The sequence below is a fragment of the Felis catus genome, chromosome C1 (genome assembly GCF_018350175.1).
Source record: "Felis catus isolate Fca126 chromosome C1, F.catus_Fca126_mat1.0, whole genome shotgun sequence".
Classification (NCBI taxonomy): Eukaryota; Metazoa; Chordata; class Mammalia; order Carnivora; family Felidae; genus Felis; species Felis catus.
In genome coordinates this window covers 70,266,008-70,410,186 of record NC_058375.1, presented here as the reverse complement: position 1 = coordinate 70,410,186, position 144,179 = coordinate 70,266,008, and the positions used below count along the sequence as shown (strand labels likewise).

Sequence of the window (144,179 nt, the reverse complement as noted above, 5' to 3'; positions counted from 1 at the left end):
ATGGAAGAGATTGAGAACCTGATAGATACTGAGGGTCAACAGTGGAGGATGGGAGATTCTGATTAAACTGATTTAGGATTCTTGCAAAATTGGACAATGCAGGAATGAACACAGCAGCCCAAAAGTTAGGTGCTAGTTGTCAAGAGAGTTCAGGGGAACCTGACTAAAATTTGCTCAAGGAGAGACTGTTTCTCAAGGGAGCTAGAGTAGGTGGCATATATTTCCCATTCCATCGATGTTAGGCTTGGCCACCTGCCTTGCTTTAGGCCATTGGACCATTAGAGGATATGACACTAGCAAAGGCCTTAAGTATGCTCATGAGGTTGGGCCTGCCCACTTGGGTTCCTCTGCTCATCATGAGGAGAGCAAGTCCTATGCTGTTATTGCTTCTTGACCTGGGGCCCCAGAATGAAACCCACAGAGCAGACATGCATCTGACCCAAGACTCGTAGCCAATCCCAGGCACCCGAATCTGAAGCAGAGGTGCCCCAGACAACCTGCCGACCTGTCAGCATAAGAAGTGCTTGCTGCTGAAAGCCACCAAGTTTGGAAGGTGGTTTATTATGCAGCATTAATTGCAGCCATAGTTGCCTAATATATCATTCCTCAAGGAGAACCTCCAACGGCCTCAAGACTATGACGCATTGAAACATTTATCACGACTGTAATGAATCTGTATCTTGTTTACCACTCTATCTTAGCACGTGGCATACAGGAAGTTCTTCATAAGTGTGTGTTGAAGAATAAATGAAGGCTTTTCCAGGTCAAGTTTCTCTCTATTTCATAACATACCCAATTGCCTTGCCTCCTAGATAATGTTCTTAGTAAGCTGTCTTGAAAGATGTGACTTTGTTTTCAGCTGTGTCTGTCCTCAAGTATTTATGATTTTGAACAGGAGATACTATGGATTAGTAAGTACTGTGAGAAAGAAGTGTTTGGAGAGCACAAAGTTTGGGGACTGGATTCAGACTGACAACAAGGTCGTTAGGGCATGGGGAATGTAAGATGTCCCAGTAGACCCTGGGGAGGAAATGTTTGAGTCATTTTAGAGATGTCAGTGCCAAATATTGAAGCTAATAGTAGTAGTTAGGCATTTGCATTAAGTGCTTTACATTAAGTGTCTCATTGGAGACAGATATTCTGATTATTCTTGTTTTATAAATGTGGGAAGTAAGGTTTAGAAACCTCAGGTAACTTGCCTGAGGTCACAGAGCCAGTAAGTGGTGGAGATGGGCTTATATCCAGGGCTGATTGACCCCAACATCAACTTATAAGATCAAGCAGTAACTATACTGTCATCAGTATAGTTATTGATCCTGGGCCACTGGACCCAAGCTGCTGTTGTCCTTGATCCTTGATTTTATTTCTCTTATTTGGTTCATTATCTCCTGTCCTCCTCCCTCTTTTCTTCAAACAAATCCATTCATAACTATAGTTGTGGGTGGGGAGAGAAGTGCTCTTGCTCTGTGCCCGTAGAGAGAAGAGAATATGCAGGAAGGGGGCCACTAATTAGCTGGTCCCAGCCCTTCACTAGGCTAGCATGGTTTCTTTATTTTTAAGGCTTCAAGGCAGGGACCAGGCTGGGCAAAGAACAATGAGTAAGTCATGGAGGTGATGCTTTTAATGATACATTCGCTAATGAAATGGCACTCCATGGGTTCACTTATTAGTAACTTAGCTCAAACAGCCATGTCCTACTGTCAGCTTGCCATTGACGACTCAGTGTGACCTCAGAATTGTCAACTCCACCTGAAAAAGAGCAAATGTTGCAGAAAATACAGGAGCAGCAGCATAATTTGGAGTGGAAAGATTAGCAACAACAGAGAACCTCTTGAATCTCTGTATTTCTAGTTTGCTGTGGAATTGTGCCAGAAGTGTAGTTATTTGAAGAACAGGCTAACCTTGCAGTATTTGGGTTTGCATCTGATTTGTAAACAACTGGATGACTTGATTGAATGTTTTCGAGGCTGTATGACAGTGTTGGCACTGGAGGAGTGGCTAGCAGAACTCCATTCTCAACTAATTATATAGGGTGGCTCTTCTTTATGTTTTCCAGGGCATTGAGGTTTTTAACTTGATGTTCAGAAAATGATTTATGGGGAAAATACTTTCGTACAGACCTTGCTTAATGACCGGAGGATCAGGAATGACACATGGATGTGAAAGTTTATGATTCTTCCCATTTACGTAACCTCATTTATTTGAATAACTCAATGCCCCTTATGTCAATTATTGAATTAAACCTTTTAATATCCCTCTGTCAAATGGGAAGTATGTATTTATTTACTCTTCATTTTACGGTTGGCCATAATGATTTGAACTTTCTTTCTTGGGGGACGAACCAGATCTTACATTCATGTTTTGCATCCCTCATTAAAGGCTGCTCCCTAAATCGGACACTCATACACGAAACGTCCATTTTTAGGCCTCTATACATTCTCGTTAACCATTCACGACTCCTGTGCATTTGGTGCTTTCTTGGTGCAAAGCTAAATGAGCATAGTTTTATTTTGTTTGCTTCTGAGCTTTGATGGTAAAACTAGCGATGTTCCAGGGTGACATGAATTCCTGGGAATAGTATCGCATGAAAGCGGACGGTTTTCATTCTCACTGGTGATTACGTCGTGTTTGCTAGTGAGGAAATCACGGAACGGGCGACGTACCTGAAGCTTCCTCAGCAGCGTGAGTCGGTATCGTGCACATGGTGGTATCGTGCACATGGTGGACGCACGTTGGAGCCAATCCCTTTCTCGTGCCATCCTCTCAGAGTTTCTCTTCAAGGCTTTGCAGGTCCTGTGTCCTCTCACTTTGTCTCCTGTGACTTCAGGGTGATCAGCTCATTTCTCTGAGCCTCTAAAGCAGCTTCATTCACCACCAGTTTCCACACCCTCCCTGCCTTTGGCTATCTAGTCACGAAGCCAAGCAGTAATGAAAATGGGTTTCATTAAACAGGAATCCTACTTATTTTCTCAAACCACTATGCTAATAATCTCCCTTCTCAATATAAAGGCTTAAACACATACCAATATAACTAGTTTTTTTTTTTCCAGCTATTTTTTTTTTTTTCTAAAGAAGATTATTTCCTGGGGATAAAAATATCTCTATTCAAAATCCAGGACTTTGTTGTTAAAAATGAAGATCTAAAGTATATAGAACTCTTTTTTTTTTTTCTCTAGAAGCGAATGGAGCTTGAAACTCCCACCTTTCAGTCATTCGGTTTTGAAAATGACCACAAAAGAGATCTGAAGAGCTAAAACATTTCCTCACTAAAGCATGAATTTTGCAGGCCCTTATAAATAAATCAGGATGAATATTAGAATACAGAGACAGTTTGTAGGCATACGAATATGGGTGATAGAAATATAATTTTGTTCCCGCAGCAACTCAAACACATACGAGGACACACACTGTATAATACTGAAGGAATAACAAGTTCACGTAAACTCGGATGGGCATTGTGTCTTTTTTAAAGAAAGCCACCTACACAGTTCAGGGTCATCCTTCCCTCTTGACAGGCTGCTCGTGCAGATGCCATCTTGATTGGGGTGGAAGTTCTTCAGCCTCTGCACCCTCTATCTAATGCCTGTGGTTTCTAGTTGAGTATATAACTTCCTATTTATCTGGAAGCCTGTTTCAAAATCGGCCTCCTCGGTAGTTATCCTGACATTCGGAACTGTGGCCTCAATCTCCCTTTTTTTTCCCCCCCCCTTGTCATGAAGTTTGTGATCATCAGCAAGAAGTCAATTTTGACTCTTTCGCTCTCTGGAGCTTTTAGAGCTCTTTGCAAATACCAGGAGCATGACCCTGGAAATTTCTTTTCCCCCAGAAAAGGAAAAAGCTCCACTTGTCAATCAGTCATCCTGAGCATAAATTCTTACAAAGGAACTCAGAGCAGCCCCTGTCTAAATCCATCAGGATGGAGGGGAGATGGGGGAGAGGGGGTCAAGTTACTAAATAACTGTGATCAGCTTTAAAGTCTAGCTTCAGGGTTATTACTTACATTGCCTTTCGAAAGTAGCATAGATGCACAAAAGAATGAAAGAACACCAGCTCCTTTGTTACTGGACAAGTTGGAGGAGCAAGGCATTCTGATTAATGGAACTTCTGGTTTGTTGACTGTTAACCTATTTATGGACAGAGCTTACCGAGGGCAGGGGTTTGGCTGAAGATCACAGAAAGATGAATGTCTCTTTTCAGATGAGCATAATTTAACAAGTTACCCCACACTACTTTGTATTTTTCTTCATATTGGTTTTGTTTTATAGTGAGTTGTCCATATATTTTTCTCACCCAGGAGGTTACAAGCAATTTTGGAGTGGAAGTGTTTCTTTCCCTCTTTGTAAAACCTGTAAAATATTTCACATTGTAGATATTCATTAAATATTTTCTGAGTTATATTGATTTTTCCCCCTCTAATATGTGTTTAGATATATTGCTCTACCAATGACAAATGCCCACGATGTACATCAATGCCTTGAGTATGAAAAAAAAAAAAAGGCCTGGAAAACATGTAGTGTGTACTTTGATGACTTCTATAAAACTTAAAAGCAAAACTTTTCCTTAAAACCTCACATGTTCATAAAATAATACCTGAAATCCTGATATATACGCATACTGACACACACACGCACGCACACAATCTGTTTGAAATATATTCTACCAGAAATGTAGAAAGATAAAAGTGGATCATAGAACAATGAAGGCCCTAGGAAATACCGGACGTATGATTTAAAGAGACTAAAGGTGAGCCAATAACAAATACTCATTCAAGGTGTCCTAGCTGTACTGTGCCATACTAGGTACTCTGAGGGTACAAAAATATGGAAGCTGAACATAGGGCTCCTACTTTGTTTTACACACTGTTCTAGGTCCATAAGTACATCGAGGATAAAAAAAAGAGATTCCTGCTCCTTGCCGCAGAGCTAAAGAGGAGAGCCCAACAGTTAGCAATGAACATAGTAATTTAGCTAGGTATGCAGTGGCCCGAAGGGGGTACATACAACAGACAAAGGAAAAACAGATCAGGGTAAATGAGAGGGCTGCGTAGCCAGGTAACCAGCGTGATCAAAGTTGGCTTTTTTTCAGAAGGTGGTATTTGAGCAAAGACTTAAAAGAGAAGTTAGCCAAGCAGATATCTGGGGAAAAGGATTCCAGGCTAAGGGAATGGTCAGTACCAACGGTGAGAGCAAGCTTGGCAGGTTGAGGGACAAGAAGTAGGCCAGGGTGGCTAGACGATAGCAGGGCGTGAAAGCAGGAGAGTTTCACAAGGTCAGGTGGCAGTGGGGTCCCCCAGGACCCCGCAAATGAAAATGAGTAAAATAGAGATCCGTGGCAGGGTTGTTAGCAGAGAAGCAATGCCATCTGATGTATACTAGCTGCTGTGCTGAGGACGGGCTATAAAGGTGCTAGAAGCAGGGAGACAAGTGCAGATACCGCTGCTGGCTGTATGATCCAGGTGCAATATGAGTGTGTCCGATTCGTCGTCTTCTTCCCCCATTAGATTTCAAGCTCTCTTAGCAAAGGCGCATCTTGTCCAAGTATCTTTCTAACATAGGTTTTCTCACAAAGCAGGTTCTTAACATATATTTTGAATGGATGGATATGTAACTTAAGTATATTCTAGAAAATGACTAAAATCCCCAAAAGTTTAAGATACAGTGCTCCAGACATGCAGAGGAGAGCAAAATCATCTGTAACTTGCAAGGTTTGTAGTGGAGGAAATATTTCACTGATTTGCGTGATGGTAGCAGCTGTAGGGAAAATAGCAGCAGGTACCATTTATTGAGAACACGCTACATCCCAGGCTGTGTGCTAATGTTTCGCATGTATCAGCAATAGCAAACCAGAGAAGGGAATTCCTTTCTCTGGGGAAGGACATAAGGCTGCAAAGGGGTTTGAATAGGTGGCTGGCTAATCATTTTGCTTTGTTGGAAACCTGATGCAGAATACATGATGGGAGGTAAAGCTGGAGAGGTAGATTGAGGGTAAATCATGGAAGACCTAAAATTCACACATTATGCAGGTATTTTGGATACGATTCAGGGTTTTGAAGTTTATTTGTTTATTCAGCAGGGGAGGGATAGGTTTAAAGCTGAGCTTGGGAATGATTAATATAACTCCTAGATTACCTTTGGATCATTTAGCTAGAGAATAAAACTAGATGAGCAGTTGTTGCTAAGGTCAAAATTACAGCTTTATCATTTGGAAGCACTGATGTAGAAAACAGAAAAATGACACACCCTGATATCTGCACGAGCCTTCGCAGTTTGCAAAGCTCTCGCATTCGCATTATCCCACTTGATCATCACAGCAGCTCTGCTAGGTGGCATTGTTATCACATTTTACAAATTGAGATGATTTATGCAAAAGCGATCGGTGCACAGTCTGGCCTGTAGTAGATACTCAAGAAATGTTAGCTGAAGTGGAAAAATAAGGAAGTACAGGCTTAGAAAGCCTAAGCATATTGCCCAAGGTCATAGAGCTGAAAATAAATGACAGAGCCAAAACTTAAAGCCAGTTTGTCTGAGTCCAATTCTCTTTGCTCATGCCCTAACTGCTTCTCTGCCACCCACCAGAGCGCCTCAGAAGTTCTTGGAAAATGACAGGTAAAGGAATCTAGCGTGATACCTAGTTAACTAACCTAACACAAATCCCAATATGGAAAATGTTACTTAGTATCTTGTATAAAATTTCATTTTAAGGATTTCAAACATATACATAATATGTTTATATTACATGTCTCTGCTTTGATATGTTCTATTTTTATATGTTAGTGTATTTGCATGTACATATGAATGCGTGAGCAAAGGTGTATAGGTATATATAGATGTGAAGCATTAGTTTGCTAGGATTGCCATAACCAAATACCACAGACTGGGTAGCTTAGACCACAGACATTTATTTTTTCATAGCTCTGGAGGCCAGAGGTCCAAGACTATGGCGTGGGCAGATTTAATGTCTACTGAGGCCTCTCTTCTTGGTTTGTAGGCAGCCCCATTCTCTCTGGGCCCTCTCATGGGCTTTTCTCTGTGTGCCCACATTCCTAGCATCTCTTTGCACGTCCAAGTTTTCTCTTCTTCCAGGGAAACCAGTTAGATTAGGGCCAACCAGTTAGATTAGGGAAACCGGTTGGATTGGGGCCAACCCTAATGATCTCACTCTAATTTAATTACTTCTTTGAAGGCCCTATCTCCACATACAGTCACATTCTGAGGTACTGAGGGTTAGAACTCCAACACATGAATTATGAGGGGGATATATGTCAGGCTACAACATATTTATTACCACTGATTTGTTGTTTTTTAAATTTTTTGCTCATAAGCCTTTTAGAAGTATTTGTTCATTAAATATTTCCTGGGGACAATTAAGGCCTTGGCACAATGACATGGGCACAGTGTGGTTTATCAGTGGACATAGTATGAGCTTTGGACACCTGTAACCTTGGTTTTAATTCCAGCTCCATTGCCATTTTTTACCTGTGTGGCCTTGGGCTAGTGACTTAACCTCAGTTTCTTCACTCATAAATTGTGGGTAAGAGGGCCTTCTTAGCAGGTTTGGGTGAAGATTAAAAATAATTTATGTAAATACATCTAGCACAGGGCCTGCCCCTTCAAAGGGGTTCAGTGAACGTTAGGTCCCTTTTCCATCACGGCCCTGAGCTCACAGGGCCCTGCTACCTCGGACAGAGGGAGACATGCACACAGATAATTTTACTGGAAATTGATATATGCCACGAGGGCTGTATATAACAAAAGACTGTGTTTGCTGGGATGTTTTTTGGTATTAGCTTAACCAGGATGTTTCTGTAGTAAATACAAGAGGAACCCAGTTTACCATTCTGTTGAAAGATCATTAGCTAAACTAACAACAAAAAAAAAAAATTAAAAAAAGAAAGCTATGTGCTATCCAAACCTTCAAGGTAAATAAAAATTGAGTAATTATAAACCCCAGACGGTTTATCCCACCGCAGTAGGGCAGCCTCTAAAATTTCCCTCAGTGACTGACCCCCCTTCCCTGCCCTGTCACATCTCCTGGTATTCTCACCCTTGTGTGATTCCTGCCTCCTCCGAATGTGGGCAGGATGCAGTGATTCTACCCTCCCCCCCTTTTCTTAATGTTTACTTATTTTTGAAGGAGAGAGAGACAGAGCATGAGTGGGGAAGGGGCAGAGGGAGGGGGAAACACAGAATCCGAAGCAGGCTCCAGGCACTGATCTGTCAGCACAGAGCCTGACGCTGGGCTCGAACTCCTGGGCCGCGAGATCATGACCTGTGTGGAAGTCAGACGCTCTGGCGCGCCCAGGTGATTCCCTTCTAATGCACATAACTCGGCAGAAGTGGGAAGGCACTTCTGAGGCTGGGTTACAAAAAGACTGTGACTTGCTTCCTGACTACTCTCTGGGGCGTCTCTCCTGCTCACTCTCATCTCCCTCTCTCCCCCTGTTCCCTGTCTCTTTCTCTAATGGCCAGTTGCCCCGTTGGGAGGACGGCGCGCAACCCGTGGAGAGGCCCACACGGGTGGATAGGAAGTGCTTCTGCCTCCTGCCAACAGCCTCTCGAGCAGGACTGGGAGCAGGTCCTCCACTGCCAGCTGAATCTCGACGTGACTGCAGCAGCAGCCAACAGCTTGACCCGCCTTGAGCCCCAGGCATTCAGGTCAGCCACACCTAGATTCCCAACCCACAAGAGCTCTGAGGTAATGAACCCTGGTTGTTTAAGCTGCTAAATTTGGGGTAAATTGTCACACAGCAATAGGTAAGTACTTCCCACAGGGATATTTACACTTCATTCAACTTGAATCTTTTCACATGATAGTGGAAATCTACGTTTTATTTCTTCACGAGGATCTTTGCACTCAGGTATCGCCTACACCATTAAAAAAAGAAGAGGAGATCTAATCAAAGGATGATTTTATATGAATTTTTCCTTTTACTTAGTAGAATCATTGGATGGAATATTATTAGACTTCATAGAAGAAAAAAATAAGCAAAGGTATTTTATTTTTACTCACTAGTAAACAAGTCAGGCATGACATGGCATTGCTAAAAAACACTTTGCATATCACAGTACGAAATCACAACACAGTTTAGGGGCAGGGCTCACAAACGGGATCTGTGCGTAGAACTCTGCTTAGAAAGGTGTTGGAAGTGGGTATTTGGGTGGCTCAGTCGGTTAAGCCTCTGACTCTTCCTCTCGGCTCAGGTCGTGTGACCTTGCAGTCATGGGATGGAGCCCTGCATGGGGCTCCATGTTGAACATGGAGCCTGCTTGGGATTCTCTCTTTCCCTCTCTCCCTGTCCCTCCCCCACTTGCTCTCTCTGGCTCTCTTTCTTTCAAAATAAATAAAATATTAAAAAAAAAAAAAAAAAAAGAAAAAGAAAGGTGTTGGAAAGAAACCGTAACAGTGGGATCTCAAGAAAAGAAGGAGCCATATAACTGAAAGCCAACATATTTAATTTTTACTCTACTAGATAAAAATGCAAATGGATTCCTCATCCACCTTTTAAGGGATAGGTGCAAAATACATACTAGCATTGAAAGTTGTATTTATAAGGCACCTTCATGTCTGTTCTTTATATCTTTCCTATATGACCTATGCTGTTTCATAGTTCAGTTTGAAATAGGTCAGATTCAATGTTTTTTGCTCCATTTTACAGATGAAAAATAGAGATGTGATTCCAGTACCTTGGGAATACAGATTGACTAAACCATCTTTCATTGCAACAATTTGAAAATTTTAGTTCGTACCTCATAAGACAAGTATCTATCTGTCTATCTATCTATCTATCATCTATCTATCATCTATCATCTATTTATTCATCCATCTATTCACTCACCCACCATCTTTCTATCCTCAGTACTTATCTACAGGTCAGTTTTCCGACAGTTGCAACCTTCTGAAAGACAGTCATGAGCCTGGAGGTAGGAAAATGTTCTGGCATTGACTAAAATATGAGCCAAAGACACTTGAGCTAAAACGTAGGCTCTGAAATGGTAATACTAAACTCTTTAAGAGTTTCTTAGACTTTCTATGCAGAACCCGGAGGCACTTTTAAAAAACACAATTCTAACAAATTTGGGTTGGTTAATTTGTTTGTTTCCAAGACTGGAAAAAACTAAGTGAGGAGACACAGAAATGGTAGTGAGAAAGGCTGACACAGGGACAGAATTATCTGATAGCCAGGAGGGCTAGAGAACTATTTTTAAAAGCAACCATAAAGCCAGAGAAAGCAGTTTAGGATACTTTTATAGCAATAATAAACATTGCGACTCATTTTAAAATGCTCTATAATAATAAATGCTCATAATTTATTAAAATCATTAAAATGTCAAATGTTTAAGGAGACAAACAAATTGTAGCTGGCATATTTGGAGTATTTACTTTGTAGCAAAAACCATGCTAGGTGCTTTACATCCATTATCTCTAATCCTCTCAATGCTCAAGGTTTTGGAGATAGGAAATGAAACTTCCAGAGTTTAAGCCATTTCCTTAAGGTCATACAAGTGCTAATAAGTGAGCCAGGATTCAAACTTAGATTTCTCTGATTAAAAAATCTCCACTCTGTCCACTATTCTACACAACCTGAAAGATGCCAATCAAAAACTGTTTAAGATTAAAAAAAAAAAAAAAAGTATCTTAGTGCCTAAGGGTATAGTGTGCTAATCTGGAAACTGAATCAATCCTGTTCTATCCATAATTCCCCCCAAATAACACATAAGTGAAATGTTAATCTTTGTGTACTTTTTGGTGGGGAGAGGAGTATATTTTTCTGCTTGACATGAACAGGGTATTTTTTAAAAAGTTAGACTTATAGCAGCAAACAGGCTGCTTTGTGAGGCAGTGGGTTTCCCATCTCTGAGAATATCGTAGCCATCACTAACACCTTCCAGGAATGCTGAAGATGTTATTTCTATACAGAGTAGGAAGCAGGTTGCTAAAGACCTGCCTCATTTCTAAGAATCTGTGTCTCAAAAATCCTATTTCATCCTGATATGCAGTATTTCTAACTTGTAAGCGGGGAAGAAAGATTTGCTACTAGATGAATTATTATTCTTTAGAGCACAAAAATAGTGAGTTCAACCCCCTTGGCAGTTGCATTTAGCTAACCAATTTTTTGTGTCTTTAATTCTTTCGTGTCAAATGGATCACTGAATGTTCAATGCTTAATTACCGAATCTTCATCATCCCCAAATACTTCTGTGCTTAATATTTATTAAAACCCTTTTTTCAGTGAGACAAACCTCATCTACCATCTGAAATCTAATTTTCTTGACATTTTGTAGCTAGTCGTTATGAACTAATAATATACAGTGCTGTTTGAAATCATCATTCCTTATGTTATACTATGAAATTAATTTTTCCCTTTTGATTTTTAATACATTTCTCTTGTTCTATTCAAAGAATGGTAGGGTGCTCTCCTAGTGATAATTTTGACCATTCATTTTAAATTGCTATCCAAAACAGACTGAGTAGTGTTTCACATGAACATTTTTATTAAATTTCCCATGATGTTACATATGATTAAAAAAATAACTACTGTGGCAAAAAAAAAAAAAAAAAAAGGAAAAGAAAATAAAGCCAAAGGAATATATAATCAAACATTTAATATCTTAGAACAGATGAAATAAACCTAAATCAGCATATGTAAGTAAAGATAAATATTTGTAAGATGACTTTCATTGATTAAAAAATTTGGCCATTTATTTCAGGAGTGGCTTATCTGTTAGGCTCAGTATGCATAGTATGTGGTATCCACAGTATTTTCAGGAGCACACAAAAATGTTTTAGTTTAAAATCAGAGGTAAAAAATTAACTTAGGTAAAAGAAAAAAAATTTTAATGAATTTTTAAAAAATATTTATTTTTGAGAGAGAGAAACAGTGTGAGCAGGGAAGGACAGAGAGAGAGGGAGACACAGAATCCAAAATAGGCTCTGCCCTGAGCTGTCAGCACAGAGCCCAACACGGGGCTCAAACCCACAACCCGTGAGATCATGACCTGAGCCCAAGTCAGACGCTTAACCAACTGAGCCACCCAGGGGCCACAAAAGAAAATGTTTTAATAGATGATATTAATATATTCATCTTTATACCAATATGATTATAAGATAGAATTTAGAAAAATGGAAAAAAGTGACCCAAGAAGGCAGAAGTGCCCAGGACCCATGCAAGATATTATGTGGTCCAGATTCACTCATTCTAACAGGATTTCTGAGCTCCCTGCTGTTTGTCAGGGACTGCACTAGAGCCGACATATCGTGGGGGGCCGAAGAAAGTGGGGTGAAATGGTACACGAAGAGGACCCAGCTTTTAACCTCAAAGAACGTGTGAATTGCTAATGAGTAAAGAAAGTATGAGAATGGATCATTGCAATACAATGTGGCAAGTGGTATTACAGATAAAGACAAAGTGCCAGGGGGCTACTGAGAAGGCAGTAACAAGTTGTGCCTGGTGGCGGTGGGGGAGGCGGGGTTCATACAGCACATGGTAGTCACACTGAGTTTTAAGAAAGGAGATTTCTTTTTTCTTTCTTTCTTTCTTTCTTTCTTTCTTTCTTTCTTTCTTTCTTTCTGAAATGGGTTGATAAGGAGGTAATGAGGGGGCTGTGTTCTTGGCTAATGGATGGCATGTGCAAAGGCCTTGGAGCATGATAGGCCTTGGTATTTTCCAGAAACTGCAGATGGTACATTATGCCTGCATAGAGTATATGCAGGTGGCCTTAAGGGTGTAGAAAAGGTCAGCAGGGTGCCATCCTTGCCCTGCTAATGAGATGATGTTATATTTTATAGCACAGGATCTATGTTTCTTAACCTTGGCATTAAATACTTTTCCCATTTGGCTCCCATTGGTGGTACCACCCCCCCAAGACGCTCTACCAAAATGCTCTAATGCCAGTCGCCCGAATGGACTTGCTTTCCTACTTCTGCTCTTTTGTACATGTTCTCACTTTATCTGTAATGCACTCTGTCCTTCTCTGACATCATAGGCTTCCTCCCTGAAGCCACCTTACCCCCAGGCAGCACACTTACCAGGTCACACAGTACAGAGCTGAGAAGGGCCTGTGGGGTTATCCAGTCATTAACCTTCATTTTGCTAATAAAACTGAGGCCCAGAGAAAGCAAGCAACTCGTGCCCATTCCCACAGGAAGCAAAACAGAACCAAATTCGCCTGACTTTGGGTGGTACCGAATTCTGTAGCAACTGTCTCCACATTTGGTGATTAATCATGTGCTGTCTTGACATAGCTGGTGTCATCTTCAAAGATTTACTTTTACCATTTGATTTGTTTATACATTGTTATGGTTTTCCATCCAAATGGCATTCCCCTGTGGGCTGGAACTGCCTCTCATAGTGTTTTCCCACAGGACCTAAAGCAGTAAGCCCTTAAGTAGTTAATAATCTGGTTTAGGTTTCTCATCGTCATGAAATGATTTGCCTATATTATAGAGAGTATTAAATCTATGGCAAGAAAGGAAAAGCAAAAACAAAAACAACCCAGCACCTGTCCTAATTTGGGTTTTCAAGGATCAGAGCCTGTGACAGTCCTGTGCCCTTGATTTATTGAGTGTGTTCTTCAAGAAACAAAACAAAACAAAACAAACAACCTGTGAAAGGGTGAGGCTAGAGATGGGGAAAGGGCAAGTCTTGGCAGCCTGACCTGTTTGAAAGAGGGACTTCTGGAGCATTAATAACTGTGCAGAGTTGTCCAGAAGGGGCAGCACAAGCCTCTCCCACCTCCTTGCTCTAAGTAAGACACTGTGGGCTGCCTCCTGGGGGCTGGGGCCAAGAGGGGTGTGTGAGTGTAATTTCCTCGGTGAGAAGGGGTTCTTGTCTGCTAAGGACAAGTCTTGAAGTTAGGGCCTGGGCCGCTGTGAATCACCATACACCATAATCACAGACGCCCGGGACCGGTGGACCTATTTGGTAGAGGGAATCTGAGCAGGGAACCAATTGCATCTTTCACCACCTTCACCTGCGGGACAAAAACCCCCAACAAACAAAACAGCAGAAGAAAACAAAACGGAAACAAACATGATAGAACCCAAGAACCCATCTTCTCCATCTGCAGTCTGACCTCTTCTGGGTCGCTCATAAATTTTCTCAAGATGGGGCGCCTGGATGGCTCAGTCGGTTACACGTCCGACTTCGGCTCAGGTCACGATCTCGTGGTCCGTGAGTTTGAGCCCCGTGTCGGGCTCTGTGCTGACAGCTCAGAGCCTGGAGCCTGCTTCCGATTCTGTGTCTCCCTCTCTCTCTGCCCCTCCCCCGTTCATGCTCTGTCTCTCTGTCCCCCCAAAAAAAAAAAATTTCTCAAGTTATTCCCAAGCAGCTTCACCTAACCTAATGTCCATAGTGACCCCTTTTCTCAGAAGAACAGAGTTAATGTACAAACAAATGATTCAGTTCTTCTAATGGTGTGGCTTACGATGTCAGGAATGCGATCACTGCTGGGGGTAGGAAAAAAGCCGTAGATCATCAGAAATGTGATCATTTCCAAGGTTTGGAAGAACAGATACTGCAATTTTTTATTCTGCCTCCAAATAGCCACAGTGACTGAGGAAAACACCAAACCCCCAAATTAATCCTCTCTGCACATCGCAGAAAAAAAACACCAAATAATTTGCCCCACAGCTAACAACAGCAACAAGAAAAAAAAAACAACCCCACAAAAACAAACAAACCAAAAAGCAAACAACAACAATTAAAAACAAACAGGAAAACAACTAAGGCCCATATAAATGGAGAGTTTTCTTTAAGATCTCATCAGGCATAAAAAATGTGCAGAGGCACAGCTCTGAAATTAAAACACAATCTGCCCAGCAGTGTGGGGTCTGGCCGTGTGTGACAATTCCTGAAGACACCCTCCCTTTGAACCTGGAAAGTAATTTTGCTAGTTCTAATCTTAGGTTGAGCCCGGCAATTAGGATTCTTTCAGGTCTCTGCTACTTCAAATGGCTCCCGTTCTCATTCCCATTACTCTCAAAAACGAAGTCCACATTTTCCCCAAGCCCTGGGCACCTCCGTTTACTCCTCTAAATCTGCATTGCCTCCAATGGAGTGCATGGTTCTGCATCTGAATGTGGGATGTTAGCAACCAAAGCAGGCTTTGTGCTTCCAAAAGCTTCGCCCAGCGACACCAGGAAGCAAGGAAACCACTTGGGCCCGTTATGTGGTTTCTTTCTCTGCAGTAATCTTTGCCTGTTGCTCCTGGGTTGATTTTTAAAATCTTCATTATTTTGTATCCTTCTCACAGTGTGAGATTTAGAATGATTCAGCTTTCTGTTGGAAAGATATAGGGAGAGGTTCTCACAGATTTCCTTGAGCACCCTGAAGCTTAGCGGGGATCCCGGCCTCCATGCTATTTCCTTTCTTAGCCCCCAGTCAGACTAGATGCCAGGCCATCCCTGTGGCTTTGCACACGAGGTTGTGGATATCGATTTGGAGAAAATAATAACTACTAATAATTTCTAAGAAAACTAGGGTCAAAACTTCTCTAATGTCTACTTTTCTGTGGAATTTGTACCTGTTACATTATGTTTAAAATATGACAAACTCCTAATGCATTTGGCATAGAAAGAAAAACCAGTTAGCAAATGGACATTGAAAAATGTTTCTCTGAAAAACCATTTATCAGGCAACCTCCCTCATTACAGTTCTTTAACCCTCAGATTGTGTTGGAACTCATGAGAAGTTAAATAAACCGTCAAAATGCATGAATCCTTCAAAATTCCCTAGCTTGTACTTTGCTTTGCACAATTTTTTTTTTAATTAAAAGAAAAAAAACACATTTAAAGTGGGTACATTTTCCCATGACCTATTGTCAATAATAAATTATTCCCAATAACAAATTTATTTTTACCAATAATAAATATTACCAATAATATTAGCAGAATGAGTTTTAACTAAAAGGTCGTGGAGGAGAGAATGGTCTTCGGTAACCCCAGCCACAGAGGCTGGAGAACAGGAGCAATAACGAATGGGAGTTTGGGAAAGCGAACTATTTCGGTACCAAGATGATGTTGATTTTGTATATGGCGTATTTGAAGTGACTGGGGACGTCCAAGTGGAGACTCCATTAGGAACTATGAAGGGAAATAAAGACGTGATGAAAAATCTGGGAGGCATGGCCATCTTTTGTACCTGTGGACCTCTCATAAACGTCACAGATTTGCTTGTCCCCATTCATTCACCTGTATTTAAGAGAAAGAATGTGCCAGGCACCCAGGGGTTGCACAAGAAGTTCCAAGTGAAGCAACAGGCCCGTCCGGACCATTGAATGACAGCCGAATCAGTACATCCTTGAGGGCCAGGGGAAGGCTGCTGAGTGACTCCTGCAAGCCCCACTCTATATGCTAATGTTTTTAATGGGTTTGTCCTGATGAGAATTCAGAAGTTAGAAATTGGCCAATTTTCATTCCCATTCAACTGATAAGGGGTGGTCAGTGAGCTACTTTAAGCCCCAGGAAGATTATGGGTTTTGGCTTCACTGCCCACATGTCTAAAGGAGGCGACAATTTCTGATAATTCCTACTCCTGGAGGGGAGAGAAAGGGAATGGAGAAACTGTTAGTCTGGACCTAATTCTGAACCACAAGGGGGAATTGGTTGATGAAGTGGAAGTGATTGAAACTGAGGGGGAAAAGTGTCCATGGTGTGTCAGCCTAAAGTGATAACCACGAGTGAGGAGGTTGGGCCTGGCGGATGTGTTCCCTGGATCTCAGAAGGACTGGCATCTTAACAGGAGAGGAGAGCAGACAGATGTAATTCCACAGCAAAACTGTGAAAGGGAAGGAATTTTAAGAGAACTGGAAAACATTCAGGCATAGGATTCTAACTATGTAGCTTCAACTTTATGGAGGTATAATTGACAAATACAATTGTAAGCTATTTAAGGTAGACAGTTTGATGATTTGATACATGTATGCAGTGTGAAAGGATTTCCCCCATGAGTCTAATTAACATATCCATCACCTCACATATTTTCCTCTTTTTCCCTCTTTTTTTGACATTTAAGCTCTAATCTCATAGCAAACTTTAATTACACAGCACGATATTATCAACTTTAGTCACCCCGTTAGATACTCAGACCTTATTCACGTTAGCAAAAGTTTACCACTCTTTACCAGCCTCTCCCTATTTCACCCACCTTCCAGACCTTCGCAACTTCTTTTCTACTCTGTTTCTAGGAGTTCAACTTTTGTTGTTTTAGATTCCACATATAAGTGATATCATACAGTATTTGTCTTTGACTGGCTTATTTCACTTAGCAACATGCCCTCCAGATTCATCCATGTTGTCATAAATGATAGGTAATAAAAAAAGAAGAAATGACAGGTAATATTTCATATCACACACACACACACACACACACACACACACACACACACACCTCACACTCTTTACCCATTCATCTGTCGATGAAAGACCATTGTGGATAAAAACTGTGCCATTTCAAATGATCTTAGAGTATAAAAAAGGGAGGCTTTTATTAATCAGAGAACAGAAAGTTTCTGACAAGCCCAAATTTTCATTTGGGCTTTTATTTTTTTATTTTATTTTATTTTTTTAATTTTTTAATGCTTATTTTATTTATTTATTTTTATTATTTTTTAAATATTTATTTATTTTTGAGACAGAGAGAGACAAAGCATGAACAGGGGAGGGTCAGAGAGAGAGGGAGACACAGAATCTGAAACAGGCTCCAGGCTCTGAGCGGTCAGCACAGAGCCCGACGCAGGGCTCGAACTCACAGACCGCAAGATCATGACCTGAGCTAAAGTCGGCCGCTTTACCGACTGAGCCACCCAGGTGCCCCTCATTTGGGCTTTTAATAAAAGAGGCATAATTCATCCAAATGAATGAAGCTTCGGTTCTCAGGATACTAAGATTTGTTTACTTAGACTGAGCTTTCTGATTTATTTTTTCTACTCTTGTTATTTTAGTTGAGGAAGACTGAGCCCAGAGTCTCTACAAAAGTGCTTAAGGTCCGTTTCTTATTAGTGATACACCATGACTGCAGCCCAGTGTTTCTGATTCTTAGTCCAGGCCTCTGCCTGCCACATGACTGGTTTCTCAACAAAACCAGTCTGAGAATTTGAAGAGATCTGAAAGCTTTTCTGGAGTGAAAGGGACGCCGAGTGAGCAGTGCTCCTGTTGGCTCTCACCACTCACCTCCCCATCCTGCTTTCAACAAGAGTTTACTTTTCGTTTCTTTTTTTTTTAAAGGTTATTTATTTATTTTGAGAGAGAGAGAGAGAGAGAGAGAGACTGAGAGAGAGAGCACATATGAGCAGGGGAGGGAGAGAGAGAGGGAGAGAGAGAGGGAGAGAGAGAATCCTAAGCAGGCTCCAAACCATCAGTGCAGAGCTGGACGCAGGGCTGGAACTCACAAACTGCGAGATCATGACCTGAGCCGAAATCAAGAGTTAGATGCTTTACCGACTGAGCCACCCGGGTGACCCAACTCTCTTCTGTTTTATAAATACGGTGAGGAGGTATGATTTTATTTTGAAAGGCAGTTCTAAAATCTTTGAAAACCTATACCTCCCCAGGTCATTTCATTGGTTAGAATTCCAAAAATAAGAGTATTGAACCAGATTCTGTGTGTGTGAACAATGATTAGGATGGAGACTCAAATAAATATATGTTAAAAAAATTAAATACAAATTTTTTTCTAATAAAACCTAGGGCATATAAGCAAAGAGGAGAGAAGGAGCCAGATCTATAAGAACCTCCAGAAGCCTAGAGCTAGGAATTGATTGGAGTTCCTAAAAATGGCAGTGAAAATGCATTTCTTAAAATTATATTTGGAAGATGATGATCAAGGACCACGACTTTGCTAAATTTTGTTTTGTTTTGTTTTGACTCGATTCTGGTAACTGGAGTTAATCTCTCTGGATCTCTACCACATACGTAGGCATCTAATTATAATCATAAATTAAAAATATTTTTTAAATATTTAACCACAATTTATCCTAAATTTAATGGCTTTGAATCTGGCAGTCTTAGACAAACACTTTTGAAAAATCAGATTCAGCTTTCAATCTCCACGGTCAAAGGTTTGGCCAGAAAGCGTGTGAAACTTGGCACGTTCCCTCAGGTGTTCCAGTTTCTTTTCTTCGCCTGCCTCTACCTCCCCGGGTTTATTTTGTGTGCATGGCTAATGGAGTTAGTGATGGCCCTTCAGCTTTGGGGCTGCTGCACCTGGTTAACGGTGAACCCAAGCCTGATTTATTTATTTATTTATTTATTTATTTATTTATTTATTTATTCATTTATTTGTCTAGCTATCTATCTACTTACTTATTTATTTATTTTGATTCCTCCTCCAGAGAACTCTTCCAGGGTGCTTCGTGACCTGCCAGCTTCTTGCTTTCTGCTGAATCTGCTTGTGCAGAGGTTGGATCATGTCAAGTCCTTGTCTCACCTGGCTGCCAACAGACTTCTTGCTCAGCACCTCTTGAACCTGCTCATGTTTATTTAGAAAATAACTTTGGTCCAACCAAAGAAAAAAAGATGGTTTTCTGGGGCATTGGCAAGAGGAATCTTCATGGGGAGGATGGCTGGATTCCCGCCTCAGAAAGAAAAGGTGCATGGGCCCTGTAGGCCATCTGCTGCTGGGCATCAGAACCAGGGTGTTCTATTTCATTTTTTCCAAGATTGCTATTCTACCCTCTGCTCTGAACTAGTGCCAAATGTCCTGAGGGGCTTGCCTTATGTGAAATGAGGGCTGCAGCATCAGCCGATGGACATTGTGCTTTTCATGCCTTTGTGTATTTCGCTCCCCTGGCTCTGACTCTGCCCCTGATCTCATTCATTTGACTCCCAGTTTTCTCTTCTGAAATGTTTAATTCATGCAGCTCGTGACCCTAACCTGATCTAATATCTGCAGCCTCATCACCCTGTGCTCTGGCCACACTGAATTAACAACTGATCACTAAACCTACTAGACCTTGATGTGATTGTGCATCCTTGAGAGCTTTTTTCTTCCCTCAAATGCCCTGCACCTTACTCACCAGGCAGATTCTTGCGCTGCTGCCGAGAGCCTGTTCGATTGTCTTTCCCTTTGTGAAGATTTTCTGAGCCCCTCAGGCAGCTTGCTTTCCTGTTTTGATCTGTCACAGTATTGGACACATTTCTTCAGTTTGTTTTTTCATTCATTGATTCAACAGGTTTCATTAATTCGTTACTGTGTGCCAACCACTGTAGGGCACTGTGAACAGAGTGGTGAATAAGGCAGATATAGTTTCCGATAGCAATGATGATCAAAGGCATAGATGATTTTAAAAGTATCAATGATTAAATTAGCGTGAAGAAGTATATCACATATGGGAACATAGATTGGCGGAGGGGCAATGTAATTCAGGGCTTTGAGAGGGCCTCAGGTAGGAACAAATGTTCGAGCTGAGAGTTGAACCCTCGGTGTAGGCAGAACGGTTTATGCACCGTGTGTCTTCATACATAGCACCTGACAGTCACTCAGTAAAAGCTTGTGGAACCAATGAACGACTGAATGTACTATACAACCACAGTGGCAGTTTGAGGACTTGCTTAGAGTTTAATTTCTGCCAACTCATTTTTTTTAAATTTTTTTTTTTTAATGTTTATTTTTGAGACAGAGAGAGACAGAGCATGAACGGGGGAGGGTCAGAGAGAGAGGGAGACACAGAATCTGAAACAGGCTCCAGGCTCTGAGCGGTCAGCACAGAGCCCGACGCGGGGCTCGAACTCACGGGCTGTGAGATCATGACCTGAGCCGAAGTCGGCCGCTCAACCGACTGAGCCACCCAGGCGCCCCTCTGCCAACTCATTTTAACAGTGTAAGGGCTCTGTAATATCCAGATAAAATGTGCGTATGTGTATATATGCATATTCAAAGAGAATTTAGTTAATACACATACATGTATGCCACATGACCTTGAAAACTGCCGAATATTAGGCTAGTTTGAGAGAACCTACGACTCAGGAAACTGGCTTTGTAGCAGACACTGCTAAATCTGGAGCCTCATCTCCCACGGAAGGAATGAGTGTCCCCCAGCTTCTGGGAAATCTGTTCCTTGAAGGCCTCAGGCCTCAGCCCTCTCAGTGCAGTGTCCTTGGCTGAAGAGAGCAGTCTCACTCAAGGTCACCCCCCTTCCTTAGCATCCAATAATTGGTCTGTGGTGAAAAGCAGAGGCATAAAGGCCCAGCCCCTTCATCCCAACTAAGTAGAACTCTGAAGGGACCATCTGAGGGCCTGATCTCCTCATATAGTTGGTTGACGGCCTTGTTTTCCCTCTGCCCAATCTGGCTTCCTTCTCTTCTGTCACAGGTGATATTCCAATAGCATTCCCTAATAAACTTCTTGTACACTAGTCTCTATCTCAAAGTCAGCTTCCCAAAGGAACTGGCAGCAGGCTCAAGGGACCCAATAAATAGCATCTGTCTTACCTGCTTGAATTCTGAGCATACCCAAAATAAGACAAAAGAATAAAAGAGATTGGAAACCAAAACATCATTGTTATTACTGATGAAACTGATATTGCAAAATGTGAAATACAACCGTGAACTGTGCTGCCTCATCCTGAATAATAGATTGAGACCCATGTATTCCCCAGCAGCACAAGGCTGGGCAAGATTGACCCCACAGAGACAAAGCCTCATCCTGTAAATTACAGCAAAGAGGGGCTTTGAGAGGGATCCTGCATGCTCAGATCCTACACCTGGCTTGCTCTTAGAGAGGAGTGAGGGGGTGCAGAAAGAGGCCGGATGGTTACCCTAGTGGCACTGCCTCCCTGTGAGAGGAACACCAGGAATGGGCAGCGGCTCCCAGCCCTCTCCTCCCGTAGCACGACCAGAGAGCCAAGCTCCTGGTTTCAGGAGCAACAGAGGCCACAGTTCTTGCAGGGTACTACAGGGTAGTGGATGTGCTTTTGACATTTGTTTCTATTGTTCAAAAGAAATGGTGCAATTACCTACTGCTCTCTTAGGAATGGAAAGCACAGAACCAAAGAGAATTTTCAATGCTTAAGTTCAAGACTCCAGGATGAATTCCTTTGCTACTCGTCCTGAGTGGCGCTGCTCCTGTGTCCATTTTGATAGGATCTATTTTCAATGGAGGAGAACTGACGTACATGTATACATATTCACACAAGTAAAAAAAAAAATGCTTATTTTATGTCTATATCAATATACAGTGGAAATACATATGGGCAAAGAGAATGAAATAAAGACTAGCTTCTTTTTCTCCTAGACTTAAATTTATTATAAAAATAATAGTATTAAAGGAAATTTTAGGAGAAAACAATTGTGTTTTGCTAAAATTTTATCACTGCAACATGTTTTGTATTTTCATCATGTTTTGTCCATAAATATTAGTATTTTTGCATACACCCAATTTGGAGCACTTCCTGTTTTGTTACTTGGTCTTTTTAATGATCACTTTCAATGCTACATTAATATTCCATCTCGTTAATTTACCATAATTTATTTAACTATTCCCTTCCTACTGGATATTTAAAGTGTTTCTAAGTTTTGCAGTGATAAATACACCTGCTTTTAAAATTAGCAGACACAAATATAATGCAACAAGTGATTTTTGAAAACTACTCACTTCAATTATTTTGCAAATGTACAAGCCATAAATACATTTGAAATCTTAGAATAGTGAAAGTTTGAGCTTTACTTTAAAAGAGGGAGTGGGCCTAATGGCAACTGCTTATCCTCGCAGTTAGATCTCTGTGCCATGCTTGTGGATGAGAATGTGGATGCTTTCGCAGCAGTGACCATATCGTGTAACCTTATATCTGGAAAGCTTGGTAGAATGTCAACTGCATAGTAGGCGTTCAAGGAACGTTGGTGCATAACATAATTTAATAATAATAATAATGAAAAAAAACAGATGAACATATGGAAATCAGGGGGGAAGAGAAGAGAGGGAAACAAACCACAGGAGACTGTTAGTGATGGAGAGCAACTGTGGGTTGACAGAGGGAAGTGGGTGGGGGGATGGGCTAGATGGGTGATGGGTATTAAGGAGGGCACTTGTGATGAGCACTGGATGTTTTACGTAAGTGATGAATCAGCGAATTCTACTCTTGAAGTTGACATTGCACTGTATGTTAACTAACTAAAATTTAAATACAACAAACAGTAAAGAATGTAGGGAGTGGGGAGTGATGACAGATAAATCCAGATGGTCTGGAGGCAAATTTTCTTCCTCCTTTAGGTAGCTTAGCAGAGAGCTGCCTCAGCTTGATCAGAGAAAAGACATTTGGTTGCTGGTGGTCCTGCCAGGCAAAACTGTTCCCAGGGACCTCAGAATAAAGACCTTGACCCTCGGTCCATACACTTCTTAGCAATGTTTCTGAGCCTGGAGATCCTTCCCTATCCTTGTTAGAGATCTCAGAGAAGCTAGGTGTTCTTTAGCTCTTCCTAGGCTATCCTATAAACATGTATCACAGTGTGGAGCAGAGCTTGTTCTGTCTTGCTGTGCTCCTGGGAGCAAGTCCAGCCTGCTGGCTGAGGCAGGCCCTGCTTCACTGAAGCCTTGTTGTTTTCATGTAAACGTATTTATGGAAAAGACATGGATTCAGGGGCAGTGTGCTTCTTTTCTGCTTCTAAGTGTTTTCCAAATAAACCCCATATCATACATACACTGTGTAGCTTCGGGGACCCCCTTACATAACAGGGAAAAAGAAATAAAGTCATGGAAGAGAAATAGTTAGGCTCTAGAGATAGGTTCAGTCAAGAATCAGATCCAGAGACAAAAAAGAAAAACCAACAAAATCACAGAAAGGAGAAAGATAATCATATAAACATATTAAAATTAGTGGAGTTAGGGGAGCCTGGGTGGCTCAGTCGGTCAAGTGTTCAACTTTGGCTCAGGTCAAGATCTCACGTCTCATGAATTCAAGCCCTGTGTCGGGTTCTGTGCTGACAGCTCAGAGCCTGGAGTCTGCTTTGGCTTCTGTGTCGCACTCTCTCTCTGCCCCTCTCTCGCTCATGTGCTGTGTCTCTCTACTTCAAAAATAAATAAATATTAAAAAAAATTTAAAGATTAGTGGAGCTAAAATTGAAGTATCAAGACTTGGGGTGTGGTATTTGTGCAAAGGTGGACAAATAGACCAAAGAGACTGAATAAAGAATGCAGAAACATACCCACACATATATGGCCACCTACTCTACAACAAAGACACCATTGCAGTTTGGTAGGGGAAGGATGGACCTCTCAGTGAAGGGTGCAATGGGATATCGATGTGGAAAAATAATTTATTTGACATGGATAGACCTGAATGTGAAAGGTAAAGCAATAAAGTTTCTAGAAGAAAACACAGGAGAATCTCACAACCTTGGAATAGGCTCTCATTTCTTAAAGAGGACACAAAACTCACTAACCATATAAACGAAAGATTGATAAATTGAACTTCAATAAAATTTAAGACTCCTTTTAATCAAAAACACCATTAAGAGGGTGACAATGCAAGCCACAAAGAGAAGAAATTGACAATACATCCGCACAGCTAGAACTTATATCCATGATGTATTATAAATTCCTAAAAAAATTCAATTTAAAGACAGGGACGGACCACCCAATAAAGTGCTGGACAAAAAAATTAAGTAGGCCTTCACAGATGAGAATATCAAAAAGGTCAACAAGGCTATAAAAGATTGTGCAATAATCATCTGGAAAATGCGAATCAAAACTACAGTGAGATGTCACTATGTACCATGATGGGTACACTTAAATAGACAGATGATGCCAAGTGTTGACAAGGATGTGGTGCAACTTGAACATTTATATTTTTCATGAAAAGGTAAATTGGTACAGCCACTTAGGAAAATTATTTAGCAATACATATTGAGACTGAACATACATTTATCTCATGACCCAACAATGCCATTCCTAGATAAATGCCCAAAGACTATCCTGTGCTATATAGTCATGTACTATAATGCACTACTCTGTTCATAGCAGCTCTATCATCCTCCTTCCCACTCTCCTCCTCCTCCTCCTCATCATCAAAACACAAAATAATCCAAAAATCCATCAACAATTGAATGGATAAATTGCAGTGTATTCATACAACATAATACCCCATAGCAATAAAAATATGTACAATTGCTACCTGCAACAACATGAATAAGTAACACAGATACAATATTGAGTGAAAGAAGCCAGCTACAAAAGAATGCATACTGTATGCCATTTACATGAAGTTTGAGAACAGTCAAGACTAACTTATGGTGACAGAAATCAGAATAGTGATTATCTCTGGGGGTGGAATATTGACTGTGAAGGGGCCTGATGGAGACTTTGGTGATGCTGGAAATGTTCCATATTTTCATTTGTATATGTATATGTATGTATATGTGTATGTTCCGTATTTCCATAATGTATAAGAATTTGTTGCCCTATTACTTAAGATATTTGTATTTATTGTATATGTGTTATACCTCAAAATAATAACAATTGTAGGTTTTTCTTAATCTCATATTACCAATTTTCACTAAAGCGTAACACCAAAAACGAAAATTGCCTGCCTTATTCTCATCCCCATCCAAAGATATCACTGCGGTATATAGCAGCTACATGGGTGCTCAGGCGAAGTAGCACGTGATTAAGGAAAGTTAACTTGTGGCTTAGTCAAAAACTTGATCTAATCCCAACCAGATCACTCTCATTGGCTAGAGTCCCATTAAGTTCATTTTAGTTAATGTCTGACTCTTCCCTCTCCTCCTTCTATTGCTAGGACTGTGCTGTCTGCTCACTTTTGCCAGATTACTGCTACATCCAACTCCAGCTCCAAGTTCATGAATTCAAGCGATAGCTCTGCTGATAAATTCTTCAGTGGGTTTCACGTACCGTCTTTCTTCCAGCCTCCACATACGGTACTCGGTACTCGTGTTGGATTGTCTTCTCTTAACATTGTTTAACCATCTGTTAACCCAGCCTCCTGCCCAAGGGGCTTCGTGGGGAGGAATGATTTGAAGTTTCTGCCGAAGTGCTTTACAGTTGGGGATAGTCCATTAATTGTTGATTTTGTTTGTATTCAGCATTCTGCTTCTATCTGTGGTTTTAATTGATGTGAACGTGCCCAGGGGCTTGTGCTGGACCCAGCTGTATAAATCAAATAAATAAATAAAGAAATAAAGAAAGAAATAAAGAAAAAAAGAAAAAAATGAAGTAAATCTCCTCTGGAATAAATAGATAACACAGCTTTCTCAATCTTTTTTTTTTTTTTCTTTCAACAGTGCTTGTAAATGTGCCCTGGGGCTTATATGTGAGAAATGTATCCAAAGTTTAAAGACGTAAATAATAAGCATCCATAGCTAGCCAAAGATGCAATCACATAACAATCTACACTCATCGTAGCATGGACGCTATGGGGAGATTTGGAACATTTCCTTTCACCTCATTTCACTCACCCCTTTATTCTAGATTGTTCTGAGATTGCCATTTCCTCTGATAGTTTCTTTCGCAGGTAAAACAAAAGCAAAACAAAATGAACAAGCCAAAAGTAAAAGGAAACAAAGTCTCAGTGGAGTAGTACCATTCATGGGCAATGGAGAATTCATAAGAACTGATTTTTTTCTCTACCAGGGGAATGGCTGAACTCTGCCGCGGTTCAAATGCAGGCTACTGAGCGGGCACAGAGCCTCCTCTGGCGGAGAACTGAGTGCAAGCAAATACGAAGATGCTCACATCTGAAACAGAGGCTTTACATGTGCTTTGGAGCTCCTGCCCACACATGAACCACATGCCCAGCTAGCGGTTGCTCTCTGAACTTGCAGCCCAGAATGAGAAGCGAGGTGAGGCCAACAGAACCCTACTGGCACCCAGATCCCTGGGTGAGATAAAGGTTTTTCTGTTGTGAGATGCAGATTTGGTGGGGGGGGGGTGTTTGCAGCAAAAGCCACCCGATACAGAGACTATGGCTTCTGCAAATTTCCAGAGATGGGACTCATGAAGTCTCAGAATAAGTAGTCTTGCTTATGGCAAGTACCCACAGTACCCCTGGGGTTGGTCACGCTTTGTTCCCAGAGCTTAGTTTCAGGGCAAAGTGCTGACTGTTAGAATCCTCCTTAAGTTCGATGGCCCTATGTTGGGAGGCAGTTTTGTGTAAAGAACCTAGACTTTGAAGTCAAACTCGACCACAACTTCCTGATGCGGTAGAATAGAAATACTACTACACAACTTCATAGGATTAAGTGAGATGGTGTATATGTACACCTGGCACATAGTAAGGACTCAAGAAATGGCTCTTACTCGTCTTCCCTTGGACCTAAGAATCTAATCCATCTTCTATAGGGCGAACTTTCAAAGAGTTGGACACTCTTTTTCAGCCATTGTTTTTGTACAATTGGTTCTTTGTACCTCGGTTTAACTCTATCCAGATAAAATCTGTTCTGGCTAGGCGTGGCTCACTGGTGGCTAGCTTTTGAGATCCGAATTCTGCCACCTAATGCATTCACTGTAACTCTTGGCTTCGCATCAACCACAAATTTGATCAGTATGTTGTCCATTTCCTCATCCTAATTGTTAATAAATATACTGCAGGTGTTTCATTAGACAGGCTCTTGGAGTCCTTTGGAGCTGTAAGCTCACACGCATTCACACAGCACTCAGATGTTCAAAGAAAATGTAGTTCCTTTATTTCCAATAACCGATCTAATCTTCCTTATGAGCTTCTCATCCCAGTGCCTTGCAGAAGAAAATAGCTTTATTTTAAACTTTCCAGTCTGAAATCTCTCTTTTTTTTGTGTGTGTGGTTAAGTGGTCTTGTTTTGAATGCAGTCTGGAGGGAGTGAACGCTCAGCCTTCGGGATTTGCTTTCCTCCCGGCTCTTTTTTCAGATGTGACCTGGTAGAATCTTATGCGACCTGGTAGAATTGGGTTAAAGGGCTTGGACCCTCCTAACCTTGTGCAGGTCCTTGGGCTGGTCTCTCCTATGGTGGTAGTCGGAGGTGCTCAGTTTAGTAAGTGTGCCCTGGTGAGTGTGCCTGTTGAGGTGTGGTAGTTCTGCCTCTACCCTGTTGTCCACACTGAAGTTAATAGCTGACACAACTCAGTGTCTGCTGTCTCGCATAGATAAGACTCGGAGAGCTTGGTCCCCTTCCTTGTCAACTTGGACTCACTTTACTCCGCTCTGGCTCTGTGCACCCTCTAAGGTCTGGCTCTGACTCTCATCAGGTCTCAATTTCAGAGGCCTAGTCTGTATGCATTGGCCACAGGGTCACTCAAATGACACTCACTCAACAGGTTTCTGTTGCTCAAATCTACAGCCAGATTTTCAGCTAAGTTCTGTGTCCCTCATCAGAGTAATTAAAGAAACCTTCATTAACAGCACGGACTCTGGAGCCAACCTGGGTTTGATGGGTTTGATGTCCAACTCTGCCATTTACGAGCTTAGTAACCTAAGACAAGCTACTTAACATAACTGTGCCTCCATTTGCTCCTCTGTAAAATGGGGTTATTCATAATACCTACCTTCTGGGTAGAAGCCTTATGAGGGTTACAGGAGTGACTACATGAAAAGTGTTTAGAATTGTGCTTGGTAAGCACAGGGTACGTGCTTAGTAAGTATTAGCTAGTAGAAAACTAGAAAATAGGATGTGGCAAGTTATTTAACCTCTCTATGCCTAAGTGTTCCCATATGTAAAACAAAGATCATAATAACTCCCTCATAGCTTTCTTTGAAAATTAAATGACTTAATATGTAAAGAAATTAGAACACAGTTTGGCACAAAAGAGGCCTTATCACTGTTATTTTGTTGTTGTTCCCAGGCCGCAGGAGAGCCTAGGGCAACGTGGTTCACTCTCCAACTCAGACTCCCTGTCTGTCTGCCCTTGCTGCAGGTGGCCAGTAGGACGGCTGGGACAGTCCTTGAGAATGGGATAAAAGCCCCTTCTCTGCCTGGATTCAGCTTTCCCCTCACTCTACTATCAGATGTCAGCCTGAAGCCATGCCTCTCCAAGGTCACTTTGACTCTGTGTCTCCCATTTCCCTTTTCCACCAACCAGATGGGACAAGCTCTCCTCTTCCTTCTCTTTCCGGAAGGCACCTCCCTTATGTAATACTCTATTGTCAAGTTGCTCATGTCTGACTCTGTTTCTTGGTTAATTAAAACCTAATAAAATTAGGATTCCTTTTTCTGTCTCTATAAATTTGATTCTCAAGTCTAGTTCCAGTCTGCTGACTCAAAACAGGAATAAGCTTTGAAATGATGACCCGCAAGTGGGTAAATACCATTAATTCAATGAGGGGAATTCACAAGACAATGGGATAAATGGAAGATGAAAGTATATGTGAAAGCATTTAAAAAATATTCCGGTATGACTGACAATGATGTCATTTAAAGAACCCTCTGACACCTTCATTTTAACTGCTGCTGCTCAAATGTGCCCTAGAATGGCCAACCCAGGAGGGGGATGAGGTTTTCAGCCACAGAGCTTCTGGGAATCAGCATTTATTTCCTGCTTCTGCAATGAAGACATGGAAAATAACATCGAGTACCTAGTTGGTGTCAGTCACTATACTTGGGGGTTTACACATATTCAGTAATTCAAGATCATGCATTGAGCCTCCGATATGCCCCACGTGAGTCATAAAACAGTAAGGATGTGGTGGTGAAAAGGATATGTTCTATTAGAACTAACAATAACTCTATGTAGTGGTATTATTATTGTCTTTATTTACGGAATGCCGGGATGAACGTTAAGTGAAGTTAATGGACTTGGTTAATCTCGTGGAGCCGGTCTAGCTGCCAGGCCCATGCTCTTTCCACAAGGTGTAGCAGTAAGCTTGACTACTGGAGCAGGTTGACACAGACTCTAGGGACTTGAGTTCTGGAATCTATGGAAGGGTTGACTAAGAATAAAAAAAACATACGAGATTTAATGCAAAATTATGCTTGCGTGTTGATATATGCATTTCTTTTTCTGGAGAGAGGATCTATAGCTTTCATCAAATTCTCATGAAAGCTCTGTCAGTGCGGCCCTGTTTTTTTCCCTAGAGTGTTTGTGGATAACTTCCTCTTGGCATTACCACTGCTCTAAATAGGTATTTTCTCAGGCCCACTGGGAAGCACAGTTCTAAGCAAATCTATTGCTAGATAGTAATGGAGAAACACAGAAGGTGGGGAGAAAGTGGCTTCAGAAACTGATATTCAGATAAAGCACTGAGTCTTTTATATAGTCAAACTCTAACCAGCAAAAGGGTGGGGCCACCACTTGTCTTTCACATGCCACCTGCTTGAATGCTGCCCTCGATGCTCATTGTCCCTGGTCTCCCTGCATAAAAAACTGGATGTGTGTGTTAATTTGCAGCAATGATGAAAAGAACAACAGTCTGATTCACTTTATGTCCTATTCAGGCTGGCTCTGGCCTACATCCTAGCAACTTTATGACATGCATGGATGAGACTCATTGGGAAAAAGAAAGAGGGTATGTGGGGCAAAAGACCAGGCACAATTGACTGCTGGTTCTCCCCATGTTGCCAAGACCTGCCTACTCAGCATCTGAAAGAGGTTGACCACGTTCTCCTAAATATTATTCTGTCTGTGGACTGGGCATCAGGGACTACTCAGGGAAGTGGACAGAACAATAATTTCTATTCTGAGGTGGGGCAGCCAATGTCTATAAACTTCCAGATGGAAAGAAAAAAACAGAGCCGATTATATACCCTGGGGTACCCTGGAGGGTACCCCGTAGTGACTTGTTTATTATTGTTGTTATACTTCATATCTTCTGATTTCTTCCTTCCCCAGCAGGCTAAATACTCATGGATAATCCTCATAGATTGCCAACGGACTTGTGACATTGTCTATAGTATTTTTTAATCTAAATATTGTATCCCTTGAGTGCTAAATATATTAGTTTGGATGGATAACTTTTAAAAACAATATTATCGTAGCCTTCTCTAAGCACCTTTAAATATAGAGGACAGCAACAACAAAACCTCCGTCTCTTTTATTCTTGGAAAGATGATTTAACCAAGCCAATGTTTATTGTAGCATAAGATCTGGAAACAATTAGAGATGTCACATATATTTGCATTTTTGATGACATTTGCAATGTAAATGATAGAATAATGGAAGACTTTGGGAGAGACATTTGTTCCCCTCTGTGCCCCGTGTACGTCTTCCCACAGAGGACACTGATTTAAGGAAAGCAGCTCCAAAAACAGAATAGATAATAGAGGTGAGAATGTTATTTTAATTTTAGATTTATGCATTTCTCTTTTATTGGATGAGGTAGAAAGGCATAGAATAAATGTCACCCAAATGACAGGTGTTAAATGCTTTTAACGTGTGTGCATGTATTTGTCTGAGCATGTGTCAGTACCAGAGGGGGGTGTCTTTGGAGGTATGTTCGGGTCTCGGTGTCTTTGGCTGTTTTGTGTGTGTTTTGGGATGCATGTCGGTAGCTGTGCGGGTGGTAAGGGGATGGCTCTTGAAGAGCATCTGGGAAAATCTTTGGGGGGCCGGATATCTGTGTGCATTTATGGTGGTAGCATTTTATGTATATGTATTTGTTTTCTATGGGTGTATGAGTGGGTGTTTATTGGGAATGAGCGCTTGAAATCATCATCTCTGATAATCACAGGGGTTTTTGCAGGTCATTGAGTGGAACCTCCCAAACAGAAATCTCTTGTCTATTGGGAAGATGAAAGACTAAGCTGGAATAAATGACCAAACGGTGAGGCACTAGCCAGCGAGTGGACATTTGATAAACAGCGGTGTATTGGGCACAATTCTTGACAAGGTGGATGCAGTGACAAAGGAAGTAGTCCCAGTCTTCAGAAAAGTTTATAGTCTAGGGAAGAAGACAGTCATTCAACAGCAACAAAGAAATCAATTATTTAATTATGTGTCTACAGTGCCACGGAGGAAGAGTACAATATTCTAAGGAAGCATATAACAGGAGACCCAACTTGAGTGGGATTAGGAAAGCCTTATAAAAGGATGTGACATTTAAATTGAGAAATCTCCAGTCCCCCTGCATGGCAGTTGTTCAGTGCCCTCTCACACCCACCATGGGAGTGGTGACCAGTGCCGCTCTAGCCCCTACCTCTAATGGTAGGACTCAATGCCACCCACCTCTGCCTCTCATCTGCATTATGGTCACAGTGCTTCATGTGAAGTCTTCAGTTATCTTCTGCTCCATATACTGTATATCTTACTTATTTTGGTCATCTAATCGAAGAGCTTGTGTGTCTTCGCATAGGCCGACTGCCAAAGCAAATGACAAGCTAAAAATTCACAATAGAAGTTGATATCTTGTTTATGCAACAATTAAGAATAGGCATTCCTCATTTGGTGCGCTCCTGAATTGCTCTCATCTCAGCAGGGATGGAGGCTCGGGCTCCATCCATATTGAGCCTCCATTCTCCACAGAGTTCTCCACTTTACTTCCAGGCAGAGGACGAACAGAGAATGGAGTGTGCCTGCAGGAGATTTTGTGGGCTGAGGCTTGGTGGGGGGCACATCCCTGCTGCTCAACAGCTACCTGGCTAGAACTCAGTCAGATGCCCTATCCAACTTCAGGGAAGAGTGCGAATGTAGTCCAACTGCCTTTGCACAAGGAAGAGAGTTTGGGTGAAGACTTGGCAGTCTTCACTATGGTTTGGTGAATTTAGTGAATTTCTGTGCAATGCCCCAGGCAGAGTGTGGCAGTACCTTTAATCTGAAATGGAGAGCCAGGTGTCCACTTTTTAGCAAGGGGAAGTGGATGACACAGAAAATCACAGATGAAATGACTTTTGATGCACTAAAACCTGAACTAATTGCTTTGACGGGACAGATGTTGTCTTAACTTTCAGAGGGCTTTTATTCTGTTCTGTAGTACCTTGTAGACACAAAAGTCTTTGGAGGGAAAGACACAATCGTTTGTATTTCAAAATTGTGATTCATCTGAGAATGTGCCATGAAAAAAAATCCACCATGGATAAAGTTGCTTTACTAATATCCACTAGTTATGTTATAAATCCCATTACCAATCCACATACTACCCATCTCTCTCTCTCTCTCTTTATCAGGATTGTTGGCATATACACAAACCATTCCTCCCTGCTTCCAGTTTAAAAATATTTCAAAGCAATATTGAAATATTGACAGGCAGTCATGATTCTCAGAAGGAAGATACCTTGTTCTACTAAGCAACAGAATTTCCATACAGTCAACTATTAGGCCGCGTGGTATTTGTAGCTTATTGTTTAACGTGATCATAAGATCACTGCAAAGACAGAAAACAAGTTCTTCCCAAGTTACCTGGAAAACAGCATTCATTCTGCAAGAATCAGTTTATTATCTCTTTGTCATACCTCCTTTGACCCACTTGGGCCAAGTTGAGCATTCCCTCCTTTGTGCCCACATTGTATCTGGAACACACTGGATTGTTATAATTTAGATCAGCATAGGAGCTCTCTGATACCATATTCTTATCCCCATATAATATTTCAAACTCCTCCTTTGAGGAACTATTCCCCTATCAGATGACTGCTCTCGTAGGGGCTCAGGAACTATTTGACGAATAAAAAAGTGGGCTAATGAATGCAGTAGAGTGGTTTATGTGTAGCTTTAATTAGAGGAAATAAACACACCTCATTCCTTTGGGTTAAACCAGACCTGACATTGGAGGATCCTTGGTTTCCTGAGCCAGCTGCCTACATAGCTGGCCTGCCTCACCTGTGCAAACAAACACACAACGGCTCTGCACGTGCTCACACTGTCCCATCTGGCAAACCGTGTTCAAGAGGCTTGGCTTCACTAGGGAGGATGCAACAGCAAAGAAAAATGCAGGGAGTGTGGCCTCTTTTCTAAAGACTTTTCTTTCAAGACAGTGAGAGACGTCTTGCCAGATTTGGATGACTCCTTCCATAAAAATGGTAACAACCTCCAGCATAGGATTATCGTGAGAATGAATCCCCATAAAAAGCTTAGCCCGAAACTTGGTGTGAAGCATGCATTCAGTCAAGGCTGGCCATTCTTCTGATGCTGTCACCACTGCTTGTCTTACTATTTTAACACAGGCCTTATGCCACCATCTTTCTAATCCAGCACACCCTAACTCTGGAGAATGGGGAGAAGAAAGTCAGGTCCCTCCATCGTGTTCCATCAGGTTTCGTGAGCTTTGGTTATTGACCACAATGGCGTTCATTAACTACTGCTATCAAATACTCTCGATGACAGGCGGAAAATCTCAACTTTCTGATAGCCATCGGTTGGACCTCCCAATTTCACATGCTGAAACAAGAAGCTGACCGTTCAAAATCCCACAAAGTCGTTGTCTCTGGGTAGTCTGTGATTGTGTTGAAATATAGAAACTGTAGCTAGACCCAAAGTTAATAAAATTGTGTGACACATAAAGCTCTATGATGGATGGCAACCAATAGTCCAATACTGTTTTATTCTCTCTAATATACTGTTTCTCTGCAAAGGCCAAGAAATTAAAGAACAGTTTTATTCTCCCCTTCCAGCCTGTGCAGGGTAATTATGTATTATTAATAATGCAGCAGCACAAATGATATTAAATGAACTACATTTGTTAATGCAGATCTTATCTAACTGCTTTTTCCATCAGTGGACTGTTTCTCATCAGGGGGTACTAATTAGCTGTAATATGTAGAAAGATGGGACAGAAATCCAATCAGATAAATGGGATCTATTTGGAGAGATCCAGGAAGGAGGAAGAAAGGCATTCATGATTCTGTGAGAATTACTACAAGTGGAAAAGATGAAAATTTCTGCCGTTTCAACTTCATTTACATTTTGTGGCCGCAGAAGTTAAAATGCAGTACTGTTGGATTGGCCAAGCTGCAAAGGCCTGCAAATAATTTTATTTATCATGACTGTAACAGTGTTGTCTTTTGCAGTAATAAAAGTGCATATGGCTCTATAAAAATCCCGAATGGTTTACATGGCCCTTGCAAACATTAAACCTAATGTATTAGGGTAAAAACTGATGTTCTCCAGCTTTCCCCAACTATTGTGGGCTTACAGGAAATGCTGGCCTCTAAACTTTTTTCTTAGAGAAGGATCACCTGAAGCCCTCAGATGATATATTCTTGATAAATCCCAGGCTACCTATAAACCTACCTTCCAGATTCTCACCCTTCATAAATCTCTTGGGAAAGTCCCCACGGTGAAGGGTTGATAAGATCCTTTTTGGATTTCGCATCAGCTAAGTTGGGTGGACGTGTGGCCCAACTCAAGTATTAGAGCATCACTGTTCATCCCGTTTGCTCACCTGAGCCAGCTCCTACTCACCAGTGTCTGGGCTCCATCAGTGAGCCATTTACAAATGAAGTGCCTTACCAATCCGACAACATATTTATCGCTGCTCTTGGGGGGGACTGTGGTCTCTTTAGGCCACCTTGAGTGGGCTGGTGGGGACATAGGGAGTGACACGTACTGCCACGTGAAAACAGATGTAAATGTGAATTGTTTCATTTGGGCTAGCTCAATGCCTCAAATGTAGAGAAAGTCTTCTCTACTCAAAAGCTTGCTAAGAAAAAGGCTGATCACTAAAGGTGATTCTTAGATAAAGCCTCCCCCCCGCTTTTTCTTTGCCAGCCAATGACACCTTTTGCTACTTTCTTTTTTTTTTTTAATTTTTTTTTCAACGTTTATTTATTTTTGGGACAGAGAGAGACAGAGCATGAACGGGGGAGGGGCAGAGAGAGAGGGAGACACAGAATCGGAAACTGGCTCCAGGCTCTGAGCCATCAGCCCAGAGCCTGACGCGGGGCTCGAACTCCCGGACCGCGAGATCGTGACCTGGCTGAAGTCGGACGCTTAACCGACTGCGCCACCCAGGCGCCCCGAGCTACTTTCTAAATCCTAACCCAGTAGGCACCCCAACACTGATTTATATATTAGAAAAAATATATTTCTGGGAACTGCTATCTCTTTACAGGGCTATCCTGATCCAAACCACAGCACGCTCAGTCAATGCCTGAAACTCCTGGGATGGCATTAATACATTTAAACCTCCAAGTATCTGAACTTGCTTATATGAATCCTTCACAATTATCAATTGAAAACACCTATTTTTTCAGTTCTCAGTGACTCTGCAAAATGGCACAGCAATGTTTTGAAAAAATCGGCCTCATATTTTAACTGCCTTTAAAATGTGACATCATCATTAGTTGGAACAGAATCGGGATGGACACCAAAGATTTTACTAGCTGAGACTCCCCTGATCATTGGAAACGAATGAAATGTGACCTGGTCAGATAGAATGAGACCTGATGCCTCAGCAATCTGCAAATATTCAACACCTTTTTAGCAAAGTAATCATGAAAATTCAGGAGGCATCATTATAATATAAAATCATCCAGGCATCAAGGGAAATATATTTGTGTACCTCATGACAAAAGTTGAGTGGAAGCTCAGGAGTACTATTTACATTTATATATACTTATATCATGTAATTAAAGCCAACAGATAAACACATCAATATGTTAAAACAGATGTAAAAATATATAGATAGACATATTGCACTGAAACCTTGATATTGCATCCAAATGAAATCCTGTATTCCAAATATGCCCCGTAGGAGTTTTGCTCAAGGCTATGCTTAGGTATACTCAAAAATTCCCGATAGCGAGTCACTGGGGAAAACATGTTCTTTTACAGATAATTGCTACTGGCAGCCAGAGACCTAGAGAATTTGATGTGCAGTAATGTGACCTGACTATGTATTAAACTTTTTTGAAGGACATGTGTAAAGTAATTTTTATGTGTCTCACACACCTTGGGTTTTTTTTCCCCCACTTGCTAGCACATTTTTAAATAACTTTTCTATTTCTAATATATCTATTAGATTTTGTCCTAATAGTTTTCAACCATAAAAGATATTGGTATTGTTTTCTTCTTCAAAAAAAGAAAGCAACCCAGAGACAAGGAAAAAAAAAATCCCATCTGAGTTGTAGGGAATATGTAAACAAAGCCAAGTTATTTTATTGGTAATGAACTTCAGGAAAAATGTGAGAAATAATAGTTGCTTGTTCACACAGACAAGAGAAATTAGAGATTAACTGATTTCAGTAAGGTGGGGAGGCATCTCTACTGCTATTGAAGGCAATAATCACCAGCTTTTCATTAAATCTAGGGATGTTTAGGAGATGGCTCCTGAGGTATTTTAAAAGATACTGCTTCAGAAGCTATAATTAATAACTTGAAAAAATTATAAATTGCCAAGTACACATATGTGCAATGATACAATTCAATGAAGAAATATCATAGCTGCTAATTACTCTGGTTCTGTTTTGTGTGTGTGTATGTGTTATTATGTGGTCCTCATTTTATCGTTCAATATTAACATGTAAACCTTAATTAAGAATAATGTCAGAAGGTTCCAGGAATATTGCTAAAGATTGCACAAGGTAGTTCAGAGGCTTGTTTGGAGAGAATCCTTGGATCAACCAGGGAGTGTTATCTGTAAATAATGCACTTTTGTGTCACGAGTTACACGAATCATTACGAGCTGACATTGGAAATTAGCTTTTAAGAACAAAAATCCAGAGGGGAGAAAAATGAACTCAAACCAGCATGTAGTACAAAAATCAGGTGTGGGGACAGACTGCAGGAGTTGGGAATGTCACATTAGTTCCTTTAATGACAGGCAAGTGGCTCATAGATTTACATGCTTGTATTCTGGTGCCAGGGAGATGAACATCCAAAATGACAACTTATCAGGAAAATGATATATTTCTAGTTTCCATTAAGATCATTAAAAGCCACATTCCTTCTTCAGATATGCAAATGGATTTTCTATACAAATCCATGAACAAGAGTAAGATTTGGCCTATGTTCACTAAAGAGCTGCAAAAAAAAAAAAAACAAAAAAAAAAAAACCACAAGATTCTAGATATTTGATGGATAGTCTAGGCCACATCTTGGCACTGTTTTTTCACTTGTGTTTTAGTTATTTCAGGGTCAGTTAGTACTAATGCCAAGGAAAACAGGGTGAAACTAAGGTGAATAATCTTGTCACATATTAAGTTGTGGTAAAGGATGTAGTGGGATAAAAATCAAAGTGAGAGCAAAATTTAGTCCCTCAAACTTCAGGTGGCCTTCAAAGTTTAGCAGGCAAAATCAGGATGTAGTTGTCATAGTGAATTGTCCAATATCACTTCTGTGCAACAGTGCGGCACAGGGTTAAAAGTCAGTCTTTTCAGCCAGAATGCTTGCGTTGATCACTACTCCCTACGGGCTTGTTAGCTGTGTGACCTAGGAAAATTTACTCGACCTCTCTATGCTTCAGTTTCTCCATCTGTAACGTGAGCGTGAATACTGTTTCTGCCTCATGGAATTCTTGTGTTATATGATGTCTTACATGCAAAGTAGTTACCAGTATCTAGTACGTAGAAGGTGCTATATAAATGCTCACTATTAATATTTTTCAAATCCTGAAAAATATGTTTCAGGACTTCACAAATCAGTGATTTGTGCCTAGGGGGTTCTTAGCAATGAAGCCATAGTGTTCCCTTAGTTTAAACTTTGTAGAAAAGTCACTTCCAAAAAACATACAAAACATGATGGAAATATAATCTATATCATGCCCCTTTTTTTTGTTATAATACTTAAAACTTGGTCTATTAAAATTCTATAAACAGAGGAAGTTCCACTTTGCCAGTTTTTATTCATTAGGAGTATATTCTCCTTGAGGGCAGAGAGTATATAATTTTATAAGTTCTTGTGCAAACTGGGAGCACTTCATAAATGTTAAACTAATCTCAAAACAGATTGAGTGTGTTGGACAGGCAGTGTTTTAAGGAAAGAAACCAGACAATGTTAAGGAGAAACCAGTGCATAAAAGTGGAAAGCAATCTTTAAAATTTTTTTAAATGTTTATTTATTTTTGAGAGAGAGAGAGAGAGAGAGAGAGAGAGACAGATCATGAGGCGGGGAGGGGCAGAGAGATGAGACACAGAATCTGAAGTAGGCTCCAGGCTCTGAGCTGTCAGCACAGAGCCCAATTTGGGCTTGAACTTATAAGCTGTGAGATCATGACCTGAGCCGAAGTCGGACGCCTAATTGACTGAACCACCCAGGCACCCCGAAAAGCAATCTTTTTAATAACTGACTTCATTATAAATATGTCCAAATTTTATAAAAACTGATTCTAGTGACTCAATCATGCCAAATCTCTTGAAAGGAAACTAAAGAATCACATATTCCTCAATGTCAGTGTTTTAAAATTGTTTTTCAGAGTGGTAGAAAACAAAAAATCTGGTGTCATTTCTTAACCAAATTTTAGAACAGCCACGTTCAATAGAAATATAATACAAGCCATGTCATTTTAATTTTTCTATTCGCTGCATTGAAAAAAGTAAAAAACTGGCAAATTTAATGTTTTAAATTAGAAAATGTTTAATGTTTCTGCATTTTTGAGAGAGAGAGAGAGAGAGAAAGCATGAATAGGGAAAGGGCAGAGAGAGAGGGGGACAGAGGATCTGAAGTGGGCTTTGCACTGTCAGTACAGACCCTGATGTGGGGCTTGAACTCATGAACCGTGAGATCATGACCTGAGCCGAAGTCAGGCGCTTAACTGACTGAGCCACCCAGGTGCCCCCCAAATTAATTTTAAGTAACATATTTTGTCTAACCCGGATGTCCAAAATGTTTTCGTTTCACATGTAATCAGTGTAAAAAATTATCAACGAGATATTCCATATTCATCTTTTTCCATACCAAGTCTTTGAAATCTGCTGTGCAGTTTCCAATTATGGCACATCTCAACCCACCCCGACCACATTTCAATTGCTTGTAGCCTCATGTGGCGAGTGGCTACCAGACTGCACGGCACGGTTCTAGAGCAAGGGGTGCGGGGACTGTGCTTTAGAAAGGCAGCAAGGTGGCATCTGTTGGCCTTGGTAAGAGCTATGCTTCGAGTCTCTACTCAAAAGGAAATGTTAGGAGGGCCTTTGCCTTTCCGTGTCATCGGTTTTGGACGCATCACCATTTCTGTTTGTTAATTTTTCTTTTAAGTGTTTACATAGTACTCGTGTGCCTTTCTGACGTCTTGTAGCGAGGTCTGTTCTTACGGAACAAATGGAAATCGGCTTTGGAATTCATGTGCCTGAAGAAAACTCATCTCGACAGCTGCTGGGGCAGCTTCAAGCGCACGCAAGGTGAAAGAAAGACACCTGGGATTTTTTTTTTTTTTTTAATACTAGAGGTGAAATAAGGAGATGGAGGGATGCCTTCTTATAGTGCCAGAGGAGACAAACAGGTGGCACAAGGAAGGAACAAATAAAGGATGAAGGGAAGAGCAGCAGGTTAAGGCCTCGGGCAGAGCAAATACAAGATTCAGCTGCTGCAGGTTCAAGCCTGAGGCAGGATAATAGAGCTGACTGTGGCAGAAAGAAAATCAGACCTGTCAACGGTGCAGTTCATCCATGAATGTAGATGGGTAGAAAAGTGTAGAAGGAATGCAGTGCCTCTTAGCATCCACGTTCGGCCTCAGCGTCCATGAAAGCCACACCACCTCAGGAAGCAGCTCGAGACGCCTCCGGTATTAGTCAGATGACACCTACACAAATGAAATTGTGATAAGGGCCACGAAGGCTTCCTATTGTTTAAATTTTTCTTAACTCGGCACACCGAAGGGCTACAGGCAGCCGGCCCCCGGAGCAAGCAAATACACCGTAACTGGAAAAAATATGAGGAGAAATAAAAATGTTTCCAAAAATATTTCTCCATGAGGGGCCCTACATATAAATGAGGAAAAACCAATAACCTCACTCTTCTACACAAATAAATCATCAGAGAGCCACCCCAATGCTTTCTGCAATGAAGCCCAGCACTAAGAAAAATAAATCCCTAAAAAATAGAAAGTATGTGCAAAACTGATCGTAGATCAGGGAGTGAAGCACGTTTTTCTTTTTCTTCCCTTCACATCCACACACACTCAAGGGATATAGGAACACAAATGGCAAGGAACTGGCAAGACAGCGCCAGTGTGAAGGGCGGCGTAGAGCTGCGAGGCCTCGCCTTCTCCCAGGAAACCCAACGACGCGGACTTAACACTGATGTGCTCTGGAATTGCCTGCACCAAATTTCATGGACAAACAGTTCTTCAATAAGTCCCAAGATATGGTATGCTTGGCATAAAACTTAGAGAAATCACCTGGTCTCAAAGTAAAGGAAGAGTAGCCTTGAGTTTTGGAATGGGTCCAAATCCTGCATGGAATTAGTTATGTTCTCAATGCTGTTTCTTTCTCAAAAAGAAAAGGAAAGGAAAGGAAAGGAAAGGAAAGAAAAGAAAAGAAAAAAGAAAAGAAAAGAAAGGAAAAGAAGAGAAAAAAGAAAGGAAAAGAAAAGAAAAAAAAAAGAAAAGAAAAGAGGGGGAAAAAAGGAAAAGAGAAAAAGAAAAAAAAGAACGGGGAGAAAATGTGCCTGAAAGCTAACCAGTTGAGTCCCCTCTACTCCACTCCACTTCTTTTCTCTGAGTCCTTCCCTTGTAAGAATGACCTCTGAGGAGGTTCTTCAATTTAACTCATGAGCCCCAAGATCAGACTCTAACCCTCATATAGCTATTGAAAACTGCAAACGTGGCCTTGCACGAGAATAGGCCCCTTTATCTGCAGGGATCATGTGAGGGGTGGCCCCACCCCCACTCAGAGGCCACTCCGAGGAGAATGGAGAAAACTGAGCTTCAGGTGAGAGGGGCCAATATATTACTGATGCCTATCTGCCCGACACCAGGGCCCAGTAATCAGCCAGGCTGCTTTACTCTCAGCTCTCCTCACATAGAGTAATGAGAGTGCTTTGCACAGCCTTTCCCTGGAATCCCAATATTTTATTTATTTTTTTAAATGTTTTTTTTTTAATTTATTTTTGAGAGAGCACCAGCAGGGGAGGGACAGAGGATCTGAAGTGGGCTCTTCACTGACAGCAGTGAGCCTGACGTGGGGCTTGAACTCACGAATGGCGAGATCATGATCTGAGCCGAAGTCAGATGCTCAACTGACTGAGCCACACAGGTACCCCGGGAATCCCGATATTTTAGCATCAGCTTGTATCGTTAGGGTCAACTTTTCTCATAGATAAGAAAATTGAGGACCAAGGGGAGTACACTGTTAGCTTCCAGGACCTGGATCATAGGACCTCTGTGTTTCCCACTGGCCCCTTCAAAGTACACAGACAGGCTTCCATACGTCTAAACAGAACACTCAGCTGTCGGTAGAAGTGGGAAGTCATGTCAAATAAGAAAGAAGGAAGATTAGGTGAAAGCTAGAAAGATCCTATGTAGACACAGTAATGACCTATGCTTGCCCTTATCCTGGGAACCTGTGAATTGTTCTCTTACTTGGCAAAGGGATTTGCAAATACGACTAAAGTTAAGGGCCTTGAGATGAGATTATCCTGGATTATATGGGTGGGCCAAATCTAAACCACATAAATCCTTACAGAGAGCCTTTTCAGGCCGCATAGAACCAGAGAAATGGTGGCATAAGAGAGTTTCAACTGGGCTGGATCTGAAGATGGAAAAGACCAGGAAATAAACCCTCCCCTTGAACCTCCGGAAGAGAACACAACCTGCTCCTCACAGCTTGATTTTCACCCAGACAGAGCTGGGTCAGATTGCCATCCTACATGGCTATAAGGTAATTCATTTGTATTGTTCAAAACAACAAATTCATGGTAATTTGTTAGAGCAGCAATGGAAAACTCATACAGACAGAACTTCTCATAGCAAATATCTTCTCCACTCAGCAGTTCTACCTTTTTTAAATTAAAAACAAATTTTTTAAATATTTATTTTTGAGAGAGAGAGAGAGAGAGACAGAGTGTGAGTGGAGGAGGGAGAGAGAGGCAGAGAGAGAGACAGAGTGAGGGAGACAGAGAATCCAAAGCAGGCTCCAGGCATTGAGCTGTCAGCACAGAGCCCGACGGGGGGCTTGAACCCATGAACCATGAGATCATGACCTGAGCCGAAGTCAGATGCGCTACTGACTAAACCACCCAAGCGCCCCAGCAATTCTAACTTTTGACAGACCGTGGCTGGTGAAGGAGATCCTGGGGTGGGCCAGTGGGTGTGAAGTGGATGGCATGGAGGCCAGGAGGGAGGAGCCCGGGGACTTTGAAGGTAGTAAGAGTGAGCAAAGATAGTAACTACCGCACAAAACTAACTGCCCTCAGGGCTGAGAAAACAAAGGGCAAGGGTTGGAGTTATGAGAAACTAGAAGTTCAGAAGGGGGCCCATGGAGCTGGGGGGGACTCAGCCCTTGGAGGGTGGGGGCATGATGGGCTGGTCCTGAGAGGACTGGAGCCTGGGAGAGCTGCTGCCGAGGGGAGGGTTGGGTGGTAAAGGCCCTGCTGGGGCAGTACTGATGGGAGCAGCTAGCATGTCCACGAAGCAGATCCCTCCTCCCGCCCCTTATCTGCACTCTCTCTCATACTGTTCAGGCTGCCATTAACAAAAACCACCACAGACCGGGTGGTTTACACAACAGACATTTATTTTCTCCCAGTTCTGGAGGGTGGAAAGACGAGATCAAGGGTAGGCAGATTTGGCTTCTCCTGCGGCTTGTCTCCTTGGCTCGCAAAGGGCTAGCTTCTCACCAGTTCCTGAGAGGGCCTTTCCTCTGTGTACATCTCTGGGGTCTCTCTGTGTGTTCAAATTTCCTCCTTTTATTAGGGTACCCGTCAAATTGCATTAAGGCCCATCCTAAAGGCCTCATTCTAACTTAATTACTGCTTCAAAGGCCCTATCTCTAAATCCAGTCATATTCTGAGACATTGGGCACTAAGACTTCAAAGTAAACAATTTGGAGGGGTGCAGGGGGCAAAATTCAGCCCAGAACAGTCTCCCTCTCCAAATCCCTGTTGGCAAAACCTAGCAGGGTGCCAGCTGACAAATGAGAAACATAATTTTCAGAGTCCCAGCATCACAAAAGCAGAGTTATAAACAGGTAGGATTTGGAAATTAGCAACTGACCAAGGAAGGGGCTGACAATGGAAAGAACAGCCTTGGGAAAACCTGCCTTTGGGCAGTGAGGTGGAAAAGCAGTCTCAAGACCCCAAGCAGGATCTATGTGGATCTGGTGAGTCATGTGACATATGTGGCTGTGGGGGGGTGGGGGCAGCCACCTGTTTCTATCCTACCCCCTTCCCCGTTGAAGGCCAGGCTCTCTGAGAAGCAAGGGTAGAAATACGAGCAAGCACCTGTCTCCTAACTGTCGTTCTTTGTGGAGCCAGATGGTGATTGCTGAGGAAGAGTTCTAAGGTCATCGTCAGGAAACTGGGCCACCGAAGCAAGGTGTCAGCATCTGAACTGGCCCAGCAGCTCAGCAGCATGTCAGCGGATGGGAAAGAGTGGTTTCCTCAAGGGCCTGGATGGATACAGATGTCAGCAGGTACTGTTGAGGTGACTTCCATGGGAGTCAGGAAGAGGCCGGCCAGGTATGACTGCCAGGCCCTGAGGGGTTAAATACAGTGGACAGAGACAGAATAAGGGAAAGATATAAACCAAAATCCATGTTGGTCCACTTTGCTCCCTGCTTCCTTAAAGGGGCCCCAAATGACACAGAAAGATGATCCTTTTCTTTCCTTTTCTTTTCTTTTCCCTTCCCTTTTATTTTCCTTCCTTCTTTCCTTCCTTCCTTTCTTCCTTTGTTCCTTCCTTCCTTCCTTCCTTTCTTTTCTTCTTTCAATAAGGTGAATTGAAATGAGTGAAGTAAATCTGAGGTAAGTGCTGGCCCTTGAAAAAGGCCTTGAGTGATCATAGAGTTTAGAATCCCACGGAAAATAAATGACAGGTATCAGTCTGGGGCATGAGACCACTTTTCCCAAGGTCATCACCACTGCTTCTGCATGCAGTCCTCACAAATGATCTAGAATTGTAGGGAATATTAGATATACAATTCTAGAGTAAGCTTATTATTAAAAAGAGAAAGAGAAAGGGAGGGGCACCAGCTTTGGTTCAATAGGATGAGCTCTTGTTCTACAAAATGAATGCCCCTGTTGCAGGCAAAGAAATAAACGTTGAACTTTTTCATTCATTCAACCAACATTTACTGAGTGATTACCATGTGCCAGGTATAGTGAGGTGGCTTCTCCCTTCACTGTGTACCTAAGGAATAGTTATTCTGGTGACATAAAGCTAATAATAGCAGCTAACATTTAGTGAGAATATGCTATGTGCACATGTGTGATCTAGTTACAATGCTAAGTATTTTACATACACTACCTCATTTAATCCTCAGAATAACCCATAGAGATAGGTATATATTTCCCATGCTTTCCATTTGAGCAAACTGGTATTCAGAGAGTTTGACCTGGCTGCTCAAAGTCACAGAGCAATTAAATATCAGAGTGAGAATCCAAAGTAGTCTTGTGTAATTCCAAAGTCCATACTTTCGGGTCAACTCTTTTTTTTCCTATTATGGTTTCCTGGGCAGTGGGCCCCATGATTTTTCAAGGTAGTAATGACTAAATTTGAACACTATACTGACATGTGAATAGAGATGGCCAAGAACAGTCCACATGAAACTCGCTAGACGTAGGCTGCCAAATATAAAATACATTCTAAAGAGCCTGTGGTTTTTTGGGGGTGGGGTAGAGTCAAGGGAGGGAAGAAAGGCAGGGAGGAGAGAAATTATAGAAGGCTAGGAAGAAATGTTTAGCAGTGATGGATATGTTCATTATCTTGATTGTGGTGATAATCTCATGGGTCTATTCACCTATCAAAACTTATCAAGTGTATTCTTGAAATATGCAAAGTTTATTGTACCTCAAAAAGGTTGTAAAAAAGAAGATAACACCTATGTAACAGTTGGCTATCACTGCCTAACAAACCACTCTCAAATTCAGTAGCTTGGAACAACAATCATCATTTTTAGAGCTTATGTCACTGTGAGTTGTGGCTAGAACTTGGCTGATCTAGGCTGGGCTCAGCTGGGGCAGCTCTGTGCCAGCATCTCATCCTCCGTGTACCAACTAGGGCTAGCTGGGTATAAATTTCTCATGGTCATGGCAGAGGTACAAAAGGGCAATCAGAAACATGGGAGGATATTTATTGGCTTAGAACTGGCTTATTGTTACTTACATCCACATGTCATTTGTCAAAACCAAATCTATGACTGAGCTCAAAGTCAGAGGTGGGGAAATGTTCTTCCCACAGCGAGGCCGAGACAGGGGTGTAGATGCCGGGAGGGGTAGATTAGGGCCAATCATCTCATCTACCACACAACATCAGAAACTTGCAGAGGCGGTTTGAAAAGATGAAAAGATGGGATCTCAGAATCCAGAGACAGTTACCTGCTTTTCTAAAAGTCAGTGTTTGAGGACCTCTCTGGCCTCAAAGAAACAAGACCCAGAAATATCAGCCGAATATGAGAATGCTCATATTAGGGTATCTCTCTCCAAAGGAGTCACTGGTGTTCTCAGAAAAGTGACGGATTCCCCTGAGAGCTGGGACATAATACGGGAACACACGCAGGGGCAGAGCACAAGTCCATTTGGGGAAAGAGCACTAAAGTGTTATTGTCTTGGAAATGTGATGAGTAAAATGCATTATCAAAGGTAATTAAAACAACATGAAGGAAGCAACTTCCCTCGGTTAATTTATTCCAAGCAAGGAGAAAATCTCCGAACTAAATTTCGTGTTGGAACCTTTTAAGTCAGTTTGCCTTTCTTCAACTGCAGCTAATTTGTATAGTTTGGATTGTCCTGAAAGTTCTCATTGTCATCAGTGACTTAAAAATACTGCTACTGGGCAAAAGAAATCAATGATCTCTACATTGTAGGCTGAGTAATTACATAATAATGATTTGCATTAATGAAAAGACAAGTTGGTCCAGATCCAGATGTGCCAGTGACCACAGTTCCCTGCGACGTCTAAGCAGAATGCTGAGGTCGGAGAAATTTCAGCGTCAGTTGTGAGACAAAATGACTGGTTAAAAAGTCTTCCCTAATCAACATCACTTAATAGCTCTTTAATGACTGACTCATCATTTTTCTCCAAGTAAAAGTAAATTTAAATTTCAAAATAAAGCAAATTTTACTTATATCTTTGGCACAGAAGCAGATGTTTCCCTGACATGTGCACACAAGCTGTTGACTGTGACCTTGCAGGATAAAGCAGTTTTGAAAATTAGCTTTTGTCTCCCAATCTGGGGAAAACAATGCTGCAGTGAAGATTTAATAAAAAGTCATAGCTTCTCGCAGAAGCTTATTTCAGCAAAGTAAACTATTAATTAAAATAACAAATGTCAGCTGTTTTGGAGGCTGACAGTTAACACAACGCAGCATTTGCTTACCTTGACGTACAGGATGCATGGGACACTGGAAGGATCCATAATTCATTCTGGGTATGGCTCTCTCATGCCCTAATATAGTGATAACAGAGTGATAAATTAGCTCCCGTTCAGCAGTTTCGTTAGCAAAAGCACTTGGGGACTTGGGGAAAACCCATCTAGAGAGGGCCTTTTGGCAGGCTGAAGGAATACACGCTTGAACAGCTTGAGTGAAAGTTTCGTGGCATTCCTGGGAAACTTGAGGACCAAGAAACGCAGGTGGGGAAAATGTAAAACTAGGTGAGAGACAGAGTAAAAGCAGTGCATCACAATCTGCTTTTGGCCACAGTGGGGGGAAAAAGTTATTAAGTGTGGGAAAGACTGTATCACCTCCAAGAGACTGGGGGAAAAAAGAGGTTGGGGGGAAAGAGAGGATCAGATTTCGGAGACAGAGGCTAGATCCCGGAGGGAGGGAAGGAAGGGAAATTGACAAACATCCTTCACCATCTCTGAAGTCAACAACTTAAGAGGTCTGGGGGCAGATGAGGCAGAAGTATGACATGTGAGGATATTGGTTCCAAGCCGTTTCCTAATATGATTACATAGGTGAGAATAATAAATAGAAAAAGCTACACCGACTCTACGAGGCATACTGGTGGGGAAGTCTGTTTCAGGGCTTTTTCACTGAGACAGCTCAGTAATACATTATACAATTAAAGAAAGAAGAAAAGTCCTTTTAGTTGGGGCACCCTGTAAAAATGTGTATGGAAAGCCTGAAGAGGTGACAAGTGGAAAGGGAAAGGTGACCTGGAGGAAAGGTCTGGGCAAAGCAGATTAGCAGGGCGGTGGGGGTGGTGTGGGCCTGGTGGGTGGTGCTGAGGGAAAAGCAGTTTACTATTCAGGTAGGTGCACTTAGGGACATGCAAATCGCTTCAAGTAAAAGTAGTTCTGCTACCTCTCTCCGTGTTGCAGAAAACAGAACAAAAGCATGCATCCCACGGTTCAGGTATTCCGTGCTTCTTTTTAAAAGAAAAGAAAAAAACTTACTAAATAGGAACCAATTAAACCAGGAGCTGGCTGTGTGAGGTACCCGCTATTTTCTTTTACAAAACCTAGGATGGGCCAATGAGGGTTTCATCTTCTCCCCCATTTCTGGGACGGTTTTAATACGTTGTTACAGTGGAGACATCTACATTTTAAAGCTCACTTATTATCGTTTCTACTGGAGTCAAAACTTAGTGCATCGTTAAGCATGATCCAGTCCACTGGTCCAAAGTGAACCAATAACAATTAGAGTCCAGAAAAACCCTCGTGCATCATTCCTGTTCCTCATTATTCTCTTGTTCCTCATTGGCTTGGGGACTTTAGCTAAGGTCGGGGCTGTAGATGGAAGGTATTTGGCATTCATAAAAGTGAAGAACATCACAGGCACATGAACATGGTCACGGACATGGGCTTCAATCAAGCTAGAAGCCTGCCCCAAAGTAATGACAGGAATCAATATGCAAGGCACAAAGGAGGGTGAGCCAGTTTGGATGAAATCCTATCTGACCCTTTATGTAAAATACAAAACAAGCAGGATCTTTTCAAATGATCCAAGAGTCAGCAGCCTTCAACTCTGAGATTTCTTGTTGGCGGCCAGAATTCTTGGTACTGGGTAGTGCTGTCTTTGTTAACTATGGCGGAGCTGGGCCCTGAGTGCTCTCTCGCAGGAGGCCTCCTCCAGACACCAATCACATGCAAGGGCTACAGAGCTACCTGCTAACCAGGGGTCCCCCAAGCAGGGAGCACAGATTTGCATCCGTTGTAAATCTGGCAGGGGCTTCATGCCCATCTCCAAAAAGGATCCTATCAGCTCACACCTCATGTAAGAAACCCCTCCACAGCATAGCTCTCCTTTTCTCGCTTTGCTTTTGCTAAAACACCGTGGAAGTTTTAAGGCAAGTTGGGTCTGGACAGTGTTACTACAAACTCCCTGAGCAAGGGAGAGAATCTGCATTCCCACACAAATCTACTGAAAGCAGCCTAAATCAAGAGCAGCCGGTATTGGATGATTTCTGCTTTCTCCCTTTCTTTTTCCCCTGCAAATGCTTCTGCAACACTAAGTTATCCCATTTGATGGGCAATTTGCTTCTGTGCCGTGCTGCCATTAGCACTTGTCTCCAAAGCGCTTCTCCCTCAAGGGGCTTTTCCACCAGAGTTCAAATCTATGGCGAAGTGCTGGCTGCAACCGTAAGTTTAATGCTTGTGTAAGATATGCAAAAAGAAAAAAAAAAAAAGGTTGGAATACCATTGAAAAACTAGGACATGGATCTTTGCGTTGCATTTATTTTGGGAGGAAAACCAAATTCTGTCACTGCTGCAGTGTGTGCGGATACTTTACCTCTGTGTAATCGCTGAGGAATTAATGTGATTTAATAGCCACAACAATAAATATAGCCTTGACAAGGTGATTATCCCATAAGACTAGAATCATGATATAGCATAAATCAATACCAGCCTAAGTATGTCTCCGAAAGGGGTATATATTTCTACATTCACTGCTAGCTGTTGAACTAATTTTGGAATTAGGAGCTGTATGAAATGCAAAAGCTATTTTTCTAAGTGAAAAATTACAGAATATGTATGACGATCACTCAGAATATATATTGCTCATAAAACGAGTAGAAGGAAATGAGTAGGTGGGAGTAGTCAAACTTTTAAAGCTAGCTCAAGTTCATATCTCTGCTTCTGGGGGCATGCTGCTCTCACGCCAAACCGACCCAACTCAGCTGAGGCCCCTGACTGTCCTGTTTCTGCCCCGTCTCCCGCCTGTGGACCACCAGGCCATCTGAGAGACCTTTCTTGCAGGGACTAGCCCTCTCGGCCTATGCTATTTAGGCAAGTCAATTGATTCACTTGCTTGAGAGAGCTCCGCCTGGTGCAAAGGCCTCTTAGAGAGTCTCTGTGGCTGGAGTTGAGTCATACAGAAGAGGGTATTGATCAGGAGCAATCTGGCTTAGCTGTTCTGGGGACGTTTCCCTAGGGACACAGGCACTTCTCGATTTTTGAAGGTCAGTGTTAGCAACTCTCTGAGCTGTCCGCTAACTGAAGTAATCCCAGTTGAGCTGGCTTTTCTGGAAGCCTGGCTCTGTGCATTTCAACCACCCCCTCCCTCCAGGGAATTGGGTGGAAACTTACTTGTAGGCCAGCTGCCCCCCAGCCTCATCAGTCCTGTTCAGACACAGGGACCCCACCTCGCCTGGCTGCCGGTGCCCCGCCTCTGCCCAGCAGAATTACACTGGTGGGCGCCAGACCCCTCCCAACCCCCGCAGCAGCTCTTGCTTCTTGAAGAGGGCCCTAAAAAAAACTATTTAAAGCCTTAATATATGAAGTGCCTTCTTTGAGAGCTGAGTTTCCCACTGCCAGATAAGTGCCGCCTTAACTACATTTTTGTGGAGTAGCTGCAGTAGCACTCGATAGTTGATTATGTTAATCCTTTAGGGATATTCGAGAAAATATCTGCAGATTCTTCCTATAGGAGAGTAATCAAGATTTGATTCAGGTATCAACCACCCGACAGGCTTTCTGACTTACATGTTCTCAGTGTGCCACATATTGTATTTTCACTTTTCAATATTGTACATTTTTCCTGTTTGCTCCCCCCTCCCGCAGTGCACACAGAGATTTCCTTAGTCACAAAGGATTAAATAATTCACCTCTGAAGAATCCTTTTAAAGCATCAGTGCCTGTCTTGAAAATTGCTTCCCCTCCTTGCCTTTTTTTTCCTTGCAGAACAAAGAAAAGTGTTAATCTTTTGATAATTGACTCTATTTTTACTGGAATTTCTCTTGTGATTATTTAATACATCTCCAGTCAATTTCAAACAGTATCTGTTTTCAGCATACATCTCTAACCAGAGACAAGTTGTCCAAGCAGGGTGCTGGGGAGGGCTGGTTTGGCAGAAACAAAACCCTAACACAATAATGAATGCAGCCCGAGCATACTGTTTGAAAATGAAATTGGCATTACTTATTTAGACAAAGAGACAAATGCACTTGTAGCTTCATTTACCACACAGAGCTCTCACAGAGACTGTCTGCAAAGGGACTGAGAACTTCCTACTCTGATAGGCGTATCAGTAGGGATTTTATTTTGTGTCTTCCTGTAAATGCAGGAGAGCTCAGCTATTGATGACTTTAATTCTACAGGCACCGGTGGTTTGTAGTTAGCCTGAGAAATAACATTAAGCGAGCTGATCGAATGGGCCCCGAAAGGTTTAGCAGTGCTGCGATGGACTGGGGTACAATGTGACTACGTGCACGTTCTGGAACCCCTTCCTTTTCGCACCCCCAACCCCTGCCATTCTTTACACAAATGCAGAAAATTCAACGGATGTACACCACTTCCTTCATTATTTAGGCTAATGCCGCACTATCCACTCAGTCTGTGCTGTCGAGGTTGTGAAAATCTGTATTAACACATGGGTTAAATGGAAAAATATTTATTTAATGTTTTTGTTTACTCTTCCTCCTGCTCCTGACCCTGGGAAACACGCAGAGACAGGAGAGGCCCCAGCCGGGTTCTGTCTGGCTCCTTCCTGGGTTAATCACATTTCACACATCCCCATTTCTGGCAGATGCAGCACCTGACCTCCCCTTTGTCCCTCTCTGGATGAAAGTGTGAGGCTCCGTAATTTCCCTCAGGCACAAGAACAGTTTGCTTTCCTGCTGGAGGTGAAACTGACTCCCTGAGAAGGCACAGCTGGGGCTTTTATCTCCCCTCCAGCCAGTACCCAGCGGCTGATCTCTCTCACTTTGCATGAAAATAAGGCTGAGGTTAGAGCTGCTTAATTTGGCTCCTCACAAAGTCGGGGGCAGGGGTGGGGGGTGAGATGAACCTTGGGGGCTTGGTTCACAGTGTAGGAATTAGTCTGGGAAGGGAGCCCGCTCCTCGGGAAGGAGGTGGCGGTGCTCCCGCCAGGGGCCGCGCTGTGCCGCTCACGCCACTGCAGCAAATGGAACGTGCTTTGCGGGAGTGAAAAGTGTTGGCACAGCTGTGAGAGCTGCAGGAACTGCCTTAAGGGTGGGAGGTGGAAGGGACAGGTCTGTGACAGCAACTTGCGGAGCACAACCGATCAGGAGCTCACTTACAAGGGCACTGCTCACCCTGGACAGCTCAGTGATTTATCATAAAGGCATTTCTCTCCCTTCTTCCTTCCCACTGTTTTAAACACTCGGTAGGCTGGCTGACCCTTGCTCTCCACGGGTTGGCCTGCTGCGAAGTCAGTAGCCGCTCTCTGTGGGACTGAAGTCAGCAGATCCATTAGGTTGACTAATGGTGATGGAAGGATCTGTGGCCATTGGGTTAGGGTGACATTTATATTTGGACACCCTATTATTACTGGCAGGCCCCCGGGTTGCTTGCAAAATGTTCTGGGAGCTGGGGCTGTGGAACACCTCCCTGCGAGGGTGGCAGGGGTGAGAGACGAGCCGTGACAGGGAATGCGCCCAAGTGGCAGCGTCGCGTTGGAGGCTGTGCCGAGTGGCAGCCGCTCGCAGACGCCTGGCAGTGGAAGGCCGTGTCCTAAGGTGTTCCGCCGACATCCACCAGAGCAGCTGGCGCCTGGTGGAAGGCAGATGGTGTTGGATCCCCCAAGTGTCGCTGTCTAGCAAGATGCCATGTCCACTGATTAAAAATAATTAAACATTCCTTCCTCCAGTGAAGGAGAATGGCACGCACGCCAGGCAGGGAGGTTGACAATGGCATTACGCAGCAAGACATGGCAGCAGCAGTGAGCGCCCAGGGTAGCAGGTGCGCCTGGCTTGGAGAAGGTGGAGTGGGAGTGGGGCGCCTGGTTGAACAGTGACAGCAGGAAGAGTTTAGTGAGGATGCATATGCATGAGGGATGCATGAATAGGATCATATTGGATGACTTTCTACTGCTCAGCTAGTTTATGGAGAACATTTTCTAATTTCTAAATGGAAATAACAAATTTGATGTTCATGACCTAATCAATGCGCTGATCATCTGGTATGTCTCTGGGCCAGGTGCTTCTCGAACAGAATATACTAATAGATGACAGTGTCCATAGCCTCGTCATCCTTACTTTAACTGAATCTACTCACTTCGTTTCTCCATCAATGTTTTTTCCTCTGCAGGAAGAGAGGCCTGGAAAGTTTGACAAAAGGGTCAATGATTCAGCTGTATTCTTGTGAATGAGATGGTTTTCCAAATCTACCCGGGCTATAAATATCCCTACCCTGCCGCCTTCCCGTACCACATCTCATCTGTGTACAGGCTCTTCCCTTTTGTGGGTAAGCTCCTGAATGTTCTCATTAAGCGACTGAAAAGGCAGGTCGGTTTACCGTTGTATTTGTCAGTTATTTTGAATTTGTAAATGGCTGACTTCTTTTCCCAAGCTTCGAAGACATAGGAAAGATTTTTTTTTATAAATTTTTTTTAACGTTCATTTATTTTTGAGACAGAGAGAGACAGAGCATGAACGGCGGAGGGTCAGAGAGAGGGAGACACAGAATCCAAAACAGGCTCCAGGCTCTGGGCTGTCAGCACAGAGCCCGACGCGGGGCTCGAACTCACGGACTGCGAGATCGTGACTTGAGCCGAAGTCAGCCGCTCAACCGACCGAGCCACCCAGGCGCCCCAACATAGGAAAGATTTCAATTTGGACTGAATGAGTTTGATTTCAGGCCAATGGGCACGTTCTAAGGGCCCATTGGCTCTAAAAGGAAGTTTCCTCTTCTTATTTGTATTTGAAACGATCAGTATTTATTTGGTAAGTATCTATTGTACGGGCATTACGTGCCACGCCATTGTGAGAGGTGAGCTGCACGAACAGTGTAACATGTATATGAAGCCAGAGTAAATTCTTGTAAAACCAGTATCACTCAGCCCGGGGGGTGGGGAGACTGAGGAGTTTGTGATTGAAGGGGTGATCACAAGATGATAGTGTTACTTAGGGAAGTGAGGTATAAGTTGGCTCTTGAAATCCGGGTTTGCACACATATTTGTGGTAAAGAATAGGAGAATTTCCTAAGAGAGATTTCAGCAAAGGCAGAAAGAAAGGAATGAGTGAACCAGAAGTTCGACTTGGCTAATGGAGGGAGTCCACATTTGTTAAAGGAGACCAGGAAAAGAGTACTTCCTTGAATATTATCCAAGTAAGGACAGCTGTCTACCCAATAAGGCATCCTTACAGTGTTCTGTAAGGACTGAGGGAGAGATGCTGGAATGTTGACATCTCAGAATTCCCTTGGGGTGGACTCTTCTTGGCTCTTTCAATACCCATTCTTAACGGTTTCCTAGCTTGATTCTTACCTCACAGTTACTTGGAAAACTAAAACTTACATTTCTCCAAGTCCTTTGCAGCTAAGGTTTTCTGCATGCTCTAACTAGTGCTGAATAGATATCCTCTCGTGGGGCTTAGAAATGGAGATGAGCTCCATGAGGCAGCAGATGCCGAAGGTAAGACCCAGTCACCAGGTAAGCCCAATGACAGGGGTATCTGGTTCTTCAGGGAAGCCTGGGTAGAATTTCTAGAGTTACTCTGGAGTGACTAAGCAGCAGGTGCCAAGCAGCAGGTCTGGCAGCAGTGGTGTTTCTCTAGAACAGTCCTTAGTGATTAGATATTTTTCTAAGCTGCACTGTTCCTGGTGGTAAATCTTCTAAGCATGGTTTTCTGGTTCTACTTGAGATTTTATAAGGTATCTGATACCTTTTACTAAAACTTTTTTTTTTTTTAAACCTTAAATTAGGTAGCTATTACCCATAAGAATACTGATTATTATAATTTCCTTATGAGTGTTCCTTCTACATGGTTCTAGGTAAATGAAGAAATATTAGGTACATAGAAGTGACCCATGTGACATCCCACCCCACCTTGGACACAACTGATTGGATCAGGGAAAGGCATCTGACCCAAAGAGAAAATTGATTGGTTGATTAGTAGCCAAAGGGGTGGCCTTAAAAGAGACATTTGCCATATAGAGCCAATAATTAGAAACTAGACCAACCAGATCTTCTTTATCAAGAGTTTGAACTGCAAATACCCAGAAAGTCAGCTGACAGGGAAGAAAATATAAAAGTCTCACAGAAAAGGATGTAGCCATGTATAACAAGAAGCCACAGGCACATACAGAACATAGTGCTCTTTGGTTAATAGTAGCAAGATTAGCAAAATAATGTTCACGGTTTTTAAGAGTATGTCAAACACGGTGCCTGCTATACCTAACCACCCCTTCTAGATGACTCTACCTCATTCATAGCCTCCTGCTTCAGGAAGCGGGGCTAGTCTTTTTTGTTTGTTTGTTTTGTTCAAAGACAGCCATGAAATTGGACCAGGGGCCCATCTGCAGGTTTGCAGGTGATTTATGGGATCACTGGTTTGAGGTAATATTAGCCAAACCAATCAGACCAGTTTATTTTGGGTTGGGTTGGCAAGACAGGAATGAGATGAGAAAGAGCAGACATGAAGAAAACGCAGAGATACATGAGAAAGAGAGAGAGCGAATGAATGAAGCAGATCCTAAGCAGCGTCTGTCTGGCATGGCTTTTCCATCCCAGTCCACGGACATCTCTAGGACAGCCCCTTTGCTGAAGGTGGTATCAGGGAGCCTACTTTTCCAGCCCAACGAGGTTTCTGAGCACATGGCCACAGCCAGAATGAGGCTGATTTGCAGAAGGGCACTGGATCCTAACTAACCTTCCAGCCTCCAAACTCTTCTGGCTCAGCAAGACCAGCTCCATTATGCTTTCTGACACCCTGCTGGTTTAGTTTTCTAAGTTTTTGGTTGTTGTTGTTGTTGTTGTTGTCTAGGCCTGGCTACCCAACTGAGATGGGTACCCCCTGTTACTATGAAAATACCTGAGGTTATGCTCCCATCTCACCCACAGCACTTAAGATACCTTGAGAGCCTATTTCTTGCATCCTAATGAGCCCAGATAACATAGCACATTCAACTTAAAAAAAAAAAAGAGACCATTGTTCTGCTTTGCTCTCAGAAATTTCAGAAGTGGAAAAAAGAACAAAGGCAGACCTCCTTGGATTTAGAAAAATCTGAAATGATTTGATTTTAATTCTTCTGCATTTAAATGGAGGTGAATAACCTTTGGAAACAGAATGTTGCCCAACTGATATGTGGGCCACCACTTAAGTCCCCCTTTAAATGTAGTACTTGATTACCACGCCTACTGAATAAGAGCTCACAACTAACGTTATCATCAATAGAAGCCACACGAGCAGATCTCAACACAAGAGTGGAAACGTACCCTTAAATTAAACTATTTTGGCCTCTTTGAAAGTCAAACCATTTTTAGAAAGTTCTTTCTGAGGCCTCATTATTATTATGACTAGTACTAATTTATACATATATAATGCACTCTGCTTTACTGTATTCCGAACATTATATTTCAGAATAATTTTACCCACCCGGAGAGAAGCACAATAGCTACTCCATAGCACTCAACAATGTCTCAGGCCTGGCAGTGAACAGAGGAAATGGCTGTAAATATGCCATTTACAACGGAGAGGTGGAACATTCTCCCAAAGAGAGCTTGGCTTTGATGGGTGGTTCAAGCTATTTGGGAGGATTGTATTTCTTCATCTGCACCTGTCATTCATCCTGGCCTAGTTGGGTGCAGAAAGACACCCATCAGCGATTTTTAACTTTGGCTGAACACTCAAATCTCCTGGGGAATTTTATAAAATATCTATGCCTAGGTCTCAGTCTGACCAACTGGAACTATCTCTGCAGGTAAGGCCAGGGCTTAAGTATTTTCAACTTCACAGATTACTCCAGTGGACAAGTGAATTTGAGAACCACTGATCTACAACACTGATTTTCAAATTTTGGTTTTCATCATAATCACTGGGGAAGATCCTACCCACACTTACTGAATCACATGATTCTGATGCACAATAAAGTTTGCAAATGACACACTTACACAGAAAGAATTTGGTTCTTTCTGTCTCAAGGCTTCTGTTCCCCTCTCTCCCCCCCAAATCCTGCCCCAGTCCTGGCAATAGCTACCATTATATATCCTGGTTAAAATGCAATAATCTTAATTGGAGTAATAACATATCAAACTAATCAGCCATCATGAGAATATTCTTAGCGGAGTGCAGAACCCTGAAGGAATGAACAAAGGACGGGTAAATTTTGCAGATAATAAGTGTGGTCCTCACTTCATCAGGTTCCAAACACAGCCAGCAATCACTGTTCTCCATAATCAAACACCGAGCCATGGCTCTTTATTTTTTTCCTGGCAAAAATAGAAAAAATATTTGTTATTTCTTAAGGGATTACTCCAATACTGGTATTATCTCTATTCTTACCATAACCTCATTAGGTATGTATAATTATTTTCAATACCCAGATGAGAAATCTGAATTTCGGAGAAATTAAGTACTTGTCTAAAGGCCTATTACGATTGAAGATCAGACCTCAAGCCCCTAGACCAAGGCTGTTCTCTTGACTTCCATATTATCTTGCATCTGGCAGATAGTATAAACAGAGAAGAAATCTGGGTTCAAATCCTTGAAGGGCTGCCATACAGAGGGAGCAGAACTAGGCTGTGCTGTTACAGAGAATAGAATATGGCTCAGTAGGTAGAAGTCAAGAGAGACATGTTTTGCCTTAATCTATTATAATTAATATCAATTAAAGTATTAATGATTGCTATTTCTTGAACACTTTGTGTTCAGCGCTGAATATTAAATTAGTGCATCTCACCTGAGACTCACAACAACCCCATGCTAACAGAGGTACTATTATTAACCTTATTTTGTAGGTCAGGGAACTGAGTCTCAGAGAAATTAAAGAAGTCACTGGTGGCTGTCATGGCAGAATCAGATGTAACATGAAAGAGAAAAGGAGTTCGAGCCAAGAACCTCAAATCACTTAGGACAGGAGTTCAGAGTTACCGCCAACGGACGCCACACGCTTGGACTTGATTATCATGTCACGTTAACAAATGAAGATTTTCCTTATGATTCAGGATCCCCATCCTAATGGGCAAAGGAAGTTCTGTTGCTTCATTAGTAACCTGGCGCTGTGTGTGGTGGAGATATCCCATCGGTAGAGAGTCCAGCAGCCTTCAGGAAATTCAGCGAGCGGAGCATTCCAGGAAGGGTTACCCCCATTCATGTTCACACTGGGAGACACAGTGTCATTCCGTGCACTGAGGGGCAGGCAGAGCAGGAAACTTCATGGTGAGATCTAAGGGGCATGGAATCTGTACCTGCCCTCCTCTCTCATCTTAAAATGTGTCTCTGTCATCTTGCCACAGAGGCTTCCAATCTGTTCACTCAGGGCTTTCCAAACTTTTCTGAGAGTACACCTAAAACTATGGGTAATGAGTGGCTCTCAGTGGCTGCCTAAGATAAGATATTTTCCAAAACCCAGTGTTTTAAGAAGTTTCTTATGAATCTTCTTCTGCATATCTACATGTGATTTATTATGAAAAAAAGTTCTTTTCCGCTATTTTTGAGTAAAACATATCTGTCAACATCTATGTCATGTTTAGTTTGTGATGAGTGCACCCTTGACAGGTCAAAGCTTCACTTGGACACAGCATGGCTACTGTTTAAGATACCGTGTCTCGCTGAATATTCTGTGAAAATGTTAAGTTTCTGGAGGAGATGCCCTAGTAAGCCCTTAACACCTTAGCCTAAATCTACTTTCATTTTTCTTAAAAAAAATTTTTTTTAACATTTATTTATTTTTTAGACAGAGAGAGAGCATAAACGGGGGAGGGTCAGAGAGAGAGGGAGACACAGAATCCGAAACAGGCTCCAGGCTCTGAGCTGTCAGCACAGAGCCCGATGTGGGGCTTGAACTCACGGACCGCGAGATCATGACCTGAGCCGAAGTCGGACGCTCAACTGACTGAGCCACCCAGGCGCCCATCTACTTTCATTTTTCTAAGGTAATTTTTATATTTGTCAAAATATTGCATACATATCACTAAAGATATTAACTACTAAGAAGATCCCTAGCCCCTCTTTGCCATGGGTTTTTCCTAGACATCATTGATTCTAAATAAAGACCTCTTGGAATTATTTCCCTTTAAGTGGGGGTAGCTCCACATTCTGGACAGTCCTGAATTATGTTTTATCCCAGTGTAAATTATTATCATTATTTCACTCCAAAGTATCTTGATTTGGACCTAAAATTACATGGTCGCTGTACCCACCCAGAGGCTACCTAGCAGTTACCTCCGTGTGTTTCAATTTATGGTTATGTCCTTGTTTCTTCATATTGCGTCTAATTTAGACATTTCCCACTGACTTCCTGCTCTCATGATTAAGTATTTTGCTCACATATACCTCCATATCTTCTCCTCACTTCCTCTGAATAAATACATTGCTCTTTAGTTCCTCTGCTCATTAACTTTGTAACTCTATTTCTTGTTCCATTTATTATAATTTCTCTTGAGTTCCTAGGTTTTATGATAAAGGTATTAGCCCCTCCACACTTTTCTTTACCTGTCTTCCCTTTTTCTTTTACCTTTACATCCTCAAAGTTGGTAGCATTTACATTCTGTCCTATAATCAAAAATTAATCCTGTGCCTAACCTATAGGATGACTCTGAACGTTGAAGATCAGTGGTAGCATTTATGCTATTATCCATGTATTTATTCACTACTAAATAATAAAACAATGTGCTATAATTTCAGGCTTTTTTTTCCCCAATGACTTTCTGTCTGCTGCAGAATTTCCCCTCTTGTATTCTCTGCCTTTACTTTTAAATTCTTTCAATGTCTCCAATGTACCATCTATTCTATGAAGTCATCCCTCTCCTCAGAGTCCTCCCTTCTGGAACCATCTGTCCTCCTGCTCCAGTCTGGACTTAGTGCTCACCAGATCTGCTATAAAACCATCATCCTGAAATTTGGCTTCCCGGCACTTCTGGTTTCAATGCAACATTCCTCAGATTCTATGTCTCCCTCCTTCTTGGTTTACTCTCTTTTTCCAGTGGGCATTTTGATGGCCACACAAACATTTGTTTCATCCACCTCCATTGTGCAACAGCCATACAGTCTGAGAAGGATTGCCCTCAATACCAGTTTCAGAGGTTGGCCCTAATGGGTTTAAGCCAATCAGGATAAGCTCATCCCTCTTGGTCACAATGATAGTTTCAAGCTGGGCTGAGGGGGCGGGGATCTCTAGGCTTCTGGAATGTCCTGCCTGAAAGGAGTGTCTCTGGCCACCAGGCAGCCTAAGAATGTGATTTATGATTTATGATGGGGGCTTTGGGTCATGTAGTGTCATTTCCTACCTCTGAAGGGACTAGAAATCAGCCTGACCTCTGGACGGGCAGGAGAATAAGGGTCAACCATATAGGCAGTATGTGGTCAAGCCCCAATAAAGTCTGGACATCAAAGGCTTGGATGAGCTTCTCTGATTGAATGGCAATATCCTGTACATTGTTATACATCATAGCCAGAAAGAGTTAACACTCTCCTTAACTCCATGGGGAGAGGATAAGTGGAAGCTCTGTATTTAGTATTTCCCCTGGACTCCGCCCTATGCATCTCTTCCCTTGGCTGGTCGTAATCTGTAACCCTTTCTTGTTTTGAACATAATAAATGGTAACCATGAGTATCACAGCTTTTAATGAGTTCTGTGAGTCCTTCTAGTGAATTCTTGAAACTGAGGGATTTTGAGAATCTCCCCAGTTTGCACTTGGTATCAAAAGTAAGGGAGTCCGAGGGACTAACTTTACAGTTGGCTAAACTCCTGCAGGTGGTGAGGACAGCTTTGGAGACTACGCCCCCAAATTCTCCTCAGGATTTAACCTAATCAGGCTATGCATTCCCCTGGACGCAAAGGTGGCCTAAACAGTGTAAAGCTTATGATTTTAGTACAATGTTTGAAGCAAATCATATTCCCTCTTCTCCTGGATATTACTGAAGTATCATGTGGCCACCAATGCTACTGCAGGCATATTATAGCCATGAGAGGAGCCAACCTTAGGATAGAGCCAAGGAGGGCAGACTGAAAAATCACAAGGAAGCACAGCCAGAACTCTGACTGAATTGCACCATGAGGCTACTCTGCTTCCGATCTTTTCAGTTCTATAAAGGACTAAGTCATCTTTATTACTTCATGTCAGTTTGTCTTGGGTTTTCTGTTCCTTATAACTGAAAGCACCCTGACAGATCACTAATTTAACTCATCTACATCCTCAAATAATTTCCTAAGAAGGGGTACAAGTGAGGTAAACTTTTTTTTGTTTGTTTGTTTTTGTTTTTGGTCCTGGAATTTTTTTTTTCTTATTCAAGAAAGACTTATCTAGAGATTACATTGTGACATGTTTTTAAAGGGATTTTATGAAAATTAACTCATTTAGTCCTAATAGCAACACTGAACTTGAGGGCTATTATGATCTTCTTTTGACAGCAAAGGAAACTGAGGCACAAGGAGGTTAAATCATTTTCCCAAAAGCACAAGTTATTCATCATAATCAAATTTGAACACAACAGCTGGTTCCAGAGTCAGGGCTCATTTTGTCATTCTTCTGGGCTACTGCTCAATGGCTAACATGTCTTTACTCTTTGCTTTTGCTTTAAATCCAGTTACTGATGGAAAGTCTAAGGCCGGTCTGGTGGTTGTTCCTTTACCAATGTTACTTCTTGCCTCCAATCTCTACTCCTCAGGATATTCTCTTTATTGTTGATATTCTGAAATTCCACAATAAATTGTTTAAAATTTTTTTAACATGTATTTATTTTTGAGAGAGAGAGAGAGAGACAGAGTGCGAGTGGGGAGGAGCAGAGAGAGGGAGGGAGACCCAGAATCTGAAATAGGCTCCAGGCTCTGAGCTGTCAGCCCAGAGCCCAATGTGGGGCTTGAACTCAGAATGGTGAGATCATGACTTAAGCCCAAGTTGGATGCTTAACTGACTGAGCCACCCAGGCACTGCTCACAATAAATTCGTTAATGATGGGTCTCTTTTTTCAGTAACTTCGGTCATTATTTACAAAATCCTTCGAATTGGAAGATTCATATCCCTCTTCAACTGTAGGAAATCATTTTTGTTCTTTTCACTGAAGTTTTTGCTTTCACTGTTTCTCACATCTTTCTAGAATTCTTATTAATCACATATGGAATCTACCATGCCTCTTACATCTCTTATCTTTTATCATGTTGTCTCTTTGTTTTTTGATTTATTTCAATCCCAGAAATACTCAGTGAGCACCTTACTTCTGAGTGAGGGCCACAGAAAATGGACAAGTAAGCAAATAATCTGATTTAGAAAGAGGTAACTATATAAAGAAAATAAAGCACAATATTTGGGGTCACTTGTATTTTTGTTTTATCAACTGTGAGATTTCCTATGCTTTATCCATTTCTCTATGGAATGTTAAAAATTTTTTTTAATGTTTATTTTTGAGAGAGAAAGGCAGAGTATGAGCAGGAGAGGGACAGAGAGAGAGAGAGAGAGAGAGATACACAGAATCGGAAGCAGGATCCAGGCTCCAAGCTGTCAAGCACAGAGCCCAACGTAGGGCTCGGGCCCACGAACCGTGAGATCATGACCTGAGCCAAAGTTGGACGCTTATCCAACTGAGCCACCCAGGCGCCCCGGGAATGTTTAACTTTTGACAATGATAGTTTCGTTTCCAGAAGTTCCTTCCTGTTCTTTTTCAAAGACGCCTCTTTTTGTTTTATAAATGTAGTGGTTTCTTACATGTCATGGCATCTCATAATGTCATATCTCTAAGGATAACAAGATATTGTGAAACGTCTTTTTAATTTCTAAATAATTCCTAGTTATTCTACTTTTCTCCCTTCCTATTTTTCCTATTGTGGTATTTCTCTTTCATATTTCTGGCTTTTCTCAAATGTCTTGGCTTTCCATTTATATTTAAGAATGAGGCTGCAGAGAGGTTATCTGGGAGTCCCGTGGATGTGGTCATGGGTTGTCAACTGGCAGGCCATAGAATAAAGGAAGCATGAGTGCTAAGATGCCCAAGAATTTTATCTGGGATGCTGGAACTTATGTCATAAACCTTGTCTTTTCAAATGATGCGTTCAATTTATTTTAAGAATATCCCTCTAGTTTTATTAAGACTGAGATATAATCTTGCGGTTTTGGATCATCCTGTATACACAGGTGAGGAAGGGACATCAGGGGTGTTTCCATTCCAAATTAACGCCCATTCTCTAACTCTCTTTTCACTCCTGCCCTCAATTGTAAAGACTGCCTTTGCACATCAGGCCTAATAAGGATTCTGCTAGGCAGGTGGGCCATCTCTTTGCTGTACCTCTGACATCAGGGAACCACAGCTTCTTCCACTCTGTTTCAAAATTTCCAGCTTCTAGAATATTTGAAAAAACTCTCATCTTTTTATGGCCTCCCACTTTTGTTATTTTTTTCCTTGACTGCAAGTGTATTGGGATTTTAGAAGTGATAGGATAAAAATGTAGCTGTTCAGCTTACCATCAAATTCTCATAAATATTTTTAGAAGGTGGTATTATAAGGGTGGGTTTTAAGTCTTGGGAGAGAGGAGCTCTTGATGGGAAAAAAAAAAGGCCTAGAAAGATCTGAAGAAATACTGTTCCTGGGAAGGAAAAGCTGGGTTTGAGGGGCTTCATGGTTCTCAAGGAGCCATTTGTTATGGACTGAATTGTGCCCCTCTAAATTTGTGTGTTGAAGCTCTAACTCTCAATGTGACTATCAGGAGATAGGGTCTTTAGGGGATAATTAAGGTTAAATGAGACTATAAGGGGGGGTCATACTCTGATAGGACTATAGAATAAGAAGAAGAGTAAGAGGAGGAGGAGGAAGAAGAGAAGGAGAGGAGGAAGGACTCTTTCACCACCATGTAAGGACACAGTGAGAAGGTAACTATCTGCACACCAACAAGAGAACCCTCACCAGGGATCCAATCAGATAGCACCTTGATCTTGGACTTCCCATCCTTCAGAACCACAAGAAAATACATTCTGTTGTTTAAGCCACCCAGACTATGAAGTTTTGTTATAGCAGCCTGAGTTGATGAATACATCAGTGATAAGCACAAAGTTCTAGGAAGAAGGCACAAGAGAAGTTGTTGACATATTTATTAAGGTTCAAGGTGCTCTTAACGAAAGAGCCAGGAGACCTGGCTCCACTATTAACCTGCATGGCATGGGCAAAATCGCTTAACCCACCAGCCACAATTTTCTAATCTAGAGAGTGAAGCTACTAATTCCTATCCTGTGAGTCTTGGTGTGAGTATTAAATCTGTTGTGTTTTATAATAATCATTTATTGTACCTAACTACTTATTCACAGTTGGCTTCCATGACTGATCTGTAACAGACTTGACAGTTGAGTTTGTGAGCTAGAAAGCACAGACATGTGTTAATGAACAAGGCCCGCATGGTGCTTGGCACTCAGTAGGTACTCACTAAATTCAAATGTAAAGTCTGGTAAAACTAGGTGGTTATGAAAGTTTGCGGCTTTATGATGACGATTTACCACCAAGTAAGCTCATGGAATTCATGGAAGCTACCATTCTTTGGAAGGGTTGAAGGTCCTGCTGCTTGCACTTGGCCAGTCCAAGACAGCACTTCTGGCCTCACCACTGCTAAGTATCTTAACTCAGCTTTCTGCATTGCTGGGAACCCCTATCTCTACCTCCTATATTTAGCATCTTTATATTTAACACTTGTAATCAAAGTGATCTAGTTAACCCTTACGTCTTTCTTTCTAGACTGAGATCTCAAGGGTGTGGACTCTAAATGAATTATTTTTATTCCCAGTGTGTAGCCCCCATTGCCCATCAAACAATAGGCACTCGATATATATTTGATTCACTGGAAATTCTTATCTTGGAGACATCAGGACTTCTGCTTTCAGCAGCTTGTTCTTTAAAACTGTTTGAGGTCCTTCCATGCTTGTCCATCTTTCTGTATATGTCTAGGACAATAGGTTTCATTTCCAGTTGCATTGACCTAAATGCGATCAGACTGTGTGACTCCAGGGCCATGTTACTGCCATTTTTAACTTTATATTTGATGTGAATTATGGCACAATGGTGGATTCTGTTGAGACTGTTGATGAAGCTATATGTATCATGTGTGGCAGCATCTGTTCCCATTACCACAGACCACAATGAACACAACTGCTATGCAACTGACCTTTAATCTGAGTCTGGAGATGAAAGCTTTGTTGACACTATGCTTTGTCAGCCGTTCTCCCGAAGAACATCCTGGCCTATCGATACCTTTCCCTACTTTGAATATAACACATAATCTGTCATTGTTCTCTCAAGGAAGTGAAAGTGGAAGCAATATTCAATTCTCCATTTCTAAGAGCAATATTGGGATTTTTTTAGTGTTAAGTGATGTTAGATCACTTATTTCTTAGATAATTAGAGCATGGCACTTTATAGAATCTGCAAACTGGTTTAGAATTGACTAGTTTGTCTCTGGTGTTTATGATTTCAGAACTTAACAGATAACTGTAATAAACAAACTCTTTCATTTGTCTTCCTTTGTTCAGCAAACATTTATAAAGAACCTTCTCTGTCAGGTAAAGTATGAACTTCCGGCCTTCTTAAACTCACCTTTTAGCTGGGGATGTTCTCAAGCTATTAAGCTGAAAAAAAAAATACAAAAACATTTGGCTACTTCTAACATTAGGTCTCATACAGTTTTCTGGGTAGTAATACTATCTATTGTACAGAAGCATATCTGTATAAGTATATATCTGCACACTTATGTTCGTATATATTGCTAATACTAATATCTTCAAAAAGTACATGGTGGTTTTTTTTTTTTTTGGATTGATAAAGTACTCACGCATTTTTTTAAACTAACCCAATTTCAGTAACTCTGGGAAGTATTCAGGATGCATGGCGTTTCCACATGACTAAAATGGGTTTCAGACTAGATAGTAACTTGCCCAAGGGTATAGCACCAGTAAGTGGCAGAACTGTGCTGGGTTGATTATTAAGGTGATCTTCTTTTTACTTGAGGCCTTTGCCCTCAAGCACTTGATGGTTTAGATGTTATTTAAGACACGCGTGCACACACACTAATGAGTTAAACACTGCTTGGCAGTATGTGATTACATGCCCATTGTAAAATAAATGCAACATTTTCAGAGACAAAGCAGAGTGGCACCGGCTGGAATAATTGAAGAGCTTCATGGAGAAATGGTAGATCTTGAAGAAAATATATACTCAGGGGTGAGGAAATAAAATTGGTTAACTCAGTTGAGAAGAGAAAGTACAGTCTTGAATATCAGGCTGAGAACTACAGAGCTTTATTCTGTAACTAGCAGTAATACTAGTAAAGGTATTTGAATAGATAAGTAGCTTGTCACAATACATAGCTTCTCTGCGACAATCTGCAGAAAGGATGAGAGTAAGAAGATTCTGGAGATTTTGAGTTTTGTTGTATGGGAGAGTGGTGACAATACTGTGCTGTCTAGTTCTTAACCTTTCTATCTTCCTTTGATCCACAATTGGGACCATTTGGGGCCTGCTCTGTCTGATGAGCCCTGCCTGGCTCCGGTGAAAGGCTGCGTTTTGGGTCTCCACCTTTTGAGTGTATTCATTCCTGGTCAGTGAACCAGAGTGAGCCTGTCTCAGCCTGAAATATGCCTGTGCCATGGACTTTGTCCATAAATACTAAGACAGCTCAAGTCTCAGTGTCTTGATGAGAGGCTCTAAGAATCCAGGCTAATTTACTAGCTGATAGATTCTTAATCTATCACTACTGACAAATATGACAGGTACACAAGCTTGAACATATTTTTGGTGGGTCTTTATTAAAATGAATCCTAGCAGGATCTCTTTAAAATTTAATATTGCAGGATTTCCCCCATATTACTTCAGTCAGCTTAATTTTCTTTTTTCTTCTTAAAGATAACAATCCAATATTCTCAAATACTGGGGGCATTTGTGTTGCACTTATGTGCTAAAGGACAATATGAGTATATATTTAAGTAAGCCGTGTCAGCTCTTCTTGGAAGCTTAGTCAGCCGAGATCATTTGTACCATATGGAGATGTGGCAAGGAGAGGGGCCCTCAAACAAACAATTGCAGTGTTACAATCTTGGGTGATGAGGGTTGAACTTCACTCACGTAAGTCCTGTCTAGGGGCTCTAGAAAAGGGAATAACGTTAGTTTACATGGGGAGGGGTTGTGGTTAATAGAGGACCACTGACAGGTGTGTCATGGGGCAATAGTGTTATCAGATTGGATTTTAGAAATGACTATGGGTTGTGTGGATGAGGAAGTAAAGAAGGGTAAGAGGGAAAAGGTCCTGGAAACAGGAGACCAGTCAGGGGCTGTATGAGGGTTCTCCAGAGAAACAGAACCAATAGGAGGTGTATGTGCAGATGTGTGTGTGTGTGTGTGTGTGTGTGTGTGTGTGTGTGTGTATGCACGCATGCGCATGTGTCCGTGCATGCGGATGAGGCTGGCAAGCTGGAAACTCAGGGAAGAGTTGATGTTGCAGCTTGAGTCCAAAGGCAGTCTGGAGGCAGAATTCCTTCTTCTTTGGGGGACTTCAGTCTTCTTTCTCTTAAGGCCTGACTCTCTTAAGACTGATTAGCCTACCCGCCCCCCGCATTATGGAGGTTAATCTGCTTAATCAAAAAATACTGATATGAATGTTAACCTCATCTAAAAAATAGCTTCACAGCAACATCCAGACTGGTGTTCAGCAAACAACGGGGTACCATAACCTAGCTACATGACACAAAAAATTAACCATTGTAGCAGAGAGTGAAACGTTATCCTCCAGGTGGGAGAAGGATCATACCAGAATTTAACTGGATGGACTTGTTGAGCAATTGGATGAAAGTTGTGAGAGAGCAGTCTGAACACCTGGGGAATGGATCCCATCCTGCCGATTTATCCGTAGAGACGATCCCTTCCCCCTTCCTCCTTAGTTCCCTAATTCTATCCATTTATTGAGCAACAATGTGCCTGGCACTCTGCTAGGAACTGGAGACACATGTTGATAGAACACACCGCTTACCTTAAAGGGTCCTGTAGTCTATCCATAGCTCTGCATTGCAGCTTTGCAGACCAGACTAAGAGCCACTTCATACATTTAGCCATTCCTCCTGCCACTCAGGCCGTTACTGGAAATGAGGGCAAGCATTCATGGTCAAAACAAAACAAAACAAAAACCAAGCAAACCAAAAGCAACGCAATCTTGTTTACACTACTTCTAGTACCTTTCTGTATTTGTGGGTGATGGTGGAGTCTGCTTTGCTCTATTAGCAAGTCGGTCACAGACTCATCAGTCCTGCAGAGGAGACTAGTGTGGCAACTGATCCACCTATGCCTCCTCCCTCCCGATGAACAAACAGGCTTGCTCACTGAAAGAAGGTCATGCTGTAGGGTTCTATGCATTTCCTGTAAAAATGGAATCTCCACAAGTTCTTTTGTCCTGGTCCCTAAGAGGCTTACAGAAGTTGCAATCAGAATGACAAGAATAAAAGTTAGGAGGAAAAAAAACAACAACGAAAGATTCTTTGGGGAAAGATATACTTTAAAACGTTTAGTATAATGTTATATGGGATTCCACATCTGGTTTTTCCACATTTATCATGCCAATAAAACATGCACCTGTTAGTTTTTCATCACAAGCCATATTTCTCATCTGTCTTGTTTGACCTTGTCACAAGGCATTTCCCTTTTAGCACTCACTTGGATTTTTGTACTGAGTAGAAGTTGGAGGTGATTGCAAAGGAAGGCAATTTCTTTTGACATCTTGTGTATGACCCATTTATCTCCTTATGGAATATAGGGAAAGTATTAGAGGGGAACACTAGAGAATAATAGATATTTGTACAAATATGTAAGACTCTAGTTTCCTCTTAGGTCTGTCTTAGTGAACTTAGCCAAAAGATACGGTGTTACGTTTGGATCTGGAGATTTGGTATACTTTATGGGAGGGAAAGGGACAGAGTAAAAGGCAAACTGTTTTCTAGATTCCTATGTACTGGCCTCTTCTTATTCTTCTTTTTTCTTGTTTTCATTCTTATTTTTCATTTTTATTATGGAAAATTTCAAACATGTAGGGAAGTAGAGAGACGAGTATAAAGTACCTCATATACTCATCATCTAGCTTCAACAGTCATCAACAAAGGGATAAACTTACTTCATCTCTACTCTTATTCGTCCCCACCCCCTTTTGGAATATTTTGAAGCATATCCTAAATATGCCATTTCATCTGAAAATGCGTATGTGTATATATGTCCCTAAAAGATAAGTAATTTTTTATAACAAAACTAAAATACCATCCTTAGACCTAAAACACGATTCCTTAATATCATTAAATATCTAGCCAATACTCAAATTTTCTTGATGGCATCATTTGTTCAAATCAGAATCCAAACAAGGTCCAGATACTGCATATAGTTGATATTTCTTAAGTGTCTTTAAATCTAACCCCTAACTTTTTATCACCTTTTAATTTATATGTTGAAGGAACTGGGTCATTTGTCATGTAGAGCTACTCATACTCTTGATGCACTAATTGAATCCTATGATATTACAGAATGTATTTCTCTGTCTCCCTACCAGCCCCCAAGTTGTATTTCCTGTAACCTAAGATGTGGAGGCTTGATCAGATTTGGGTTAGAGTTTTTGGCAGGAATACCTCATAGGTGGTGTGGGGAATGGTGGTGGCATCACAGTAGGAGGCATATATTATCTGTCTCTCTGCCCCTCTTTGGGTGATGTTAAGATTGATTGATGGGTTTAGGTTCTGTCAGGCTGGTCCATTAATATCAAACTTCCCACTTAGCAAGGGTCAATGACCACTGGCTAGCCCTAGTTATATTTTCATTAGATACTGCAAAGTGGTTACATACTATGTTTATCATTCCTCCTTCGGTCAGTGGGAGACTCTTTGGTTGATTTCAAAGTCTTCTTGATGTGACCAGATTTTTTAACACAAAAATTAAGAGTTAAATGTTTGTAAAGGATGGACGCATATTCAATACTGTCACGCTGAGAAGGAAATTCAAAAGCACTGATAGTTTCTTAAAGCAGTAGTTTGACTTGCAAGGACTTTCGGGAAATTCTAATAGTTGAATGTTTAATGCCACAAATAAAACAAAGGGCAAAAAAGTGGGAAACGAGATGCCCACTGACAAGAGGAAAACTTGAAAAATAATCCTAAGGCAAAATGCCAAAGAAAGTCGCTACTGAATTAAAAAATTAGCAACTCAAAATGTCAAACTGGTAATTTAATTTCAAGGTGTTCAACCAAATTAGAAAGATGAACATAAAACCACTTTTACTGCTTTTCTTTTGATCCAACATAGTTTATATCTGGATAACTCTAAAACAGAGACACTTCATTTTGGTTTAAAAAAATTAAAGGCTGAAATGCATATATTTAGATAGAGGAATGTATGATATATTTGGCTTACTTTTTGCCTTTCTAGGTGATTTCAATAATTGTGGCTTATAGACATTTAATACATCAGAGTGGTTTCCCAAGGTTTATTTTCCTGACTTTGTAAATTTTCCTTTGAATACGGCAGCTGTTTACAAGATCTATTTGTGTCCACTTTCCCTGAAATTGAACCAAACCTTATCTGAATGTTTCTCTTCTCACCTGCAATTTATCAGATGTGGGACAGCAGTCTAAGCTGTTATTTAACACATTAGGCACCGGGTCACATCCATTGAGTTAAGAAACTTGACTTGTTCGCTCCAACGCTGTAGTTGGGAGGTGGAGAAAGAGAGGGAAAGGCAGAAAAGCTATTCAGTACCTTTTAAGTTCCATGCATGTTGCATATCCATTTAATCTCCTCATATTTGGGTGGTTAGGGGTACATATATGTAACTTTTTATAAATACCACGAGACTCCCACTCTTGCTGGATACGTTCACTAAGACTAAGTGTTGAAGTCATCATAGAACCATGTTTGGTAAATATTGTTATAGTCATTTTGGAGACAAGGAAACTGAGACTCAGAGCATAATCTGTGCAAGTTCAAACAGCTAACAAGGATCACAGTCAGAATTTGAATCCACACATCTGTCTAACTCATAGGCTGGCTTTTCCCCCTCTGTCTTCTGCCCGCTAGCCTAATGTCCAAAGAAGGGGTGAAAGGCAAACTAGATCAGTTTTCAGAAAATGTGCTCTATCAGTCATTTAGTATAGATTTTATACTTACTGGGTGTCACCATAAGCTTTTATTCTTTGTGAAGAGTACCCTGTCTAGGAGACAGCATCTGCCAAGGAGGTGCACACTGCCCGAACTGTGTCCTCATTGGAAATATAGAATGTAGAATTATATAAAATAGGGGTAACTTGGTATGGTGTTAGGTGAAGTGGAATTCTGTAAGTTCTGGCTCAAGCAAAAAGTCAATACATTAAGAGCCAGGAATCACCAAGGAGCAATGTGCTTGGAAACTCAATACAGTAATAAGTAACTCAGTATTGTGTCTGTGAACGATCTCTTATTGTCCACCAAAAAAATGTTAATGCACTGCTCCTTGGTGTCAGTCTTGCATTTTAAAATATCACATAAAATATGTCAATGGAGGATTTTTTCTTCCTTGAAGTTTGCCACTTAGTCGTGATGATTAAATTACCAGGGCAAAATTTTTAGATGCTTTTGTTGCAAAATTGAAATTAAACTGAGTACATTCAGAACAAGCATTTTTGTGTAAGGTTTATAACCATATATGTATAATTAAAAATTAAGAGAATAAACAAGAGTGAAATCTTTCCATTTGTGACAACATGGATGGATGTTGAAGGCATTGTGCTAAGTGAAGTCAGAGGAAGACAGATACTGTATTATCTTACTTACATGTGAAATCTAAAACAAACAAACAAGTTCATAGATACAGAGAATAGACTGGTGGTTGCCAGAGGTGGGGATTGGGGAGTAGACCAAATAGGTGTAGGGAGCAAAAAAAGTGCAAACTTCCAGTTATAAAATAACTAAGTCATAGGGGTGTAATGTACAACATGGAGACTATAGTTAATAAGACTGTGCCGCATATCTGAAAATTGGTAAGAGACTGAGTTTTAAAAGTTCTCATCACAAGTAAAAAAAATTCTGTGACTATGTATGCTGATGAATGTTAACTAGATGTATTGTGGTGACCATTTTGCAATATATACAAATGTTGAATCATTATGCTGTACCCCCGAAACTAATATAATGTTATATGTCAATGAGACCTCAGTAAAAAATAAACAAAATAGACTTGTTCTCCCTACACAGAATACTTTATTTCTATTATTAAGTCAGCATATAAGTGGTGATTATGAACATAGCCAACGATAACAGACCCTCTGCATTTCATAGTTTTGTACAGCCAGGCACCAGCCCACCTTCATCAGGACTCTTGATGACACTATGTGTTTATGGAGTGCCTACTTTAATGCTAAGTTCCTGCTAGGCTGTGAGCAAATGATGAGGCATACGACCAATTGCTTCCTTGCCTTGGGTCACGTATTACAGGTGAGGACAGCCCTACAAACGATCAATAATTGTATTGTGTAGTGAGTATTTTGGCACTTTCAGAAGCATAGAGCAGTCATCAAATGTAGTCTGGGGCAGGGGTGAGGAGGGGCTTCTGAGAAAACTTTTAGGAGACAGTGACACAGCTGAGAGAAGGAAATTTGGAGTTGGTCAGACAAGAGAGTGGGGTAGAAGGGGCAGGCGGGGGAGGCATGCACGTGCCAAAGTGAGTAGCCTCTGGTGAGGTCTAGAGGCTAGTGAGAGCATGGAACGGTCAGGAAGGTGGGAAGGAGGGCGATGGGAAATACAAAGGGCTGGCCCTGGAATGGGAAGTGAAGAGATGAGGCTGGAGAAATCAAGAGCCTTGTACATCATGTTCAGATGACTGGACTGACTCTGAGAACAACTAAAGGGGAGGGTGAGGTCATCCAGTTTGTCCTTTCGAAGGGACATCTGGCTGCTGGGGCGAGAATGGGTGAAAGGAGGTAGAACCACTTGGGAGGCTTTGCAGCAACCCAGGTGAGATATGATGGTGGCCTCACCTGGAGGACAGACAAAGGTGAAGACAACGGACCGAAATGGGCAGCTTTGGTAGTTGACGGGACATAGTGATTGGCTGAGGATAGTGAGAGAGGGGATAGACTCCAGGGTGATGCCTGGTTTCTGACTCGGGCACTAACTGAGGCGGTGCAGATAGAGATAATAGGATGAGGAACTGATTTGCAGGGGAAGGTGATGCATTCATTTCGGGACATGTTAGGTTTGAAGTACCAGCAAATCAATCCTCTTCACTTTCTAGTATTTTCTAAAGAATGAGCTGCATTGTCCCTGGGAAATAACGGATCCACAAACTCACCTGACTGTCTGTGTCGGTGCAGTGACATTCAGAAGTCATAAGAAGCCGACTTTCTGATGCTACTCTTTTATACTGACGACAGATACATGTGTGGGCCCTCAGCATTCACGAAGAATGCATTCGGATGATCCCTTTGATAGTTCTAGCTGGCTAAGAATTATAAAAATAGAAAAGCTGTGGTGGCAGCGACGGGTGAGGAATCACTTCTCCAACCCCCAACGCTGCGCCCTCTCTGCCTTTCTCTTCTCTTCCAGGGATGATCAAGGATTTCAAGGATTTGATTGGGAAAGACGCGGAGCTGCACTGAGATGACTGTGACTCACTTCCTGGGACAGGGGAGGCTGTGGGAGTTCCCTGAAGAGAGTGACTGTTGGGTTTATTTATTTTTAAAAATAGCTTTATTAAGATTTCATTCACATGCCATACAATCCACACATGTAATTAGTTAATTAATTTTTCTTAGGGTTTTAATTTTAATTCCAGTGTAGTTAACATACAGTGTTATATTAGTTTCAGGAGTACCATATAGTGATTCAACAATCCATACATCACTCAGTGGTCATCATAAGTGAGCTGTCAACCCCCCTCACCTATAGAATCCATCCCCCCACCACCTTTCCTCTGGTAACCACCAGTTTGTTCTCTATAGTTAAGAGTCTGTCTCTTGGTTTCTCTCTCTCTCTCTTTTCTCATTGGCTTTTGTTTTTTAAATTCCACACGTGAGTGAAATCATGTGGTATTTGTGTTTCTCTGACTTATTTCGCTTAGCATTATACTCTCTAGCTCCATCCATGTTGTTGCAAAGGGCAGGATTTCATTCTTTTTTTTTTAAACATTTATTTTTATTTTTTTTAACGTTTATTTATTATTGAGGGACAGAGAGACGGAGCATGAACAGGGGAGGGGCAGAGAGAGAGGGAGACACAGAATCCGAAGCAGGCTCCAGGCTCCAAGCTGTTAGCACAGAGCCTGACGCGGGGCTCGAACTCACAAACCGCGAGATCATGACCTGAGCCGAAGTCAGGCACTTAACTGACTGAGCCACCCAGGCACCCCAAGATTTCATTCTTTTTAATGGCTGAGTAATATCCCATTGTATATATGTATATACCACATCTTCTTTATCCATTCATCTATTGATGGACACTAGGGCTGCTTCCATAACTTGGTCATTGTAAATAATCAATAAACACAGTGGTGCATGCATCCCTTTGGATTAGCATTTTTGTAGTATTTGGGTGAATACCTAGTAATGGTATTGCTAAATTGTAGGATGGTTCTATTTTTAACTTTTTGAGGAACTGTCGTACTGTTTTCCACAGGGGCTGTACCAGTCTGCATTCCCACCAACAGTGCACGAGGGATCCTCTTTTCTCCACATCCTCACCAGTACCTGTTGTCAATTCACACATTCCAAGTGTACGATTCAGTGTTTTTTATTATAGTCACAAAAATGTGTAACAATTACTAGTCACTGTTAGAACATTTTCATTACCTCAAGAAGAAACCCCTTATTCTTCAACTATCACCTCTTTATTCCCACTTTCCTCTGGCTTTAAGCAAGCAGTAATTTATTTTCTGTCTCTATAGATTGCCCTGTTCTGGAATTCATATGGATGGCGTCATATGTCACGAGATCTTTTGTGACCAGTCTCTCACAGAGCATAATGTTTTCAAGGTCATCCAGGCTGGAGCATGTATCAGTACTTCATTTCTTTCTTATGGCTAAATAATATTCCTTTGTAAGGACATGTCACATTTTGTTTATCCATTTGTCTGCTGACAGACATCCAGGGTGCTTCCACCTTTTGTCTGATGTGGATAGTGCTGCTATAAACATCTGTGTGTATAGTGATTGCTTTTTATTCATCTGTGTGCCTCTAGGCTTAGCTCAAGGAGGAATGACCCCTTCTGCCACTGATACCCACGCAGAGAGCATCCATACAAGCAGCTAGTTCCTAGGCACAATGGTGAAGTGGGAGCATTTCTTCTTGTTTCTATTCTTTGATGTACGTGTCCTCTTCTTGCCTCCCTTCCTGTTTCCATTAGTACCCTGAAAGTCCGAGGGAGCCTTGATTGCTTTCAAGAACTGCTCTTTAGGCTGTCCAAGTGTCTGCCACTCTGGCCTGCTCGGATCCACACTTCCATTCTTTAAGGGTGGCTAAACAGCTGATAAATCCACATGGAGGTGTGAATGAGGCTTCAGACACAAAAATTCTTTTGCCTTTTTTTCACACAGGGGCATTGGCTCAAAGGAATCTCTTACTGTAAGAGGAGAGGTTTTTTGTTTTTTGTTTTTTTAATTTGAGTTTGGGGAGCTTCTAAGGTCTCTTGACTGCATCCAGAAACTCCCTTATCCCGTATCTCCCAGATCCTGTACTTCCTGGTCTTTGTTAAGTCTGAGAATTAAGCCATGAGGCATTACTTGGCTTGAGTGCCTAAGTAAATTTTATTAAAAAAAGTAAATACTCAAAAGTAATAGATCTGGGAATGCAACCAAAATCTTTTACTATTTCAAATAATTAATAAAATGGAAATTGGACAATAACAGACCATGTGTTTGTGTGATCTACATCCCTTGGAAAATGTTCCATTTATAGAGGCACCCGTTAGCTTTGCCTGAATGTGAAGGAAGATTTAGCAAGATTCCTGGAAGTATAATCTGTGTGCCAACTGTATCCAGAATCACTTTGAGTGCCAACTCCAGGGGCTCCATTCCAGCTACTGAAGTAAAATCTCTGGGGGGATGTGGCCCAAGCATCTGTCCTTTGAGCAAGTTCCTCGGATGATTCTTGTTCATATTCATGTATTAGGGCTGTTCAAAAATATCAGGGCTTCAATTATACCCATGCTAGATAAGTAGGGGTTGCCATAATATTTTTCATCTAAACTTTGGAGAGTTAAAGGAGGTGCTATTAACAATCTTGCAGGGAATACAGGTGTAAACGGACTGCCCTGGCAAACCAGAATGTAAGGTTACCTTGCAAATAAATAAATATCACCCTGTCCAAGTAAGAATTTATTCTGCTGTCTTACTGTGCTTTTCCAACTCCCCAGAGCCACATTTTCAAAGCTCACCTCATGAGTCCATGCCTACGAGCTTCCTACTTGTGTTGATTGCATGTCCTCTACATGTAGTCAACTTCACCGTGGCAGTCGTTAGTGCAGCTCCATATTTCCCGGTCCTCTCCCCTTTTTGACATAGACAAGGCTGAGCTTTCTGGTTGGGCCCAGTCATGGGCTAACATCAAGGTGTCAGTGGGGCCACACTCCCTCTGAAGATTGTAGGGGAGAACCTGTTCCTTGCCTCTTCCAGCTTCTGGTGACCGCCAGCACTTCTAATGACAGCATCCCTCTAGTCTGAGGCCAGCATCTGCAAATCCCTTTGTCCTCATCTTTCTATCACCCACTCTTCCCTGTATGTCTAATGTCTCTCTGTGTTACTCCTACCAGGATACATGTGATTGAATTTTGGTGCCTTCCCCCCACCTTGGATAATCTGGGATAATCTTCCCATCTCAAGATCCTTCCTTTAATCACATCTGCAAAGATACTTCCTCCAAATAAGATAATATTTACTGATTCCCAGGATCGGGACTTGGTACCTTTTGGGCCATTATCTGCTCATCACAAATGGCAAATCTTTGTGGATGGTGAGAGCAGACAGACATCATCATCTTCATTTCGCAGTCAAGGCTGAGGTTGAGGTTCAGAGAATTTAAGTGACTTACACAAGGTCATGAGCCTGTCTGATGGGAGACAAGGAAGTAGAAATCACTGTGCAATTCCCTTTAAGCTGTGCTGATTCCCCAGGAGGGACCAGAAGATAGATGGCATACAGTCTACCTCCTGGCCTTCTTGTACACCATTGGACAATATGCTCCAAAAATCTAACACAAAAAAATGATCCTTGGGGCTGACTTGATGATGGAAACATTAGCCTGTGTAGGACTTTCCTGGCACCAGTAGGAACCAGCAAAATGCCTGGTGTGGAAATCTAGGTCCAGCTGTGCCATTAATAAGTTGTGTGAGTGTGGGCAAATTTCTATGACTTTCTGCTTTTCAGATTCCTGATATTTAAGCCAAGGGGATTGGGCTAGAAGATAATATGTTAAAATATAGATACCACTGAGTGTCCACAATGCACTAAGAATCTCCATGCTGGACTAAGAACTTGGCTTACGTTATTTCATGCACTCCTCACAACCTAATGAGAGCGGCATACTTATTATGTGCATTTTACTGGTAAGGCTTAGAAAGATTGGACAATTTGATCAAAGCCACACTGGAAGCTAGTGGTGGAACTAAATGTGATCTACCTGTTGGACTCCAAAGTCTTCTGACCTTCTGCCTGCTCATTCTCAGCATACTCCCCATCCATAGGACTGTGATACCATGATGCTGGCCTGGCACAGGGGTCTGGACGATATAATGGCCAAAGACATAATATAACTCTCGTGTCTCTGCTATTTTCCAAGGAGCTAGCTGATGGATGGCAGCCAGATGCAGGATAGTCCTTTATTTAGAATATTGTGTGAGAGAGATGTGGTTCTGAGGGAAGCTAGGAATTTACAGGGAAAATTCTCTCATGGGAATGCCACAGGAAGCAGAACTCTGTGGAACACAGGCAAATCACGGTCTACTTTTATAAGTTAAACAGCTTGTACTCAGTAAGTATTTGGGTCTGTTTTGGTCTATAAAACCTAGGTTCTTTATCTCTGTGACTTTTGAGGCAGCTTTGTAGAACCATTGGCAGGTCAGGCAAGGGAGAAGCCCTGGGGGCAGGGTAGTCTCACCTCTACATTTTGCATTTGAAGGAACGGAGGCATAATTAAAGGAAATTTATTTATCCAGGAAACATTTCATGAGAACCTGTGTTTTGTGTATAGTGCTAAATGCCGGGTACAGAAATGAAACAATACAATCACTGTTCTAGGATCTCTGTGCCTAGTGGAGGAGGCAAGCTCTAAACATATAATTTCAATAAATATGGTAAACACTGCAACTGTGCTGAGAATTCCATGGGATCCTGAGGGAGTCAGCAGAGACTGATGTTTGAGCTAGAAGAAGGAAGTAGGAAAAGACAAACCAGGCAAGGGAAACAGGATCCTGGTTGGGTCAAGTGTATTCAGAGAACAGTGAGATGTTCATGGTGGTTGGAACGTGAGGTGATATGAGAGGAGGTCACAGGGGCTAGGGTGAGACTTGCCCAAAGTCAAATAACTTCTGGGCTGTTGAGATTGAAGCATTTCAGTCTATACCCTCAAGTAGGTTTTAATGACATTTTCCTTTCACTGGGTCTATTTTATGCACCTTGATTTTACTAGGCTAGACTTGGCATCCTTCACCAGGGACACAGGATCACTTTCACATGCTGCAGAACTTCTTAGGGCATCCGACAGGTCTGCTGACCACATGGAACAGTTTTGTGATATGTGGGAATCAGCTCAGGCTCTTGTACCTTGTTTTGTTTCTGTATCTCGCCTGCAGCAAAGTCCTAGCCCCTGCCCAGCACGGAGGCCTCAAGTTACACTGTGATCCTGAGAGTACCTGGTACATCTGGGTGTGGGCAACATAGTTGAAAATGCCTTTTGAATAAAGTCATTGGTTTTTAATCGCCGAAGAAGAATAACTGAAAATTCAGAGATTTGCGACTGTTCCATCTCCTTTAGAAAGGGGAAGAAGGATGTACTGCTCCTTCTCTTGATTTTGAGATTAATCCACGGCCCTTTTTATCCCGCTTCCGGGTTTTCCTTTAGAATTCACTGACCACAAGTTGGTTTCCTGTCCCCACGGTGCCTATGTATATTTGATGTACTTTTACTGGCTGGCTGAACAGCATGATGGAAATGAAGGTGCTGATCCACTACTACTATTGGTCCCATGGCTTTCCCTTGTCCCTTAAAATTGGGGGATCCTGCCAAAGTCCTTTCCATTAATTATAATAACAATAATAACAAAAGCTTCTTTGGGGGTCTCCTCCGTGCCTTTACAATGCAGTTCTTTCTCTCCTATATTCCCCTTAGGATATTTTCTACTTAATGAGATGCAGTGATACATATTCTTTCTTGCTGTTTCTCTTCTGGCTGAATGTGATTTTTTTTTTTTTTTTTGTACCTACAAAGGCCCCACAGTTTGAGTCCTGAGTGGCAAAAAATTATTGCTTAAAGAAGGAAAGCAAATACTGAGGCCGAAACTGTGAACTCTGAAGAACTATTATTTTCTTCCTGTAGCATGTTTTGAGAGCCTACTATATCCTCTGCTAGATTTTGAGGACATAAAGATAAAGCAGTCTCTGTCCACAAAGAAGTGAGTTGCATGCAGAAGACTAAGGAGTAAACCGACAGACACACAAAAAGGATGGGCATCCCCAAAGGGCTGTGGGAGCTGGAGGAAGGGCCATTTAGTCTGGGTAGTGGGTTGGAGAACACAGGGAATCCATTTCCAGAGACATGCTGAGTTGCTTCTTTTTAAAAAAAAATTTTTTTTTTTTAACGTTTATTTATTTTTGAGACAGAGAGAGACAGAGCATGAACAGGGGAGGGGCAGAGAGAGAGGGAACACAGAATCGGAAGCAGGCTCCAGCCTCTGAACCATCAGCCCAGAGCCTGACGCGGGGCTCGAACTCACGGACCGCGAGATCGTGACCTGGCTGAAGTCGGACGCTTAACCGACTGCGCCACCCAGGCGCCCCGTGAGTTGCTTCTTAAAGAATAGAATTGAATAAGTATTGGGTGGAAAACTAGGAGGAAGGGGAGGAGAGAAAATGGAGGAGGGAGAGATGGCACAAAGGACGGTGGAATAGAAGGAAACATCATTTACAAGGAACTGCGGGTCAGAAATTACATGGCATGCAAGAGCAAGTACAAAATGATGGGTTAAGGAGAGGATAAAGATTTTTAACTAGTATCACTGAGGGCTTACTAAATAGCCTTTCGTATACCATTATCTCACAAACGATTGGATAAGTGTCTGTGGTAGATATTACTGTATCTAGATAAGAACACTCTAGGCCGAGGACATTAAGTCGCTTTCCAAGTCCTTACAGCCACCTGATAAGTGAGGGAGCTGGGATCTGATTTCACTTCTCAGGTGTTTGGTACAGACACTTTGCAGTGGCCTCACGTGCATTTGCAGAAGCCCTTGTCAGGCATCCTTTCCCGAAAGGAAGGCCCAGCAGTGAGATGGGGGTTAACAACCACATTCCCTAAGATGTTGAGGAAGCTTTTGTGATGCGTGTGGGTACAGGTAAGAAATTGAGGGAGGAAAAAAGTGGCTCTTTCGAGGAGGATGCTGGATGAGTTAAAAAGAGAAACCAAGGATGAAGGAGGTTAAGCAGTGATGAAGGAAAGGAAGAAAGTAATTAGAGTTCAGTGAGCTAAAGACACAATTTAAAGACTTTTCAGGAAGGAGCCAAGGTGGGAATGGAAAAGATTACATTGCAAGGTTTCTATGGGCTGGTGAAAGCTTTAGGGTAAATCAAAGGACTGTTACCCATTCAATAGAATTTTATATTATTTTAGGAAATCGAGTAACAGTCCATTAGCTGCAAAGTCCAGGATCAAGAAGACAGCTAAAAGACGGGGCAAGTTCTGGAAGCCTCATATATCTAAGGGTTTCGGCTGTGAAACACGTTGATGTTTTAAGAGTCTCGGCGATCATCTCCTGTGACTTTGACTTTGCAGTTGAGGAAACTAAGGCTAGAGAGATGCCGTTATTTTTACATAAGATTGAGCCCCCTACTAAGCAGAGACTGGATTATAACACTCAATTTAGTGCTCTTTGCAAGACTGTGAATTTCAGGCCAGGGCATGGGTTACCCTACCCTGTGGTTAGAACACCAACACTCTACTCACAGACCAGTCGTAGAACAGGGGGTTCAGAATCAGGGCCTTGAATTACAAAGAGCAATGGCTTCCCATATGGAAGTGTGACCCAGAAAAGCAAGCACTAGGAGGAAATGACATTACCACAGAAGATTTGGGACATGAAGGTAAGGATGAGGATGGAGAAATACAGAGGCGAGGGAAAGGGCTGGAACATTGTTAGGACATGTATCAGAAAGACTCTAGCTCTATGGAGAGGAAGTCCTCACTTACATTTTGTTAAACCATTTTTAAAAATAATAAAATGTGGACCTTTTTACAGGAAAGGGAGCATAGTACAGCAGGGAGGTTTGTGGGCTTTGACCTGGGTCAGTCCTGGTTTGCAACCCCGACTCTGACTCTGTGGCGGCGTTCAGGCAAGAACACACAAACCACCAAGCTATTCTGACAGAGATAATTTACTTTAGGGACGCTATTAAATATTATTGAAAGATGGAAAAGCGTAAAAAAGGAACACTGTGGAAACACCAAGCTTCCAGAAGGAGCTGCAGTTCCTTGGGCTGGGGGCAAAAAAACGAAAGGCCTGGGAGCTTTTGAAGTCAGAAGCTTGAGGGAGGGGCCCTCACAGAGATTCCTGAGAAGGGGACGACTCAGCTGCTGCTGGGGCTGGTGCCCCGCAAGTTGCAGACTCAGACCACAGAGGAGGGGGTATCATCTGCAGGGTTCTGATATCCGTAAGGGGATGCAACGACACTGATTTTAGGAGCAGAGGGGGGAAAAACACACAGGTATTGGAAATAATTGCTGCTACCGGGAGCAGCTACTGTCGGGGTGCATTGCTGGAAGGTGCTGATGGGAACAGTTAGAGAGGGGAGGGGGTGTGGACCTTTCTCCTCCTCCAGTCCTCCAGACTCCCTCTTGAGTCCCCTAAGGGCAGAACTTAACAAAGGGCAATCAGAAATGAAAAAATATATGGCTTGCAGAGTCTCAGACCCAAATTTGAAAAAGTGAAGTATAGAAGAGTGTGTTTGGGACCAAAAGGCTGTAGCTTAAAATGAACACAGCCCCTCGGTAGCTCTGTGATCCCCATGGGCATAGATCTCTGATCCTCAGAGATCAACCTCCCCTAATGTCATAACCCTTTCTGGTTCTGACCCCTTAACTCCTGTTCCCTTTATGGAAAAACTCCTCAGAACGGTGGTCTGGCTTCAATGTCTCCACTTCCTCACCTCTCATTTTCTCTTGAGACTTTTCCATGTGGGCTCTCATCTGTAACACTCCCTGGGAACCAGCCCGTTTTCCAATCCAGAAAGCCATTCTGCCTCCAGTTGTGAATATAAGTTTTACCAATGGGATGATTTTAGAAGGACATTCTTCTAAAAACGTATTGCTCTCTAAAGAAAAGCTGTAGAGGTCAGAAGGTCAGGAGTATGACTTGACCAGAAAAGCTCGTGGAGGAAGAAAAAGACAATAAACCCACCCACTTCTTATTTCATACCATTTTTAGATTGGCAAAGAGTAGATATATCATGTAGGTGGAAAATATTCAGAATGACTGGGAATGTTTTCTTGAGGAGAATGTTAACATTAGCCCCGGCTTTTTAAATGGCTCATTTTGGAGGCTAATCAAAGGTTCAGAGAATTGAAGAAAAATCTGAATTTCTTTCTAGAGGGAAAGTATTGATGATGAAACTTGTTCCTCATTCTGCTTCCTTTCTTTGACAATAATCACCATCTCCTCCTCCCTCTCTAATTTATCAATGCAGTTTAGGCTGCAGAGAAATCTGAATAGCCATACTGATTTCACAAATTAGGGGTAAATCCTACAGTTTCGGTCTCTCCACAAAATCCCACCAGATCTGAGCAGCACTGAAGCTACTTTTAATCCACAAATGACACTAATCTGGGCTCTATATTCATGGGGGGAAAACACACAGTCACCCCGGAACCAGAGCTATGTATTTTCTTTTAAGTAAATAGTTTGAATATAAGCTTTGACAGGCCGGAGAAGATTTCTTTGAAAGAAGCCTTACAAAACATCTTTTCTACTAGAGCAATCCTCACCCACCTGCACCCCTTTAAATCCTCCTTTAAACCTTCTCTTTTACTTCTTCTTCCTATATCCTTGACTTAATACTATAGCTCAGATAGTTTTCCCACATCTTGCAAAGCATATCTTGATCTTCATCATCTGTAGGAAATGAGGTTTTTTTGTTTTATTTGTTTTTATTTTTTTATTTGTTTTTGTTTTTTTATTTTTGAGAGAGAGAGAGTACAAGGGTGAGGGAGAGGGGCAGAGGCAGAGGGAGAGACAGAATCTTAAGCAGGCTCCATGCTCAACACGAAGCCAGACTCAGGGCTTGATCCCATGACACTGGGATCATGACATGAGCCGAAATCGAGTCAGACGCTCAACCAAGGGAGCCACCCAGGCATCCTGGAAATGAGGTTTGATGTGAGAGTTAAGATACTATTGTGAATATGGAAGCAGCCTAAGTGTCTGTCTTCAGATGAATGGATAAAGAAATGTAATATGGGGCTCCTGGGTGGCTCAGTCAGTTAAGTTCCTGATTCAGTTTCAGCTCAGGTCATGATCTCATGGTTCATGAGTTTAAGCCCCTCATTGGGCTCTGTGCTGGTAGCAGGGAACCTGCTTGAGATTCTTTCTGTCTCTCCCTCTTTCTCTGCCCCTACCCTGCTCATGCTCTCTCTCTCTAAAAGAAATATTTAAAACGAGAGAGAGAGAGAGAGAGAGAGAGAGAGATAATATATATCACAGGGAATATTATTCAACCAAAAAAAAAAAAAAAGAGAAAATCTTGCTATTTGCAACAACATGGATGGACCTTGAGGGCATTATGCTAAGTGAAATCAGTCAGACAGAGAAAGACAAATACTGTATGGTCTCACTTATGTGTTGAATCTAAATAAAAACAAAAACAAAAGAAGAAAAACACATCCCTCCCTAAAACAAAACAAAAAACACAGCTCAGATACAGAGAATAGATTGGTGCTTGATAGAGGCAAGGGTTGGAGGTGGGCAAAATGTGTGAAGGTGGTCAAAAGCACAAACTTTCCAGTTACAAAATTAATAAATCCTGAGGGCATAATGCTCAACATGACTATTATAGTTAATAGTACTGTATTATATATTTGAAAGTTGCTAAGAGAGTAGACCTTAAATGTTCTCATAACAAGAAAAAAAATGTGTAACTATGTGTGGTGATGGTGACCTACAATTAATGTTATATTTCAATTATATCTCAATAAAAATAAATAATATTATGAAAGAAACTGGTTTTTTAGAAGCACTTGGTAAATGTTTGTTTATTCTAGCTTTAAAGCTGTATTCTAGTTTGTGTATCCGCAAACGAATTTTGTTTACTTATTTATTTATTTATAGAAAATTTTTTTAATGTTTATTTATTTTTGAGAGAGAGAGAGAGAGAGATACAGAGCATGAGTGGGGAAGCGGCAGAGAGAGAGGAAGATACAGGATCTGAAGCAGGCTGTAGGCTCTGAGCTGTCAGCACAGAGCCTGACGTGGGGCTCGAACTCATGAACTGTGAGATCATGACCCGAGCTGAAGTTGGACGCTCAACCACTGAGCCACCCAGGTGCCCCTCCACAAAAGAATTTTAGGAATCTGTATATTGTCTTTACTTCCAAAGAATCTTCCAGAGGCTAGGGGGGTTTGCATGACAGCCTCAGATGACTGAGGCCAGCCTGACCTGCTCTGCATTTCCAAGAAGTTCTAGCCTTTCTAGGAATAGATGCTGTTAGATTCAGGGCGTCAACTGGCCCTTTTTGCTTTTATTCAAGGCATGAGATAAGCTACCAAGGGACTCTCCACACTGCAATGAACATTCAGACTCCTAAACTGGTCCATGATTGATTAGGAAAATGAGAGCATCTACAGATATTCTGGTGTCCTCATGGAGGTAATTGACTGTGGTAAGATGCAATGTCGAAGATGAGACAATGGAACAGAATAAGAAAATGTATTTGTTTCTTGATATGGCAATAGGCACATGGACTTTTAAAAATAGGGTTAAATTCTGGCTTGCGAACCATAATCAGAGCAATGCCAATCAGTTACCATTCAGAAACATATAGCAACCAGCTTTAAGTACCCTAGATTAGGAAGCACCTTAAATAATATGTAGGATTCATCTATTTCATATTGTAATAATTTTGCATCACAAACACTTCTATTGTACTGTGCAGGCAACTAATACTTCCAATTTTTCAACAGGTGCAGGATAAACTATTTAATTGATAGTGTAATTACCACTACCCTTATTTGGGTAGATGGAAATGTAACTTTTATAAGATGCTTGAAAAAACAGTCTAGGATTGATCGTAGTTATTTTGAAAGCCCTCTTGGGCAATATTCTTTGATTGCATTCCACCGATATTTTAATCTTGTCATTTTTGTTCAAGGACCAGCGGTGACTCCCTATTGATCCTGACATCCGATACAAGCGTCTTCACTGACTGCCAATTGCTCAGCCCATCTTTCAAATCTAATTTTCATTACAACTCAACATTAACTCTCAAGTCTGTCACGTTAACATGCTTCTTGCTTCCCCCAAAGCCAATTATAGAATTAAAGAGTTTCTTTAGAAAGACCATCTAATTTACTTACTCCCTTATTTTCAGATAAAGACAGGCTAAGAGTGGCTGACTCAGATGGCTAGTTACTAACAGAACAAGACTTGGGTGCAGGTCACCTTATGTTCCAGTTAGTCATGGTTCTCCCTGACTATGCTACTGCTTGACTCTCATTTTCACCTTTGTGCTACTGATGAGGAATGATACTGCCCCAAATGCCATCTACTTTCCTTTTAAGATGTATGTCTTTCCAACATTCCAGAATACTGCTCCAAAACGTGGTTCCTCTAGAACCTTTGCCCTTTAACCCCAGGTAGCTCTCACATACCTTTATGTCATATCAAAATCTCTCCCCACATTCCCCCAGGGCCTCCTGCAAACACTTCGTTCATGTCAAACCAATATGACTTTGGGTTATTCCACTTCTTAAAATGATGTGAGTTTTGGTTCTCTAATCACAAATTCCTTAATAAGGTCTTCTCTATCCCCACCTCCTATCCTGGTGCCAGACACAGTGGTTTTTCACACAGATAGAGCTCAATATTTATTGACAGTAAAGCAGAATGGCAGGGGGCAATTTGCCTCATCTTTTCTACATCCTATTGCTTTTACAACATATAGAATTCTCTCTCTATTGATGCAGTGCCTGTTCAAAGCTGCCCATACTAGACCAAATATATTCTATGTCAATTCTTCTTGGCCTTAGAACTGTGACATGGTTGAAGGGTACATTGTGAGTAAATTATCACTAATAATAGTTATAGCATTGACATTTGGAAATGATTTACATATTTCTTTAAGCAGAGAAAATTCAAAGTTATCTAATATTACCCTTACCACTTTACATTCATGGAAGTTTAGAAAGGGGTGGAGTCATGGCTTGAAATTAGCCTCCCTTTTTCTTTTTATTTATTTTTAATGTTTATTTCATTTTTTTTGAGAGACAGAGAGACACAGAATGTGAAGAGGGGAGGGGCAGAGAGAGGGGGACACACAGAATCCGAAGCAGGCTCCAGGCTCTGAGCTGTCAGCACAGAACCCGACTCGGGGCTCAAACTCACAGACCGCGAGATCATGACCTGAACCAAAGTTGGACCCAGACGCCTCTGGCCACCTTTTTAAAGGTAACCTGGCATAGCTCTGCTCTGCTCTACCATACATTAATTTCGAGTCCAGTTTATTTACCATATTTGTCCATTCTTAGAAACATGTAGTCTGTCAAGAATAGTGAAGGAGCTGAGATTCCACCCTATTTACCAGCCACCAAGTTGGCCTGCCACAGTTTCATCGATGCCAGCAGAAGACATGAGATCCCTGAGTCAGAGACAAAGAATAGTTGATCACTTACAGCAAAAGCAGTAGTATTAGCATTGTACGGGTTCCCAAGCTCTGTTTCCTATAGAACAACGAGTGTGTTGTGTTACAGAACATTGAACTTGAGAAATCCAAATGCTTTATAATAGGCTACATTGATACATTGGGAACAAGCCTACCCAACCTTTGCAGTCAAGGGAGACATTGTCAGTATAACATTATCCTTGAAAAAATAGTCTAAACGAAAGGTCATCAATACCTCTGTTCCTGAGATATAAAGAAAAGGGAGAGAACCATGGAGAACTGCCTCCTAACTAAGCTCATTGCAACCTTTGTACCAAATACATGGCTTCTTGTTCATAGATTAGAGCCATGGAAATGACTGTGGTACGCAACAAAGGCCACATGGAAGGTGTTATGGGCCATGACAAGAAGAGGACCCTGGATAAATCTTTGCAACTGAAGGGAAGGAGGCAAGTGATATCTTGCTTAGTTAAAGAGGCAAAAGAAAGGCAAATATGAACGAGTTGTTATGTGTAAAGGCCTATTTCACCATTCAAATGAACAGGACCATGGTCCATGGAGAATAAGTGGTAGTGACAAAAAGGAATGGTGGACTCACCCAGATGGAGACCAAAAAGAACTTTGATGAGAAATGAGTAAATGCAGAAGGTGAAGTAGGGGACAGGGGGAAGAGACTGGGACAGAGACAAAATGTTGCTGGTTGACAAAGCAAATGAAAAACTCATCAGCTTTAGTTTTGCATCTATCTCTCTCAAGGAGAACAATGCTTACAGTAGAATTGATTATATCAGGGGTCAACAAACTATGGCCTGTAGGCCACAAACTTCCTGCTGCCTGTTTTTGTAAATAAAGTTTTATTATAACACAGCCACCCCCACACTTTTTTTTTTTTAATCTTCTATGGCTGCTTTTGTATTACATGGGCAGAATTGAGTCACTGCTACAGAGAACAAATGGCCTTAAAACCTATAATGTTTATTATCTGTTTTATTATAGTAAAATTTGGTAAACTATGATTAGATGAACCTACTCAGCTGGATTTGAATCCTGAGTGGCTTGGGCAGAATTTATGGCAAAAACCAACAACTGACCACTAATATCTATTCTCCCCTCTTTTGGGCACACAGCCGGGCCATTTTCCCAGATTCCTTTGTTGGTAAGTGAGGCCATGCAATCAAGATCTCTCCAATGAAATGCGAGCAGAAGTGACGTGCCACCATTTTGACCGGTTTATAAAATCTCTACACATGACCACTCCTTTATTCTCCCTCTTGGCTTCCTGGGACTTCAATATCCATCATGACCTTACAAGCTATGTGTCGAAGACAGAGCTTGGGTCCCCGAGCTTCACTGCTATCCCAAACTCTCACCCTGGACTATTAAATGAAGAAGAAATTATCTTCTTGTTGGCTACGTTGTTCTATGCTGTTGAAATGTTGATATATATATTAGTTATAGACATAGACAATTAGATATATTACTGCAACCTACTCTAACACTAATTGAGAGAGAGCACTTAGCCAAAATCTATTCTCATTGCACCTATGGGAATGTTTTTCTCCTAACAGTTAATCTGACTGTGGGGTGTGGTTATTTGTCTTGTTGTTGTTTTTCTGCAGCATCCAAACAACTTTACTACTTTAAGAGAAAATCCCCAAAGAGATGGAACAAAGGGCCCTCCCTGTCTCAATCTATGGATGCCAAAGTGGGGCAGATATTTCTTTTCCTCATCTCTGGCAGCTAGCATAGGTGTTTGACCACAGCTTGACCCATCAGATACTCTACCACTTTGAATCTTGAGCAAGTGGTACAAAGATGCGAGGGTCCTCAGAGGTTTTTCATGGCACTTTTGGTGTCAAAAATTGCGTTGTGTGGGACTGAATGGCCAGTGGTGATGAGTAGTGTTGCACCAGCAGTGTCTTTCCTTCTTTTGGAATGTTCTTGGCCATGTGTTGTTTCTGTTCCCTTTTCTTAACTGTGGTAGTTTATACTGTTCAATTAAACTATGTCTTCTAGAATTTCCTTTTCTGTATGTAACAAGTTATAGTGGGCAAAAGAGGAATTTGTGGAGCGCCTGCGTGTCTCAGTTGGTTAAGCATCTGACCCTTGACTTTGACTCATGTCATGGTCTCATGGTTCATGAGATCAAGCCCTGCCCGCATCATCTATACAGATCTCTCTCTCCCTCTCTCTCTGCCCCTCCCCTGCTCTCTCTCTCTCAAAATAAATGAATAAGCTTTAAAAATAAAGAAGAAGAATTTGTGTAAGACTGTGAACTCGGAAGGCAGAAGTGAAACAACAAACGTTACTCTCTGAAGGTCTTCATGACTAGATGCGGTGACAGAATTAAAGGTTCCAGGCAGTACTTGCTCTCTTACCTCCCACCTCCAGCTTTTCTTCCCAGTTAGTGGCCCTTTGACTAACAGCAGCCTCAAGACCACCACCATTCATTTGGTGTGTGGCTCGCTGAAGAGAAGCCCAGCTTCCTTAGGTAATCCCACAAGCCTTGCGATCCCACTTTGGTGGCTGAATGTGCTTGGTGGTTGACTCCTTTCTGATCCTCCCACTTCCTACTGGACGCCCACTTCCCAGCAACTCCTATAATTGTCTTTTGGCCTAATTTCCATAATAAATTCCTCATCATAAAACACACATGGTTCTGCTTCTAACATCTCCCTGTTGATCTCTGAAAACCCACACTGTTTACCCTGGCCAGCAAGGCCTTCTGTGACCAAGGCTCTGACTCTCCAGCATCATCTTGTGAAGTTCTTGTGCTTCAAACTGAGTTTCGCTCTAGAATACTCTAGCCTCTGTGTATCTTATATAGTTTCACACCTCTGTGATTTTTGCTTATTCTGTTTTTCCCCTCAAAATACACTCCTTTTGCACTTTTGTGTAATTAATTTCTGTTGCCTCCTCAAGCTTAGGCCCAGGTATTATCTCCTCCAATAGTATTTGGGTGTCACCATGGACCAGGTTAAGTGCCCCTCCCTTGGGCTTCCATTGGCCTCTCCATGATGTCCCATATACATTGTTTTGAACCCTGCTATTTCCCCTCCCTGGACTATAACTTTCTCGGAGACAGGAACTATGTCACATTTGTTTTTAAATCCTTAGTGTCTGTACAGAGCCTAACACAAAATAGGCTTGCAAAGTGTTTTTTAAAGTGAGCAGAACTAGCTGTTCTAAATGAGTTTGGCTTGATAAATTACATCTCGGTATCTTCAGAAAATCAACACAATGCTAAAACACCATGTATAATAAGAACAAGCAAATGGAGGTAAATATGGTAGAAAATGGGTGGTTAAGGTAGTGGATTTTATGCCCCAATAAATAAACAGTAATCACTGGAAATCAACAAAGGGTCCCCAAGAAAATATTTGTTGGTTCCCAGTCATTTATGAAAGATATTCTTTGAGCCAGGCACTGTATTAGACACTCAACATACAAAGGTAGCTAATTTTAGCCCTGCAGTGAGTTCAAGTTTCATGGGACAGCCACACCTGAGCAGCATCTGCATAGGTACAGTAATAGCTGCCTTCATGACCTATGGAAAACTTTACCCTAAAGCTGGTGATTAACAGATCAGTGTTTACCCGAAGATACACTTAAAGTAACAAGCACTGATCTTTTTCTCTTTTCTCTTCACCTACTTTTGTTAGTGATATATATCATGACATTGGAGAGAGAGTTATATCGGTGGCTGAATCAAAGTTGGGAGGGATGGTAAAGATGGTAAGTAGGATCTACAACTCATTGTGGTTGCAATAATAAAAACAAAATTCAATCAGATGAATGTAACGTTCTGTACACGAGCCTTAAGTCCCAGTGTCCCTAGGTAGAGGTTACCGCAAGATGCATTCCAACGGGAAAGAACTTTCTAACAATTGGAGCCATTGTCCAGAAGTGGAACAGACTATCCTGGGAGATCACGTGCTGCCCTCACTGGAGCTCTGAAGCAGAGGCCGGAAACCCCCGTGGATGCGGTGAGATCTCAGCGTTGTGTTGTTTCACACACCCTGGCCTCAACCACATGAAGAATCTTATTTGTCTGTTGTTGGGTCAAGAGATGTTCCCTCCAGCTGTTGAGAATCTTGTCGCCTGGGTAAAATAACAGGGCATATTTTACAAGAGCTATTAATATGGGCTGTAAGTGTGCTGTGAGGCACCAGGCCAACAGCTGGATGGAAATGGCAGGTTCTGGGCCAGCTGAAACCCTGCTTTCAAGTGTTGCATGTTGCGCGCACACACATAAACACACACACATGTGCGCACACGCATACACACAACCAGCTTGGGAATGTTAAACGGCTCCAGATTTATTTTTTAATATGAACTAAAATGTGGAGTGTGGCCTAGAGGTACACAGAACCCGGCGAGCCTGCTCCTTCACGCCACAGGCCGGAGGCATCTGGCCCAGGCCTAAAAGCTGCTGGAGCTCCGCGAAGATGAAGGGTTCGGGAAGGCATGCCCTCCTCCTCAGCCAGGTGACCAGGCAGAGGAACCGCAGAGCAACCCGGGCCGTCACAGCATCTGGGTGATTACCTAGTCAGATTGCCACCGCACAACAGTGAGATCTCTCTTCTTCAGGCAGTCAACGTCCCTTGGTGAGTCATTAGAAAAAGTAAGATGCTACCTAGATTGTACATAAAATACAAACACTTGTATTTTATGTTCCATCCCTCAGCCATCATGTTCCTGCCTCACAAAAGTCACAGATTTACTCCGGTCATGACCGAAAGGAAAGGGCGGCGGAATGGTAACACATTGCTCTGCAGCTTCCAGAATGTCGTCTTAGGGAAACGGGCAGTATCTTAGGCTGGACTGGGGACTGCCGGTTGCAAGCTTTCGGTTTAAAATGATTAATAAGGGGAGGCGGGAGGCAGGAGGAAGAGGTGTCGTTTTTGTCTCTGCTATTGTTCTGCAGTCTTTTCTGTGATGTTCGGAACGACACTTAATCAGTCGGGGCCCCTGTTTATCAGCTCGCCCAAGACAGGCCACGGGATTTATTTTGTCAATGAGCCTTGTTGTCTTTCAGCAGCCTCCATTCCAGAGAGGAGCGTTTACTACTTGGCTCTTTGAACAACGTCTGATAGAGCTAATAGCTTGCGGCTTTTTATCCGTATCCACATTTTCTATCTCGCCCATAGCGCTGAAGGTGGAGTTGAGTGAAATGTTTGCACTTGCTGAAAGTCTGAACTCAGACAAGGCGTCAGGATTTTCTTACTGGGACCAGAGGCTGTCAGGCTGATTTGATAGGGTGCTATTGCCAAAATCAAAATACATCCGAACAGGTATTTTTAAGTCTTCATTGAGGACTTTTCTCATCCTTCGTCAATGGTCTTGATTTCATTAAACAAAAACAAAAACAAAAACAAAACTCCGCCTGGCTTCTACTCTGTCAAAAGCAGACTTATTGTTACCCTAAAACGGTACAGCACTTGCCAGTTGTGTTTTGGTTTTCAAGCTGTTCAGCATCTGAGCACAGAAATGTATTGTTCTGTCCCAAATAACCTCTTTATATATTTTGAAGACTCAAAAGCAACATAATTAGCTTATATACTTTTACTCCTAATGTAATTGTGTATCAATTTTTGTCATTTTCAAAATACTGTCACAGTAAATCTGAAATGATATTATCAGGAGTTTGTTATTTGGGATACCATGCTGTATTTCAGTAATTATGCAAATTAATGAAGTAAGACAATCTTATTTGGAAGCGATTCACATGATAAATGGAAAATAGAACACAAGAACATAGTTAAACTCAATTCTCATTTTTACAAGCTGTGCCTTATCATATTACTGGACTGAAACACAGGCTTTCATTGTGAAATGCGGCATCTGTAACAAGTAAGATCATTATTAAAATTAAGCATTAAAGAGTATATTCTTTGCTCTTTCTTTACGCAGCTTGAGAGCATAATGTGTTCTTCAAATTGCTACCATATTGTTTCAGAAATGCTTATCAATGTGAAGTGTCATTCAATTTCATGGAGTCCTCTGTTCCCATTCCCTCAATTGTAAACCAAACAAGAAAACAGATGCGTGATTGCAGCTCTTTTGAGTATTAACTTTCAAAAAGATGTGCCTTTCCGCCAAATTCCAAATATTTTTGTTTTGTTTTAAATTCCTCTCACTCCAGAGAGCTGCTTCTGAGGGCTCGGAGAAGCAGTAGTCAAAGCAGTACCATGAGAATTTGTCTTCAGAACCATCCGACTTCCCTTGCCTTTGGAGACATACGCCTCTCCCTTCTGCCTCCATCTTCGGGAGCTCCACGCTGTCTCCTGTGCTCTCCTACCTACTATAGCTGGTGCCGAGCAAAGAAGGTGACATCACTTATTCCCTAGCAGGGTTCCGTGCCCGTGATTCCAGGGGGTACTTGCACTTACTCTGTAGAGAGTTAGAAACCCTATGTTGGAAGGGATCCTTGCAGGCTGATGCGCCATTTTCTTCTTGTCACTTCACAGTTTGTTTACTCTTTTTCTGCCATTGTTAGTGAGTGTTGTTTTGTTTTGTTTTGTTTGTTTGGATGTTCTGGCTTTTGGTGAGCTAAAAAAATCGGCCTCTCTGTACTTCATAATCACTAACCTTCATTTGCCTTCTAGGGTAACACGGGACACATCGACCTACCTTCTCCACTTGACAGCTTTCCAAGTATCTGAGGAGAGTAACCACATCTTTCCTTCGCCTCCTTTTAGCCAAGTTAATCATTCCCGGTTCTTTCATTTGTTCCTCATTTGACATGGTTTCCAGATTCTGCCAGACATTTTCCCTCCCCACCGCCCGTCAGGACTGCCAACTCTGAACAAACTCTAGTTTCCCAATGCTATAGAATATGGTATCAGAGGCGGAACACAATTCTCCAAGGTTCCAGAACTGACATAGAGATAGCACATGACCTAGAATTTGGTATCTGTACTTCCTTTGATGGGGTTTGCTAGCTACCCCAGCTTTCTTTCGGTGAAAATTTTTTAGACATACTGTGCATCAGGCATGGCACTGGAGAGACAATAATGAACAAGACCCAGTCCTCACCCTTGAAGAATCTGTAACAGAGATCCACTCACCTGTAAACATCATATGAGGTGAACACACAGCGATAGGCCCGTGGATAAGGTACAGGAGGGAGAGGTTAACAGTGACGGACTTTGCAGAGGAAGTAGTACTAAGCAGAGATTCGACTGCTGCCAAGCCAGGTCTTTCCTTCTGATTGTAGATTTTCAAGTATAGAAGTGCACTTTTTTTCTGGTAGCTGTCAAATGACAGACTGTTCACTTTTAAAGGGAGTTCAGAGCTCCAACTTCAGTGACTATGGAACTTCAACTCCACCTTCTCTAGGATGAGACCAGCACAGCCAGTGCACCTGGAATTCTGAAGAATTCTGCTAGTAGATATCATTTTGTTACTTAAAAGGCCTCTAGAAGTTATACTTGACGTGATCTTTTCGCCTGGTACCAGCATCCTGTTAGGGACCCTTGGTCTTACTTCTCCAAAAGGTGATAGCAAAGGTTCAAATCTACAAAGTCAACCATGTTGTTAAGGAATACACACTTGCAGATGCCACTTTGGGGAAAAAATGTAAACATGAATTTATAGCAAAGGTCTGTCACCAAATTCTGGCTTGGTGACTTACCCCAGGAATTGGGTGGCTGTTAATAATTTTCTGCTCTCTTATCTAAAGCTGAAAGCAGGGTGCCTGGGTGGCTCAGTCGGTTAAGCATCCGACTTTGGCTCAGGTCACGATCTCATGGTTTGTGGGTTCGAACCCCGCATTGGGCTCTGTGCTGACAGCTCAGAGTCTGGAGTCTACTTTGGATTCTGTGTCTCCCTCTCTCTCTGCCCTCTTCCACTTGCACTCTGTCCGTCTGTCTCTCTCAAAAATAAACAAACATTAAAAAAAATGTAAAGCTGGAAGCCGAGATAAAGTGTCGAAAACCAAACTTTGCATACTGAATAAAACAAAGCAGAAAGATGTGTTTAGTGCAAGGCTTCAACCTGCAAGCCAGGAAACTCAGAGCTATAGGAACAATGAGCTGGGTTGTTTCCAGACTAAGGGATTTTTGGGGGGCGGGGAGTAAATGCAGAAGTTATTTGGCTTTTCAGCTGATTGGTTTCCCAGTGGGCTTCTTTCTTATTTGGTTCGGGGCAGCTAAACAAGGGAACAAGGAAGTCCAGAGATGGCATGAATAGATTTGGCACTTAGGGTTTGACTAGTGTTCTCTGCTGATATCTGAGAAGAGTTATAAATTCCTGCAAGGTTAGGTTAGGTTTCCTTTATGCTCCTGTGTTGACCATCTCCATTGTTCCCCTGACATACATGACTCCATTTTGGTTTGGTTCTGTAAAAGATAACCCCAACCTACCTCTATTGTGCGCCCTGCCTGGAAAACAGGAATCAGTTCCGTACGCATCTTATCACATTACTCCTATTGATTTGCAGTTTCTTTGCTTTTCCCATTAAACTCCAGCCCTTGACAGTGGCCCATTTTGTTTCTAGCTTACTTCATTGCTGCTTCTTGCTGTGGCTGAGGGTGGGCACCAAGGGAGGGTTGATGAGTGATGTAGTGAAGCGGGAGGGAGGGTGGAAATGTGGGAAGCTGGACAGAGGACTTAAAATTTCCTTGAGGGTAAATACTGTGTATAAAAACATTTCTGGGGATTGAAGCCCAGTGTCTTTGGCAGGAAGCAGAAAACATTTGCTTATTCTGCTTGACAAGGTCTAGCCTATGTGAGGCACCATGAGAAAAATACTGGTTGGCCACCTTTCCCACATACAGTTTACTTTGCCTTCTGTGTGTACTACTGCTGATAAAGTGTAGATGACCATAAGGATCAAACACAGGGGGATAAACAAAACCACTCAAGGAAATGCTTTATTTATGTTGCCATTTACCTCTGTAATCATGGGCATAGATCTTTCTTACATAGGGTTGAAATACAATTTCATCTTCTGTTGTTAATCTCTGAGAGATTGGAGTTTTATGGCTCTGGGCTTTAATTCTTTGGCATCAGAGGTGACCTTGACAATGCCAAGTTATAAAAATGGCTTAAATTTGTGCAACACTTTAGAGTTTAATAAAAACACGGCACAGGATAATGTTTGCACATTATGCCACTTTGAGTTAAATAGAAAGTTGCTATTTCTGTCTTACAGGAGAGGAAACTGAGGCTCAGAGGGGCTCAGGGTTGCTTCAAGGTCATCGGTGGTAAGTTACGGAGTTGTTGGTATGTGCAAGTCTTTGCATTCTGGCTCCAGAACTTTCTCTGCTGAACAACACTGCCTCTACTTGTAGTAGTGGTTATAGTTTATAAGGTCTCAGTGCATGTCTTATTGTAAGTGATCCTCACAATGTCCCTCTAAGGGAGATTAGGCAGACATTATAAGGCATATTGCTTCCTTTGCTCAATCAATTAACAGGCTAAACTAGAAAGAATCATGCTTAATTAAAAGTCAAAGACATCTTTTGATATCCATAGTATTTTATTTGGCTTTCAAAGCTCTAAGGCTCTTTCATACCAACATTCATGCAGCATACCTACTATTTACGGAAGTTCTATGGCTAGTATCAGTTTTTATTTGAAGAAAGAGATACTACTAAGAATTGACACTCTGTGGTTGCCAGGTAGGTCTCCTGGATGAAAGCTGGCTGGCAAAATGTAAAGTCACACTGTTAATCTTTCTTTCTTTTCTTCCTCTTGCATGGCTACACTCTTCTATTTCTAATAACATTCAAACTCAGTCACCACCAGCAGCTTATGACTTGTCTACACTTTGAGATAGTCATTCATTACCAGAACAACGTTCTGGCTACCTGTGCATTTTTCCTGCTGTGACTGCCAGCTGCCCCCACCGGACAAAGTTCTCTGCAGATCGGCTCCATGGGCATGTCACCTGTGCAGCTGCACGGGACATCATCCTCAGAAAGATCCCATGCTTGAGTGCTCCACTGTCACCAACTTGAAATTTTTACTAATTTTGAACAAGGGGCCCTGCATTTTCATTTTGTCCATGGCCCCCAAATTATATAGCTGGCCTTGGCTATCCAACCAAACTCACTGCAACATTCACAGACATTCACATTCTTGTTCCCTTCATTTAGTTCAGAGGTGTAGACGTCTATCTAAACTAGTCTTTGGCTGAAAACATTTTCTAAAATACAAGGGCTTCTGGTTATATTTTCTTTCTTATAAGAAAACAGAGTTACACAGCTATCTTTTAAAAAGTTCTTACAGTAAAACTCGGGCTTCTGTTGCATAAGAAAGTGCTCTACTAAAGAGGTGTCCTGGTTGACATAGACAGAGAGAGACAGAGACAGAGAAAGAAAGAGTGCCAGATAGGGAGAGGAGTCATCTGCAGATAGTTACAAGTGAGTTTCAGACTCCTGTGCTTGGGGACTGAAAACCTCAGAAAACTGGAAAACACAGGAAATGTTGAACTTTTTCTTTTTGCTCTCTTCTTCACTCTGGTGCTGACTTCTCCATAATCCAACCCCATTGCTTTTTCTTTTCCTATTTTCTAGTTCCTCCTCAATTCCTTTTGCCCTCCTTTTTTTCTTCTCTCCTCCTTCCTCTTCATGATGCATATTCTTTTATTTGGGTTATTGACTATAAAGGTATGTCCTTTGTTCTTAATTCAAAAAACAACTGACCTGCCATATGATCTAGTAACTCCACCACTGGGTATTACCCCCAAATAAAAAAAAACACTAATTTGAAAAGATACACACACCCCTGTTTACTGCAGCACTATTTAAAATAGTCCAATTATGGAAGCAGCCTAAATGTCCACCAACAGATGAATGAATAAAGAAGATGTGGTACCTACATACAATAGAGTATTACTCAGTCATAAAAAGATTCAGATCTTGCCATTTGCAACAACATGGATGGATTTGGAGGGTATGACGCTAAGTGAAATAAATCAGAGAAAGACAAATACCATATGATTTCACTCATACGTGGAATTTACGGAAAGAAACAAGTGAACAAAGGGAAAAAGACACAAACCAAGAAACCGACTTAACTATAGAATAGCTACCAGAGGGGAAGTGGGTTGGGGGTTGGGTGAAATAGGTGAAGGGGATTGAGTGCATTTATCATGATGAGTACTGAATAATGTATGGAGTTGAATCACTATATTGTACACCCGAAACTAATAGAACATTGTATGTTACCTGGAATAAACATTTTAAAAAGAAAGAAAAAAAATAGAAATTTTATACATTCTCATTTTTTTTTTGAAGCGCAAGCTGAGGAATAAAAAGCTAAACTAGAATTACATTGGAAGGAAATACTTAAGAAGTTGACTAATTGAAGAGCCCATGATTTTGTATAAAATAATTGTTTTCTTGTCAGTTGCTCCTGGTTAGTTATCAAGTTCTCCAACCCAAATTTATTTAATGACTATATAAGCATTTTTTTACTACATCAGACTGCCTTCTCATTAATGGAATTGGATTATAGAATTAATTTAAAAACCCTAAACAGGGGCGCCTGGGTGGCGCAGTCGGTTAAGCGTCCGACTTCAGCCAGGTCACGATCTCGCGGTCCGTGGGTTCGAGCCCCGCGTCGGGCTCTGGGCTGATGGCTCAGAGCCTGGAGCCTGCTTCCGATTCTGTGTCTCCCTCTCTCTCTGCCCCTCCCCCGTTCATGCTCTGTCTCTCTCTGTCCCAAAAATAAATAAAAAAAAAAAGAACGTTGAAAAAAAAATTTAAAATAATAAAAAAAACAAAACAAAAAAAAAACAAAAAAAAACCCCCTAAACATAGCACATGGTTATCTAGGTTCTATAGCTAGTGAAATTTGCATCTTCCCGATCTGAGTAGGGCACAAAGAGAGGCATTAGAGTGAATAAAATGAAAACGCACGATCCCTCCCTGAAGAAATTTACGGAGTAGTTGGGGGAAAATGCACCAATAATTACAGGGCAACGTGAGAACCGGTAGTCAGGAAATGGAACCACAGTACAGGAACAGGGCCTTCAAGGATGTGAGTATCATTGAAGTCTCGAGTGAGATCGGAGAAGGCTCTTGAACAGCACAACTAGCAAACAAGGAGGGGCATGACTTTCAGCAATTTTCAAAGTTATGAAAAATAAAAAAAAAAAATCACACACTTGAATTCTGATAGGAACTGGACTCTTCCTTTTGCTGGGAGTTTAGAAAGGTTTGATAAGCACTGTTAGTAAGATAATTTTGGGAAAGCGATGGAGGGTAGCACAGCTTTTTAGCTCGCTCCTCAGGTCTGTGACAAATATTAGTAATTAATATGATTTAGAGTAAGTTACCTAACCTCTTTTATGCCATTACTTCCTTACCTGTAAATGGGTTTATGAAGAGTATTTATCTCACGGAGAATTGCTGTGAGGATTAAGGGAATTTATATGCTTAGCAGAATAAAAGTATAGTCAATATTAACATTATTATTATGTTGACAGTTTCAAAGGAGTGTTCACACTTACAGGAATTTTCTTCATAAGCAATCAAGTCAGATACAGATTTTTTTCCCTTCATCTTTTAAAGCTGAGTGTCTGGAAGGCAAATTTGAGGACATTTTCTTAATCAGTGGCACTGATTCTCACTTTTTCAACATATCATTGCTCGTTTGTATTGAAACTTGATAGTCAATGCTAAAAAAAACCTGTTGACCATTGGCTGGGTTACTGACAGAGTCATGGAAAGAGGGCCAATAATTAAGGAGGAACTTGGCTTCACTGGCTGGTGAATGGGGCCACGAAAAGAGTATTTTCCATGGTTCACACATGAGTGAAAAAGGTGGGCTTCAGAGCCTAGGAACATTTTGTGCTTTCCAGCCACAAAACCTTGGGCAAGTCATTAAGCAGCTCTGAGCCTCTGAAAGAAGAAAGAAAGAAAGAAAGAAAGAAAGAAAGAAAGAAAGAAAGAGAGAAAGGAAGGAAGGAGAAGGAGGAAGGAAGGAAAGAAAGGAAGGAAGGAAGGAAGGAAGGAAGGAGGAAAGAAAGAAAAGAAGAGAAAGAAAAGAAAGGAAGGAAGGAAAGAAGGCTACTCTGCTTTCTTCACAATATTATGTTGAGCTTTAAATGGAAAGATGTGGGGCACCTGGGTGGCTCAGTGGGTTAAGCCACCGACTCTTGATTTCAGATCAGGTTATGGTCTCACAGTTGGTGAGATTAAGCCCTGTGTAGGGCTCTGGGCTGGCAGTGCAGGGACTACTTGGGATTCTCTCCTTCTCCGTCTGCCTCTTCCCCTTTCTCTCTCTCTCTTTCAAAATAAATACATAAACTTAAAAAAATAAATCGAAAGGAGTGTATAAAAGTAGCATATAATTTGGCCCTAAAATTTTAATTTTTTTTCATAAAAAACCAAACTCGTATGTGAACAGTAAGATTATGTTTACCTTTGTCTGTGTCAAGTGTTTCATTCTTCCTCCTGCTTATTTCGTAGTCATGGATAATCTAGGTGAGCGTTCTGTCACAGTGGCAGCACATTGGAATACCTCAGGGGTTTTAAGAGATGCAGATGTGTGGGTCCTACACTTAGGTACCTTGACTTACATTTTCTGAGTCCAGCTCAGTCACTAGCAATTACAGCAGAGGAGAAGGAACACAAGCTGTCTTTGTGAAACATTTATGAAAGAGGCAGGGTTGGAGAATGGTTGAAGCTTTGAACTAAAGAGGAATTCACAACATGTTCTGCTTAATTTTCTAAAGCACCTTTTCAGAAGCAGGACCTATGAATTAAAGCAGGTTGGTGGTGGACCTTCTCACCATGATGACTTCGCTTTGGCTTCTCTTGTTTGGCTCCTCACAGCTGTACTGAGAAGAGTTCTCATATTTTCTACATACTTAAGTTCCATATTCCATAGGTGAATTCAGGGAATGCTATATTACCTACTTGTTTTGCATGAAGTCTTTTCCAATGTCTTATTACCTGTTTTTTGTTTGTTTGTTTTGACTCAGAATCTCTTCATCTTCCTCTCCACAGACAAGAACTTTTGCCTTCTGGGATGTCTGTATGAAACTTTATTAATCCCCCTTGGGTGAAATTCTGTAGCACACTCCACATTTCCCGTTCTTTGCACTCTGCCCTCTTCTCCCTACCTGCTATTCAAAGGGTAGGGACCATGAAGTTTCCTCTGGGCCCAGGGCAAATAGAGAGGTAATAAATGAGCATTTTGTAAGCCCCAGTTCTGGTACTGGTGATTATCTTCCTTTATGAGAAATCGAGAGGCCATATCTGGGTAAGGAATGGGGTCTCCTCAGAAAGTGAGTAGTCAGCAATTTATTTCTGGATTTGGATGCCCAGGAAACCAGAGAAACCTGCTTTACTAACATGATTTGTTATCTAGCATAAAGGGCATTTTTTTATGGCCCCTGGTTCCCTGTTCTGAGAGACTGGCTATAACTTTCAGGAGTATCTAGTTTGTGGCCAAACACAGGTCCATTTTGACTTATTAGGAGAAAAAGCAACTTGGGGACAAAACAAACTGCTTTTAGAAGGGAGAAGAGTTGCTTTTAGCCATAAAAGTAATCCACACTCATTGGAAAGGTTTTGGAAAATGAAAGAAGATATATAGAAGTAAAATAGACTGAATATTCACCAGCAAGAGAGACAAGAGTTGTTAGCATTTTGCTGCATTTTATAACATATTTTCTCTACGCATGTAGAATATTTTACAAAATTAGAAAATTCTAAATATGAAGTTTTGTATCCTATTTTATACTTAATTTTATCTTATTAGCATTTTCCACATCAATAAGTATCAGCTAAAATTCGCACTTTTTTTCCTTAAGTAATCTCTGCACCCACTATGGGGCTTGAACTCATGACCCCGAGATCAAGAGTCGCATGCTCTACTGACTGAGCCAGCCAGGCGTCCCTCAAAATTGCACTTTTAATGACTGTATAATATTCCACTGTGCATGCTCTTATTTTTAATAATAAAAACCTTACATTTTTAAATATTTGGGGTCTTTTTATTTAGTATAAATGAAGCCTAAAATATATCTCCATACACAAACTTTTAATGGGTTTCTCATTTTTTTAAAATGGGTCCTGAAAAGAAGGACTATGGGCCCTTGGTGCATGTTCCCAGATTTCACTGGGGTGAGGTTGTTTCTGCCTCAGAACATGCAGAACATGCAGAACATTCGTTGCAATCTACCTTTGCTGAGCAAGGCACACTTTACTCGAAACCACATTTCTGGTTCATTTCCCTATAATGGATTACAAAAAACAGAAAGAACCCAACCTAAGACTCCATCAGTTCTAAGATGTACCATTATGTAATACAGCAACGAGAAAGAAAGAATGCTACTGATTCAATTAGGATGCACCAATTGTAGGACGTATCTAAAATGCAAAAATGTTAAGGTTTGTAAAAATGTGCAACTCAGAAAGGAATATGCCTTTCATTTTATTCTCTTTGAGAGCATTTCTTTGGACCTTTTGCAAGTGGATCAAGATGGATCTGACACAAATTCAGGGACAATGGCTGTCTTTGTCTGATGCACTGACACAGCCTCTCTGCCTTCTCTCCGTTACTTCCCCACCCCCAACCCCTCTCCAGGACTATCCCCACCATAGCCATCATTACAGTTCTTCTGATGACCCACCTGTTGTTCTATTCTCTTCATTATGCTTCAGAATCATCTGGCTGGAATTAAGAGAGCTATCTAGGGGTGGTGGGGGGAGTAAGAGTAGAGTTTGAATATTGAGTCATTTGAAATTTTAGCCTACCCATCTCTTACAACATATTTGGATTACTGAGTTATTTTTGTATGACCACCCATGCTAGCCAGTTTTTGCTTTTATAGGTCAATTCCTACTGTTCTAAAAACTAACTCCCAAATTTCATATCTATTCTTCCCTATTTACACCAGGAGAGAAATGCACACACACACACACATAAGTTATACCACCTTCCCTCCTCTCTCTGGAGTATGTGTATGTGATGTAGATACATATGTACATATCATATATACATATACACTTCTATATATACTTGTATATGTATACTTCATGCTTATAAGTATATATTTTATACTGTATGCCTTATACTTCTTGGAAGAAAGAGGACACTCATATATATGTCCATAATGAGAAACACATATCCATACTTTATTAATCTACATATTTCATAGAAAAATGTACACATTTATCCATAGTCAGCACCGTGGAAAAGACTTTAGCTATATCCTTTTATTTTGTTTTGTAAGTGGGTCAATATCTAATACCTTTCTTTTCCCCACCAGAGTTCTGGGCTAGTTGAGATAAATAAAAGGTAGATGAAGATAAAACTATCATTTTATTTCTAATTAAGCATTGAGCTGAAGAATGCAGTATAGACATGAGGCACAATAGGCTTACTACTAAACATAGCCCAGAATTCAAAGAACTCTGCCTTCAGTCACAGAAACACTGGACCACTACAACGTTCCGTCTCCCCCAAGAGGGGCAGAGACTTAATCCCAAAGGTTACTGCATGGTGCAGAGCCGATGAGAAGATGTGCTTTCCAAGGGCAAGTCATTTCCTAAACACAGTGAGGGGGAAGGGGTGAGCCGGCCATGCCTGCTTTCTCTGCGTAACTCATCTATTACTCATGTCACTCCACGACTGTGAGGAGTGGTGCAGGAGACCAGAAGCATTAGAGAAGAAAACGCTCCTCTTGGAAGCCTGATGAGTGGGAAAGACACATTTCTCCCCCAACGCTGGATTTTATTTTAGAGGAGAAAACTGAGGCCAAGAAAATTTCATCCACTTTGTCAGAATCATGTAGCTAGTTAATGGCAGAGTGGGTCTTAACATTTTTCTTCTCCTGACTCCTACTTTCCTTTTCTTTTTCAGAGGAGAGGGAACCAATGGGCTAATTCATAATAAAAATAAAACCTAGTAATTCATTCACCTAATACTTATCGAACACCCACTGTGTGCCAGCCACTGTCTGGTCTCTGGAGATAGTGCTGAACAATTTAGAACAAGTACCTGCCTTCTTGAAATTTACCTCCTAACTGGGGAGACAGATAATAAACAACCAGCTTCAAGTAGGCCACATGGTACAAAGACAAGTGAGACAGAGTGAGAGTGACAGAGGCTACTCTTTCCAGAAAGCATCCTGGGAAGGCCTCCCCGAGGAAGTAAGATTCGAAGAGAGGAACCAGCTATAGAAATACTGCAAAAAAAAAAGCATTTAGGCTGAGGAGATGGCTGATGTCTTAAAGACCCACTGAGTCCCAATGTGTTGGGTTTTGAATGCGTGTTTGTGCTAATTTAAAGAGAGGAGGAAGGGCAGAGAAAGTAACAATCAAACGAATAGACACTTTGGACCCCACATGGAGGATGACTACTTTTCCCTATTCCTAAGGCTAATCTTGTCAGCAGATACCAGTGATTAGAATCCTGGGTGAAACATCGCTAGAAGACCTTGCAAACTCTCCATTTTAATTCTCAGTTGAGCAGTGTTACTCTAGGTTACTCATCTGGAAGAATGCCTTGGAATGATCTTTATTGTCCTTTGGTTCTCCCACGCTAATAAGGCAGTATGCTCTCCAAGCAGGGAATGCCACACACATTCAGGGCTAGAGTCTCTCAAAATCCTGAAGCCGGCTGTATTGCTGGTTTACTGTCATCCCTTATTAGTGAAGGTGTCACAGACCTGACTCATGTCCCGTTGGGCATTTGGTATGTTTCTAGTGAATGCTTATATTACATTGATTTTGAATCACCAGTGGTATTAAGCGGTAAACAACACAGCTTTAGAAGAAATCCTCTGAGCTTTTGGATATTAAGATATTCTTAACTTCTGCTCTGTTTTTGTTACAGCCAAGTCTCCGGTAAGTTCCAAAGGATTGTATAGCCTAGCTCATCATTAGGCTCGGGATCCATAAAACTTATGTTTCAAGCTAGTTACTACCGTCACTACAGTGTGACACGATAGGGACCCGCAGTGGTGTGAGATTTCTGGGAAACTGCACATTAAGAGCCAATCCATTCAGTTCACCTGGAAGAAAAGTCATTGGGCAAGAAATGGGAGGGTAGCAATGCCCGGGAACATTAACTTGCTCAGCATGGTGCTGAGCTAGTGTCTGCCAGGGGGGCTACATAATTAAGGTACATGGACTCCCCTAACTATGGGAGGGGAGGAGAGGTAATGGGGACTGGAACAGATCTGGAAAAAGCCTAGCTGTGTATGCATTAGTGTCTTTAAAAAGCACAGGTGAGGGAAATGCCTCTCAGAAGTAAGGGAAGAGAATTGAGGTGGCTAATCACATTCCTCTCTACGTTCCATCTCTCTGTGAAAAGCCAGGATAGAAAAGATGGGGAGATAAAAGTGCACTGTGAATTAACAACAAAGGAAGAGCCCTGGGTTCAGGCTGAGTGTGCCGTGCCCATCGTTGTATTCTCCCCTCCCCCAGCGCTCTCTAACACAGTGCCCCGCGACAATAGGAACTTGATTCTTATTTGTTGAAAGAGTTAGTAAATGAGTGAATAAATGAATGAGGTATGGATTAGGTACCTCGAATCAAAGTCCAGTATGCTTTTCAGGGCCTACCTGATAAATTAGTCTTTATGTAAAAATGAATTGTATAAAGGCAGGCTATGTAAGTGAACTCCAAAGTCACATTATATTTGACAGGATGACTTTGAATGTACTAATCTCATGCCTTCAGAAAGTTTAGAGAGAACTGTGCTCATGAGGCAGAAGAATAAAAATGAACCTGTTCCTAGATTTAATATGACACAGAAATATTTATATGAAGTCTTTCAATGTAAGGTTTGTTATACCACTCAATTTAATATGGGCAAAATTTTGCTATTTATACACACAATTCACTTCTGCTGAGTTTAGCAGGAACTTCAGAAGTGCCTCCAAGACCTATGTAGGTTACACAAGATCCCTGAGACAAAGAAGGCCTTATCCTCTCTGGCCAGCATATTACTTACTTGTACTCAATTATCTGGATAGGTGTACATTTATTCACATCTACCCACACAGCCTTCATATTCTTATCTATCCATATCCATCCATTTCTCAAATTCTCCATTCATGAATCTATCCATACATACATCCATATATCCATCCATGGATCCATGGATCCATCCATCCATCCATCCAATTCATACTTTATAAGCACATGCTATATGCCAGGTCATGTGTATTGGGAATAGACATAACAAAGACGTGGTCTTTTGTCCCAACAGCTCATTATCATTTTTGTTATGAGCTACATCTTGGGTTGACACAGCATGTTGTTTAAACTTCTATTGTACTCTAATGTGGTACACTTGCCCATTTGCACAACTACAAAATTAGCTGATTAGGACCATGATTTGTTTCTAATTTGTTTCTAATCATGTCAATGAGAAATCTGTGCATCAGGGGAAGTATACAGTTTGCCTTAAGTTCTCCCAACTGTTGATGGCAGAATAGAAACTAAGATGTAGGTGTTCTTTATTATAATTCAGGGTTCCTTCTATCACCTCCTGTGCGTAGCTAAAGTGGGTGTTCACTTCCTGAACAGAATGTAGAGTCTATGGAGAGTCAGAGGTCCTGGGTCTAACTATCATTCAGGAAGACCCTGCAAGCCTTGGGAACCTAGAGACCAAAGAGTCTTCAAGAAGCCAAAAAGAGATCAGTGCTACAGCATCTTTTAATTTTTCAAAGAATATTTATGATGTGTCATTAGAAGCCTTCAAGCTTACACAAAACACTGCATTTACACATGACACCCACTTCAGTAAGAGCCTAAGGGGGGACTCATTAGCAGACAATTAGTTATTCAACTTGTTAAACATTAATTCCTCTTATGCCTCTGGTCTGCCCAGCGAAATATAACAGGGGGAAATATAGCAAACTAGAGTTACTGGTCCTTGTCAGCTGGCCTTTTTTTATTCTATAGGTCTAAATATTGCTTTGGTATGTCTTCCATACCCCAGGGGCTCATGGAGGAGGAGGGCCACTAAAGAGAGGGGTAATGTTTTCTTTAATTTTTTTTTTTTAAATTTATGAATGGATGCTCCTTTGCATGCAAGTACCATGGTAGTCTCAAGCTCCCACCATAGAGGAGAGCCCCAGATGTCTCGGATGCTAAAGTTTTTAAGACTTTTGGCACGTGAGGCTGTTGGTACCCACTGACATAATGACCATACTATGGAAGAAAAGATGATCCAGTAGTGAAGATTTGGCAAAGGAAGTATGGAGCAGAGAAAGGGAACTGAGAGCACAGATTCTAGATCCCCAGCATCTAGGGATCTTTGGGCAGGAGAAGGGAAGAACATGGAGGGAAAAAGAGGCAGAAAGCCAGAGGACCAGAGATGCTGCGTTCCACAATGGAAAGCTTGCAGAGTCATGTCTGCAGAGGCATGGCAGCTCTTCTGAAGCATGGTGCAGGGTGAGGCTGATAGGATCCAGGCAAGGGGTCAGGGCATAGGCTACATGCCACAGGTATGGGGCAAGGCTTCAGAATCAGCAGTCCACAATGTAGCTAAATAACCAGGGAAGGTTGGGTAGAGAAAGACCACCAACTTGCAGGGCCAGAACATTCCCAGACCTGCTCCTGGTTTCTGAGCATCCAGGTGGTCTGCAGGGCGAAGATGCACTGGTCTGAAATGACCTATGTACTAGGTGGTAAGGACAGTGAAAGCCAGGGATTCTCAGTCTTATGAAAGAAGCCAACAGTTTGGAGACAGGACGTTGACACCAAAAAAGAAGGAGAACCAAGAAATGAAAGAACGGGGACAGCCTTGGTGATATTAGGAGGAGCCTTTACCCAAAGTCAACTGTGCCTCTAGACTCAGTTGTAAAAGAATCAATGCATTCTCTCCTTCTGCTTAAGTGACTTCAGTTGTCCTTTGTAGCATTTGCAACAGAAAGTGTCCTGAACTAGCGAGTTCTGGTTTCTTCAGGTTAGGACTCGCCTTAAGCTAAATTTTAAGAAATCATTGTTGTCATTCTCTGAGCAGTTTCTGGACCAGAAGTCCAGGACATACTCACAACTCCTCTTGGTAGAGACCCTTCTTCTCATTTTATAAATAGGAACACCCAGGCTCAGAAAGGTGGTCTCTTGCCCAAGGCTACAAATCTGGCAAAATTGTAAAGCTGATTCCAACCGACTCTGAAGTTCTGGTGTTTTCCCCTCTGCCATATTGCCCCCAGCCCCACCCCCCAGGTGAGGTTAATCCCCAAGATTTCTGATGACTCTTTAAGGCTTCCATTCCACTTTCCTGCCTGCAGCACTGTTAGCTTTATTTCTCCCCTTTACTCATCAACACATACGGTTCTCAGAATAGGCCCCCAGGATCCTTGCTCATGGCTGGGAATGGCTAACTAATTATCTGTGCATAGCATGCCAATGGGCAAAGACACCCATTATATATATATATATATATATATATATATATATATATATGTGTGTGTGTGTGTGTGTGTGTATCTATATATCTATATCTATCTATCTATATATCTATATATGCTATTAAAAATACATAGAAGCTCTCTCTAGGGGCACTTGGGTGGTGGCTCAGTGGGTCACATGTTCGACTTTGGCTCAGGCCATCATCTCCTTGTTTGTGAGTTAGAGCCCGCACCAGGCTCTGTGCTGATGGCTCAGAGCCTGGAACCTACTTCAGATTCTGTGTCTCCCTCTCTCTCTGCCCCTCCCTCACTTATGCTCTGTCTCTCTCTCTCTCTAAGATAAACGAGCATTAAATTTTTTTTTTTTTAAAGCAGCTCTCTATATAGAAGTTGCTGCTCGGTTGACGTTGGTGATATAACTCAGGAGGGGCACATATTTTCTCTTGGAAGCATTTACTGAACCCCAAGGCATGATGCTGATGCAGGCTAGGGGCAATAGGGTCTGGAGAGGAGCCCCCTGTCCTCGCCTCTCTCTCTCCCAGCCTCATCTCAGGTAGCTGAGCCGTGCCCTGCATGCCTGTCTGCCAGCCTGCCAGGTGGGTCTTCCCTGTTAGTGCCAGCCTGCTGCTTTATGTGGCACCGTGTGACTGATTTGATGACCTGTGACCTGACTGTCCATCTGGCCACTCCAGAGTTCGCCCGGCTGTTTACCTTTTTTTGCTGTGACTGAATTTCCATTGCCTCTCTCAGCATCTGACTTGCAAACCATTCTGCTCTGTCTGTTAAATGGATGAAAAGAGAGAGTGACCTCCTGCTGCCAGTTCCGCCCTGTGCCCTCCCCGTCTTCGATCAGAATGCACCTGTGCTTCGGAGGCTTCCGCTTTCTCCTGAACTTGCCATTGCCTCCACAGCCGCCATCCCAGCTTGCCATGTGTGCGGTGCTCTGTGAAAGGAGAGACGTTTCATTTTGTACTTGGCAGGCGCTGAACTCAACTGGACAGTGAGACCCAGGAAATATGACACCATCTGCTTCCTGCCATGTTCTGGCTCCGGCACTTGATGTCAGGGCATCAGCTGTTACCTGAGTGCACTGGGTCCTGTGAAGTGAGCCATCCAGGAAACACCTTTGCTAACACTTTCTTCAACAGCACAATTTATACTGGCCAGCCTGCACTGCTGAGCATTTTTTCCTTCTTGACTCCCAAAGTAAAAATGTCTTCCTGCTTTCTAAGTTTTCCAAACAGAGTATATATGCATAATTATATAGGCACATAATAGAAATGTTTGCTTATTTGGCCATCCTTTTGTGTATGTGGACTTTTTTTCTCCTAGAGAGGTAGCTTTCTCAGATCAGTCCCTGGCTGCCTTGAAATGTATCAAGTGCTCTGTGCTTTAGTCTCCTCCCCATTCCAGGAGGTAGTGACGTCCTTAACTAGTGGTTACCTGAGGATGAGGTAGTCCAAAAGGAGGATTAATCGAACAACTGTGTCATGGAAAATAGGAGAGACTGGTTGGGCCTCCTCCATGCTGGGAGCACCTAATCCAGCTGGCAGCACTCAGGGCTATAGGAAGGAATAGGGACTGCTTCCCTCTTGCCATGGTCCCTGCAAATCTCAAATTTCCCTGAACCCCTGACCTGCTGCTCTTTAGTTCTGGAAGCTGCCAGGCAGGTGGCATGGGTGATGCATTCAAGGCTGAGTTCTTTCCTGACTCAGTGGTTGTAATCCCATTGTGGACAGACAAATCAAGCCACCTGTGTGGAATATTAAAAATGAAACAAAATGCAAAAAACAACACTGCCGATCTGTTAATGAATTTTCAGACTCAAAGTATGCCATCTGGAACAGACACGCTGGCTTCTGGAATCTGTGTTGCTTCTTTCCTCTTTCTTATGATTTTGACATGGCTTTGGTTAGCCATTTCTATTTTGATGTTTAAAGAGTGATATTACACAAAATATGAATCTTAATTGAAAATGTATGCTTTTCTCATTTAAGTTGCTGACTCTTTGAAGAATTATAGCATTGCAAAGTTTTCCTGGTGGGGTTCCTGAGAAAATTCTTTTTGGTCACCAGATTGTTTCCTGAATTAGCTGAAGCCTCTAGGTCCTAGGTCATAAGAGAAAATGAAACAATTTGTCACAGTGTCGAGTATGACATTAGAGAAAATGCTGTGTATGAATTGTAATCAATGCATTGTTTTTTGTGAAAGACTGAGAGAATGGGTGGGCTGCTCATGAACATACGCTGCAGCCCCTGACAGCCAGACCATTACCATGACTTTTTAAAAAAAAGTTTATTTATTTTGAGCGAGAGCACACGAGATTGGGGGAGGGGCGGAGAGAGGGAGAGAATCTCAAGCAGGCTCTGCACTGTCAGTGAAGAGCCCAACGTGGAGCTCGAACTCATGAACCGTGCAATCATGACCTGAGCCAAAATCAAGAGTTGGATATCCAGCCAAGTGAGCCACCCAGGCGCCCCATTGCCGAGATTTTATAAAATTTTTTTTTAATGTTTATTAATTTTTAAGACAGAGAGAGACAGAGCACGAATGGGGGAGGGCAGAGAGAGAGGGAGACACAGAATCGGAAGCAGGCTCCAGGCTCTGAGCCATCAGCCCAGAGCCCGACGTGGAGCTCGAACTCACGGACCGCGAGATCGTGACCTGAGCTGAAGTCGGACGCTTAACTGACTGAGCCACCCAGGCGCCCCCCCCACCCCCCCATTACCGTGATTTTAATAAGAGTCATGGCTATACTCAGCCAGTTCCACCACCCACTGGACTTTCCTCTGGGAAGCCTGATGAAATGCACGTGAGCACCATACATTTATGTGTGAACACACACACACACACACACACACACACACATACACACACACACACAGTGTATCCATGCCATTGTTTTTACACCTGCTAGAACCTATGGACAGAACTGCTGTCTCCTCCTGTGACCGATGAAGACAACTCAGAGCCCCTTCTGATCCATCTGCCTCTGCCAGGCTAAATTCTCCCTTTTGTGGGATGTTGAAAACTATAACCTATACTCTGGTCCTAGAGATGGCAGAGGTGGCATTAAAAATTTGCTCATGTTTTCAACTCAGAGGGTTAGATAATTATGTGGCTTGAATCGTCGCATAGACTATGGTTTGCTTAATTACTAATTTCTGGTGAACCATGTTCTATTGTTTAAGATCCTATTGTTTAATATGTCCTGGCCTTTGGACATTTGTAGAAATATCTGTGTGAACAGCACAGTAGTTCTTCACTGAAAAGAAGGCAATACAGGCGTGGTCCTATGCAGCAGTGGCCACTTTGTTGGCACTAAATGATAACTACTTTGGGCATCTTAGAGGATGCCATGTTCTCTTCAAAGAGCCCACCACACACAGAGAGTAAAGGATTAGGAGTCCCATAATGGAGATCCATTAAATGTTGTAGTGTTAGAAATAATTAAGCAGCATTTTATGATAGCACCAGTAGGCTAGTCAAGTGAATAATTCTTTTCAGGGTTTGCTCTTTCTCTCCATAGGTAAAGGATTTAGATGGATTTATGACATTGGCTGAAACGAATCAGTGGATAAACGATTATAGGATTTGAATGTGGTTAAGCCAAGATTAATGCTGCCGATTCTTGAGAACATAGGAGATGACTGTCACCCAAGTAAGTGAACTTGCAGTTCAAGATGTACTGTTTCTGGCCAACAGTTCAAATTCTCTGGGCACATCGACGTGCACACACTCTCTCAACCCAAACCCAGCATTCCCGTGTCACACTGTGAAGGATGGTAAGCAAACAATAATGATAGAGGGCTTGAGATGTGGTGAATAAAGTACTCAATGTGACTAAACTGCTGCTTACTAGCATTCTCAGGTCACCAGGGTACCATTTAGGCCGGGGCCTTAACGAGGTCATTTACCTTTACCTACACCAGAACCATTACCTTAATTGCTACTCAGCCTTCATGAAAGTGTTTATGGGTAAACAGTTTTCACCAAGGGAGTTATTAACTACCCCCTGGATTACCATAGGATCAGGAATCATAAAAATAGTAGCAATTGTAGTCATAATAACCTATGTTGTGTAAGTATCTGTTATAAATGTCTTAAATTTTCACCACCACCATCACCACCCAGAGCAGCTTTAGGGTGAAGCACAGCATAAGAAACAGAGCACTGGTTATTAAAAAAAACATGGATGGATGAGAGGGTCCTCCTTATTCATCAAGTCTGGAAAGCATAAAAGAACAAAAGGGCTGCCATACCTTAACCTACCTATTATCTCTATCTTTTTATACTTGTGCTGAGGAACTAGTGGTAGACATGTGGATTGTTCTCATCTTAAAGAGGGGGGAAATGTGCTAAGTAAATATATTTTACATGTGTGCCCAAGGTCAAGGGAGAGCCAGAGTTTTGCAAATAGTGTCAGTTCCATCGTCATTGGCTCATTCTATGGCTACATGGCACCCAAATAAGTTGAAAGCAGATATTTCAATCCATGCCCCAGAAGTTTAAGTAAATTAAATAGGTGGGGGCTGTGGAGACCTAGCTATCTCTTTTTGTGGACTGCTTTTCCAGTCCCTTGCCATGCGTCTACTTAACAGTAGATTTCCTGTAGACTGAAAAATACCTAGACTGAATTCTTGGTTGAGTCAACCTGGAAATATTTCCCACATCAGTCCTAACGTGTCTAAGCTGATGTTCCACCCATATGGACTCATAAAGTCCTTTCTGCTTCTGGACCATTGTGATACACTTCCTCTCTCTCCTTAGCTGTCTGCATTACCTACAAAATAAAACTCAGCCTGAAAGAGTTTCATTCCATACACTCTGCTTTGGACCCTTACCCTTTTCTCTAGCTGTCACTTACAACTTCCCTACACATGTAGCACTCTGGATCATTTATGCCTCACTCTGTATGCCTGCCCTACCAGAAGAAAGCAAGATAATGTAGTTAAAGAATTTCTCAAATTGATCAATAAAGAGATCATCTCTAAATGAAACAAATGATTGTACATTTCCATACTGACTTCTTAAGTACAAATAAAAAACTTGGTATGAGCTGCTTCTTCTTCTTCTTCTTCTTCTTCTTCTTCTTCTTTTAAATATGGAATGCTTCACGAATTTGTGTGTCATCCTTGTGCAGGGGCCATGCTAATCTTCTCTGTATCGTTCCAATTTTAGTGTATGTGCTACCAAAGCTAGCACTGGAATGAGCTTCTGCAAGGACCCTATAGACTGAGTACGATTCTCTTTCTTGGTCAGTAGCGAACTAGATGGTTCTTCTTCCAAAGGGAGCCTTTGAAATATTTGAGGAAAACAATCATAGATCCTTCAAGTCTTTTCCTCATCAGGGTAATATTTCATGTTTCTTCAGCTGCTACTTACAGGAAATAGTTTCAAATTCCCTTCCATTCAGCTTACTTCTCAGATGAAATCCAGTTGTGTAATGCCTTTCTTAAAGAATAAACAGTATGGCACACAGACACATCATTCCCTTGATCCGGATTCCACACTTCTAGAGTTGTCTTCTCAAATTGTTAAAAGACGTTTTTGCAGCCACATCCTATACGATTAACCCACGTTGGTCTTGCTGTCACCTAAAAAGCCTATATCTTTTAAAAACACATGCATGACTATCTTGAAGCCATCCCTCCTTCATTCTGTATTTATGCAGCTGGTCTATTGAGCATAAATGCAGGCCTTCACATTTATCCCTGTTGAAATCCATCTTGTTAGTAAGCCCAACATTCTAGCTTCTCAAAGTCTTTGATGATCCTGGTTCAGTATTTCGATCCCCTAACGAGTTCTCTCAGATGAAAATTGATCTACATACCATTTTTGTACTTGAGAAAATGTTGCTGTCACAGCCTTATACTCGAATCAAAGGAGACCTGTCTCAGCCTAGGTTATGAACTAAAAACTCAACATCTACAAGAGTGAAGAGGAAGGTAATAGAGAGTGGTTAAGACCAGAGTGTGTTAAGGTGTCTTAGTTCACACCTGAATCACAATAACAATATGTAGACCAACAAAACCAAGTGAGCCTTGGCAACTGGTGGGTAAAAGTAGCTGTGTTTCCATGGGGTCACATTCCAGTGGCATTTAAAGTATGTCGAAACTAAGGCCAAATAGCTCCCGCTGTTTTTGACAACTCAAGCTGCAACAATGTGCAGTATATTTTTCATCTTAAGATAGTGCTCATAATACACACTAATTAAAACAGGGCACAACAAAATCATGGACTGATTCTCCTACCACGCAAGGTTATATACCTTGCTTCTGCCCTCATGAAATTCTGCCTAACAACAAGGAGATCACAAGGAAGAACCCCCTGGAGACAACAGTCAAAACTTTCTACGTTGCTAGTGGTAAATGTGGCCCAGAGAAGGGGCAGAGCAATTTGATTATGTATCACTGATTAGGTGAGTGTCCAGACACATGAACAAAGGGGTGATTTCTCAGGAAAGCAATAACTGATCCACACTGTTGTTGTTGTTGTTGTTTAATCAGACAGACACACACACACACACACACGCACACACACACACACATACACGCACACACACTGAATGAATGAATGAATGAATGAGGAAAGGGCCTATCCAAAGTAAGCTGGGATAAACTCACTGCTGTTTTCCCAGGTAATAAAGATGGCTATCTTTGTCCAGAACAGATGCTATGAGATCATGTCTCCAAGAGATGAACTGAGAATGAATTCACTTAAATTATGATGCTTACAGAGAGGATTTTAGCTGAACATTTGTTCATATGATTTATGGCACCCTCCATCCGGTGGAGTCAATGTGAAAAAATGAAACTTAATTACAGCATACAGACAGTTTGCTTAAAAGAGAGCTAAAAGTTTGTGGGGATTTTTTTTTTTTTATGAGACAGGAAGCTTATCCTAAAAGAAAAAAAGAAGAAAGCTTTATAAAACATTTGCAACTCATCAGAAGTGTGGGTCTGGTCCTTAGTGTTGGGGGAGGGGAGGGTTTGGGCTGTGACTCCCCCTAGCCTCTAAGCAAATTACATCCAACCCCAGGTCCTTACCCAACTCCTACTCCAACATTAGCCTCTCCAGGATTCTCTTTTACTTTAGCCTCGGCTTTCCCTTTAGGGAAGAGAGTAGTATTATTGTCCTTTCTCCTTGGCAACTCAAGTCTGGAATTTTAAATTTATAGCGAAAGAACGGTTCCGGGTTTATATGGCTCAGAGGGCGTTATTATCAAATCCAATTAAAAACATTCCTTCTGCTAATAAAAAAGCCAGCACCTTCCCTTTAAACTAGGACCCACCCTTAAGTTAATTAATGGCTGTTAGCACCTTATTTGCTTTCAAGGGTCTCTCGGGTACCCAGCTTCTGAGGCAAAGCAGAGTCTAGTTGGTAGGTCAGTGGCTTAGTTTGATTCACATGCCTGACCCCCAACTTATTCTGCATCTGAAGTTGAGTCTCTTAAACTCTTTATGTCTTGAGATCTCCTCCTGAGATCCCATCCAGAGAGGCCAGGTTAATGGTACTTATTTGGCAGGGTTTTTTAAGATCTACAGATGAACCTGTCTGATGAATAATACTAATGCTTAGGATACTCATCGAATGATAATTGGCCCTCTTTGGACCATTTAGGATTCAAATGCCTCCACCCAATCATTCCGTGAACAGCAGCCAGCCTCTGAGGGTTAGATTTAGCTTTTTCACTTAAATTTGCAAACTGGTACTGCTTTCATCAAGAAAGAAAATACAACAACGAAAAGATACTAGCTAACATTTGGATAGCATTTTGTATTTTCAGCATGCTTTCAGATAATACATTATGTAACTCACAAGCAAACAGCATTTTATCTTTTTCAGGCATGCGAAGACAGCTGGATTCCTGAATTCTCAAAAACTAATCATGAGCACCTCTGAGACCGACTGTTGGGTCTATTTTCAATAGATTTTGCAGTTAAAAAAGTGATCGATGATTCCATTTCCTCTCCAAGAGTCAAGTGAATTTATCAGCTTCTGATTCCTGCTTTCACCTAAAATAAGGTGCTGGTCTGGGCGTTCAAGCTCAGTTTCGGGGGGAACCCACCCAATTCATCCTCTTTTCCTTATTACTCACCTACCAGTTCTTTCTCACCGCCGTTGCTGCTCCGGTAGCTTTAATGGAGGGCAGCAGCACCGAAGAGCTGCTCTACAAATGCAGGTGTCTTCCCTGCACGGAGGAAAGAGGAACGTCTATCACTGAAGCCTCACCTACAATTTATCTAACAGATTCTACTTCCTGCATGCCATTTGCCAGTATTTATCCTGTGTGTGGGCTCCCATGGAGGATCCTCATAAAGGATGGTCTTGATATAACCTAGAGTCATGTTTTTCCATCTAAATAATGAAGAGGCTTCAGTTCCCTTTCTCTTTTGTTTCCTACAGCTTAGACAAGATGTCCATAACCAGAATGGTTAATATGAAGGTTGTCCTTTTTTTTTTTTTTTTTTTGCCTAGAAAGGGGCCATATTTGTACTTTCTTTCCTTAAAAAAATTGAATTTGACAAGCATCCTTCCTTCTTTCCTTCCTTCCTCTCTCCCTCCCTCCCTCCCTCCCTCCCCCTTCACTTCCTCCCTCTTTCTTCTTTCTTAAATATCAATAGCCAGCTTTTTCTATGTCAAAGTGTCTTCCTTTAGAGATTAAAATATACAATAATAAAATGCCTTTTATGTATAATCACTTGACAGGTAAACTGCTTTGTCTGACAATGTTTTAAATTAACAGTAACCTAAAAAGCATACAGGACTCTCCATAGGGAAGTTTCTTTCTTCTTCTTCTTCATTTTTTAGTCTTCCAATTGCAAGCCATTCATTTTTACATTTCCATGTTAAAGATAGGACACTAAAAGTGCATTACCTTAATAATCAATAACTCAGTGGGAGGTCCTAATGGGGAGAATTCACTGGAAGCTACATTCCAGTTGAAGTAGCAAAGGACCACCATAGGCCTGCAGGCTATAATTAGACAACCATAAAACTAGGAGGTAAAGGGTGGCAGACTACATTAGCAGTAAAATGCTAACTTGCAAGTAATAAGTCTCGAATCTTTCATGTCTACTCGAGTGTCACTTATACTTGAACAAGGAAAATGTTATGTTAAAGAACAAATTTACATTTAGGATCCCTAAAGCTTAAGGACTGGTGAAGGTTAGTGTGGCAATGAGAAAACAAATGAATACAAATCTGCACACTTCACAATTTTCCCTCAGTGCTCTCTTCCCTCTCCCTTTCTTTTCCATCCACCCGTTTTTCATCCCCCTCTAGGGTCTGAGAAACATCACAGAATTTAAACACAGGAAACCAATATAAAAACCCTCTCATGCAAAGAAACAGTGCGGCTGACTTTACATTGTTTCTATTCATGGCTCGCTAGTTTTACATTTTCTGATCAGTGACTGCCACTGAGACCAGGAAACCAGTTTCTTCAAGAGCATCAGTGGACTGTCTGAAGGCCTTGCATTATTGATTTTCTGCTCGTAGATTCCAGTTGCTCTGTCAATCATGGGCCAGAAACACAAGATGGCAGTCAATAAGCAAAAGGACTGAGCTCCCATGAAGACAGCAAAATAATTCAAAAGATCTGATTGAAGCAGAAAATGCCAAAATCCTCAAGAGAAAAGAAATCAGATAAGCCTTTCTGGAAACGAAAGTCTATAGTACCCCCAAAGGCACATTGTTTTCGAAGGGGAAAATATTCTTGCCAAGTGAGTCTGAATCTGTCCACCAAATGAATGCATTAATGCAAACATGTGTTAGGCAACAATATAGGTGGGGATGTCATAATGAGGAATATTATTCTGCTGCCATTGGATAGAAATGTATAGGGCAAACATGAAGTTGTAAGAACATGTGCTGAGGACTGTAGTAGAGGTAAATACAAGTGGATTTGTGACTACAGACGAAGGAGATGCGACAGCCTGGGCAAGTCAGGAAAGATCCCAGGGGTGACAGTTGAATTGCATCTTGAAGAATGCTTAGGAGTTCTACAAACAAAGGGGGAGCAGAACACTGCAGGTTGAGGACTTAGCATGCGGCCATCACCCTACACTTGCTTACGTTTATTCATACAGATTAAATGAGCATATGAATTATTGAAAGAGGCATTCTTTAGACTAGAGCTATGAACTGAACACTCTCTTATGTTGGTTTTCAACTGTTTAATGATTTTTTCCCCTCGTCTTCTATGAGCTGTAATCCCACAGTGTCTATATCATGCTTTGTGCAAAGAAGCTGCTCAATAAATATTTGTTAATGGATTGATCAGGAAGAGAAAGGCTAAGCATGAACTGAAGGAAGGCAGCAAAATATCTTTAAGGAGTTATTAAATGTCTTTAGGATCCTTTAATGTGACTAAAAATATTAAAATTACTAAATGATGAAAAGACAAATATGAAAATTCAAGAGTAAAGTATCTGCTACAAATCCAATGTTTGGATAATGGGGTTTTCTGCTTGATGGGATTTTCTGGTTAAAGAAAAGCTATCCTAAATCTTTCAAAGTTGTATTTGTTCAAGTTACTACCATACCTGCTAGATAGGGGGCTAAGGGTTCTTCCCATCGTTTCCTGAATAATCAGACTCCACTGCTCCCACCCGTCAATCTCACTCATTGGACTCCAGCCACAGTGGCTCTTGCAGAAGATGCCAAGTGTCTTCTCACTTCAGGATCTTCTTAATACGTTATTCTTTCCACCTGAAACATTTCTTCTCCTACAAGGTATGAGGGGTTTACATGCCCCGGAGAGGGCTTAGGCTCAATCTCACTGAGTTCAGCCTGTAGCACTAACTTCTAGGAGGTTGCCACTAACCTTTACAGCTGCCTAGATTGCACGGAAGCAAATGACTTGCAGGAGCTCACCTCAAATCCTCTGCAAACCTCCTCTCTGCAGTCTGGCCATGAATCTTTGCACCTGCCACTGGAGAACACCACTTTCTCCTCTTTCTCTTCTTCTCTGCCTTCCATTTATTGTCTAACTCTAAACTGGGTCCCCCAAAGGAAGAGGATTCTGGGAAATGTAGTTCCTCATTCTGCTAAGCAGTGAAATTGCAATAGAAGAGGCGGTGGCTAGGTTGAATTGACTACAGATAATCCAACACCCTGGCCAACTTCTACCCATCCTTCATTTTCCCAGACTATTTCCTGACCCCTAGACAAGATTATGCTCCTCTGTCATAGTATTTTTCTTATTGACACTTAACACAATTACAATATTATGGTTATAGGTGTAACTATGGATTAAATGTTCCTCTTTTCCACTAAAGGCACTCATTCTTTGTGTTTACCTAATATCCTCTCACCCTCTGCTGCCTACTAGGCTCTCCATACACATATACTGAAGGCACGAATGAAGTACCTCACATTTCAATGATTTATACTCCTGCAGTGCCTGAAAGTCATCCTTTCTGAATGTTGTACACAGGTGATGTTTTGATATTAAAGGCAACAAGGGGAAGGGACTGGCTTAAATCAATGATTGAAGGATAAACTTGGGAACTGTTTTAAAGGTTAATAGTAGGGGGGACAATTTGGAATTCTCTATCATAAGTTTTTAAAATATGTCTATCCTTTGACCTAGAAATTCTAAGAATGCATTCTAATGACATTTTAGGCTGTGAAAGAGATTGATGTATAAAGATTATTCATTCCATTATTCATTGCAGCCTCTGGAAAGCGTTGTCCTTACTCTGTGTTTATACTTCAACACCTCCCACTCGCTTCTTAAACCACTATTGTATGTCTTCGGTTCCCATAAACCCACTGAAAAAGTCTGTCTGATGCCAGTAATGACCCTCTTCTCATCAAGAAACCCAGTGGATATTTATAGTTTGTATCTTACTTGACTTCTCAGAACACTTGGCCTGTGGATAGTTTTCTCCCTTTTAAACATCCTCTCCCTCTGGCTTCTAGTACTTGACTACTCTTCTGCCTTCCTGGCCACCCTTTCTCAATCTCAATCTCTGCTTTGTGTTTTTGCTCTGGGTTTTCATCCCTTTCTGCTCTCTCTGGGCAAATCCATTCTTTCCTGGTATTTCCATTACCTCTCACATGCAGAAAAATCTCAAGTCTATCGCTAGACTGAAAGGATTTAATACATGCAATTGGCTATTAGGTATCTCAATTCAGCATGCGAAACTCAACTTACTTTAAACTGAATATACCTGGGGCACCTGAGCGGCTCAGTCAGTTAAGCACCCAACTCTTGTTTTCGGCTCAGGTCATGATCTCATGGTTTGTGGGTCTGAGCCCCAAGTCAGTGCCCTGTTAGCGCAGGGCCTGCTTGGGATCTCTGTCTCTCTCCCTCTCTCTACCCCTTCCCCACTCTGTCTCTCTCTCTCTCAAAATAAATAAATAAACTTAGAAAAAACCAAACTGATTTTGTCATCATTCCCAGCAAATGTGCTTCATTCAATTACTTATTCAGCCCAAAGTGTGTGTGTGTGTGTGTGTGTGTGTGTGTGTGTGTGTGTGTGTGTGTCTGCGTGTCTGTGCATACGCTGTGGAAATGGAGATGAAGGGTCTTTTTACTTACTTTCAGGTAGGCAAGTGAATGAGCAGCAGGGCAGAAGTCCATGATCATTCTTTTTAATCTAGTTCTGTTTTCTTCACAGTTAGTAAATTCATTCCAGATTTGGTCAATATAGTACCATCAAGCTCTAATTTAGAGTGTTTTGGGCTTTAGACTCCTCCTCTTTTTGTGAATATTTTAAGATATTTTAGATAAGACAAAGAAAGCTTGGTACCTTTCAAACCAGAATCTATAAGCTTCACCTTTAATGGCTGCATAATTCCATCATATGGGAATATCAGTTTATTTAACCATTCTCCTATTGGTATATTCTAATAAAAAATGAGTTCAGAAGCATTCTAGTGAAGCAGCCCAGGTTAGTTAGGCTGCAGTGAGGGTAGGCTTCATTATATACTAATGTTCACATGAGTCTGAAGATATTTAGAGTTTGATTTGAAAAAGGAATTTCTAGCAGGAGTATATTCACCAGTATTTCTGTGTTCCTTTAAAAGAGATCTGCTTCAATATTCTGAAATAATCTGTCAGAAATAAAATAGAACACCATCTTTACGAGCTTGGGGGATTATTGTGTGCTCTATGCAAGAAGGGCTTCATACTTTACATAATTATGGGAATGTTTGGCTCTGCCTTGGTTGAAGATTACAGAAGGATAGTTTTCAAGATATTTTTGCCTTATCGACATTTCATAAGTCAATTCAAATATGAATAAATCTCTGGAAGCTTGAAGAGAGAAGGAAGATGGCAGCTTACTTTCCAGAGGAATATGACTTTAGTTTGATTCATCTGAATAATAAGTGAAGTTTTAGAGTGATTTTTAGTATGGTCAAATAGCTGTACATCTAGCTATTCCATGGCTTGCCTTTATGTCGACTGAGAAAACACCAACATATATGCATAAGATTTAAAGTGACACCAAGCTCTTGCTTGCCCCCACTATCTCTTCTTAATGCCCACATTTGCCTCTCAGCATACTTTCCTGGCTTCTTATAGTAACTTAATCAAGTAGCATGTAAATAATAAAAGTTTATTCTGTCACCCAGGCTAAGTATTTGTTATAAAGTACATAAAGGTACAAAATACCGACATTCTTCAAGGAGAAAATAATGTTACTGAGAATGCATGAAAGAGGTGGAATATAACTTAAATACATTGGCAATCCTAAGCTGACGATGGGAAGACTGAAAGACTTGGCAGAATAAATGCTGCAATAGTGGCCGCGTGAACTGAATGATTCAAGATGTTCTGTTGTTATACCACAGGGTGGGACTGGAAAAGGAGTGGGAGTTGGAGCAAGTTATCTTGGAAATTTAAGTCAGAACTGACCTGAGAGCAGAATGGCTCGTGTTGAAAGAGAATGAGTTTCCTATTACTAAAGTCATTAAGTCGATGCTGGATAGGCACTGATTGATGCTGTTATGGAAGGGGTTCAGGAGTGAGATAGGAAGCTGGACAGGGGGAACTTTAAGATCCATTGTGACTCTGAGAGTCTATGCACTGCTTACAAAGCAGAGATCATGGGACTTCCTAGCAATTAGATAGTATATTTGACAGTTAATGCAGAACTAAGACATTGTTTTAATAGACCTGAGTGAAGCATTTCTGTTACTCTAGAAGTAACAGGTTGTGAAACTGTCATTACATGCATTTTTTTTTTTCTGGGATATTATCCCCTGGCTTTACCAGATTTTCAAAGTTTCTACAATCCCAAACACATTCTGACCACAGCAAGAGAGGGTTCAGCTTAAAAGCATTTACGCCCACCCCTCATTTTGTTTCAGCGAGTGGAACTCCAGGTCTGCTAGTGGGAAAGAAGAACAGAAAGGAAGTTGTGAGACCTGGCAGTGTTAGGGAGTGGGGGTGGTGGTGGTGGAGACCTGGAGGGGGTATGACTTTTTTTTTTTTTTTTTTTTTTTTTTTTTTTGCATTGGCTCAAAACTGAAATCATCTTCCTTCCTCAGGGCAGCTCCCTTTCCATTTCCACAAGTTGTACCACTGCATAATTTGTATGGTGTAATGTCAGGGTTCTCCAAAGAAACAGAATAAAAGAAGATATGTATATTTATGTTTATATATGTGCATACACATATGTATACACATGTATATATATGTATATGTACATATATACACATATATATTATAAGTGTTTATGTATGTATATATATCCTTGAAATACATCTCTTACATATAGTAAGTATCTCTTACATAATTGGCTCATGTGATTTTGGGAATTGGCAAGCACAAAATGTGTAGGTCAAGCTGGCAGGTTGGAAACTTGGAAGGCATTGATGCTGTAGTCTTGAGGCAAAATTTCTCCTCCTCCGGGAAACCTCAGTTTTTGTTGTGCTCTTCAACTGCTCAGATGAGGCCCACACATTTCATTGAGGCTAACCTCCTTAATTTAAAGTCAACTGATTGTAGATGTTAAACACACTTACAAAATACTGTCATAGCAACACTGGGATTAGTGTTTGATGAAATAACTCGGGTGCTGCAGCCAAGCTAAGCTGACACATAAAGTTAAGCATCACAACCACTATGCTACTATCTTCAAGGCCAAAAAATTTAAAGTGATCATTCTTTGCCATGAAATTTCATTGTGCTTTTATCTTAGGAAGGAACACGAGAAAAATTAGTTTTTAGTGGAGGTGGAATGCGGTGAATGGAATACCAAGAAAACACACAGAGCCTCCTTCACAGTTGTGTCTAGTGTTGGCTTTGGTAAACGGAGTTAGCAGTTGCTAAGCTATTTGCGCCTCTTTCCAAGAAGTAGCAATAGATGTGCTCTTATTCATTTTATTTTGTCTTTGTGGGATGGACGGCTTAGATTACGCATACAATTTCTGGTTGAGTGATGTAATCCCACTCTAACCCACTACGCTGTCTGGAGAAATAGCAGATATTAACAAAAGCCCGTTAATTTTGCGCCTGTAATATATCACACGAACATCACAATAATAGCTGCAGCAGTCGGTTGTCGCTGCATATCAAACAATTGCAAAACCACTTATTTTCACTGGTGTGTGTCTGAACCTGCCTGAGTTTGGCTGTAGGTTCTGGGCTCACTTCACTTGTAGTCTGTTACTACTGGGCTATCTGAGACACATCCATTTCACAGTTCTAGCAGAATAGCAATGCAGGAAGGTGGAAACGGGGATGCCTCTGAATGCCTGGGCTTGGAGCCTACATACTGTCACCCCCACCCACATTTTATTGACAAAAAAAGTCACACCACTGGGCTGAGGAAGTGCATTCTGTCTCTAGCGGGAAAAACTGCAAAGTTACAGGGTGAAGATCATGGATCCAGGGAGAGGTGAAAAGTTGGGCCATTAATTTCATCTATTAAATTTGTGATAGGGTCTTCGTTTTCTATGGTTTCTTTGACAAATTACCACAAACAGTGGCTTAAAACAACAGAAGTATGTTCTGTCACAACTCTTCAGGCCAGAAGTCTGAAATTAGGTCTGGGGTGAGATTAAGATGTCCTAAGAATGTGCTCCCCTTGGGGGCTCTAGGGGAGAATCCATTCGCTGTCTCTTCCAGCTTTTGGTGGCTGCTGGCATTCTGTGACTTACGGCTGCTTTGCTCCAATCTCTGCCTCCATGATCACATTGCCTCTTCCTCTTCTGTGTATGTGAAGTCTCCCTCTGCCTCTCTCTTTAAGGATACATGTGATTGCATTTAGGGCCTATTTGGATAATTTAGGAGACTTCTCTCCATCTCAAGATCCTTAACTTAATCATATCATTTGCATATAAAGTAATATTCAAGTGTGCAGGATCTAAGGCCTGATATCTTTGCAGGATATTTTTCAGCTTATCATGGATAGGAATAGCATCCATAGAAAGCTCACCACATATAAGATACTAATCTAAGCTTTTACATATGTTAAGTCACTTAATTCTCCAAACGACCTTTGATGTTGTTTTAGTTATTATCCCCACTTTCTAGATGAGAAAAAGAAGGCAAAGAGAAGAAAAACAACAACTTGCCCAAGTAGAAGAACCAGGATTGGAGCCCTCTGGCTCCAGAGTCTCCCTTAAGCACTACACTCTACTGCTTTTCAACTTTGCTTGTAAATCCACAGAAATACAGATGGGAACTGTAGCCTCTAACACTGGGACTTTTAGCGCTGAGCTTTCCATATCATTAAGTGTTTTGGTTTCTCATACTGGGAAATATGGAATGAGCTTCTTAGGAGTTCAGGGAGTGACAAAAAGAATGCCGTGGATGCTGTCAGCAGTTGTTCCAGAACTATTGGACTGGGAGCAGTAACCGAATTCCTAGGTGATATTCCAGTGGCCAAGTGCTTAGCAGAGCTCCTCAGTTTAGAACATTTCTGCTTTGTAAATGCTTTTGTTTCTTCTCTTCGAGATTACTGAGATTGTGATGAATGTCTGTCAGAGCTTGTGTTCTTGCTTCCTTCAGAATGCTGAATCCAACGAGGCTTAATATGCACAATTTCATAGGAAACAAAATTGAGGGGGGATGATGATTCAGTTATTTTGAACCAGTCATTCAACAGAATGATGTGCTTCTTAAACACACAGGCATTTTTCGGGATGGAAATGCTGAGTTTTTGTAGCTTAGCTTCTGATCTACCCTCCACAAGGGATACATTAGTTTCATATACCAGTGTGTTTCCTATCTTGGTTTAAATATTCACAAAATCTAATTTATTATATTACAAAGAACCCTAACATTTCGTAAGAAAAGGTGAATCTGACCAGATGTGGTGTGAGCCAAGTAGGGATTTTTCTACAGTTTATGCTTTACAAGGACTTTCCTCCCTTCACTCTTTAACTGACATGTTTTTGAAGGTCATAATTGGCACATCGTTTAATAATTTGTCCCCAATCAATCAAAAATGTTTTATATGTAGGTAGATATTTATTTCCAAATGGCTCTCTTGGTTCTTTAGGTATGCTAAAGATTGTTCTACTACACATTAAAAGCCACTATTATTTTCTCCAAGAGTAAACACATTTAGATCCATGAGCTTTAAATAGATTCCAAACTTATCAAAACTACATCCTTAAGTCTGCCAAAATGGCTGAATGGCAAAAAAAAATTCTCACTTAGGCTTCTGGAAGTTGAGACAAAAATCAGTTTCTAAGGTTTATATAAACAGTAAACTCAGAGCAAGACTTTTCCTTCAATTTTTCAGTTTCTGTCATTTGTAGAGAGCTATCATTTGGATCAATTCTAAAGAGAAGACAGAAGATCAAGGCTAATAATTGAATATCTGCCATAAATGGAAGTGCCAAAAATTAAACAAGGTGCACGAATCAGGGAAGCAGAGGGGGTTTTATATCTACCTCTTCCCTGAATATTACTGTAGGCACAGAGGAAAAGCATCTAAAATACTAGGAGGTTTGGGATGTTTGTGTGCAGTGGATGGTAATGTATAGGAATTTCAGAAGAAACATGAACCCTCAAGATGATGGTGATACATCAACATGAAGCTCGTTCCCATGTCAGATGTGAGCACTCACTCTCCTCCCTTACTGGAAGGATCTCAAGTCAGGTAGTCACATGGCTCTAACCCTACTTCAATCAGATCTCCACTCAAAGAGTTCTTTGAGGTATGGACAATCCTATGAAAAGTAGCAACTCCTGCCACTTCACCCTTGTCTCTGTTTATTCTTTCTTCTTGATATTTATTACTACTTCACTTTATTACCACTTCACTTTATTATAAAGCTTGTGCATATTAAGCTAACAAGCATATTAATAGCTTGTGCATATTAAGCTAACAAGTTGGTGGTAAGCTTGTTTATTTTCTGTCTCCAGCCCATGCCACACACACACCTGGAATAGTGCCTGGCACAGAGTGGGTGCCCAGGACCTATCTGGGGTTCCTGGTTCCTGTTGAATGGTCATCCTACATACACTTCAGTTATAGACACACTCTATCTACTTGTTTGCTTTTAATGGAGTGCTTATGCACACTTTGGAATTCAGAAAAATTCATTTGAAATATTCCCCCAAATTCAAAAGCAATGAACCAGGGGGCATAAGATGTGAGAGGTCATTTTATAGATAATGAAAATGAAGCTCCAAGAGGAAAAATGAATAGTTCAAGGTCACAAGGTAAAGAATTGGGAAGTTTTGAGGTTTTATCCTACTGACAAGCTAGCAAATTAGCCTTCCATACTGTCATGGGTGCCGGCAGAGGCATGGCATTCCTGGGTTGGAAGCAAAGGACTTTATTCTCTTGGCCTAGCAAACTTCATGGACATTACATTTGCATCATTTCTCCTTGTTCTCTCTACCTGCCCACCAGCCTCATGGGAGTGAAGTGGAAAGTGCCCAAGTGGATGTTACATGTACACACAGTGGGTTTGTGTCACAGCTGAGGAGCCCTGAGCTTAAAGATTTATATCTTTTATAATAAGCAGTAAGCAAAGCTGACCCTTGTTTCAGAAGAGTCACTACCTCTATCATTCAATGCTGTATAACATACATGAGAAGATATAGGGAGTTCATACTGCTGTTCATAAGACATGAAGAAATGATTGAGATCCATGGGGAATTGTCTCCCAACATAAGCTAGTTAGTAAGAACAATGGGGAGTCATGTTCTCCTTAAAAAAATTTTTTTTTAACATTTATTTATTTTTGAGAACAGAGAACAATCAGGGGAGGGGCAGAGAGAGGGAGACATGGAATCCGAAGCAAGTGCCAGGCTCTGAACTGTCATCACAGAGCCTGATGTGGGGCTCGAACCCACAAACCGTGAGATCATTACCTGAGCTGAAGTCGGACGCCCAACCAACTGAGCCACCCAGGCGCCCCTAACTCTTAATTTAATCATTTCTTTATTAAATTACGCACTTAGTACATTGCCTGGCATAGTAAATACTCAATAAAAGAGCACTTTTCTCATTTCCCAAACTGCCTTTTCATCCTTGGGTTATATATAAATTTCTGCTTTATTTCTGATTATGTGTATCATAGATATTGGGATCGGCTTGACTTTGTAAAAAGATACACTTAAAAAAAAGAATCAGCCATAATCTCAGCAACATTGAACTCTATTCTGAACATCTCGATACAAGAAGCCCACTATAAGCAATCATTAAACAAATTTAGATACATCCCGAATGTTTCATACCTTGTAAACATAATAAATACGTGGGATCTTAGAGTGGGGACCTGAAAGATCACCTCCCCCAACTTGCCCTTTCCCCAGATTTGCCCATCTTCTAGTGAGGAAACAAGTTGAAGGTCTGGATAGCTTGTCCACAGACATATTGAGTTAATAGCAGAGTGGGGAATGTAAGAGTCTTGGTGTAATAGCATGCCTGTAACAATAACTTGAGTCTTATCTTCTCATACTGCTTTTTAAAAGGGCATTCACAGTATGAATGGTCTGAGTTAATTGCCTCTTTAAGTACTTATTCAGGATAGTGAGGGGCTGCCCAGTTCTGAAGGTGATGAACTTGGGATATATTGCAAAAGAAGCCAGTGGCTGCATTAAGAGTACAGATTAAATGCTATGAAAAATCTTAACAGCATCAATTAATCAGTACTTATCTACTGAGTAGGAGACACTACATCATAGCAGATGTAAACTCGAGTCAGATGTGGGTGTGAATTCCTATTTTATTTACCTCTTTAAAGTTATTTAACACTGCTTTGCCTCAGATCCTTCATATACAGTCTGAACATAATAACTTTCTTAGATGATTAAATGATAAAGGCATACATACTATTTAGCATAGTACAAATATAGCAAGCAGTCAGTAGTATTAGGATAACTTACATATTTTGTACCCTAGATTTTATAAATCATTTGGAATGGGAATTATCTGTTGCTCCTTTAGATTCTTTTGCCAGCCTTCTCCACTCTGCTTTGTGCACTTGGAGAAAGAGCCATATGGGCCACCTCAATAAAAACCTTGGGTTCAAGTCGATGGGGAGCCCTGGCAGGGATTGGAGAAAGTAAGTTCCCACTGTGTCTCACTGTGAAGTCACTGAGAACCTTAACTTCCATCAGACTGCCCTCTCCATATTACCTTCTGTACTGCGGGTGTTCTGGCAACTGTTCTCACCTCCTTGCTCATCACCTACTAATACCAGCCACGGGTACCGCATTGTCTCTTGTGGCCTCCTAATACGTTGCTCTGGCTTTAATAAAGAATCCCTTTGTTCAATATTTCTCAAATTATCTGAATGTGAATGTGCCCTTTAATTTTTGCTGATTCATCATCTCCCCATTTGATCTTTACAACAACTCCATCAGTTGAGCATTATTTTCATTTAACATAGGAAGGTACTAAGGCTCAGGCAAGTTAAACTAATTTCCCAATGTCAATTGACTATTAGATGACAATGTCAAGACCAGAATCTAGTTTTCCTGGCTCCAAAGTTCATGGTCATTCCAATGTGCCATGTTGATATGCATCTATTGCATTCCCTAGATTATATTCCTCAAGGGCAGGACCAGGGTTTGTTACTTTTTTTAAAGTTTATTTACTCTTGAAAGAGAGTGGGGGGTATGATGGGCAGGGAGAGAGTGAGAGAGAATCCCAAGCAGGCCCCTCATGGTCAGGGCAGAGCCTAATGAACTGTGAGATCATGACTTGAGCCGAAATCAAGAGTCAGAGGCTTAACTGACTAAGCCACCCAGGTGCTCCTAATAATCTTAGTATGTATTCCCACTTCCTTCCAAGTACATAGTTTATACTCACTATATACTTTAAGAATGTCTATCAAATATAATTTAAAGGTTATTTTGGGGGGAGGTGTATGCTACTTAATCAATATTACAGTTCATATAGTTTGAACATATTGTTTTATTATACGATAATAATCTTATTACTCATTGACTGCCGAAAAATAGCACACAGCTGATGAGGGAATGTTGTTGGTGGGTGGTAGGGGAAAGAGGAGGATGACTTCACAGTAAGCCTGGGGAGTTTTCTGGTTGAATTCCTCAGTTTTTTTCCTGGGTTTGGCTCTGAAATGTAAAGAGCTCTGGGACTCCGGCTGCAGATGAAAGAGAGGTGGATTTTTGTTTTGAAAGAAGCTGAGAGGGGTGGGTGTGTTTTTCTGTGTTTGAGTTTAGTTCTTTTCCTGCATTACAGAATCTGATTTCCTACAGAAAAGTTCAGCATCTGTTTTGGGATTGATGAATGGCTTTGAGCTGTTAATTTAATTGCTTCCTAGTAAGACACTAATGACCTTTTTTGTTCCACTAAATACTAGTGTGTTTAGTTATAAATTAACCATAACTAAACACTTGGAGCTCTAATACTTGCAATTCATATCGCTCAGGTTTAAGTTGTAGCTACTAGAGTTAGAGATAACCATGGCCTGTGGGTTTTGCTTCCAAAATCTCTAGTTGGTGGGAAGGCCACTGACTTGCTCACAAGAGCAGATTTAGGGGAATTCACTGCAATATGAGCAGACAAAGGAGAAGAAAAGAGATAAATACCCCAACACATTTCTGAGTCTAAGAAATCCCATTTGACGTCCTCAGACCAGGAGTTGGAGGGTGGAGTTTGAATCTTTCCAATCCCAGTTACCTGAGAATTACTTGTTCTCTGGTAGCCGCAACCATGGGGTAGGGGAAAGGGAGTTGAGCTAAAAGCTGACTCTCATATTTACTTATTGATCACCAGGTTTCAAATGTTCTTTCCAGAGTGAGGACATCTTTATATATTTCATGGGAATAAATATTAATTCGGCACTTTTCCAGGTCTTCTGTCATGGTCACTGAGTGTTGATTTGATTGGTAATTGAAATTAGGGCATTGCAACTCCCATTGGACTTTAATCAGCTTCCTCTTGGAATACTGCCAAGTAAGATCTTTTCCTGAAGGGCCTCAACTAAACAAGGAGGCCACGGAAGGTTCGAGTCTGCCTCTAGCAACTGGAGTAATGCAATTGCTCGGGACGTCTGTATCATCAAGAGATTTATTTCCTGCCTCCTTTGAAATAGCACTTTCTCACCAACTAGGAATTCTCCCCAAGCTCCAAGATAAATATTTTTGGAAACGTAATGATATTTGATTTTCTCAAAACGGAGACAAAGATAAGGTGCATGTTCGGGAAGGAAATAGGCAGGAATCTCAGTCCCCACTCCTAGCTGAGGCATATTTAGTTTCCAAAATGGAACAGTTGAAAGAAATTCAGAACAAACTGTAGCTTAAGTCAAAGGGTTTCACTGCCCCTTCATTCCCTCCTTCATCTCCAGGATGTAGGGAGGGCTGCTGCATGGAATGTGGACCTCCCAGATATGGAGCTGATTTTATGTCAAAGCTGGTATGAGAAACCAAGGGACACTTTCACCAGAAGGAGCGAACATTCTTTAAAATTGAAGGTTTGTGTGGTGTGTTAAGAGAAAGAAGGAATAAGTGAGTAGCATGTGAGCAATCTTTTTCTCTTTTTAAATCACCCTTACCTCCAAAGTAAAAACATTTTATTCAGCATTTCAATTATCATATTATGCTTTAGGTAAAGTGATACCTTACTACTGAGATAAATTTGAAGCCTTTTAAAGGAAGCCTATGAGGATTGATAGCGTTAAACCTCAGGCTCCCTATCTATTCAGCTATTAGAAAAGAATACATAACCACATTTTTGAAGGAGTGATTTAAATTTTACATTTTTCTGGAAAGATGTGTTTCTAAGCTTAGAATTCACTCATAGCTCTTCATGTTAAGCACAGCCATGCAGTTCATATTAAGGATGGCTTTTAACGTCTCTCCAGGTAAAACTCTACATTGAACATGTGAATCAGTAGCATCGGGTCCATCAGCAAATATTGTTAGTTCAACCGTCTAATCAATCTAGAATTAAACTGCTTCTCACCACCGTGCTGCTATCATTCTGGTCTGAACCACTGTAACCTCTTATAATCACTTCCTGGCTGGACTCCCTGGTTCCAACTCTGATTCCCTTTAGTCTCTTCTCAACTTAGATCCGTTTTACCAAAATAGAAGATTACCCTTTTGCTCAAAGCCTTCCAAGAGCTTCCCACACCACTCAGAGTAAAAGCCAAAGTTTTATGCTGGCTTTCAAGGTCCTACATGATCTGCTTCCTAGCCTACCCTGTTCTCTTCCATCTCATACTGGGTTCCGTGCAGCTCCTCTGGTCTCCTTGCTAGTCATCAAATGTGTCAGGAAAATCTCAGCCTTAGTTATGTCCTTTCAGAAACACTCTTTCCAAGGTGCTCTCTCCCTCTCTCCCCCCGCCCTTCTTTCTCATGTCTTTCAACTCTACTTAAATGTCACTTTCTTAGTGTGGTCTTTTGTTACTATTCGATTAAAAATTGCAACCCTCCCCTTGGCTGCTTCTATTTCCTTTGCCTGATTTAAATTTTTCTTAAGATTGCTACTCAATACAAACAAACAAACTTTTGTTTATAGTCTGCCTTTCCCAGTGAGAAGATAAGTTCTATGAGGGCGTGCTTCCAACATTGTGGGGTTCATAGTAGGCATTCAGAAATATTTTTGAATGGGTGAGTAAGACACTATATTTTTACTCTTTGCAATCCTGCTAAAGATTCTGACTCCAAGCCCACTTCTGATCACCAACACAATTCCAATGTGTGTGTAGGGGGGGTGACCACACCAATTGCCAACAACAGCTGGGTGTCCTGAAATTCAACTAAATTCTGACACTATCTACCGGAAGATAGCATGAGATTCTGCAGGTTAAGGACTCAGTCCCTCAAGACTGCTCCAACCCCCCCAACCGTCCACGTCCACACCAGATGAAAGAGGGGAAAACATGGGGAAAGGTTATGGAGACTTCCATGCCTTTTCCAGGCATGCCAGTCTTCTTGAATCTCCATGTGTTCACCAACCTGGAAGCTCTCTAAACCCCCTCCTTTTGCGTTTCTACTCGGGGCTTCATGACATAGGCCTGGTTGATTAAATCATTGGCCCTCGGTGATTGATTCAAACTCCAGATCCTCTCCACTCCCTGGAGGTCAGGTGGGTGAAATTGAAAGTTCCAACCCTTTAATCATGTGGGTGGTTTCTTGGCAACCAGCCCCCATCCTTAGGTATTTTCCAAAAGTCACCTCATTAATACAACAAAAGACACTTTTATCTCTCTTATCACTTAAGAAAATTCCAAGTTTTAGGAACTCTGTGCCAGAAACAGGGTTGAAGATTAAATGTATATTTCTTAGTATAAAACACAATATCACACCTGTAAAGTGTTCTCAAGGTCTAGTCTAAAGAGGGATACAAAAATACAAGGTATATGGGTATGTAATAATAGCCCAACAGAGCAATTCTCCAATAACAAGCACCCACCTGCCCAATACATACTAGGATCAAGGAATACCAGAGTTTTTAACAATATTACATTTTCCAGTATATAATTGGATTCTTGAGTGTCTTGTCATCTTAGCTCCTATCTCAGCAAATTATGATATCTCAGGACAAACCACAAATCCAACTCCAGGTGCATTAAAGACTAATCTAGATATTTCACTGAAGATTTCTTAGAAATACTGAAGAATATAACATTTTATATTAGAAAAAAAAACCTTCCTAAAAAAGTACTGCTTAACTGGGGTGCCTGGTGTCTCAGTTAAGCATCTGACTTCAGCTCAGGTCATGATTTCATGGACCATGAGTTCGAGCCCCACATCAGTGTCTGTGCTGACAGCTCAGAGCCTGGAGCCTGCTTTGGATTCTGTGTCTCCCTCTCTTTCTGCTCCTCCCCTGCTCACGCTCTCTCTCTGTCTCTCTCTCTCTCTGAAAAATAAACAAACATTAAAAAAAAAAAGTACTGCTTAACTATCTTCTCTTTCAAGACTTCACTCTAGGGCTTTCCATACACTCTCTTTTGTCTCTCTCTTATTTTATGGTCCCCAGCAACTTCTTAAGATAATTTGGAGCCATGACAATACCTAGATCAAATCCCCTTGGCCAGATTCTGGTATTAATCGTGCCATTATTGTCCAATATTTCTTCATTCATACATATAAAGTATAGTTCCCTGATTAAAACTTGTCTATTGCCCAGAGTATATAGTATAAACTTAAAAAAATGTTTATTTATTTATTTTAAGAGACAGAGAGAGTGAGAGAGGGGCAAAGAGAGAGAAAATCCCAAGCAGGCTCTGTGCTGTCAGCACAGCACCCGACAAGGGGCTTGATCTTACCAATTTTGAGATCATGACCTGAGCCAAAATCAAGAGTTGGATGCTTAACTGACCAAGCCACCCAGGCACTGCTGTGGTACAAACTTTTTAATTTTTTTTTAACATGTATTTATTTTTGAGACAGGGAGAGACAGAGCATGAACAGGGGAGGGCCAGAGAGAGAGGGAGACACAGAATCTGAAACAGGCTCCAGGCTCTGAGCGGTCAGCACAGAGCCCGACGTGGGGCTAGAACTCACGGACCGCGAGATCATGACCTGAGCCGAAGTCGACCGCTTAACCGACTGAGCCACCCAAGCATGCCGGTACAAACTTTTTATAGCAATCTTGACATTGCAATCTCTTGACACTGCTAAACTTGCCAAATTTATCTCTAGCAGGACTCCTCCCAATTTAAGCTCCAGTCATACTGGATTCATTCCATTCTGCAAATATGGCCTTTCATATTTCTTAGCCTTTGTTCAGTTCCTTCCATGTGTAATAACCTCACTTCTCATCCTTCTAAAGGATTTAAATGTTTATTTATTTTGTGTGTGAGAGAAAGATCGCATGAGGGAGGGGCAAAGAGAAAGGGAGAGAGAGAGAATCCCAAGCAGGCTCCATGCTATCATCACAGAGTCCTACACAGGGCTCAATCTCACAAACAGTGAGATCAGGACCTGAGCTGAAATCCAGAGTTGGACTCTTAAAAGACTGAGCCACCCAGGTGCCGCTGCAGGATTTTTTTTCTCTAATTTTTAATGGTTATTTATTTTTGGGAGACAGAGAGACAGAGAGAGACACACAGAATCTGAAGCAGGCTCTGACCCATCAGCACAGAGCCTGATGTGGGGCTCGAACCCACGAACCGTGGGATCATGACCTGGGCTGAAGTCGATGCTCAACCGATTGAGCCACCCAGGCTCATGTGGATTTAAGTGGAGAAACACCTCACCTATGAATTTTGTTGTCATCTTTCACAGGTAGAATTGGTCCTACTGTCCTCTTCACTCTTCCTCAAATACACAAAGCCTACTCCTACGACATTTGCATGTGCTATTACTTCTGCCTGAAATACATTTTTGCTCACTTAGCCACATGGCTTACTCCCATATTTTCTTCAAGATCTTTGCTAAATATTATTGTACTAGGAAATTGTTCTTCACTGGATTTATAAAAAAGAGCTAAGCCTACCCTGATCCTTACTTTGGCACTATCCATTCTCCTACCATGCTTTATCTTTTCTCCAAAACACGAATATCTGTATGGTATACATGTACTTGTTCATTTATTCTCTTTCTTCCTCCACTAGAATGTATGCTCTATAAGGCAGATTATTTAAATGTTCTCTTCACTGTTATTTTCCCATAATTCAGTACACAATGTTAGGCATAGGTGCTCAATAAATATTTGGTGAATTAACTGATGAATCAATGTTTAACTGTCTCTCTTACTACATGGTCTATAGACTCTGTGAGGACAGTTACTAGGTGCATTTTATTCACAATTATACTACATAATGTTTGTTTAATGACTGGATAGATAAATAAAGGTATTTTATCTTGAGTATTAAGCACAAAGTTTGTCACACTGCAAACATTTTTATGCCTATATGAGGAAAGACTCTTCTGGGTAAAGAGAACATCAAATTCAAAGATCAATGGTACCTGTACACTTCACATATTCTAGGAATAGTAGTGTCAGGATGGATGGAGAAAATTGAGAATAGTAGGAGCTGAGCTTTAATTGAAGTATATCACTTAGAACATTGTAGGGGATTTTAAAGAGCTTAAATTTTTTTAAAAATAAAAAGACACTGTGGGAATTTGAATGCAAGAGTTACATAATATGGCTTAAAATTTTAATAGGACATTTTTTACTTGTTATTTTAGGATAGTAGATAAATAGATTGCAAGTGGAAGAAGGGAGGTTAATTATATGACTATTGAAATAGTCTTTGGGAGATCATGGTGGTTTGTACCCATTATTATTTGGTAGCCATAGAGATGGTAAACAATGGTAAGATTCTGGATACATTTTAATGGTAAATCCAATAATAATTTCTGATCGATTGGATATGGAAGCAAAAGAAAAAAAGTTTATGTTAATTCTGGCTTATGGACTTCCACTTCTTTTTTTTTTTTTTTTAATTTTTTTTTCAACGTTTATTTATTTTTGGGACAGAGAGAGACAGAGCATGAACGGGGGAGAGGCAGAGAGAGAGAGGGAGACACAGAATCGGAAACAGGCTCCAGGCTCCGAGCCATCAGCCCAGAGCCTGATGCGGGGCTCGAACTCACGGACCGCGAGATCATGACCTGGCTGAAGTTGGACGCTTAACCGACTGCGCCACCCAGGGCCCCAGGACTTCCACTTCTGAATAACATGGAATAACAGACTAGATTTATATTCTCACGTGAAACAACCAAAGGAAAAAAAAATAAAATATATGAAACAACAGTTTTCAAGACCCTGGGTATACCAGGCAATGAAAGATGATCTGTGAGGGAAGGAAGACATGAAGTGAGCCCAATACTTGTCCACGGTTAGTACCTTTCTTTTCAGGTTGTGGTACAGGCAGGGAGAACCCAGGATAATCCCAGAAAACTTATTTAGCTGAAATGGAGCTCGAAGTCTGGGGAGATCAAGGTGGTTAGAGTTTGCAGGACAGAATAATTCAGAAGAGAGAATGAGAAGGAGAGGAAGAGGGAGAAAGAGAGAGATAGAGAGAGAGATCTGGAGAATTGCAGAGGGTTCCTCTTGATTACTCATCAGAATATTGATTAGTACAAGTATGCATGCATGTGAAGAAACTACCTGAGGGGCTGGGGAAAGAATCTTCCAAAGGGATCAGAGATAACAGTATCCAGTATTCACAAAAGGCTAGGGGCAGCCAACCTGAAAAACATCATAATTCATGGGGCAGTGGGTAGAACCCAAAAGTCTTGCCTCAGTATTTGGGAATAATTAGCCCTCAATTAAATGCTACTCTGGTATCACTTAAGAAATCTTAAAAGCAAGACCTAAAAGTATTAAACTCTTTCAAGTAAATTAACTGCATTTAGAACAAGGCTTAAGAATATTTATAGAAATACAAAAACAAGGTAAAATTACAATTTCTAACAATAAAAGATTATCAAATATGAAAGAAACAGGAAAGTATGACCTTTAATGAGGACAAAACTCAATCAGCCAAAACTCACCCAAAACCGACACAGGTGTTAGAATTATGGATGAGGATATTAAAACAGCTATTATAATTGCATCCCATTTGTTCAAAAAGTTAAATAGAAACATAGAAGATGTGAAATGGATCTCAATGTAATCTTAAGAGAGGGGTGCCTGGGTGACTCAGTCGGTTAAGCCACCATTCAGCTCAGGTCATGATCTCACAGTTCATGCGTTGGAGCCCCTCATCGGGCTCTGTGCTGACAGCTCAGAGCCTGGATCCTGCTTCAGATTCTGTGTCTCCTTCTCTCTCTGCCCCAACCCTGCTCTGTCTCTCTGTCTCTCTCTTTCTCAAAAATAAATAAACATTAAAAAAATAAATGTAATGTTAAGAGGGAAAAAAAAACCCTACAATGTCTGATGTCGAGATGAAAAATATCCTGTGTATTATTAGCAGATTATATCAACTTTCTCAACCTTTCTTATTAACACCCCCAAGGAACTTTTTGGATATCCCCCCACCCTAAAACCTCCATCTCTCATGACATTTATAATCACACATATACTGTAAAAGACATTTTTACCTCCCAAGAACTAAATTTTGCCTTCTTGGAGAGACAGTCCCTCCATTGAAAATGCATGGATTTAATATTGCCAATGGAAAGATGAATGAAATTGAAGGCATAGCAACAGAAACTATCCAAAATGAAATACACAGAAAGAAATAATTTTTTAAAAAATGAAAAGAGCATCAGTGAGCTGTGGGACAACTTCAAATGACACACTGTATATACAATTGAAGTGCTTAAAAGACAGGAGGAAAGAGGGAGACAGAATGAAAATGTTTGAAGAAATAATGGCTGAAAATTTCCACATTTAATGAAAATTGTAAAGCCAAAGATCAAAGAAGCTTCTTAAACCCTAAGTAAAAGAAACATGAGGAAAACTACACAAGGAAACATCATGATCAAATTGCTCAAAGCAAAAGATAAAACAGACCCGTATAGCAGCTGTGAGGAGGCACATTAAAAACAGAGGAACAAAGATAAAGACGACAGCAGATTTCTCAGTGGAACAATGCAGTAAGAAGGCAGTGGAGCAACATTTAAGGAATGTTGAACGTGGGGCGCCTGGGTGGCTCAGTCAGGTAAGCATCCAACCTCAGCTCAGGTCATAATCTCCTGGTTCGTGGGTTCAAGCCCCGTGTAGGGCTCTGTGCTGACAGCTCAGAGCCTGGAGCCTGCTTCAGATTCCGTGTCTCCCTCTCTCTCTGCCCTTCCCTCACTCATGCTCTGTCTCTGTCTCTCAAAATAAATAAATAAACAAAAAAAATAAAAATAAAGAACACTGAAAGAAAAAAATCTATGAATTTAAGTTAATCCATCCAGTGCAAATATCTTTTTACCAAATAAAGTAAAATAAAGATTGTTTTCGTATATACAACAACTAAAAAGTCTCTTCAACAAATGGCATTGGGAAAGCTAGATATCCACTACGTAAGAATGAAGTTCAACCTTTCCTGTATTAGTTAGCTAGTGCTATCATAAGAAAATATCACAGACTGGGTGGCTCAAATGATAGAAATGTTTTTCTCATAGTTCTGGTGGCTAGCAGTCCAAGATGAAGGTGTGGGCAGGTTTGGTTTCTCCTGAGTCCTCTCTCATTGGTTTGTAAGTGGCAGTCTTTTCTCTGTGTCCTTCCCTGCCCTGTACTCTGCTTGTGCACTCTGGTATCTCTTTTCAGAAAGACACCAGTCCTACTGGATTAGGGCCCCACCTTATGACTTCATGTAACTTCAATTACCACCTTACAGGCCCTATATCTCCAAATACAGTCACATTGGGGGTCATGAGTTCAATATATGAATTTGAGGAGGATGAAGTCAGTGTATAACACTTACTTTAAACCATTTATAAAAACTAAGTCAAAATTAACTAACAACCAAAAGGTAAAGCCTAAAACTACAAACCTCCCAGAGGAAAACATAGGGGAAAATCTTCATGATTTGGATTTGGCGATAATTTCTTGAATATGACACCTGAAGTACAGACACTAAAGACAAAAATGGACAAATGAGACACATCAAACTTAAAAACTTTTGTGCATCAAAGAAAATAATCAGTAGAGTAAAAAGGTAGCCTATGGAATGGAAGAAAATATTTGCAAACCATATGTCTGATAAGAAGTTAATATCCAGAATATATAAAGAATTCCTACAACTCAACAACAATAACAAAAATCAGCTAACTTGATTTTAAAATGGGCAAAGGATGGGGCGCCTGGGTGGCTCAGTTGGTTAAACTTCTGACTTCGGCTCAGGTCATGATCTCTCAGTTCACGGGTTTACGCCCCGCATCGAGCTCTCTGCTATCAGTGCGGAGCCTACTTCAGATCCTCTGATCCCCTCTCTGTTGCCCCTTCCCAACTCACTGTCCAAAGAAGATATATAAATGAATGACAAGTGAATGAAACGATATTCAATATTACTAATCATTACAGAAACGCAAATCAAAAACCACAATGAGATATAACGTCCCATCCATTAGGATGGTCATTATAAAAATGAGAAAGGGGCACTTGGGTAGCTCAGCTGGTTAAGCATCTGATTCTGTGAGATCTAGCCCCACGTGGGGTTCTGAGCTGACACATGGAGCCTGCTTGGGATTCTCTTTCTCCCTCTCTCTCTGCCCCTTCCCTGCACACTCTCTCTCTCTCTCTCAAAATGAACAAGTATTTTTTAAAGATGAGAAAATAACAAGTGTTGGGGAAGATTTGTAGAAATTAGCACCCTTTCCTATTGTTGGTAGAATGCAAAATGGTGCAACTACTATGGTAACCAATATGAAAGTTTCTCAAAAAACTAAAAGTAAAGCTACTATAGGATCTAACAATTCCATTTCTGGGTATATGTCTACATAATTGAAATCAGGAACTCAGATTACACACCTATGTTCTTTGTAGCATTATTTACAATAGCTAAGAGGTAGAAACAACTGAATGCTTATTATGGATAAATGAGTTTTTAAAATGTGGCATATAAATACAATGGAATATTATTCATCTTTAAAAACAAAAACAATCCATCATATCTTATCGCATGACTCAACCTTGGGGACATTATGTTAAGTGAAATAAGCTTGTCACAAAAAGAAATATATTAGGATTTCACTTATATGAGGTATCTAGTCAAACTCATAGAAGCAGATAAAATGGTGATTGCCAAGGGTGAGGAAATGGGGAGTTGCTATTCAATCAGTAACAAAGTTTCAGTTTTGCAAGATGAAATAGTTCTGGAGATCTGTTGCACAAAAATGTAAATACACTGAACATTACTGAACTTAAGATGATAAAGAAATAAAGAAACAAATAATAACCTGAGAGAAGTCTTTGTCAGTAGGCTCGGGAATTCTTTGCTGATAGACTCACACTATAAGAAATGTTGAGGAACTGCTTCATGCAGAAGGAATAAAAGACAACAGATGGAAATGTGAATTGACACAAAGGAATAAAAAATTTTAAATTTCTTTAAAAGATTATTGTTTTGTCCTAAAGAAAATCAGTATTTTAGTTAGGAAAAAGAGCCAAATTATAATTATTTTCAAATGTATTATATGCTATATACTATATAATTTTCATTTTATAAAGTTTATACATTTCAAAGAAAATTCAAAATATAAAAAAGCAAAAGGAATGTCACCCATTATTTCATGATTGATATAGCAAGAATGTTAACGTGTTAACACTGGTAAAAGAATGTTATGACATTTTTTTCCTTTCAGTTATTTTTCTATGCATTTTTGTGTTGCAATTTTTATATCTAATTTTAGTGCTGTATTTTAGATTTTAGAGCTTATGAAGATATTTCTTTTAAATTAATTATGTCATGGTAAGAACACTAACATGAGCTCTACCCTCTTAACCATTTTTTAAGATGTTTTTCTTTATTTTTGAGAGAGAGAGAGAGACAGACAGACAGAGACAGAGAGCAAGCTGGGGAGGAGCAGAGAGAGAGCAAGACAGAATCTGAAGTAGGCTCCAGGCTCTGAGTTGTCAGCACAGAATCCCACGCGGGGTTTGAACTCAAGAATCGTGAGATCATGACCTGAATTGATGTCAGATGCTTAACCAACGGAGCCACCCAGGCGCCCCACCTCTAAACAAATTTTAAGTGCACAATACAGTATTATTAACTATAAGCACAACCCTGTATAACAGATCTCTAGAACTTATTTATTTTGCATAACTGAAACTTTAAACCAGTTGAATACCCACTCTTCATGGTCAAAAAGAGAAGCAATCAAAATAGAAATTAGAAACTACTTAAAGTAGGTGAAAATAGAAGCACAACATATCAGAATTTGTGGAATGCCACTAGAAGACTACTTGGAGAGAGAAACTGATAGCACTAAATACATCAGAAAGTGAAAGTGGTCTCAAATCCATGATCTCAGCTCCCATCTTAAGAACTAGAAAACAACAACAACAAAGTAAGCAGAAGAAAGAAAATACTTATCAGAGCAAAAACAAGCAAAAGAATTAGAAAACTCGGGGCGCCTGGGTGGCGCAGTCGGTTAAGCGTCCGACTGCAGCCAGGTCACGATCTCGCGGTCCTGAGTTCGAGCCCTGCGTCAGGCTCTGGGCTGATGGCTCAGAGCCTGGAGCCTGTTTCCGATTCTGTATCTCCCTCTCTCTCTGCCCCTCCCCCGTTCATGCTCTGTCTCTCTCTGTCCCAAAAATAAATAAACGTTGAAAAAAAAAATTTTTAAAAGAAAACAAAAACAGTCACTGAAACCAAAGGTTATTCTTAGAGAAAAAGCAATAAAACTGATAAACCTCTTCCTAAATTAATACAGAAAAAAGGAATAGTTTCAAATTATAATATCACAAATGAGACAGGTGACGTCATTAAAGATTCTATAGATATTACAATTATTATAAAGAAACATCATGATTGATTTTACACCCCAAAACACCACAATTGAGAGGAAAGTGACAAAATTCTTGAAAGACACAAACTTTCAAAGTTTGCTCAGGAATAATGAAATGATCTAAGTATCTCTATATCTGTTTAGAAATTGAATTTATAGTTAAAAACCTTTCCACAAAGAAAAGTCCAAAGAGATAAGGCTTCAGTAGTGAATTCTACAAATTATTTAAGAAAGGAATTATACTAGTACTACACAAATTTTTTCAGAAAATTGAAGAGAAGGTGCACCTGAGTGACTCAGTTAAGTGACTTTGGCTCAGGTCATGATCTCATGGTTCATGAGTTCCAGCCCTGCGTCGGGCTTTGTGCTGACAGCTCAGAGCCTGAAGCCTGCTTCGGGTTCTGTGTCTCCCTCTCTCTCTGCTCCTCCCCTGCTCATGCTCTGTCTCTCTGTCTCTCTCTCTCAAAAATAAATAAACATTAAAAAAATTAAAAAGAAGAAAGGGGCGCCTGGGTGGCACAGTCGATTAAGCATCCGACTTCAGCCAGGTCACGATCTCGCGGTCCTTGAGTTCGAGCCCCGCGTCGGGCTCTGGGCTGATGGCTCAGAGCCTGGAGCCTGTTTCCGATTCTGTGTCTCCCTCTCTCTCTGCCCCTCGCCTGTTCATGCTCTGTCTCTCTCTGTCCCAAAAATAAATAAACGTTGAAAAAAAATTAAAAAAAAATTAAAAAGAAGAAAACTGAAGAAGAGACATTACTTCTCAATTAATTCTATGAAGCCAGCATTATCTTAATACCAAACCAGACAAAGATGTCATAAAAAGGAAAACTACAAACCAATATCTTTTATAGATGCTAAAATTCTATAAGATTTAAGCAAAATGACTCCAATAATAAGGGATAATACATTATGACTAAGTGGATTTATCTGAGGCATGCAACATTGATTTAACAATAGAAGATCAATATATGTAGTTCACCACATTAACAAACTAAAAAAGAAAAAAATATATAATCCTCTAAATAGATGCAGAAAAGCATTTGACAAAAATCCAACATCAATACCTGATAAAAATTCTTAACAAACTAGGAATAGAAGGGTACTTCCATAACCTGATTAAAAGACATTTACCAAAAACTAGGCTACATCATACTTATTAGTTGAAGACTGGATGTTTTCCCTTATGATCAAAAACAAAACAAGAATGGCTGTAATTGCTACATCCATTTAATATTGTGCCAGAGAGTTTGGCCAGTGATTTAAGGTAAGAAAGAGATTAAAACAGGCATATTGAAAAAGAAGCAAAATTGACTTTGAGGACAACATAATCATCTATGTAGAAAATCAAATGAAATCTACAAAAAACCTACTTGAAAACCAAGTTTAACAAGATTACAAGATATAAGATTAATATATGAAATTAATTTTGCTTCTATATAGTAGCAATAAGCAATAAGAAATTGAAATCAACAACTTTTAAAGTGTATTTATTTTTGAGAGAGAGAAAGAGTGGGAGAGTGCACATGAGCAGGGGAAGAGCAGAGAGAGAGGGAGACAGAATCCAAAGCAGGCTCCAGGCTCTGAACTGTCAGCACAGAGCCCTACACGGGGCTCAAACCACCAACCATGAGATCATGACTTGAGCCGAAGTCAGACGCTTAATCCACTGAGCCACCCAGGAGTCCCTCTTCAAAAGAAATTATTAAGAAAATGTAAAGGCAAGTCACAAACTAGAAGAAAACGTTTGTAAGTCATATACTTGATGAAAGGCTTATATCCGGAA

At 41.2% G+C, this 144,179-nt stretch overlaps 3 long non-coding RNA genes and 1 other non-coding gene across 10 annotated transcripts; 2 read left to right on the top strand and 2 right to left on the bottom strand.

Moving 5' to 3' along the window:
• The first annotated feature begins 53,810 nt into the window (after window positions 1-53,810).
• LOC123379672 lies at window positions 53,811-80,090 on the top strand. Its single transcript, XR_006584446.1, has 3 exons — window positions 53,811-54,002; window positions 58,016-58,873; window positions 80,047-80,090. It is a non-coding gene; the product is annotated as an uncharacterized LOC123379672 (long non-coding RNA).
• Window positions 57,318-60,381, bottom strand: LOC109502418. The gene is made up of 2 exons (XR_002161003.3): window positions 60,088-60,381; window positions 57,318-57,487 (listed from the first exon to the last, which is right to left on the bottom strand). It is a non-coding gene; the product is annotated as an uncharacterized LOC109502418 (long non-coding RNA).
• Window positions 80,091-84,924: 4,834 nt separating the features above from the next.
• On the top strand, window positions 84,925-116,599 carry LOC109502415. Of its 7 annotated transcripts, none has more exons than XR_006584444.1 (10): window positions 84,925-85,300; window positions 85,803-85,919; window positions 86,921-87,097; window positions 88,439-91,046; window positions 91,154-92,070; window positions 92,462-92,605; window positions 93,457-93,640; window positions 96,469-96,520; window positions 112,175-112,306; window positions 116,494-116,599. It is a non-coding gene; the product is annotated as an uncharacterized LOC109502415 (long non-coding RNA). The 7 variants fall into 7 exon arrangements; XR_006584443.1 differs by having other exon boundaries at window positions 91,150-92,070; XR_002160990.3 differs by having other exon boundaries at window positions 88,439-92,070.
• On the bottom strand, window positions 113,744-113,850 carry LOC111562021. Its single transcript, XR_002745082.1, has one exon. It is a non-coding gene; the product is annotated as a U6 spliceosomal RNA (small nuclear RNA).
• Window positions 116,600-144,179: the final 27,580 nt, after the last annotated feature.